The sequence below is a fragment of the Glycine soja genome, chromosome 8 (assembly GCF_004193775.1).
Source record: "Glycine soja cultivar W05 chromosome 8, ASM419377v2, whole genome shotgun sequence".
Lineage (NCBI taxonomy): Eukaryota > Viridiplantae > Streptophyta > Magnoliopsida > Fabales > Fabaceae > Glycine > Glycine soja.
Window position 1 is genome coordinate 46,974,011 of NC_041009.1, and position 112,195 is coordinate 47,086,205.

At 31.8% G+C, this 112,195-nt stretch overlaps 12 protein-coding genes and 1 long non-coding RNA gene across 15 annotated transcripts; 6 read left to right on the top strand and 7 right to left on the bottom strand.

Annotated features, from left to right (window-relative positions):
- Positions 1-699: 699 nt before the first annotated feature.
- LOC114423753 (cyclin-dependent kinase inhibitor 4-like) lies at positions 700-4,107 on the bottom strand. The gene is made up of 3 exons (XM_028390621.1): positions 3,529-4,107; positions 1,454-1,645; positions 700-1,310 (listed from the first exon to the last, which is right to left on the bottom strand). Exons 1-3 carry the CDS (start codon positions 3,870-3,872, stop codon positions 1,241-1,243), a joined length of 606 nt encoding a protein of 201 aa, XP_028246422.1. The 5' UTR covers positions 3,873-4,107; the 3' UTR covers positions 700-1,240.
- Positions 4,108-17,386: 13,279 nt separating this feature from the next.
- LOC114423754 (E3 ubiquitin-protein ligase PRT1-like) lies at positions 17,387-22,918 on the bottom strand. The gene is made up of 7 exons (XM_028390622.1): positions 22,709-22,918; positions 22,127-22,155; positions 21,862-22,041; positions 19,560-19,916; positions 19,247-19,450; positions 18,732-18,826; positions 17,387-18,067 (listed from the first exon to the last, which is right to left on the bottom strand). Exons 1-7 carry the CDS (start codon positions 22,792-22,794, stop codon positions 17,753-17,755), a joined length of 1,266 nt encoding a protein of 421 aa, XP_028246423.1. The 5' UTR covers positions 22,795-22,918; the 3' UTR covers positions 17,387-17,752.
- A 7,312-nt stretch (positions 22,919-30,230) lies between these two features.
- On the bottom strand, positions 30,231-38,727 carry LOC114423755 (transcriptional corepressor LEUNIG_HOMOLOG-like). Of its 3 annotated transcripts, none has more exons than XM_028390626.1 (19): positions 38,498-38,727; positions 38,327-38,384; positions 37,960-38,047; positions 37,723-37,820; positions 36,449-36,558; positions 36,065-36,354; positions 35,876-35,951; positions 35,645-35,753; positions 35,039-35,091; positions 34,682-34,945; positions 34,034-34,099; positions 33,521-33,730; positions 32,823-32,964; positions 32,645-32,751; positions 32,101-32,250; positions 31,762-31,917; positions 31,562-31,678; positions 30,839-31,143; positions 30,231-30,733 (listed from the first exon to the last, which is right to left on the bottom strand). In XM_028390626.1, exons 3-19 carry the CDS (start codon positions 38,007-38,009, stop codon positions 30,727-30,729), a joined length of 2,310 nt encoding a protein of 769 aa, XP_028246427.1. In that variant the 5' UTR covers positions 38,010-38,047; positions 38,327-38,384; positions 38,498-38,727; the 3' UTR covers positions 30,231-30,726. The 3 variants fall into 3 exon arrangements, with proteins under 3 accessions (XP_028246427.1, XP_028246426.1, XP_028246424.1); XM_028390625.1 differs by having other exon boundaries at positions 30,943-31,143; positions 38,539-38,726; XM_028390623.1 differs by having other exon boundaries at positions 30,943-31,143; positions 38,498-38,726.
- Positions 38,728-44,945: 6,218 nt separating this feature from the next.
- LOC114423756 (protein root UVB sensitive 4-like) lies at positions 44,946-51,216 on the top strand. Its single transcript, XM_028390627.1, has 10 exons — positions 44,946-45,775; positions 47,114-47,260; positions 47,443-47,589; positions 48,623-48,685; positions 48,774-48,850; positions 49,127-49,232; positions 49,626-49,728; positions 49,824-49,972; positions 50,087-50,152; positions 50,680-51,216. The coding sequence occupies exons 1-10, from the start codon at positions 45,332-45,334 to the stop codon at positions 50,917-50,919; spliced, it is 1,542 nt and encodes a 513-aa protein (XP_028246428.1). The 5' UTR covers positions 44,946-45,331; the 3' UTR covers positions 50,920-51,216.
- A 1,389-nt stretch (positions 51,217-52,605) lies between these two features.
- On the top strand, positions 52,606-55,426 carry LOC114423757 (desumoylating isopeptidase 1-like). The gene is made up of 5 exons (XM_028390628.1): positions 52,606-52,782; positions 53,605-53,703; positions 53,824-53,921; positions 54,259-54,575; positions 54,763-55,426. The coding sequence occupies exons 2-5, from the start codon at positions 53,695-53,697 to the stop codon at positions 55,179-55,181; spliced, it is 843 nt and encodes a 280-aa protein (XP_028246429.1). The 5' UTR covers positions 52,606-52,782; positions 53,605-53,694; the 3' UTR covers positions 55,182-55,426.
- A 1,227-nt stretch (positions 55,427-56,653) lies between these two features.
- Positions 56,654-60,321, top strand: LOC114423758 (uncharacterized vacuolar membrane protein YML018C). Its single transcript, XM_028390629.1, has 4 exons — positions 56,654-56,784; positions 56,913-57,601; positions 57,700-58,120; positions 59,607-60,321. The coding sequence occupies exons 2-4, from the start codon at positions 57,023-57,025 to the stop codon at positions 59,921-59,923; spliced, it is 1,317 nt and encodes a 438-aa protein (XP_028246430.1). The 5' UTR covers positions 56,654-56,784; positions 56,913-57,022; the 3' UTR covers positions 59,924-60,321.
- Positions 60,322-60,749: 428 nt separating this feature from the next.
- On the bottom strand, positions 60,750-63,319 carry LOC114424611 (putative receptor protein kinase ZmPK1). Its single transcript, XM_028391477.1, has one exon. It carries the CDS (start codon positions 63,271-63,273, stop codon positions 60,889-60,891), a length of 2,385 nt encoding a protein of 794 aa, XP_028247278.1. The 5' UTR covers positions 63,274-63,319; the 3' UTR covers positions 60,750-60,888.
- A 2,344-nt stretch (positions 63,320-65,663) lies between these two features.
- On the top strand, positions 65,664-68,618 carry LOC114423759 (putative receptor protein kinase ZmPK1). The gene has a single exon (XM_028390630.1). It carries the CDS (start codon positions 65,984-65,986, stop codon positions 68,372-68,374), a length of 2,391 nt encoding a protein of 796 aa, XP_028246431.1. The 5' UTR covers positions 65,664-65,983; the 3' UTR covers positions 68,375-68,618.
- Positions 68,619-75,537: 6,919 nt separating this feature from the next.
- On the top strand, positions 75,538-78,660 carry LOC114423760 (putative receptor protein kinase ZmPK1). Its single transcript, XM_028390631.1, has one exon. It carries the CDS (start codon positions 76,193-76,195, stop codon positions 78,569-78,571), a length of 2,379 nt encoding a protein of 792 aa, XP_028246432.1. The 5' UTR covers positions 75,538-76,192; the 3' UTR covers positions 78,572-78,660.
- Positions 78,661-80,824: 2,164 nt separating this feature from the next.
- On the top strand, positions 80,825-81,520 carry LOC114423763. Its single transcript, XR_003668903.1, has 2 exons — positions 80,825-81,080; positions 81,167-81,520. It is a non-coding gene; the product is annotated as an uncharacterized LOC114423763 (long non-coding RNA).
- A 197-nt stretch (positions 81,521-81,717) lies between these two features.
- LOC114423761 (putative receptor protein kinase ZmPK1) lies at positions 81,718-84,648 on the bottom strand. Its single transcript, XM_028390632.1, has one exon. The coding sequence runs from the start codon at positions 84,515-84,517 to the stop codon at positions 82,148-82,150; it is 2,370 nt and encodes a 789-aa protein (XP_028246433.1). The 5' UTR covers positions 84,518-84,648; the 3' UTR covers positions 81,718-82,147.
- Positions 84,649-92,537: 7,889 nt separating this feature from the next.
- On the bottom strand, positions 92,538-96,127 carry LOC114424662 (probable serine/threonine-protein kinase PBL25). The gene is made up of 5 exons (XM_028391525.1): positions 95,628-96,127; positions 94,662-94,879; positions 94,362-94,551; positions 93,713-94,104; positions 92,538-93,104 (listed from the first exon to the last, which is right to left on the bottom strand). The coding sequence occupies exons 1-5, from the start codon at positions 95,755-95,757 to the stop codon at positions 92,721-92,723; spliced, it is 1,314 nt and encodes a 437-aa protein (XP_028247326.1). The 5' UTR covers positions 95,758-96,127; the 3' UTR covers positions 92,538-92,720.
- A 7,193-nt stretch (positions 96,128-103,320) lies between these two features.
- LOC114423764 (CLAVATA3/ESR (CLE)-related protein TDIF-like) lies at positions 103,321-104,360 on the bottom strand. The gene has a single exon (XM_028390633.1). It carries the CDS (start codon positions 104,142-104,144, stop codon positions 103,773-103,775), a length of 372 nt encoding a protein of 123 aa, XP_028246434.1. The 5' UTR covers positions 104,145-104,360; the 3' UTR covers positions 103,321-103,772.
- Positions 104,361-112,195: the final 7,835 nt, after the last annotated feature.

A 112,195-nucleotide genomic window follows, 5' to 3' on the forward strand; every position in this document is an offset into this window, starting at 1 on the left:
ACTTCATTTTTGTTTTCTTTTCTTTGGAGTCAGCATATCCGCTATCAATTAAAAAAGAAATTTTCATTTAATAACACAATCATCAAAGTCGTGTTTATGAGTATAATATTTTGTCTACATTATAATTATATATATAACATGAAAATATTAAATCTAAATCATATAATCATAAAAAATATTGAGATTTAATATTTAAAATAATGTAATTTTTTAAGTGATTACATAACATTAAATCTTAATTATTTTTATTTATTTATACGATATAAATTTAATTCTCACTTTCATATAATAATTTCATCTCATATGATGTCCTTTATTTATATATACAGTCCTTTATATATATATATATATATATATATATATATATATATATATATATTGATATGAAATAATCTCTGTTAGAAGTATTTCATCAAAAGCAAAATAATATTTATGTTCATCAAGAATCATAAACACACAATAAAAATATTTTCCACTCAATTCAGTTTATTCTATACCAAAGGTCATGATTCAATCATGGACCACTTCATTAAGAAATCCAAATTGTTACAACTTTGTTATATAAAATTTAGATAACTGAAATATATTAACCCTAATGTTTTCAAAATCAAAACTTATTAATTTGTTTTACTTTAGTTTAATTTTATTTATACTCTAACTAGGGTTGTTTGCAAATCAGTTACACTCAACACAAATGACTTTGAAAAAAAAACTGCCCTCGCATTGCTATAGCTTTTGAAAGCGTAATTTTCCGATGAATGTGAGTTTAAACACTTAAACAAGCACACACTCACAGGTTGTCATGCATCTTATGTTTGAATCCCTTCCCTAACATTAAAGGTATTCCTTGTGGTCCTGTGGGGGCATAAAACACTAAGATGGTCCCCAAGCCAAATTTCCAGCATGAGGACCTTAGATGGATGAGTACTACTCTCTACATAAACATCATGTCTAATCCCCACTGAATTATATAAACAGAAGGTAATGAAATTACAATAAAGATGACCTAAAAACTAGATATACCATATACCCCCCCTACACCCTACAAATCAGAAAGACACTACTAAACTACTAATCAGATATTGGAAATTTCTAAACAGATCCTTTCCCTTGTAGCTTGTTAAACAACAGCCTCAAGCAATCTAAATGGTTAGTGAAAGCTTCTTCTAGTTGTTAAAATTAAAATACACGTCGAATGGTTCTTGCAATCCATATATATAATCACCACCATATGACACTCCTAGTGGAGTACTGGGACCCACTCGTACCGTCCAGGCAGAGGTACGTCATTGACAATGTCGAAATTGTACCTGCAAAACACAGACAATTTATACATAAGCACATTACATAATTACATTATTAATTAGGAAGAAATTCAAATAAAAATACCCCTTATGTTTAAAACAAAAAAAAAAGGGACTTGTGGAATATAAGACTATAAAAGAGTACATACTTGTCCATAAATATTGTTTGTTGCTGCTTCTCAGCATAAGCAAAGAACTCCTCCATCTCATAAGCCGTTGGAATATTTCTTTGTACGTGTTCATGGATTATTTGGCGAGTCCTTGGCCTTGTGGTTGAACCAGGGGTATGAATGGCATTTGAGTCCCTTATTAAACTACAAGGGGTGCCTTCCCTGGTGCTCCTGTTATTAAACCACAATAAAATTTTAATGAACATATATATAAGCTTATAAAAATTATAAAAAATAAAAATAGCAGTTATATATAAATACAAATAATGCTGACTTGTTATGAAAAGTTTCTACATCAGAAGTTGCATGCTAACCGCTGACAGCAAAATAAGTGAGAGAAGAAACAGATCATTTTTTCCTCCCACAATCTCCAACTACAACTCAGTGTAGTAGAACTAGAGACAAATTTTGCTACTATAAAAAAGTAACTGCCATTTAATGGGACAAGTTCTGACTCAGTGGGCTCATGCACTAAAAAAATACAAATAAAGAGACGGCCAAATCTTTCTCACTTCACCGCAAACCCAAATAGGAATCCAAAAAAACATCAATCTGAAAACTAGGCCCCATGTACATGACACCTCATTGCTAACATGAGTCATAAGACTTATGGCTGCTCCTATTACTAAAATCCATTTTTTTCAACTTGACCATTTACGGAGGAGTGCTAAGCTTCAAGGTCATGCAGGTTTCTTGCAGATCAAAAGTAAACAAGGACAATCAAGGGTAAATGCATTTTGGATTCAAGACAGAAACATTTCTAATTACAAAAATTTTAAGTTCATAAAAAAATTGAGAGAAATGGACTAAAAATAACAAAGGGCCTCGAATTATATCTGTACGAAAATTGTCCAATCACAAAATTTGTCAACAACTGGATCTGCAGAAGGACAATTAATGCACATCAATTCACTCAATTTGGACTTGGAGATGTTCTTCCTTTTTTTGAACCAAGTTACAAAACTTGTTTAACATTTAGTTGGTTCTATTTACTTGAAAAATCATCAACTCTCTACGTTATTGGTTATAACCCATTTATATAAAATGATAACTACAGAAAATAGGATTTTCTAATAGAAATTTATAAATTATGTCTGACATGCAAAGATTAATACCACAGAAAAATACAAGTTGCAGTAAATAACTATCCTGAGGGCATGCAAGGTGCGGAACCTATCACAAGTCACACACAAGTCACAAATCTGAGCAACCCTTTGTACCAACAGAGCTTTATCACAGTACACAGATTTGACAGAGTGAGAAATCAAAACAAATCACATGAAAGTTAAAACACATAATAACCAAAAAGTTAAGGGACTAAGACCTCACGAGGTTTAACAACAACGGTTAGTAATGACACCAACAATAGAAAAAGCATGAGAATCAAAAGAGCGGTGACTTTCAAGAGAGAGTCATGATAATAAAACCCTTTCCCTTCCACAACCTCACATGACTCTCACTCCACTGAAAAATGCAACAATTTTAGCAAAACACAAACAATCACAAGAAAGTAAAAACGCATAAACAGAAGAAATTCAGAAACTAAAATAAACAATTCAAATGAAAAGAAAATAACATAAAAAAATAAAACAAACTTATGGAAATTCTCAAAATCATTGCAACACTGGAATGCAACAACAAAAAGTTGACTAAAATTCTATTCAATATTAACCTTTAGCCCCTCCTCCTTGAAAATATGTCATTATGTGATTTTTATTATGAACCATTTCATAAAAAGAGAAAAGAAAGAGAATTTAGTTGATAGGGACTAAATAAAAATTGCCCTGTTTACAGAAATTAAAAATATATTAAACCCAAAAAAAAAATCAGTCCATACATATGCATGAAGCGAGAACAAACAGGGCTTACCGTAAAGCCCTAAATAATCGGCAAATAACCCCATAAAATGGTTAATTTAAACAAAAAATAATAAAAATAAGAGAAACACAGACGAAGGGTGAAAGGAATAAAAACACATGAAAAAATACAAATAAAAAATAACTAAGAGCAGAGAAATTGAAGAAAGGGAATTATGTATATAATATATTATATACCTTTCTTCTCTGGGCTCGGCGTCTAAGAAATTCTCGCCGAAAGAGCATTCGGTGTTGTTGTCGTCTTCGAAAGATGCAAGCTTTTGGGCGTTGGCGAGGCGGAAATTGGCGGCGGTTTCGGCGGAGGAGCGGCGGGGATTTTCCGGCGGGGTAGGGGGGAGCTTGAGGAGGCGGCGGCTGCGGAGCTGGAGGTAGGCGGAGGGGTCCGGGGAGGTGGTGTTGTTCTGGAGAGCGAGGGTCTTGGCGCGGGTGCGGACGCCGAGGTGGGAGTGCGGCGGCGGAGCCTCCATGATCACGGCGGCGACGTCGCCGGCGATTTTGGACTTCTTCATGTACTTGCCCATGTAAGGGTTTTGCAGGAATCGAAAAGAAAGAAATTAGAAAAAGAGAGGGAAAGGAAAGAGGGGTTTTTAGAGGGAGTGAGAATTTAGGTGTGGGGAATGGAAAGGAAAGGAAAGGGAAGGAGTTTTATTAGGGTTCTTGGATTGGGGTTTTAGCCAGTACAGTACAGCTGCAGTACTATTGTGTCACTCTTTCTCTTTCTTTTTCTGTCTTTGCCTCGTGTGTTTATTTTTAATTTTACTGTAATAATATTTTTTTGCATTTCGAGACTTCAGTAAGTATTTAAAGGAGGCATTTTTTTTCCGTTAAGATTTTGAAAATAAATACGAACATGATGATGATGTATCTTTCATTAATAAAAGAATTTTTTTTTGTAACTTACGATTTTGGCTATTTTAATACTTTTTTTTATGCTTTCTAAAAGTTCTTAAATTTAAAAATTGTACTTCTTTTTTAAGGATACTGAAAATCTTAATATTAAATATTTTTAATGGTTTTGTCCTAAAACTTCATTATATACACTCGAAATTAGTATTTTCACTCTATTTTCTGATATTTGAGCCATTTTTATTTCATGTATATAGAATACTGTATATATTTGCTAATTATAAGTAAATGGTTAATTAAATGAGTGAATTAAATAACATAAAGTGATTTGATTTATTTAAAACATGTAGTTTTATTTGATCTTGAGTTTTTTTTACAGCGATCTTTAGTTTTTTTTTTCAGCGATCTTTAGATTCTTATAATTATTAAAAAAATAATTAAATATAAAAATTATGAATTTAATGTTCTTATAATAAGTTTAATGATAAAATGTATTGAATGACTATCTAAAACTACTTATATTGTTACATAACCTATTTTTTTTAAAAAAAAATATATTCTCACTTCATATATGATCATATCTGAAAATTATAAAGGGGTCTATAAAGGGTTTAAGTCACTTAATTGAATATAGTGTGTGAAATATTTAAAATTTTATATTTAACTTTGATTCCTAAGTATAGAAAAAAAAATCATTACATGCAAATTGATTGAATGTATAGAACGTCTATGTAAAAATAAAATAAAAAATAAAAGTCCATGCATATAACGTATTATGTTAAATAAATAAATAAAAGATATGTAAAGTTGGCCTTATTTTTGGGTATCGAAAGTTGGTTAATTTTGAATGCATTTTACCAGAGTGCTTTATTCGACCTTAAAATTTGTATTTTGGGTCACACTTTTGAACTCTCTTTTCCTTCAGTTACAAACAAAAAGTGTATCCCATTCTTTTTATAAGTTCAATAAGTATTGCCTTTTTCAACTTTTAATAATTATTTTCTGAAGCTCTTTTTTCTTTAGTGAAGCCCGTGCTAGTTCTAGTTTTTGACAACTTTTTTTATATACATTCTTGTATCTTGTTAATTCGTCACATATATCTTATCTGTGTATTTCACAAATATATTTATTTTCAACCTATTTCAAATTAATGATCTTAATTTAGATCGTAAAAATTATCTTAATATAACAAAAGAGTTTAACTCAGTTCATTAAACAAAATATACGAGTATTATAACTTCTTTAATGTCATAATTAATTTTTATAAATAAAAAATTATATTTATATGCACCAATATATATTGGTGTATCCAAAATCACTAGATATATAATATTTACCTTTTGTAATAGGAAAATGATTCTCTACATTTTAAATAATTTCTATAAAAAAATTCTTGAATCATTTGTTTGATCCTTCCCTACCAATCATAAGAAAATATAAAATTTATATAAAAAAGCAGCAATACATCACATTAATAGTAATTTCATTTTTTCTCATACGACATGGAATCGGCTGGTCTTTGGAAATGCATGCTAAAACAATGCAAAAACATGAGTATCATTAATAATTCCTACACAATCTTTTTCAAAATAAAAAAGAAATAAATTATTAATCATATCTTAATAGTGTTTTTTTTTTCTCATTCAACACTCTTACACACTCACTTTTTTTCCTTCCATTTCTTTTATCACCATTTATCATAGGCTTACAAATTAACTAGCGTAATTTCATAAGGCCTGTCCTGACCTGCTTACTTATTAAAAAGGTCAAATTTAAACTTTTTAGAAAGATTTATTAAGTAAAAAGTCCAAGTTTCAGATTTTAAAATATAAATCCCAGTAGGCTTGATAGGCCAACTTGTTCAATCACACCTTTTTTATTTGAAGTTTTTTTTTATTCTTTTAGAGGTTTCTTGTGGGATAATAGTAGAAAGGTATTTTTAATTTCATTTTTATGCATTGTTGATTAATGACCTGAAGGTGTGTTTGGAAGGGAGGGGTGAAAAAGAATGAAAGTGTAAGAATGAAAAGAGATGCAATAGAGTTTAAAGTAGAGTGGTTAGGCAGAAATAAAACGTAAAAAGGATGAAAGTTTTAAATTAAAGTAATTTGATAGGGAAAAAAAAACAAGGAGGGATAACCAACCATGCATATTTTTGCATAATCAATTATGCTAGTGTTGAAAGTGTGAGAGAGAATCATGCAACTCTCTCCTGTCTCTTTTGTCACTCTCATCTCTTTTCGTTATTATCATATGTACGTCTTCTTCTCTTTCTATTTTTATCTCATTTCTTCTTAATTTGGAATGAAAGTTACTACCCATGGGACTCACATATTTTTCAAATATTTCACCTGTAATTAACCTCCACCAAACATACAAAATCAATTCCTTTCACCTCAAATCTACTCAATTAACTTTCAGCTCACATTCACCTCCTTAAACCAAATATTTCCTTGAGTGATTTTAATAAAAGTATTATAGTTTGGGTTATTAAAGATTTTTATTTTATAACAAATTTAATTTAAATTTATAATTATATTTAAGGCTTGTTTGTACCTACAAATATATCATTTTTTTCTTCTAATCACATGTATTTTTTTTCATTTTCATCCTTGTAATTTTTTATTTTTTCTCTATATCTTTTTCTTTTTTAGTCTCTCTGACCTTACGATGATGTGGCTCTGCTAATGTGGCGTTGCACAAATTAGAAAAATAAAATTTAAATTACAAGGATTATAAATGAAAAATGTTAAATTATATGAACTAAAATTATATTTAAGTAAATAATATAATATTAACTATCAATATTTGGGGTTAATAATAAGACCAATAAAAATAAATTAAACATTTATTTTAGTAACTTTAGTATTATAGTAAATTAAATAATCCATTTAAGCAATAGACTGTACATATATGCTTCAAGAAAGGTAATGGTTTTGAGGGTTGAAAATTTGAAATTTTCAAATGACAGATTTGTTATTTTAGTAACTTAGCGATTGCGAATTTGGAGAAAATGTCAACAACTCAACTCAAGAGTTCAATTCCCAATGGATATGTTTATCTTTTACGCCAGAGAGTTTAATTTGGACATAATGTTTCCTCCCCTACTCAAATGTCACGAGAGGTTCTTTAGCTAGCTCGCTTGTCTCTCCGAATGTGCAATTCCTTTGCCATTGTCAAGCTAGTGATGGAAGCCTCGTACTTAACTAAGAGCATGCATGGGAATTTATTGTAAATTTATGTTTGAGGTTAAAATAATTTTGTCCATAACTTAGAACTCTTATTTGTATATTCATTTTATTTTTATTTATTAAATTTGTATTAGAATATGTGTCATTACATTTCCATAACATTTTAAAGTGCAAATTAAATATGTAAAAAGTTGTTGGAAATGGGAAAGTCAAATATGAGGGAATACTACTCTAATCATCCCAGTCTTGTACTCGAGGATATTACTCTGATTTTGTTCCCTGTCATGTTGGATGATTCATAGGCCAAGATGTTTCACAAGTCATTCTGATTTACTATAAAATCTATCAAAGCTTGTACCCTTTAAACCAGATACCAAACTCAGACAATACGGCAAATAAGACTACAATTCTACCAACAAAATCTGACTTGCACTACTAGAAAGAATAAATATAATATCGTTACGTTCATATTGGTTTTTTCAAAAACCGATCCTAACAAAAATGTGGTAACATATTTGTAAATAACACAAAATTGTTAAAGTTGATTTTTGAAAAAATTAATGTTAACAAAATTAAGTTAACTTTGATTTTTTAAAAAAATCGACATTGTATTTCTTAAATTAAATTTGTCTTCTCCTTTTCTTGGGTTCACTCTGAACCATCTCTCACCCTAATCTCTCACTCTTGTGCTCTCGTTCTCACTCTCACTCTCACTTTTATGCACTCTCTGTGATAGCGTGGTGACACATGTCATCTCTCACTTTCGCGCTCTCGTTATCACTCTCAGGCTCTCTTCACGGCAGCGCGACGGCCTGTTATCTCTTACTCTCAAGATCTCGTTCTTGCTCTCACTCACAACTCTACTTGCTCTCGCTCTTGTTCTCAGTCACAAAAGTTTAGTCTTCTATAAATGCTTGGTTTTGATGGTGATGGTAACCGAGAAGCTAGGGTTGGTTCCTTCTATTATCTAAATTTATAGTGCATTGCTAACCAAAAAATTCTTGTTAATGTGCGTATTGCTTTTGAATTAGGAGACTTTGTCACTCTTGCTAATATGTGTATCTTACTATCTTTCGAGTTTGGGTTTTGACTGTATTTGTGTGCAAATTAAGTGAGTTTAACCTTGGTTCTATGAATGATATACCTTACCTCTAGTCATGTTAAAACACAACCTAAGTGTAGATTATCTAAGCCCTAAGTTCTACATATTAATACATTGTGCAAGTTATGCAACATAGGTACTTATATGTGTTGCTGAAAACATGTTACACTTTTTCCCTGTGATATGAGTTGCATTTTAATTGGCATAGATGTTGGTTTTTAATGTCCTTTAGTATTGTTGTTGGCTTGTGTGTCCTCTTTGGGATGCAATTGATCACATGCCATTTTGATTTTTGTATATTTTTTTATGATTTATATAGTGTATGCTTGTGTGGTATGAATGTCTTTCATGGTCTTTTTTTGTTATGAATGTTTTTATAAGTTGTCTTATATGATTAATGACTATTACTTTATAATATAATTTATTTTATGTTTACTTGCTTTTTTAATTTCGATTGCATAACTTAATTAATATAGTTTTGAGCTAAGTTTAATTAATGTTGTTTTTAACAGGCACATGGCTACACCATCCACACCCAGCTCCCATCCTCCTCCTTCTGAGTTAGCAACACCTTCGTCATCTACATCGAACAAGACAAGAAAAACAACACGGCTAAGATCATTGGCTAACAAACTAGTTGGGGCGAAGAAACCAGTGATTCATGTGGATCCTGTCACTGGGAAAGTCGATGGTCCCCACAGAAAGAAATTAAGAACGTATTTAGGGATCGTCGCTCGAGACAAGGTGGATGTTATAATTGATAATTGGAAACAAGTCCCTATAGCTCGAAGGATTTGATCTAGAAGAATATTCACGTATTTCAATTAAATGTTGAATGTTGTTGTAATTGGTTGTACTAAAAATTGTAAATTGCAATTGAATAACTATTTATTGTATCGCAAGCTAAATTTGATATTCTTGAAGCATATGATTTGAGGACGAAGAAAAAAAATACTTTAAACCGTATAAGAATGATAGAGGCAATTCAAGTCAGATTTGACCTCCAAATGAGCTTTGACAGATGAAAAGGAGGGAAAGGATGACAAAATATGTGAAAAGTACGACATAATCAAAGAGAAGTGAAACCAGTTTTGTTAGAGCCATAAAGACCCTTCATCGGAGGTTAGTTGATTTTTATTCTTTTTTGAACTTCATATTTACGCATTATTGTCAAGCATATTAACTTAGCCTAATGTGTAATTGTTATAGGATGTTCAAAAGAAGGCACAGGCCATCCAGAAACAAAACATTGCCCCTCACGTGTTGTTTCGTGGAGGTTGTGATTTTTAGAAGAAAAGTTGATAGAGGACAATAAAAAGAAACGATTGGAGGAAGCAGCCCAATCCGGGAGCACTAACACAATTATTGATCCTCCATCGCCCGTTAGATGACACGTGAAGTGGAAGATGGCTCGCACGAAAAAATCTTGTCAAATGACGTTTGAGGCAACAAAGGAAATTGCAGATGGATGTAAGTGATTTTTTTTATGTCAGTGGTCATTTGCTATCATAATAATAGGTTGTAAACCAAATTTGTTTCATCTGTTGATTGTAGGATTCCCTGGAAGAGCAAGACTCATAGGAAATCTTTGTCGTCCATGGACGTTAGGATGTATTGACTGTTATCATTGGGCGACCAGAGCACCCTAGTCGTGTCCGTGTTGTTGGAGCTGATGTCACGATCAAACAATACTTTGGACCGACTTCAAGGAGCTCTTGCACGTCTACATCCATGGCTCCCGAAGACGTAGAGTAACTAACACAAAAAATAAGGACCAGTTGGAGGAGTCAATCATTGAAAAAGTGACTCGACAATTAATGTTGTCCTTTAGTCAGATGCAATCACAAGGACTCACTCTTCCTCCTGAGCTTGAGGCTAGTCCTTCTACTCCTCATGTCAGCACAAAGGGAAGTTGTATCGATCCCTCGGGGTAAGACCCAGACACGGGTGACTCAGAGAAATGTGGGTTGTATGTCAATGACAATCCACCCTACCTAGTTGCCCTTGGAAGAGTTTTTGAGGGGTCGACCACTGTTCACAATGTCCCTTTGGGCAATGATCAAGTGAAGGTCAGTGTTGAGGAAGTTTGAGATGTTGATACTCACATTCCTGTACCCACTCAAGAGGTTCAGTTATTAAGGCAAACACTTAACACCTTCATTGCTTGGCCGACACATCTTGTACAGTCTTTTCCAAAATAGGTATTTTCATTTTGTTATTATTTAAAAAGGATTTGTTACAAATAAAATGTTGACTGTCATTTACTTATGTTTATTAATTGTGTAAGATAAACAGAGAGCTAAGAGACTAGCGAAACCTGTAGATAGTTTGAATCCTAATGTTGATCCCCTATACTTGATGATGTTGACCATCCTGCAGCTTTTCCCCTTGCAGGTGTTGTGGGATACTACCGTGTTTGGGGTGTATAATGATAAATTCCCCTTGTACACAAAGCATGAAGATCTTTCTGAAGTAGCACATAGTGAAAAATGTCTCAGCATCTCTATTATACAATTATAGATTTTGTAACTCACTTAACATTATTGTATATTAGCTAACTGATTATTTTAAATTCATACATAATTTACTTTATTTTAACAACAATAGGAATATGACTGAGGCAAGTATGCGAGCGGGAAATGCCTCTATGTATGGATTCCTCGAGCCACAATCCATACAGAGATCTAGACAATCACAATTTGAATCAAAAGATTATATTAAGAAATGAATGCAGGATTCACAAAGAGATGTCTACCTAAGAGCCTACTTGAATGAGTAAGTAAAATTGAACAAATCAATTTAAATAATGTATGTACTATAATAACTTAATATTCTCCAATTCAGTGCACATTGACAAATGGTCGTTATATATCCTAAAGACAATGTTGTCATCTGGTTTTGTTTCTTGCATAATAGGCTCGACAACTACTTAAAATGAATTATTAATAGGTCAGTTGTATTTTGTAATACATTTACTTTATCATTAGTATTTGACATCAATATTTTAATTGTACAATATGCATGCATGTTTCTCTCAGTGCTTTGAAGGGATTCAACGATAGTCAAGGAAGTAAATTTAAGGCTACTGTTAGATGGATTGTAGTTAAAGTAAATCATTTAAATAATGTTTGATGCCTTAAAAATTAAATTTTATTACTCTCTACACTAATTTTTTATTAACTTTGAATATCTAAATATGATATTCAATGTAGTGTAATAAGAGAAAAAGGAAGTATTGAGTTCGGGTACTACGTAATGCATTGGATGTCAAGGATAGTCTTAAGAAGTTTCAAAGATAATTAGGAAACGATAATTATTTACTTCAAAACTAATTTGTTTTGTTATAATTGTTATTATTTATATTTATTAACTTATGTTTTATTATATCATGTAGTATTTTACTGATCCAAGACGATTGGAACTAGAGAGAATGAAAGCAATTCGCATTCAATGAACAAGATATTATCTAAAAGTAAAAAATGAAATACCAAATGTTTAAGTAATTTTACAATTATAGAGTTATGTTAATTTAGATAAGGTTACAAATGTCTTCTAAGACGATTCTTAGTAAAAAACCGTCTAAGAAAAATACATTTTTTAAGATGATTTTTTACATAATCGTTGTCGTTAGTCAACACTTTCAACGTCGTTGGATTCAAAGATGATTGACGATTTCATAACCGTCTTTAAATATACATTAGAACCATCTTTAAATGTCGCTTTTGTAGTAGACTGAAAAAATAAAAGGCTAAGTTATAATAGAAAAGCTAAAGGCCAAATGAGATAGCACAAGATATATGGCCAAAGAAAACAAGAAGCTAGCTAGCAAGAAACCATTAGTTTTCTTTCATAGAAGATTGAACAATATAATTAATATCAACAGGTAACACAAAGCAAAGGTGACATTGCGGAATTCTTGACAACCATTGAAGTTCCATGCAGTAGAAAACCTTTTGCAGACTTGAACTTCCAGAACCTTAACAAAGGTCTCTAGAGGAAAGACAAGATAGAAGTTGATGAAGAATTAATTATCCCGAATGATTAAAGCTTAATTAAGAGGAGGTGGACGTTCTAATCGATAAGATAAAGTTCACCCAAACTATGACTCTAGAAGCCATCAACAACGTAGGTGGCTTTCAGTTTAGTTATGGTTCTGTACGTTTGGTCCTCCTACGTACGCATGTAACCAGAGCCTCTAAAAAAAGCTAATGTAACTAAACAAAGCGAAGGACTCCAAATTCTTGATTTCATATTGTCCAAATAGCATAGTCTTCTGACGTTTGTAATTGCAAACTATTAAAGACTCAATCCTTATATATTAATTATTTGTGCGATTCACTTGCCCTAAAGCACATTTGCATGTGCATTAGTTAGCTAATTAATATTTTCTTAATATTTTAAATATTAATAAAGTATAATTAATTTAAAATAATTAAAAATAGAAATTGTGAGATAAACTGTATATATATATATATATATATATGTCAGTTTGTATACATTATATGAAATTTTTTATCATTCTATATATTTAATAATAAAATTTGCAAATAAATAGATTCATATAATATATATATATATATATATATATATATATTAAATTCAATAAATATATTATATTTAATAAATAGAATAATTTATTTATATTTATATGAAACATGAGAAATTTTATTATATTGTTTTAATCTTGGATAAAAATTATTTAAAAGGTATCGAAAGTAGTGAACGTAATCTGGCACTAACTCGCTATACATAGATCCAACCAATAAACTAACGTAGGGTGCAGATAGAGAAAGAAAGATGGAATCCGAAGAAAAAGAGGAATGGCGCGAAAAGAGCATCGATGTGGTTTTGGTGCGCGCGCGAGGGCCAACACATGGATTTTCGTGAAAACAGAAAGAAAAGTTGAAAGCATGGTGTGAGTGAGATTGGATTCAGGTGTACTCAGCATTCAGCAATGACCTAATTCGCACATCTCTTCAATATCTCTGCCCTCGGGACTAGCGCACATTAACCAAAACACTCAACAATATATTTTTTAAGTCTCAAGCCCTCAATATATATTTTTTAAGTCTTGCTAATCTTTCTTTTTTTTCAAATAAAATCTTGTTAATCTATGTTCTTAGATGAAATATTAATTATGTTTCCTTTGATTGGAAGAAAGAAAACTAAAAGAGAGAAAAAATTTAAAATTTGAATTAAAAATAAAATAAAATAAATGAAATTTAAATTTTTATTCTTATAAGTTGGCTTTTCTCCAACTTTCTATTTTATCTTAAGTAAACAAAAGAAAATGTTTTGTTATTCACATTTTCTTTTCTTTTTTTTCGTGTCATTTTCTCTTGAAACAAATAGGGTAAAAGTTTAAACAAAAAATATTGTATTTTATTTCCTCTTCTATTTCAATTTTTCATTTTCTAGTTCCTTTAGTTCGGACCAAAATTAAGAAAAATCAAATTTTAAAAAATTAAAAATAAAAAAAAATCTTACAAAGATAAAAACTAATAAAGAATCAAATTTATAACTACTAAAAAAATTATAGGAACAAAAATTAAAAAAACACAAATTTATATAGATTAAATTCATATTTAACTCTATTTTCCTTATGCTACTTTTATTTGTTTATTAATTTGTAAATCTATATAAAGATTATAATACAAGTATAAGGAGTCGGATGCTATAAAGCCAGATGATTGATGCAGTGTTATAAGATATTCACATGAATGAGAATAACTTATTTAGTGAAAAAATCATATTTAATTTTTATAGTATACAAAATTCTCTTAGACCAAATCAAAGTCACATAGTACGAGCAAAATAATTTATAATCTAACAAGTTAAAAGACATCCGTGATCTTAAAAAAAAAAAAAGAAGCGTATCCTATAAACCAATAGTGAAAAACAAACAATATCACGGTTTTCTTTTTTACTACATATTATAGCTTCACTTGGGTGCTTTTACTTTTATTCCTCCATACAGGCAAACGCATATCTTCACCTCCAAGTATGCGGGCCAGCTTCCAAAAGTAAGCAATCAAACTAATTAAGGAGATTAAATTCCTCTCTTTCTCTGCTTCCAACTGATCCGGCAATGATGATTTTCTTTTCCCAAGTCCCTTCTCTTCTCAACATGCAATGCCTTGCATGTCCCACACCACAATTCATCCATCTTACTCCCTCACTGTAGATGTCATGGAAGCAGAATCATAGGCAAAAAGGGTGGCGTGGAAACAGGTGATGATATATAACACAAACGGTGGTTGGCAGTGAAGTAACTAGAGCTACCATTGTCTTCCCGTCCATATTATCACTAGTATGTAGTAATATTCATGATCAGTTAGAATAAAATTGCCTCAGTCTATATATAAAAAAAAGAGTCACCATTGTCTTTCCCGTCCATAATATTTGGTTAGAATAGAATTGTCTCAATATTGGCAATTTTTTTATCATCTTTCTAAAAAAAAAGAGAAGAAACATAAGAAACTTGAATTTGAGACAGCTATTCAAAATCTTAGTAAAAAAAAATAGGATTTATTATTTCATGTATGTTTTTCATGAAAAAATACCAAAGAAAGTGGAGCTTAATTAGTCCATCCCAAAAAAGAGTCACCATTGTGGTGCTCCTAATAAAAAATTACATTGATTTCTTTATGCTCCAAATCAAAAAGAGTCATTCTCAAATGATGCTCTTAATAAAAAAAAATTATATTGATTTCTTTATGCTCCAAATCAAAAAGAGTCATTCTCAAATGTAATGAGAGTGGATTTTTTTTTAAATTAAAAATTAAATATATAATTTTTTATGTTTTTAAAAAAGTATACAAATTAAATATTTTAAAATTAAGTTAAAAACTATTTTTATTTTATTTTAGAAATAAATGTTTTGTTTTGAAAATGAGAACCAAATTTGTGAGTTAGTGTGCCGTGGTAATAATTTACATATCTATCAGCTTAGAAAAAGAAAGCGGATACTAATAATTGTTTTAAGAAATTGTAAAACTATTATCATGTTTTAGTGCAGGTTTTATACTTACTGTCTGCTTTAATTGATTATCATGGGAACTTACTGCCTGCTTTAATCATTATCATGGGCTGGATAATGGTTAGTGCAGGTTTTATACGTACTTCTGTGTAATTCCTTGCTCACTTGGATAGAATTTTTTTTCCTGTAAGTTCCACCAAATTTTATGAATATTTTCTTATAATTTCACTCTACCAAACAATCAACATTCTCATTCTCTTCCTTTATCTCCCTCTTTAATTTCACTCTACCAAATATCTTTATTACCTTTGATAGTTGGAGTTGGTCTAACTAGCTAGCATCTGCCATTAGATTTGGTAATGGCTGAAAATTTCCTTTTGAACTTATTAACTAGCCAACTTACGTGAAGCCATGCATCCGTATATGAACCATAGTAATATATATAATACTACACCTCAGTTGCTGACAACCAGAACCAATTAATATAAGTTGACTTTCTTGTTCATTTTCTAAGTTTGCTAGCTTAATTAATTTTGTGGCTCAGATGACTCCCAACTGAACAAGGCCACAGTAACCTTGTACTTACACTTCAATCATGACTTATCTTCTGTCTCTGCATTGAATGAAAGATTAAGCGGGTGCTCGGATCTTGCAGGAGAATGGTACTACAACAGGATATAATTTTGGATTTAATTAGTTACGATAGTAGTATCAATGGTATTATAAAATTGAGAGGAGAAATAACTCTTCATACTCACGGTCATTTTTCTAAATCTAATAATTATAATAAATAATTAATTTTAATCATTAAAGTTTAAGAAAATAAACGATAAATAAAAGAATAACTCTTAGTGTTATTTGATTTTTTCTTATAATGTAGAATTTATCCTGACACCATTATTTTACACTTACATGTATCAGCATTCTGTACAGTATGAATCCACCATTTTTTTTTTTTGCTTTGTCCACTGGACAATTTGTTTTCTCTCTTTCAGCCCGTGTTTTGCACGAGCTACTCCCTGGTAATTTAAATATAGGATAACAATTTTATAGAATATAAATTTCTATGGAAAATTTTAAAATTCAGTGTTTTGATAAGGTTTTTAAGCTAATTACGGATTGATCATCCTTATCAGCTTTAAGGGTACTTTTGATTTTTTTTCTCTCACCCCACTGAATGCATGAGAAAAATTTGCTAGATGCAGGAAGAAAATTCCATAAAAGATACCCCATGGTGCTGCTTCAAGAACTGAACAGCCATTCAGCTTTGCACTATATATAACTACATATAAACATTCCTGTATTATCTCTGAGCACTACCCCAACATTCAGCTGATCATAATACCAAACAGTGAACTCCAAATAACCCCATGCACCAAGTGACGCTTTGACAGATTGTCCACGAGCCACAATACTCCCAATCATTGGTAATATAGAAGTCACCACTACTATCACAGCGAATAAAAAATTGCATGATTAATTTGACGAATGTAAAATTTGCCAAAAAAAATATAAAGGTTGAAAATAGAATTTAACAAAAAATTAGGGGTAAAAAAAATACTATCATAACAACGTGTCACATCAGCTCTCCAAGTTGAAAATAAAATGTCAAAAAATTAAAGGTAAAAAAATACTATCATGATAACATGTCACATTAGTTCTCCATTAATTAACGGTCAAATGACAAATGAAAAGTTAACAAGTTTCTTAAAAATAAAGGATAAAATGAATTAAATTAATTTGTTAAAAATAAAATTCATCAATTTTTTTTTTTTTAAAAAGTGTAAATAAAAAAACCCTAAAATTTTTAAAAAAAATGTAGAATGGAGACAGAAAAAGTGTAGTGTGAAAAAGTTAATATAAAATACTTGTGGCTAGTTTGTGTACAGATTTTATATAATTATAGATAATAGATGATTACACAAGCTGCTCCGGGGTATATATTATTCACAATGATGTACCAATTATTATTAATATTATTGTAACAAACACATCATCATAGATCTCAGACAAACTCCTAGAATATATACATTCCCGAATGCAATAACATAAAATAGCCACAAGCTGGAGACAAATTCAGTTGAGACATAAAAACACTATCAAGTTGGCATGCATTAGAAAATCACAGAGACCATGTAGAATTGAGAATTCCTCAACCAATTGACTAGCAAACTTCCTTGAAGCATTGCATTATTTGCTCCTCTTACTATTAGGAGTTATCCACTTAAACCCCCCACCAAAACACCAATTTTTAGACAATGGACTTTTGTTGAGCTCAATTTTTCAATTGGCGGCTTCAGAATCATTGTGGTTATCTTCTCCATCACCAAACAATGCAGCGCCGTCTGAAGTAACTTCTATGTTTCCTATAGACTCCAGGTCAATCGAACCTTCCCCTAACTGTGCTGTGGCCAGCCTCAACATTATGTTATGAATAATGTTGGGTTGTACAAGCTTGAACTTGTGCTCTGAGGTGTGTTGTTGATTAAATCGACCAGGAAGCTTGGAGCGGCTTGCGTAGCAATCACCACAAAGATCAAAGCCCATCTTCTCCTTACAGTCAATGCATCTATATCTATCTCCAATTATTGGAAACATCTGTACAGAGAAGAGAAGTCACACATTAGCACACTGCAGAGAAATAGAAGAATAACAGTAGCAGATGCTGCAACTTCAAGAGAAGTTTTAAATTAAGAAAAAGAGAAGTAAATAAATTTTTTCAGCCAAGCATCTCAAATAAAGACAGCAGTATCATTCTCTTGCCTTTTTACCATGGAAAGATCGTATTAATTATCACTTTTGAACAATAGAGGCTTTCAGCAAAATGCAATTGCTAGGTGAAACCATGAATAGATCCACTTGAAAAAATAATGAAATTAGTTATGACAAATAACTGTGAAAGCATCATTAATTTAGTGTAGGAGATCATCTCGGACCATATGAAAATGCATTAAGTATTGTAAGTTGGCAGTGTGCTGCAAATAAGCAAGTTACAATTATAGGTTTGTAGCTAGAACAGGGAATTTGTAACTCCCTTTGCGAACATGTGAGACCTTAAGTGTCAATCACATGTGAATAATACCTATTAGTTAACAAAAGACAAGCAGCCACATAAAATGACTGCCATCTATCTAGGTCAATGAAATAGAGAAATTTGATTGAGTGTGTCCTACTATACAAACAAAAAAAAGAATATAAAAAGAGTAATGATAAAAAAAGGAAATGGAAAACAAAAAGATGCTTGATGGACTACAGCTTTTACCCCGCAAAAATCGCAACCAACTCCAATGTGAACTTTTGAGTCAGGATCAGACCACCAATCTGTATTTTCTGGTTTCTTACCACCATCCAATGAACCTGAAAGAAAACAAATACATAGTAACAAGAAGAACACACAAAAAAAAAATACAATAATAATCAAAGAAACACCAAATTGTACAAGGATAAATCAACCACTTTGGAAATATGTAGAAATGTCATATAATATCTTTCTATTGTATTTTAGAGTAATGTACATGATATCATAGGAGTGATTTCCATAATCCATATTATATTCCATACTTTGTTTCCTTAGTTAACTAAAATTAGGAATCAAATATTTAGCATAAATAGGGGTTATGCTTTAACTCTCAATACTTGAACAGGCCAAACCATATAGAATATTCTAACATTCTTAAGGGACAGGTGAAAATATACACACATATTACAATATTTTCACCCAAGTTATAAGCTCCAAGATATCAGTCATGTCAAAAAGATGTAGGCAAATGTACATACAAGAAGAAGGGGTGTCAGGTTTGACTTTGATTTGCTGTAGTTCAATGGCATCTCTCCGCTGTCCATATTCTTCAGGAAATTGTTCCTCCAAAAAGTGATCCAACTCCAAACACACTTTTGGTAATCCTCTAGGATGTGGACTTTGACAAACTTTACATCTGAGCATCTCGTCATCTATGTTGATGACACAAATTTGACAGTACACTGTAGGGAATGAGGAAAAGTATAACAAAATCAGTATACCATTTCAGCGTTCTATTATTAACAATACCAATCAGTTATAATTGAAAGAAAACTTAAATGCATTGAGTACCATGACCACAATTAAGAACTACAGGATGAAAGAGCAGTTGCTTGCACATTGTACATGTCACATCTGCAACTGATAATTTCTGTTGTAGAGAAAGCTCTTCCTGAGGCAATTTTTTTCCTTTAGCAGGAGTTCCAATAATATCAGGCTCTCGGTTCGAAAAGATGGTGCCTTCATCTCCTTCATTGGCAGTTGACCCTGATTGCTCCAGACATTCAGAAGTTCCCACATTGCATGAGTTGGACGTCAAATTCAAAATAGAGGATGAACTAGGGATACCAGAATGACCAAACTTAGCTTGTGATTCACATGTATCAGGATCAAATTGAGGGGAGTAGAATCCTGATTTCTTTTCTTCCTCTGAAACAAGATGCGAATAAGAATAATTGTCAAAATTGGCCCAACAAAGTAGACAAAAGGATTACTTCTATGATAAATACAAATTTACCAGAAAGTGGTTGAAATTTAAACTTGATTTTGGGCCTTAGCAAAAAGCCTGAGTTCTAGAAGATTCTAGAAGACATGTTAAGCTAAAATTCTAGAAGAATGTTCTAGAGAAATCTATTGTAGAAGATAATTCTAGAGTAGCTTATAGAATATTCTAGAATGTGTAAATAACTTTGTATTTATGAAGAAAGTTCTAGAGAATCATTTGTAGCCATTAGATTAAGAGTGTGTTGGCAAAATCCTAACCATTGGTTTAGGAAGAGCCATTAGTATAAATAGGGGAGATGTATTAGAGTTTGTATGAAGTCAAATCAAGCCAAAAATCAAGAAGTGATCATTTATACAAATAGCCTCTTCCTCCAAAACTTTCTAATCTCTCCCATTCTCAAAAATTTCCTTCAATACTAAAATTTCATTCCAACAAAGTGGCATTAAAGAAGGAAGGAGAAAACTGCATTCTCAAGAAGTATAAAAGGAATACAAAGCATCAGAATACAATAAAAAAAGAGAAAACAAAACCATTTGATAAATTTTTGGATATCCATATAGCATGAGAATATAAAATTCAAAAAGAGCAGCACAAGTTTATCCATGAAAAGCCTAATTTGGATAAAATTATCAAGAAGTACCCTATAGAAAATGAGGTAAAATGGATCAAACTTCTCTCAGAAGTTAAAGTCAACTTGTGGGTCACAATTCACAAGAGAAGAAGAAAACTTATACTGACATGATAAGAAGAAAGGAGAAAGCAGCTACTTTAGACAGCTAGGGAACATTTTTTTCTTGATAACAAATTATTTTACTATGTCCCCTGGGTGTTGATAAGAAGAAAACCCTCTATCACATGAAAAGAAACCACCACCTAGAGGAGGAAGGTATAATAATATTATAAACAGAGTTAAGGGTTTGTGGCTACCTTTATGGCTTATTAAGCTTCAGATTGAAAGTATAATTTCACTAACTCAATGGATATAGTTAACAACTTTTTACTTCTGACATATTTTCTTGCAAGGTTCCAAGTTGTACGCATCTAAGAGTCTCAGAACTGTGCAACAATAGTCATACAACAAACTCAAGTGACCAATTAGAAGTAATGCATCTTCTGTATAGATACAGATCCAATCAGAAATAATTTGGTATCCAATCCATTTGGTGGTCTGGTCATATGTGAATTCAAGGACATAGCAATAAAAGCTTTGCATGGAGGTGTGGTACCTAGCCTAATTGAATCTCACATCTGACATGCACAAAAAAACCCAAACCTTATGTCACAAAGTGAGGTTGGTTACATGGACTAATTCATTGATGACATGGCACCATTGGGATCTACTAAAAGAAAAAATTTCAGTATTTAGAGCAAGGTCTTTACTAATGGTTTCTCTTAATCTTTTGTTAGGTCTTCCTCTACCTTTTATAATTGAGCGGTCTTCCCTTTGATCCACTTTTCTCACTAGTACATATATTGATCTTCTTCTCACATAAGTACATAACAAAACGACCTTAAGTGAGTTTCCATAATCTTCTCCTTAATAGATGCTACCCCAACATTTTTTCTCATAATCATCCATCCATCCATTCATCTTAGCATTGGGATATGTAAAATGAAACAAGGGATCCTGAATTGAGCTCGTGTCACTTGGGAAAAAAAGAATGGACCTGACAGAAGTTTCCAATCATACTCAATCATGTTGCAATGCATTGAGCACACAGCTTGAACGAATCACCATTAATATTCAATGAATTTAGGAACACCATTGTATTCAATGCATTGCAAAATAAATCATTGAGACTGTATAAGAAACATTGCAGATGTATATTCAATATGCTCACGCATAAGTCATTAGAGAAAGAGGCATACCAAGAGTTTGGCTTTCCCTTCTCTTGTAAGCAGCGGTATAGATCTTGAGAAGCAAAAAGTGAAGCAATTGGCAAACTGTTGGGAAGTGATAGTATTGATTCCTACATACTGGACATTGAGACTCCCGCAGACAACTCATTGAATTATAGACACACCAGAAACAGCACATGTGACCACAAGCTGCAAATAGAGAGAAAAAAGGACTGAGAATTAATCACACTAATAACATATTCATATATATTTCTAGAAAATAATGGTGCCTTACATAGCACAATGGGCTTGTATAATAGATCCCTGCATAATGAAAATAAAGTCAAAATCAGTACATACAATTTGAAAAATAAAATATGGCAGCTCATATACTAACTTAAAATAACACAATAGCCAATCCTTTTAACTTTAAACAATAGATTAAAAAATTCAATGCTCGTGAATGTGCAACCTATAATCCATCAAGAGGCAAGATTTTTGGGTTTTAGAGTCAAATTTTAATTTTTCATTTTTCAAATAAATTATTTTTAAAAAAATTTTGAGGAATCGTTGCTCCGATTTATTCATTTTCTCTGCATTTACATCACGTTCAAAGAATTTGGAATTCAATTGCAATTTCAGATGTAAAATGCATCTATACCAACTTCAGATCGAGAAGAAAAAAAAAACCTTGAAATTGTTCCAATCAACTTGGCTTAATTCCAGAATAATTTTCTTCCAAAATAAAAAAATTAAGGCATCGCCGGTTACCCTTTTGAAATATGAACAAGAATTAAGGCACAAAATTGAGGCTTGATGAATAACATAGCAAAGGGTATTTCACATTCAAATATATATGCAATTGAAAGAGACTAACAGACAAACGCAGCAAACAAAGGAATCAGGCATTTCTTCATGTTCATTGTCCTCCATGATTTGATCTCTGAATGCGTTGTTCTCCATTTTCTGAATTGTTTTTTTCGGTTCACCCTCCAATCTTTTTCCTCTGATTGTTCTCCAACAACGCAGAGAGAGCGGTGGTGCCACAGAGGAGAGTCAGGATAGGAACGAACGAACAAAAGATGCTGTTTGTTGTACAATATATATTTAATTAATTACAACACCAAAAAATATATAGATTTAATTACTAAGTATATTTAAAAATAAATAAAAATGTCGAATTAGTCAATAATTTTTTTATTATCAATTATTAGTCATTCTACCCGAATTTTGAACGGGTTATCTACATCTATATAAAAACTGTACAACCAGCTTTATGTATTGGATGATGAACAGTTTTCTAAGTTTTTTTATTTTACTTTTTTTTTATTCTTTCACTGTTTTTACTATCAATAAATTTTTTTAGATAATATCATTATTAAAGGGGGGTTTCAGGCCCAAATTTGGGGGGGAGGTGGGGAGGTCCAACAAAAAAAAGCAGAATAATGAGAAATAGAAAAAGACTAGATAAATAAAACTAGACACTCACATCTTTAAAAATCTCAAGGAATATACTCCAACAATAAAATTCTAAGAAGAATATAAAATAGAAAAATGTGTTAGAAGGAATGTTTGTTAATATAGGAATGAAAATAGGGATGATTAAAACTTAAATTAAATTGACTTCTTTAAAAAAAAAAAATCAAAGCTCAAGTATAGTTTATTATCTCTCCTAAGCTTTTACTTTAGGTTCTAACTTTTTAAAAGGTTTAATTTAGATAGTTGGTCTACTTAAAAACCTTATTTATATTAAATTTTTAGATCCACCTATTTCAATATATAACAATTGTTTAATAGGTGAATGTGAAAAAAAAAATCTATATAAAACAAATTATAAATTATTAAAGATTAAATAACTAGTACGAGAGTCCGTGCAATGCACACACAAATTGATTAAGCTTTCGAATATTTAGTTGTGTTCTATGTTTTCTACAAATCATAATTTTTGTAGACATTATTTTTAAATTTGTTGAATTACAGGTAGATAATGCAATTAGATAGTAAATTTAACTATTTTGGTACTTGTACTTATACGCATAATGAAAGTCTCAAATCTAAAATTTAAATCAAACAAATGTACCAGTAATAACATGCAAAGGGTACCAAAAATTAATTACCTCCAAAACAACCAAAGAAATTAAAAGTATCTCAAGCATGCAGTTTGCAAGGAATAATGATCTGGAAAGAAATACATGAAAACCAAATGTAATAACATTGAAATATATAACATGTTTGTTATAATAAAGATGTTCATATATCTAATAACTTTACAAAATTATAAAAATATAATCTAAAGCATCATGTGTGGTATCATAAATCACCAAGAGTTATAAATAATATGTAATAAAGATTGGTACAATTTATCCAAAGGTTTTTTAAATTCCTACTCAAGACATGAACCAATGATGGAAATAGGAAAATTATGCTTTATAAGAGTAGAGTTTAATCTATTTATATGATATAAGCTCATTTTTAAGGTCTAATTTAATCTTTATGATAACTTATTTAAAAGTCTCTTTTAAAAAAATATTCAAACAATATGATGTATTAAGAGGATTTAGCTGAGTTGGTTGAACATGATGTGTAAATATTATAAACCCCTAGTATCATGTTCAATTCCAACGGATAAAAAAATAATACAATGATGTGAATCTCATATAAATGTGAGTCTCATGATCTCAACGTAAAGTCATATGAATGTGAATCTCATGACATTTCAACACATTGAATTCTCGCAAACAACTCACCAAAAACTTATATGAATGTGAATCTCATGATCTTAACGTAAAGTCAACTCTAATAATAAAATGACATCATTTAAACCACATTTCATATCATCATAAATTCATAAAAATCTCAAAATAGTTAATTTACGCAAGGAAAACAAACATTAATCACATCAACATCCAAACTAATCATTGGACTAAAAACTTATTACTAAACTCAAAATAGTCATTGGACGTTGGATACGACATTGAATGCAAAAATGGTCGTTGGATGTGACACAGGACACAAAAATAATCATTGGACGTGAATTTTGCAAAATTGTTTCTCATGACTTCCAAATTACCCCAAAACAAACTCAAACTCTTTTCCACCAATTCCAAATACATAAACAACATCAAAACACTTCACAAATATGAACTTTTAATCAATATTCATCAAATAAATAGCAAGCCAAATTTTAAAAATCAAAACCTCAAATGCTCAAATTTCCATTTTTAACAACATGATTCATTTTCCAACAACCTTGAAACCAATTCACAACAACCTAAGCATAGAAAAAGATAAAACTTCTTTTACCTATCAAACCCAAAAAACTTTCTTTGAGATGAAGAAAATGAAGAAAGGAGGAAACTTTGGGTCTAAGGAGGAAGTTTTCTTCAACTCTACTAGCAATTCAAACTACAAGGACATTATCCATACCCAAAACTGACACAAAGTCAGATTCAAACCAAAAACTAAGCCTTTTCCATGAAACCCACATGGGTGCCTTAGTGGAAAAAAAACAAAAATGGAATATAAAAGAGGGAAGAGAGGTGTTTACCATACAAAGGAACAACCAATGGACACAAAAATATAGGCAAAAAAGACTTCCTTTAAGCAAGGAAACCAAGTTCTCAACTCTTCAAGGAATGTGTTTTCTTGGAGAGAAAGAAGAGAGCAAAATGAGAGCTTTTGCGTTTCTGTTTCAGATTTTTTAGAGTTGAATGAGAGTTTATGAATCTTGCAATTTCTTTTTTCACGCCTAAACCTTACTATGCACACCCACCCCTTCAACCATAAACTAAAGTTCACTCTCTTAAGCCCAAAACACTAAAACTCACCAACCACATACACACATACAATCAAATCACTAAATTTATTATTTAATTGATTCAAGTACTTAAATTAAATTTAATTTCTCTTATAATTTAATTAAATCACTTGTACAAACAATAACAAAAACACAACATTACAACATGCATCTTTTATTATCTCATATCCATTGGATCTGAAATTACCTTCCTTTGTGATTGAAATTTGAGTTTGAATTTTATCTATTAATGCAAATTTGTGGGTAGGTGTGTTTTTGTGAGGATGGCTTAGGTGTTGATAGGTGTTAACACTTGTCATTAATTTGTATAGAGTATAATAGATAAATTTATATTGATGATTTTGTTTTTATGAACTAATTAAAGGTCTCAAGTTCAAATATCATGTATTTAATTGCATTAAATAGGATAAATATTTTTATCATCCATAATAATCCTACTTAAGTAAGATTGTTTTCTATGAAAAATACTTATGATTTATACCAATAAAATATTAGTCATGATTCTTTGGGGAAAATATAATAATCCATCTCCTATTTATTTATCATTTTTCTATTATGATCAAGGTTTCAAAGGTTAACACTTATAACTATTTAATTTTATTTAATTTTTATTAGCATATTAATTTTTATTAGTATTATGATGGGATTACAAGTACTTCCTAGAGGAGATGATCATGCTTAAATCTAATAGAATTATTATAGGTGACTAAATTCTATTTTTGAATATTAAGTGGCTAGAGTACTTATGTGGATTGATTTGCGTATTCAATGATTACTTTTTCATGATTATATCATTATTTTATTGTTATTTTTCGAAATATTTTTAAAACTGATTCATTTTTATTAGTATTTTAATTTTATTATATTATAATTTTTATTTACTTTGTTATAACATTATCGTATATTTATTTTTATATATTATTTTAGTATGATTTAAATATATATATATTTATATAATTATCAATGTGGATCAATTTGTAAGATTTTTTTTAAAGTAATTGTCTCATTTTTTGTTATGTATGTGTAAATATAAATAAATTATAAAAATTTAAAATCACGATTTGTATTTCAATTTTTATTATGGGGTATATATTTTTCTGAATGGGATGTCTGATAAGGGGGAAATATTACCGGTACGTAGGATTTAACAGATTTATATAATCATAGAAATTGTTAGGATAAAATATAGGCAAAATATTTGACTTTATTTTATTCAATTCAAATCAAAACTATAATTGTCCCTTACTAATTTGTATAATATAATTTGTGTTTGATTTTAATACATTGACCGTATTAGAAAAATTATATTATCAACTAATTTAAAATTGTTTTAAATATAATTTTTAAATTAATAATTATAAAAGTTAATATTTTTTAATTATATCTTAAGTAAATATGTAATTTTTACATTATTAATATATCTCTATTAAATTCATTTAAATTTTGGTTGCACAATGCACGATTATTTTCCCAAGTTTTGTCATTATCATAGCTTCTTAGTGGTCGACGACTCATCGCGGAGAAAGTAAAATTGTGACTATCTTTTCCCATAAAGCTACAATAATTGAGCAATGATTATTAGAATATTACTGAAAAGGACATAATTTTGTGTATACGTGTATATTATTTACTTTTTAGGATATTAGACCTTTAAGTTTCCCAAAAATCTAAATATTCTCAAAAAATATTTTTTAATTATGTTTTAAGCTAAACTTTTCTCATAGGAGGTGGAAATCCAAGATGTCTATATAATAAGTTTTTTTTAATTATTTTTCTCATTCCAAGAAATATCTTAGACGTAGTCAACATATTTATAACATTTGCTGAAAACATGATTTTCAAAAAATCTAATTACCAGAAAACATAATTTGCAGTGATGAAAAAATGTTTATATATAAAATGTAATACATATTAAATGAGGTAAGTAGGGTTGTTAGAGTAACAAGTTTACTTATTTTCTTATTCACCCTGAAGTTTTGACAAGGTGAATTTTCTAAATTCAACCTAATTAAAGTGGATCAATCCAACATGTTGGTAATAATATATTAAACTTAACATTATAATTAGTTAAATTGTATAATTAAATAAGTATACAATTAATTATAAAATTGACTCCGTAATTAAAAGGAGAATAAAGAAAAAGACATGTAGGCTCAAATTGTTCCCCTAACAATTAATTTTTATCAATAAAATAATATACAACTAGAATTAAGATATATTTTATAAAATATATTCCAAAATAAATAATATAAATATAATATCAATTTAAATAAAAGATTATTTATTAAGTTAAGAAGTTATGTTATCAATAGATAATTGTTTATATTCTTTAAAAATATATGATATTAAACTAAACTAGATTACTAGATTGAGAATATTTAAAGTATAATTCAAATTTATTCTCAAAATACATCAAAGTCTAATTTCTTAAATTACAACCTGTCAAAAGTTTCGGGAATAGGTCATGAATTAAGTGGCTTAATGATTCTCACGTTAGTCGTAAAGAAAAAAAGTAATTGAATCATTAAAATAGGTAATCAGTATATTATCATCAAAATCTAAAATTAATAGAACTACAAACAGTTTTTTTATTCAAAAATAAGTAATAAGAAATTTTTAACAACTTATCCTCCTTACTCAATTAATTCAACTAGATCTCCCATTGATTAATAAAAGTTTCTGCATAGCAACTGAAATGCTAGAGATTTGCCATTAGCAATAGTTAGTACAAGTTATCACTCTAGTGTAACTCATCTATTCATGCTAAAAGTCTAGCTATTAATAATTGAATTCTCTGACTGTAAAAAAAAATTGAATTAGACATTTTTGTGAAATTTTACCGTGCTGGGTGTTAGTACATCCTTTTACTGTCTATTAAATTCGCCATCGTTGAAAGGCATTGTAGTTCTTTAACCCATTAGTAGAAATAACGTCTGAAACAATATTTTAAAATTAAAAATATAGAGAAATTAAATTTATGATTCTTAATTTTTTGAAGTGACAGATACAAGATTCCTTGAATTTTGCCTTCATCAATCCAGATCTAAGAGCAACATAGGAAAAATAAATTTAGGATTCTTAACTTTTTGAAGTGGCAGATACAAGTTTCCATGAGCAAAACTTTCATCATACGACCCTGATAAAAAAAAAAAAACCATAAATAAATTCCTCGTTACATGGATTTGCTAAAGTTTTTTTTTCTGAAGCTGAATGATTAGAAGGTAGAAAGTTGCTGGTGGCATGAATCATAAGGATGTAGAACTTTTTGACATTTGATCACGCTTAGAAAGATTTATATTGATTCGAGGGTGGAAATTTAGCATTAGATAAAAATTCTACAATAATGGTTTGAACTACAATTGCCTAAAATTTAGCATTAGATAAAATAACAGATAGGGACGGGGTGGGGTTGCAATTTCTGGAAACATTCAAACAAAAATCAGTTGAATTACTTATTTAAATAAAATAATTTATGATAATATATCTGATAAATGAAATAATTTCTAACAATTATGAATAGAGAACGTTTATTTACTTGTGCCTTGTTACTTAAGCTTGGTTATGGTTTGGTGTTGCAGTGGATGGGCGCAGACAAAAACAACTTACCAATTTACTTCTGTATCTTTTTAACCTTCTAAAAAGGTTGATTACATTTTAGATTAATCTTTTCAGAATGTAGCGCTTTACATTATGGAAAAGCTAATCCGGAATATAATTTTATATTTCAAACTAGGAGCAGAAAGCAACCGCCAATTTTGTGTCATTTTCTCTTGTGGTTTAGTTAGAGAGGTTACCTACACAAAAAAAATTGTGGTTTGTTTGTATTCACTGCAATTAAAATCGTATATAAAATTACCCTTCAATTTCTCTGTTGCTGTTGTGTAACCCTGTTCTGGGGGGCACCAGGCACCATATTAACTATGATGAGCATGTTAGAAATCAAGTGAAAAATGACTTTTGAAATAAAGGTATTTTTGTAAAATGATCAGAGTTCTTGTTTTTATCCATTTGATCTGGCATTGCATTAGAACGTGCACGCTAATTTCAACTACAAAGCAAACATGTGCAGTATCATTGATCAAATGAGTCACACAAAGTCAATTCATAACTAGTCACAAAAACTATCAATTAACACAGATAAATAAATGCTGAAACAACGATGTAGTGGAAGGAAAATAAGCCACTCATGTTAGAAACCCAAACAACTAATTTAAAAAAAATGTTTTTATCTGACTCTAATACTAAACTAAAAGGGTTCCTCTAAAAAAAATACTAAACTAAAAAGGTACTAAGTTATTTAAATACAGTAAGTAATTTCAATTAAACAACTCACGACCTTTTAAATTTAAGATTTTGAGATAATTAGTTTATAACAGCATGTGACTCTTATTAAGAGTCAATGCCACATACAACCGGAACATCATCCTCAACTGTATTTTAAGGATGATTAATCAAAATTTTGATGCAGACATATTTCTGTACAATGTACAGAATGATGGAACATGTACTCTACAGCTTTCCATTTTCTGTAACATGTACTCTACTGATATTATCACACGATGGTATTGAGAAAATTCCAACAGTTTTAACAATCCAAATAAAATATATTAACCATATAAATAAAAATTGCATTGCAGATTGGTGCAATGTCTAAGTTGACAGTGCCTAGGATTCTAAAAGCAAAATTGTATTTATATTTATGTACTAGAAGTCTAGTATACCTTATTGCAACATCAACGGTGGGAGAAACCAACTAAGATTAAGCTAATGATGAGGGGTTTGGATAGGATTCAAACCTCATTTCCACAATGAAATATAAAATAAAAAATAAAACCAAGTTTGGAGACCCCCTTTTTGCTTTCAAGACCTCTCTCTGAACTCTTTTAGATAAAGTACTACTGACAACGAATATATGTGATGTTAGAACCTAAATCAGGAATTTTATTTCCACAGCTTTACATAGTTGTCATAACTTGCAGAGGCAACCATTCCAGTGACAGATGACTGAGCCAAAGCAGAAATTACATTTTCATGTGCAGGAACTGTCAAGCTTTTGTTATCGGTCATGTTCCATAACTCTAAGGACTGCAGAGCACAAGGAAAAAAAATATACATTATTGTCACATAAATAAGAATGGGATGTTTTTAGAGAAAGAGAAGTGTTGAAATGAGGATAGTTTGCAGTATTACAATGAAATGGGTGCAGTTTTTTCCATGGGTCTGATGCATGCAGTCCAGAAGTAAGGTTTTTGAATCCATGCATTCATTACAACAGTTAATGAACAAAAGCTTACCGAACTTCCTCCAATCACCAACAAAGTTGAATAACTTGGATGAAAAACACAGGAATGCAATTGGCTCCCAGTGGAGCTGAACTCATGAATGCATTCTCCTCCTGAGGTCAAACTCCAAACCTTCACCAAATTAGGACTCACAGATGCCAAGGCATCACCATTCCCATCCCAGCAAATATAGCTCACCGGTTCAGGATGTCCCTACAATGACAAAATGATTTGAAGTTTAAACTGCAAAATCCATCAAAGATGCAAAGCTCAAAATAAAAAGACCATATTGTAGCATAAGGTAACCAATCTTCAGTCCTGCCATCAAATTTTCTGATTTTCCTAGTTAATTTTTTTTATCAATACTATTAATTAAATAATTATAACTTAAGCATGGAGACTGGATAGGACATCATCAAAAAATAGAAAGAGGAAGAGAGAATATGGAACAGACTCCATCCATTATTTAGAAATTAGCTGAAATGAAACTTTCATAATACGAACAACCATCAATTTATGAAGGATGGGTTTCAAATTTATCTTTATAATTATACAATATCAATGACCTTTGTTTAAGAGATTATATTACAATATTAAATTATACATAAGCAAATATGCGTATAGATTTTACCTGGAGGGTGTAAATTTGTGTGTCAGATTCAACATCAAAAATTGACACTCCTTTATCAGAAGCTGCTGCCAGGAAACGCCCTAGTCTAGGCTGAAACCTCACTTGTGCACTAGCTCCCTGAAACAACCAATTGTTAAGAAAAAAAGATATTAGACACATGTGATAAAATATTCAAAGAGGAACACACTTACTCAACGAACCTTAGTTACACGGGTGCAGGTGGCTGAATTAATATTCCAATACCGAATTTCATTTTCACCATCACAGAAGCAGAAAACTTCAGTCTTCTTAGGATGGAAATCAAGAGACATTATAGCTGATGAATGCCCACTATATTCTTGCACACAACGGCTTGGCTGAATTGAAAGAAAGAAAAAAAAATTAGTTCATTGCAATGTGTAGAATATAATTGCAAAAAATGAATGAAATGTCAAACACAGGGAACAAGGCCTGAAGAAGCTAGAATCTAGTTATAAGTTTTATACACCAGATGTATAAGTTACACATAATTTATAGGAAAACTGGGAAAAGTATGTTACATTGGTTGTGTCCCATAACCGCACAGACTTATCACGTGAAGCAGTCGCCAACTGAGATGAATTAGGTCTAAAACGGACATCTGTAATAACTGATTTGTGTTCTGCAGGAGTGCTCTCTATTTGTAAAGTGTCCATGTTCCAGATGTCAACCTAATGCAAATTCCCCCAAAAATTAACATATACAACTTTTAGCATTTCGATATATAAATTGAATGAAAAATTTCTCACAGCAGTTGTTTGAATTAGCCTAGGATTAGAGACCAATGTCCCATGCTTGGCCTTATGAAAAAAAAAATCACAATTATATAATAGAAAAAGGTAAATCCCAAGAACATGATATGTTGCTTGGGATAAAATGTTGCCAAAGGGAGATGTTTGGGATATATATATATATACACACACACACACACACACACATATAAAGGGATGATACAGAGTAGGAAATTCCTTAGGATGCTAGTCTTCAGATGAAAAAACAAAATTATAATCACCACCTATGTTGAGTATGTTCCTTAAATGAGCCACAATTATGCAAGTGAATTACCTTCATGTCATCTCCAGCACTGGCTAACCACTTTCCATCTGAAGAAAAGTGACAACAAGTAACTTTGCTGCTCCTTGTTCTTATGCAACCAACTTCACCAAAGGTACCTGAAATGAAAAATTAGGTTAATGATACTTTCCTGTAACACTTTTAGAGTAGAGACATATACAAAGATTACCTTTTGAAGATTCTTTCAGTTGCTCAGCCGGACTTTGTTTCACTGTTCCATAGAGATTTCCACCATCTACGCCATCATTTGATAGAAAGGATTCGACATTATCATCTAAAGCATCAACATCTCCAAATCGATCCATGTCGTCCTGGTTTATGAAATGATAGTGTCCAGAGCTCAATAATTTGTTCAGCTTATAAACTCAGCATCTCATAAAACATGGGCACTCAAATGTTCTAGTTAGTTTCAGTTCTGTACAACTCATGACAACTGTACAGCAACAACTGTCAATCTATTCGGATCTGATAGGAAGTTATGATACAGTTTGTAATAGTTTGATATGACTCAGTCTACAAATAGAATCCACTTCTTGTACTCATGTGATTGACTATAAATAAAACATATGGTTACTTATTTTCATCTCTCTCTCTCTCTCTCTGTTTACTGTTCTTATCTTCTACTTATTTGCTGCAATCTCAATAGTTAGCTAAATAGAACTTTTCAACTAATTATGACTGAACTAAACGTCTAAACATATGTAATGATACATCAATGAGCTGCAAGTACAAAGAAACATAAGCTATACTGGTCAACAATCGGGATGGCTGTTATACAAATTACATCACATCAAATGTGCAAAGAATATATCATAATTTATATATACAAAGACACATACATAAACTAAAATTATTGACAAAACTTACCAGCAAATTCGACGATGATGCAAGGCCTCCTGTTGTCTCTGTACCATACATCATCATGCTCTTTTGGACACTGTTAACATGCTGTAAGCTGCTTGCTGTATTTAATCCATCACCAGGTGTATGTGTTGATGGTGATGAAGTAGGGGACGGAGCAGCAGTGTTACCAGTACCAGTGCTATTGGCAGCTCCAGATTTTCTTTTTCTGTTACTCTGATGTCAAAGCAGAAACTACATTAATTAGCTTTGAAATTGAGAAAAAATTTGAGGTGGGGACAAAGAATGATAGAAAATCAAAATATATAGCCATGGAAAATAAATCTAATAGCAGCAGCAGCCTAAGAAATTAAGGTAGTATAAAGTAAAACAAAAACAAAATAAAAACATCAGATCTCTGTCCCTTTCCATTTTCCAAACACAACTAAATAAAAAGATAAAGGTCAAACAGCATAGTATGGACACTTGATACCACATACATCTGGTCACATTCCATGCAGAAAAAAAAATGACATTAACCTGCTGCTGTAATTGCTCCTGCTGTTGAGAATGAGATAATGATTGTTGTGACTGAGCCATCTTCATCTGCGACACCCATTAAAGATAAAACAAAAAGGAAAATTAAAACTGAACTCCAACAAGTGTAGTATGGTTCAATTCATCTGCAATCATGAAGGTAATAGCACACTATAACTACTTGGTGACAGGAAAGTTTCCTCAAGTCCTCATGTATATTATTGAGAGATCAAGGAGGGGTTTTCAGCATGAAATGTATTCACTTCTCCCACTGAGAAGTTTAGAGAAATCTTTATCACAGGTCTAGGCTGATATTTAAGTGACTTGCTATTTTCTTGGGATTTTTGGAATCTCAAGGGAGAGGAGCCACATTGGAAGCCTTTATTAAAGTTTATTGTCTATTATAAAGTCATGAACTATTTTAATTCTTTATTATTGTTTTTTCAAGAGTAAAATGTACTTATTTGTTTATGTATAGAAGTATCAACTATCAAGGGTTCTGGAGACTCACTCACCCAATTCATAGAACTTATATGTGTGTGTGTGTGCATGTGCGTTGAATTTAAAGATATTATGTTATACATGTTAATCAAACATTAATATTTCTAAATTCTAATTGACCTTTTTTAATTTTTGAAAAGCTAGTCCAACCTTAGGTGAATCTGACTGCATTTGAGAGCAAATAGATCCTTCATTTCTGGTAGACTGACCATCCTTTGCACTTAAGCTACCTCGAGGAAGACCAGAAAGTCTACGAGGATCCATGTCACCATAATTAGAATTCCCAAGGTTATTTTGTGCCTGAGCCTGTGCCAAGGCTTGTTGCTGTTGTGATGCCAAAACAAATTGGTTCTGGGTTGTCAAATTGGGCTTAGAAGCTTGTACACCGAAATTAGGTTTTAGTTGATCAATTCCCTGTAAAAGAAGGAATAGGTCAACTATTTCACCCTCAAGGAGTTTAACTAAACTTTAGAGAAACAACATTGATGACAATAATATTCAACTTACAGATGCTAGAGGCCAACCCTTCAATGGAAGACTTGTAACTCCTTGATTTATTCCTGAAGGATGATTAATAAACAAATCATAACAATCAATGGAATGACTCGATCATGTCTAATACTGAAGACAAATTAAGTAGCAATATCATGTCAAAGCCATGAGGAATATCTCTGCAAGAGATTAACAATGAAACTACACATAAAATCCAACACTGCAAATGCATGACAAAACCCATTGTAAGGTTGCAAAGCTTGCATTTTAAATGAAGAGTTTCCTTCATCAATAAAGATATGGGTATCATAATTTTAAACTTATGTCAAAGGATTATCAAGAAAAACAACAGGAAAAAAAAGTGTCTTTCTTTTTCACCACAAAAACTTAAAGCAGCACCCTGGCCTTCCAAACCACAGCCATGCACAGGAAAAGAGAGTGAGAATGATATGAAAGACAAAGAAAAAAGACTAAGAGTACACACAGATACTTCAAATAACTTATCTATAAAAAAAGAACTAGACTGGCATTATGAAGACAGAAAGTTAACACTATTCATATATAGTCCATAAAAAGTAGAAGTTTGATGTAACAGCATGAAGATGGGTATGAAAATAATACCTGGACTGCCTAGCCCAGATTTTGTTTGTAAAATTGCTTGTCGATAAACTGATGTATCCATAGGCAAACTCTTTGGAGTGGCACCTAAATTAACTTCTCCTTTGATGTCCTGTAAACTTAATGTATCAAGTTGCTTGTCACAGTAGAGGTGAAAATAGAATAGAGATGAAGTTGAAAATAGTAGAAAAAACACATGAAATGGCTGACTCAGAATATAGTTAAAGTAATTACAGTGGTTAAAGGAGTCCGCCCTGGAATTTGCTGTAATGCAGTGGACATATTCCCTGAATTTCCATGAACCAATTGACTGAGGACGCAAAAAGAATCCAAAATATTAGCAGTCCAATCCAAGTTGTTAAAATCAGGTTAAGAGTAGCACTCTAGCCCCCAGTAAATAAAAAGCTACGCAAATTTATTTACCCTTGATGACTAGCTGCTGATTTGAGTAAGGCCATCCTATTGGGATCAATAAGAGTAGGAGATGCCTCTGAATCCATTGAATGAGGGTGTTTCATTCGTTCTTCATACATTTTCATTGCCAACACACTTGCTGGTGGCTGACCCAACATTCCTTCAGAATTCATGGCATTTATGGAACCACCAAGGACAGGATGATTAGGATCTCTTCTCTGTAACTGTGCACTGCGTTGCTGCATAAGTTGCAATTGCTGCATTTGAAGTTGTTGCTCTCTAGCTTTTGTTTGCTGGGTCTACCAACATGCAAATACATATATATTCAGTTTGCTAGCAGTACTTAAAATAACTAAGGAACAGAAAAGCATACGTGCTACATGATAAGATCACCTCAATGTAAGCTGCAGCAGCCTCAGAATGTTTCTCATTTGTCCTTGAGATGAATATGTCCCAAAACACAGACCACCACTCATAGAGAAATCCTCCAGGCGCATCAATTGCTGTCAAAGACCAAATAACAACTCAGGCATACACTCCATTGTTCCACTTCCTTCATCATATATAGTTATATACCATCATAAACTCATAATAATGTCCATTGAAATTGGACAACAAAGTTAAAAAAAATGAGATTTTGTTGGAAAAGAAAAAGAAAAAAAGAAGCACAAGCTCAGAAGATAAGTTAACCCCCCAGAGAAACCAATTCACTACTGCTCTCTTTGGACAAGGAGTGATATAGGGAGGAAAGAAATAAGAGAGAATGCAATAAGAAGAATGTTAAATAGAGTAGAAAAAATGTCTTGTTTGGATGAATAGCAATTAGAACAAAAGTGAAGAAAATCCCTCTATGCTTATTGGGACGAGTGATTGAGATAAAAGAAATAATTTGATGTCATAAAAAAATTGTACTAGTTAAAAAATGATTTTTTTAATGAATTTAATTAGAATACACTGTCAATGTAGAAGTTTTTTACATTATCAACTCACCCTAGATTGTCATTTTATTGATATTCATTGACTTTTATGATAATTACTTTTTTTAGATCCTTCTCGGGACACAATCCTACTCAAGTCGGGTAAGACCACTATGGACGACAATGTTCTCCCTTCTAGTATTTAGGGCAGTTTCATACCTTAGGACTTGAATTTGAGACCATTGGTTAAGCTTGAACAACCTTGCGTCAATTGATCCATGTGCAAAGTGATTATGATAATTACTTTACAACTCGTACCTAAGGTGATATCTTATTAGTTGATAGTATAAAAATCTTTACACAAAATTATTTTTTTATGTTGATGTCATAAAAAATTTGATTTTTATTTAATACCAAAAAAAATAAAATACGGCCCCTTCTCCCTTCCCATATCACAGTTGATATTGGCGGAATTCTTGTTGTTGTGTGCCCCATTCCAAAATTCCCCCTTGCCCTATGTTTACATTCATCCAACTTATTTCCTTTCCTCCTAATTTCACCCAAACAAACACACCGTACATGTTTAACAAAGAAAACCCTTAAACCAACGAACTGGACTGCTAGTAAAACTACTCACAAAAAAAAGTCTTATTGTAGAAAAACATTTTAACCTAATTCATACAATGGCCATGGTGGTGAGGCAAACTAAAACACAACATTAACATTGTAAAGAATAACCACCAATCTCACCTACTGGATCCGTGGAAACTTTTCCTTCTGCGACAAAAGCTTTTGCAGCGGCATGTAATTTTCTTTTCATCAAATAATCATAAATATAAACATCAAGCCTGCATCAAAACAGGAAAAAAATAATAAAGAAATATAAGACGTTCCAGAAGATCTTTTAAGTCGGGATCAAACGCAGAAAACCGTAAGGGGGAATTTTTTTAAAAAAGAAAGCCAAGAATCTAGCAAGCGACAACACACATTTTATCAGCTTCCCAGTTACTCTGATTCTGAGCCATAGTGGACTTCATCTGCACAAACCCAATTTCCAAGAGACTAGAGATCTTGCCTGCAAAGAAGGAAATCTTTATTTTTGGAACCTTAAATGCAAGAATAACTCATAATACAGGTAATTAAATTAAATTCCATACTATTATTACTTTTAACTTGTTCAATTAAACCTGTTAATTGCCACAGTGAATTGCTCTGACAATTCTTAACAAATTCTTTTTTCCTTTTCATCTCGTTCTAATTCCATCTTATTCTCAGAAACAGCACAGAACAAAGAAAAAACCACAATCAAATCCAACTTTCACAACCGAACCAGAAAGAGAGAAAAAAATCATACCAGTTCCTCGGATCAAAGTTTAAACCACCACCCCACAAGCTACCCACTTCCCAAAAACCTGTCACAGGCCAAGAAAACCATAATTGAGCAAAAACAAATAAGTATGGTTCAATTCGATTAAAGGGTATGCCATTAAAGGAACGTGTTTTGTTTTCAAGCTTTCTTTGCAACCTTAAAAGACGGTGTTGGACTAGAATGAAAGTGATCAAAACCTCAAAAGAGAAAATATCGGTTTTTTTGTTGTTGGTTTCTTGAGAATCAGAACAGAAGAGAAAGAAAAAAGAAAAAGCGTGGAACTAGTTTGAGTGTGAGTGAAGTGCAACAACCCACGCTTGAGTTTTGACACAAGTGGAGAGAGAATCCACGGTGACAGAGATAATTGGAAGGGAAACGTACAACGTTATTAATGCAGGTTAGGTTAGGTTAATTTTTTAAATATTTGAACTAAAGGATAAAATAAATCTTTAGGTGGATTTCACCAAAAAAAAAAATAATTCTTCCGGTGGAAGAAAGGTGCCTGCATTTACATATCTTTTAAAGATGTAGGTTAATTTTTCAAATATTTGAACCACAGGATAAAATAAATCTTTAAGTGGATTTCACCAAAATAAATAAATAATTCTTCCAGTGGAAGATAGTTGCCTGCATTTATTTATCTTTTAAAGATGTAAAGATAAAGATAAATGAGAAATCAATAGAAGAAGATAAATATTGAATAAAAATGAAAAAAAAAGTTATAATATGTAGATAAAAATAAGTGGAAGCGGAGCTTATTTTATTAGTTAATCTTTATCTTTATATTAATAAAAGTAAAGAAGTTTTCGAGGGAATTTTTATGCATTTAAGAAAAAATTAAAATAATTTATTTTTATATATTTTTAAATTATAGATTAATTATAATTAAGTAATTGTGATAAATATTTCAAATTTTAAATAATTAGATTAATTATTATCAATCTGATTTGAAATTATGAATAATTAAATTTATGATAATTGATGTTATCAAATAATTATGATAAGTATTTGAAATTTTGATTAATTGGATTAGTTATTATCAATCTGATTTAAATTTTTGAACAATTAAATTTATGATAATAAATTATCATAAGTTAGTTATTATTAAGTAATTACGATAAGTATTTAAAATTTTGAATAATTAGATTAATTATTATCAAACTAATTTAAAATTTTGAATACGTTTTAATTTTTTATAAAAATTTAAGGCAATTAAAATCATTAAATTATAATAATTTATTGTTTTAAATTAACTAACATAAGCAATACATAATTGAATTATTTTTTTGGTATTTTTTATTATGGATCTTATATGATATGATTACGATTCTTATTTTTTCTAATTACGACGCACTACATTTGTCATGTATATTTTGCTATATTATTTATTTATTTTTGTTACATATTTTATTATATCTTTTAATTTATTATTTTTTCATTTATTCTGTATCCTAAAATTGAAAAATCAATTTAATATAAATATAGATGAATAATGTGTTTCTCTTTTCTATTGTCAATTTCTCCTGAATTTTCCCCCAACACTTATTGGAAAATATATAGATATATAAAGATGTATATAATTTCTGATATTAAACTCGGGAATCATATAAGATTTTAGTTTGAATCATTCAATTATGAATTTGTTTGAATATTGATTTCAATACTACGATTTCACTTAAGTAGCTTTTTGTTAAGGTTAAAAGACTTTCACTTTTATTCGTATGAAAGGGTAAACGAAACTTTCCTTTCCTGTATAAATATCGGGTTATGTTAGGAAAATCACTAAATTAAAAGTTTATTAGTACGTTGTTAAATTGTTAATGAAAATTCACATGTTGTGCAGTAAAGGTAATTCATTAAAAAGTCAAACATGTGGACAACGACTTGCTATCAAATATTTTCCAATTTTTCCTAAATATGTTGACTGCATTAAATAAGGGTAATAATTACTAAACAACAATTTTCAACTCGTCAATATAACAAAAAAATATAGTATTTCAATCTTCTAAAAAAAACTAGTCTCATATTTTTATTATAAAATGTCTTACTTTCAAAAGAGGAAAAAATGTTTCATTTGGGCCAATTTTATTAGAGCTTAAAGGTTACTTACAAATAAAACCAGACCAAATAATTAATAATAAAAACCCTTAAAAAGCAGCTTAATTTTGATGAACAAGATAATAAAAAAAGGTAGTTTTTAGAAAAGATAGTACGTATAATTCACATAATAATATAAGATCTTATTGAGTTTATATTTATAAGTAAAAAATAATCTATTTAGTAAAAAATTATATTTAATTTTTTTATGTATAATTTTCTAAGACTAGAATATCATAAATGAAATTAATTTCTAATTTAATAAATCAAGGGATACATCACTAACACATGAGAAAAGAAAAAGCTAGTACTTGGAGCTTATGTATGGCTTACACAACTTTTTTAGAAAGATCCTCTTCGAATCTTGATAGGGAACTTATTAGTTTAGCTTGCTTTATTTATTTTCCTTGCTCTCAGTTTTCACTTTGCAACTTCGTTGTACAATTAAACCCAAGTATCTTGAATGGTGTATAATTTGTATGGTTTCTAAAATTATTTTTAAAGTTATTGGAATTTATTTTTTATTTTTTTTGTGAAACTTGTCATCTCTTACTTTCTATTTAATTACTTTTTATTTATTTAATTAATGTGCATTAGTCTTTTTCTTTAATCATTATAAGAGAGAATGAATATATCTAATTAACTTATAGTATTTATTGTAAAATATTTAAAAATATTTGATAAAAAATAATTAATGTAAAAGACGACATAAAAAAGTCTTATAAAAAAGATAAATAAATTTAAAAAGACTTTTATATTTTTATATTTAGAAACAGAGTACTAATTAATTTTGTGCTTCCTGCCATCATCTTTGGTAGATAAATTGTTTAATATTTACAAGTTAATTGAGTGGTGCTTATTTTTCTTGAAAAGCTTCGTTCAATTCCATTTAATTAAACTTATTAAAATAATTTTATAACATTTAGTGACCCGTGACCATGTGATGCTCTGATATGGGATTGATTTATTTTTTTTCACACAGAAAAATCTATTTGATTGCATCTAAAACAAGAATACATGTTGGAATATAATCAAATGCCTAGATGTTAATTAGCAAAAGACCATGATACTCTGGCTAACTTGTAAGCAATATTATTTTGACTTATCTATCTCCTTGCAAAATTCACCAATGAATTTGAAATTAAATTCAAAACCTTCCTACAATTGGACAGGATATGATGGTTTCAACATCAATGAAGTTATCCTTGCAGCACATTAAATCATCCACCACTAATTTATAGCCAACTTCAATGGTAATATCTTGCAAACCCAGCTCTTGAATCCAAAGAATTCCTTGTAGTAACCCCCATGATTCTGCCTCTTTTGGATGAAGAATTCTTGTTAGCCATTGAGTTCTTGCTTTTACGAAATTTCCATGATAACATCGGAGACACAAACCTGCACCAAAACAGCTATGATCTTGGAAGATGGTAACATGTGTGTTGAGTTTAAAACAACCTGTTGCAGCGTCCATTGTTTGTTTTCGCACGTTTATGATGTGTTAACATTATGGAAATTTTCTTTCCTAGCATGCTTCCACTCCAATGGAAACTGAGTTGCCGTAGAGGTGGATATGTTAACTGGTAGGTCCTCTTCATTCCAGATTTTTTTATTCCTTCTTATCCATATAGTCCATAAAATCAGGGGCGGGCATGGATTGAATTTTTAAAAATTTAATTCATATATACTTAAAATAATTGAATTTTAAATATATATATATATATATATATATATATATATATATATATATATATATATATATATGATTTGGATTCAAAATCCCATCTATTTAAGTAGATATGGATTTGATCATATATAATCTATATCTACTTAAATGTTATAAGAATTTTCTTTTTACAAATTTTATTAATTAAACACTTAAAAAAAAACTTAACACATGTTCACTTAAACTTGATAAGAATGACTTCAAATACCAAATGTATTAATTAAAAGATCACTAAAAAGAATTAATCATACACTTGAATCTGACCAAGTTCTATCAGAATCATACTCAATTTACTAATAATTAGTTTCCACGTTATTTTTATCCTCTAAATATGTATCTTCTTTAACATTCCCAACATCCCCCAATGTAGCCTTCATCCCCAATCTTTGTCATTGAAATCGTCATCATCTTTTTTGTGACTTTATTCTTCTTCAACTTCTTCATCGTCGTTGCCAATCACCATCTTCCTAACGATGGGGATGCCGTGACGCAAACGTTTAAGTTTCTTGGAAGAGGATTCCTAAAGCCACTCAATTTTCTCCTTTGAGAGGTTGAGGGATTCTTCTCCGTCATCATCGTAACAAACCACATGCTTAGAGGTGAGGATATGGAAGGATTTGACGAAGCCTTCATACCAGGTTTTGCCCAAGGGCCAATAAACCTTGATCCTTCGACCAACGAGTAGGAGGGGTATGACTACAGTTAGGTTAAGGTTAGGGTTGGTTTTGGAAAGAGTGGGAGAGGGCGAAGGAGAAGCAGATTTGGTGAAGAAGAAAGTGATTTGAATTTGTTGATTGACGAGTACTGATCGACCGTTGGTGTTGCGGCAAAACCATTGTTGTGTGTAATGTGTTGCAGAGTGCAGTAAATGAGTGACTTAAAGCGTTAGAGACAAGTTATGGTAAACAAAAAAGGTGGTGGGGTTTCTGTGTTTGAGCCTTTTGGGCGTGATGAGGTGTGGGTTTTGGATTTGGATTTTGGATTTGATGGGGAAACGGGTTTGGATTCAGATGTCCACTTAAGATCCATGTATCAGATAATGGATTTTGGATCTTTAAACTAAAATAAGACGTGAATGAGTTTTAAAAGTCTAATCTATTAAAGTGATTTAAAACAAATTGGATTAGACTGAGAATTGGATCAAATTAGGATATTGGACTTTTTTTTCCCAGGCCTACATAAAATGATAACAAGAGTCTCCTTCTTCTGGATGAGAGTGTGGTTAAAAGATCAAACAATACGACATTCTTCTTTGATTCCCTCCAATGTTGTGATTTTATGTTGAAAATTTGACCAAAACATGCCATTTGCCAAACTGTTTTTGCATGATCACAATCAAAGAATAAAGATCAATTTCTTAGCAATTTTCACATTACGACATTTCATATGGTGATACTTCACTCAACTCCTTATTGGTAAAAATCCCTAATCGTTCAGAACTCTTCGTAGGTAATCCTTTTTGAGACATTGACAACCAACTTTGACATCGCTTAATTGCTCTTAAATGACCGTTGCAAACCTATACAAGACTTTTTAGTATATTTTGTCTTCATTCACATGCTTTATGGAAGATCACTCATCTCATAAATATTCTAAGTTAAACATGCTGAATTGTGGAATTCTTAATTGATAAACTATCAAAAAGTAGATGAATCTTATTAGTATAGGTAATGCCAACTAATTTTTTAAGTCATCATCAACGGTACAATTTCATACCTATACAATCTCAAGATCTCTCTTATTTTGGTGTGATTTTTCTAAGGTATTACATCTTTGATTTTCTCTTATGTGATTTTATGTTGAATATTTTACCAAAAACCTGCCATTTACATGATCACAATCAAATAATAAAAGTCCTTCGTTTTCAATTCAGTTTTTCACAAAAATGACTCCTATGAAGACATAAAACTCCTTGTGTTTTGAAGTTTGTTATGAGAGGGCAAGCAAACTCCTAAGATCTTCCCAAGAAAAGTGATTTAACTTAGGAGCAACATGTAAATTCCAAACCTTCATTTAATCTACTTTTACTTTCAGGTGATCCGTTTGAATAATTACTAAATCCATGATATAATGATAAGTTGTGGTAACATAATATTTTTTCCATTTTTTTGAAAATATCCAAAGAAATTTATTAGAATTGGACAAATTTAGCAATGAGATTTTCTTTATTTCATAAATATCTTAATGGTTAATGAGGATACTTACACTAAATGTGTCATGCCCCATTGGAAGTAATATCGAAATTTGTGAATTGTCATGAGCTCTAAGTCAAGGTTGGTCCCAAATTCTAATATTACTTCCATTTCAATCATTCATTTTCTACCTTCATTTACTACACCAAACAAAACTTATATTATGCCCCACTTGAATTTCCAATAAATATTCATTTGAAAAATGTTGAAATTTAAAGATTTTAGAAAAAAATACTAATTTAAGATAAGTTTTTTTATTCAATTAAATTAACCAAATTCTTTAATTGTGATCGATTAATTATTTTTTTACTGTATTGATCAATAATGCAAATATTTTTTTATGCTATGATCAAAGGTGTAAAGATTTTATATATTATTATTATTATTATTAAATTACAAACTATCTTTTATAATAAATTTATTTACTTTTTAATAGTTGTCTTAAAATTCATATAAAAACTTATTTGTAATTGAATACATTTGCAAAAGAAATAATACATACTAAAAGTCTATTTCTATTTATCTCAAAATAATATTCCTCTAATTTAGTTAATCTTTTAGCATATGAATCTCCGTAACCCTTGGCGGCTCAATATTTCTCCCCATCTAATGAACTGTATTCCTCTCAATATTTTTTGAAGCACAAATTCTCTTGTCTCTCTTTCTTTCTCTGCCTCCAATCCCAATATTCTCTTCCCTTCTCTCCTTCATTTGCACCATTCAAAAGCCCGAAACATTCTTCTTCTTCTTCTTCTTCTTCAACAAACCAATAGCATAAACACGTGGCCTGACTCTTCAAAGCTCTACCATCTCTTGGGTACGCAGTTGTATTAAATATTTGGAGGGAGGGAGAATTTTGTCGTAGTGATCATACCGGCTTGAACAGATTGCCTTCGGTGGAGGCGTAGGATACCTGTGGTTTAAACCAAAAAAAAGAAGAAGAAGAAAGCTCTAGCCTCTCACGTTGAAACTCTCATGCCATTCTCTCTTCACTTACCCACCAATCACCCATCATGGAACCTTCCAAACCCCAAGCAACCAACACCCACTAAGCAAAACCTCATTTTTCGGCGATTCCCGGTCTTTTCCTCGCTCAGAACCTCCCTCGACTGCGTCTCCGATGGAGGCGTCGAGAAGGGCTCTTCTTCGAAGCCAATTCGGCTCCCATTCGTGGTGAGGAGCCCCGCCAGTGTCTCGAGATTCTTCTGGACCGGAAACTGCTTGCAGGTCGTGAGCGTCGACGGCGGCGGCAGTGCGGCTTCTGACGTGAGTTTTGATGATAGGTGGCTGAGGGCGTTTGGCTCTGTTGTGTGGGACTTCTTCATTCCGAGAGGAGTCACTGGGAACTATGTGGAGTATGTCAAATGGAAGCTTCTTCATCGTGTTTTCAGCTCCGCGCTTCAAGTGCTTGCCACTCAGGTATTTACTTTTTTCTAACACCTTGTTTGTTTATTGTTTGCAAAAACAGTTTTTTTTTTAATTTTATTTTATTAAAAGGATTAAAGGACACAACTTAGATATAGTTTGATAGGAGGAGATATAAAGTTGATCCAATGGTTAGGGAAATATGAAGGAGGAGGGAGGAGGAGATGTTGCGGGTTCAAGTCCTGTAATTTTTTCTTTCTTATTAGCAAATGTTAGTTTGTTATAATGTTAGTTTTTGTTAGCAGAGGAGATCAAACCCGCGACCTTTTCCTGCTCTTCTCTGATTGGAATTGATATAGTTTCATCTCGGCTATCGACAAACTTCGTTTACATATCTGTTAGGAATCTGAGGAGGGGAAAAGGAAGCGAACCATGGCTTGAGAGTAAAACTCAAAAGGAATCATATTGAATAGAACAAAGTAACTAACTCCTAACTGAATTGGAACTAGCACTTAACTAATTGCTTCTCTGTTAATTGATTTTTAACAACTTCACTAACATCCTGTTTAATATCAACACGGGAACTCTAATTCTGATTGAAGAACAACACTCAAATTACTTATGGACCTACATCTAAGTATTGTCCGTTTTTAGATTTTGTTTTGTCTCCTAAGCACATTTGAAAGTCTTTGTCCCATGAGCATATTTTTGTTTTCCAAAGTTTGTCTACTAGGCAATGGAATTGAGCATCGAGGAAAACAGAAGAAGAGAATGAGAAAACATTCTAGCTGTTTCTGTTTTTTTTGGTTTTTAAAATACTTGTTTTGGAAACAGTTTTCAAAATTTAATATAATTTGGATGAGAGATTGATTTTGCTGAGTAGTTTGAAATTATTTTAGAAAATAGATTTAAAACAAAAAGAAAGTGAGAAGAGAATTAAACAGGCCATGGGTTTGAAGTTGTTAAGTGACTGTTTGGTTTCATGCCATGTGGTGGGGTTGTTAAGGATTACTTTGAAAATTGATAATACCTTATATGTTCATTCATGTGGAAAAATTTAAACTTTGTTTATTAGTCTGTCTTAGTTGCCATGTGTTCTACACTTCTACCTATGCATACAATGAGGAGTGTGTGCTTGTGAGAGAGAGGGAGAGAGATTGTTATGTATCTTATTTGTGTGATGGATTTATTTGCTTTTAAAAAAATGCATGTGTGAGAGAGAGAGAGAGAGAGGGACAGAGTGAGTTAAACAGGGTTCTCTGTTTCCTTATCACATAATGAATGCGTCACACATTTTATCCTCATTTAAGTTGTGATGAAAGTTCTTCTAGGTCTCACTGTAGTGGTTTGTCTTGCATGAGAACTTACTGTGTTACAATGGATTGGTCTCAGGCAATGTTTACAGCCATGGGAGTTGGATTCTCCAATTCCCTTCCATCAGCTGCTGCCCTTAATTGGGTCTTAAAAGATGGTCTTGGACGACTAAGCAGATGCATATACACTGCTAGCCTAGCATCTGCTTTTGATACAAATTTAAAGGTATTTTAACTTTCATTTTTGAATGAATCTATTTTCGTTAAAAAGTCACCTGAACTTCTGAAGTATAACAATTTGAGGTGATGGTGGCAATTAATTTGAAACTGCAGTTTTTATATGCTAATCATATATGAAGAAATCTGATGAATTTTTCTTGTCATCTTTTCGGTACCTGCTGTACAAAGAGGGTTCGGTTCACTACATCTGTCCTTTTTGTTGCAAGCATTGGACTTGAGTTACTTACTCCTGCATTTCCTCGTTGCTTCCTGCTTCTTGCAACTATTGCCAATATTTCTAAACAAATAAGCCTGGCTTGTTACTTAGCGACTCGGGTAAGGATCAGACCTCTACAATATATAGTTCTCTATTAAATTGATTTTTTTTAAATGTCTCTTGTTTTGGAGCTGTTCTTTGTATGATATTATACTCTTAATGGAATTTCGTATATGAGGCAAAGTAATCTGCATGGTAGTTAATAAGATATAACCTATGTCGGTGCTGCACGTTAAGAGTTCATGTTTTTATCTTTGTATATGGGTTGGTGTTACCCCTTGTACCTCAATTAATATATCTATTATTTGCCGATTTAAAAAAAAAATCCGCATGGTAGTTGTTATGTAGTAAAATAATCTGTATAGCAGAAAAATAAAGAGAGCCGTGTTCTAGGTAGGCATTAAATTTATTTGACATCCTAATATGTTATATGAAATGATGTAACAATGCTGGTGTGAGGAGTTACAGAAGATTAGACAGAAATGTCCAATTCTTGCGCTGCCAATATAATAACTCTAATTATTTTGTTCCTTTTAATAACAACTTTTGTAAGTCTTGTAAGTATGCTTAAAATTCAGAGATTTGGTTGCTGTGTATGAATTATGATATTACTAATTACTATATTAGTAGATCTCACAGTCATTAATGTACTTTGTGCCAGTATTCTGGTTGCATGTTTGAATAAGAGCTTTTGTTTCACACGGATAGATGCTAGCCATAATTATGTAATACAAATATGTTATCAAGTATTTGAATGGGACCTCCAAAGCTGTCAGTTTTTCTTTAGACCTCTGGATTTCTGTTAGTAGACAACTTGTCATACTGATTGCTAGTTTCTTTGTTCTGTGACTTCTTAAACCATACCACCTTATATTCCATTTCAATAAAGCACAAAGTGCTTTCGATAGCATGAACTGCCCATCTTTTCTATTTGTTTATTGGTTGTGGATTTACCTTTTGCCCAACTAAATGTACAATAAGTTCATCAATAGAGGATGTGTCTTGCAAAAATTCTCTGCTTTTGTGTTGTGTATAGTGATTGATAACATCTTTTGACCCATGAATTTTGGTGTTTTCACTTTGTTTAAACAGTCAGCTGTTCATCAAAGTTTTGCAATAGGAGACAACCTTGGTGAAATTTCTGCTAAGGCACAGGTCAGCATGTGCATTTCTTTCTTTCTTTTTTCCATAATATGTATCTTGAATGCATTATTTTCTGATTTTTTTTATATGTTTGTTTCAGATTCAAACAGTGTGCTTTGACATCCTTGGTCTTATGCTTGCTGCACTTGTTAATCTGTGGATAGAGAACCATCGAAGGTTGTTATCTATCTCCATTAATTAAATATTCTTTATATATGTGTATATACACATACACACACATTAATTAGATGTTCTTCTTGTTCGTTAGATGTATAATACTATAGGTTGGCTAAGCTGTGGAACTAAGACCTTATCTTTAACAAGAAAAACAAAAGCTTTACACGATGTTACATAGCCAGTTTGACTTGTGTTGGTGTATGATATATTTTTCTAGTTTCTTTGCATAAATAAATTGGCTTATCTTTTAACTTGTGTTATTTCCTGGCTTGCAAGACAACAAGCAGGTCTCCATTACTTTATTTATCCCTTTTTTGCTGCTATGGACCTTTTTGGGATTTATCAAGGACTAAAGACTGTCCATCTGCAAACCTTGACTAAGGTAGGTTTTCTAGTGGCTTGAAATATTAAATTGTGTAGATTAAATTTTTTCTAATTTATAATCTAGGACAAACTAATTTGTTTTCTTCGTTTAATATTAAAAATGTAAAGTGTGATGGGATTCCGGATGTCTCCACTTTTAGACAAGTGCAAAGAATCAAGTTTTAGATTTGCTATCATTACTGACACATTAAAGGAAAGATTTTATTATTATCATATGTTGGTTTAGTCTTTTTCTGTTTCTGTATGTCCTTTTTATTTGTTCATTTTACCCCTCCACTTGTATATTTTGTCTTATAAAAACATCCATTTTTTAAACTGTTTTTTGTTGTATGACATTAGACTTTTGTCGAGAGTATTTATTTATTGTCTTGTTGGTGTGTTATTGTTTTAGGATAGGCTTGAAATTATTCTGAGCACTTGGATTGAGTGTGGATATGTGCCATCCCCTGCAGAGGTGAGCGAGAAAGAAGGAATTAACTTTCTGGGAGTGAAAGGTGATATGCTGCTGACTCTTCTATTTCTGTTCAATACTGTCCAAGTCCTGTTCTTCAGTAGTGAGCTTATAGTCAACTAATACGGTTCGATACAGGTAAAAGCTTGTGGCCAATTAGAATAGGGTGCCTAAATCCCAAGGACCAAGTACCCAAGTGGTCAATGAAGACAATACAATGTATAACAGATGAGGATTATTACTTTGTGTGCGCTGAGATCTTCGATGGATTAAGAAGAACCGGAAAGGTGAGCATTATTCTGAGAGTATCCGGGGGGCCTATTCTTCCTCTTAACATCCTATAAAGTAGTGTTTTCTAACTGTTCGTATTTGCTTGTCTCTTATGGTGGTAAACCCTCTAGCCGTCTATCCTTCTTTCCATACGTGAAGGAGCCAAAGCAGTACATATAATCATGGGTTTGCTGCAGGTAGCATAACCACTCTTCATAGTGTATTTTCGACTATTTTATGATTAATGCACCGTTACTGGTAGCTAATTGAATTTGGATCCTCTCTGGTTATGAGAAAGACAAACAATTACAGTATGACCCACAATTGTTTATGTTGGGTCCGTTAAACTTGCTTTTGTATCTTTTACTTTCATAACATAAATGCTAGCAAAACACTCTTTAACACTTTCTAGTTTCTACTGTTAACTGAAATTTATTGGAAATCACAAAATTGTGGATTTCACTTATTGGAAATTTATTGTAATTTTCAATAAATTTTAATCAATAGTAGAGTCAGTTTGTGTTAGAAAGAATGTATTAGAAAGTGTGTTGCTAGCACTTCTCTAACATAAAAGGATCCAAATTCAACTAATTAATTTGGTTTAAGCTGGAATAGAATACTCTCCATTTACTTTGGGAGGTAAAAACTCCGACCTGAAACCAGTTTTGCTCATTTTAATGATATATTTTGATATGACACTTTAAAAACAAAATCCTATGTTCAGGCTTGCTACATCAGAAAGGCTCTACTCTTGAACAGTACTAGGTGGGAGATTATTATAGAGGAAAGCCATGCATCAGACTCAACAATGGAGGATTGGTCTGTAATTGTTGAGGATGCCAAGAGATCTACAGAAAGGGATATGTCTAATTTGATTGAACAAATGGTGGGAAAGGGTTGGATGGTGAAGAACATTCTATTGTCAACACAAGAGCAGACTCGATACAGTTTTGTATGTGATTAATGATAGTTTTCAAAATTTGGCTGGCTCCTTTATTCAATGGGAGTGTTTGGGGATACGATACCATTCATTTTGAAGATTAGACTAAAGAATAAGGTAAAAAATGTGTTGTATATTCATAACTTTCATTATAACCAAAAAATATATTCATAAATCATAATTAATCTTCTGCTGGAGGGTGTTTTTAAGCCCATACACTGATTATGTAATGAGTACCTGAATTGTATTATTATACATTTACACAGAAAAAAGGGCTATGCTCTTCTTTTCTTATTGTTTATGTAACTTGTATTATCTGTGTACGCGATTTCCAGTGCACACAATGGTTATAGGGTAGAGTTCATCTATATCTGTTGCACCATTGCCAATTACTCCTCAATGAAACCTCAAATTTTATGATGATTTCCGTGTCACGACCAAAATAGCAATAGTTGGCAACCAAAGATTCAATTGAAAGTGAAAACTAATGTTATTATAAGAAAATAAATTAGGTAATTTAAAAAATTAGTAAACAAATTAAAATTAAAATTAGATAATTTGTTTATAAATATAAGAAAAGTAACTGGTTAAATAAAGTATATTTTTTGTATGATTTAGTTAATTTTTTATTTATAATTTCATAGTTTATAAAAAATAAATTAAAAGTTAATATTTAAAAAATTGTAGGTAACTTTAATGAAATAATATTTTTTAAATTCAAACATATCCAAGTGTTATCTAATATGTTATTTGGTGTGCACTGAACATTAAATATAATTAAAGTTCTTATTTATCCTAATTTGAGTATATTAACATTCAACACAAAAAATTTTGGACTATGAAATTATTAGTTACTTTATTTTTTAAAAATTTAATTTAAGGATATTATCATATTTTATCATTTATTTTTTTTAAATAATTTTTTTATTTCCTATTTTTTTTCCCACGATTATCTCTTATATATACAAAATTTTATTTTTATTTTTTAAGTTAAATGATAAAGTATGATAATATTCTTAAATTAAATTTTGAAAACCAAAAATATTTCTTAGTCCAATTTTTTTTGTATTGAATACAAATACACACAGCTATGGTGGATAGCATTTTCCTTTTAAAAAAATAGTTAGCAAATTAAAATTAGATAATTTGTTTATAATTATAAGAAAAGTAACTAATTTAATTAAATAAAGTATATTTTTGTATAATTTAGTTAATTTTTTTTAATGATTTTCATAATTTATAAAATAAATTATAAGTTAAATTTTAGAAAATTATAGATAATTTTAGTGAACTATCTTTTTTTTTTAAATTCAAACATATTCAATTGTTGTCTAATTTATTATTAAACGTTAAATATAATTAAAGTTCTTACCTTATCATATTTTTATTCTACCGTATATCTTGCATGAGTTTATTTAAACTTAAAAGAAATAATTTTAAAACAAAACACTTTAATTTTTTTAAAAAAATAGATAAAATTTACATCTTAATAAACTAAAGAACTATTTAATTTAAATAAAAATAATCTAGGCAAACCATAAAAAAAGAAAATTTCTTATTTTATTAAAAAAAAACACTTAATACTCCCAAAAGCGATCGATAATGACGTAATGCCAAATGCGTTACAATGAACCAATGACGGTTTACCAATATGCATTTAAGAAAAAATTCAAATAAAAACAGAGAATAGAATAAAATATAAATTGATGGCCAAAACACGCGGATATGAAATTAGCGAGCGGTGGTAGGTTCTAGAAAGTCCTGGGGGCTTACGGAAAGGTAAAATATATTAGGACTTACCCTCCAAAGATTTGTCTTCCTTGTTGCAGAAGAACCGTGCTTTCTAATCTTGTAATTTTCTGCGTTGCTTCGTGGTTAATTCTTCGTGTAAGTTCTCTCTTTCCCTGTAGGGGTTTTTCAGGGTTCATTGTTGTGTGCGTTATCAATTGATTCTGATTTTCTTGAAGAGTTTTTTTTTTTTTTTGGTTCCTTAAGATAGAATTTGGGGTGCCAATTTTGTGTTGGATCTATAAATGTTTGAAAGTTTGAATTTTGGAGTTGGGTTACAAGTGTGGGGGGTCAAATTGTGAAAATTTCGAGGCGTCTTTTTTTTTTTTGGAAAGGGTCATTGCGTTTTGTGTTGCTTGTGGATGTGGATGTTGAATTGTTGTTTCGTTTATTTATTTTTATGAAATATTTTCTTATTCAGTTGTTCCATGTTGAGATATTATTCTGTTTGACAATGTTTAGTTTTTGTTTGGAGGCCTACTTTATGGGAGATTGGAATAATTTGGGCGAGGTTTTATTTTCAAATTTCGTCTGTTGTTATTTTGCACACAAAAATATGATTATGCATGATGAGGAATGCTAGTGGCACTCTCTGCTCTCTTCTGAAGACTCTTTCTTTCTTTGATTGGTTAGAATTTATTGGAAATTGGTAGGTTTCGTTTTTTATTTTGGCAAGAAGCAAAACCTACCAAAATTGGTAATTTCCAATAAATACTAAACAATCATAGGGAGAGTCTTCAAAAGAGAATGTCAGATAGAGTGCCACTAACATTTCTCATGATAACAAATGGTGGATGTACTTGCTTTCTGGTAGGATACTATTCTCGTAATTTTGTGGTTTTTGTTACATGTTTAGTTCATAAGGGTGTTTCTCTTTTATGGTTGTTTTGGTAGGATTCTTACCGAGTTTCACTGTTTCAGGTTCTTGTGATCTTTCTGTTGGAGTATTTACAACACTCCTTTGTAAGTTTAACTAAAGAGGCTAATTAATTTTCAATTGGACCACAGCAGATGGCTGAGGTATGTGGTACTAATGATGTTTGCCAAGTGTCTTTTTTGTAGATAATTTTCTATTTAACATCTTGGTACTACTTTGCAATTGTTTTGACATTTATCATTTCATTTGATATTTGATCTTAGGAGGGTCACAGGGTTACTCTAAATGTTTATGACTTGAGCCAAGGTCTTGCACGGCAGCTTTCAATGTCCTTTTTGGGGAAAGCTATTGAAGGCATATGGTGAGTGCTTCTCTATATTGTTGGTCTGGGGCAAAAGGGTTTTTGGCTGATGCCATTGCTTGTTGTATTCCAAATGAAAATGGATTTGTTTTGGGGGGAAGTTATACATGTTTGTTGAAATATCAATGCGGTGATCTGTGTATATGTAGTGTCTATTTTAATTATTGGATTTCTATAGAAATAGATATGAATCAAAACATGATAATGCCTGAAACTTGGGTTTGCCACTTTTTTCCTCTTTGCATTTTTTAATGTACATGCTAATATCTAATGTCTTACGAGTGCTATTCTTTTGTTGGAATGTGGAAAGATTATATTTGTGTACTTTGTACCTCAGGCACACAGGAGTTGTTGTTTATGGTAATGAGTATTACTTTGGTGGGGGTATTCAACACTCTCCTGCTGGATCAACTCCATATGGAACTCCACTAAGAGTGGTAGACTTAGGTGTGACACATGTTCCCAAGGATGTCTTTGAAATGTATTTGCAGGAAATCAGTCCGCAGTACCTGCCTGAAACATATAGTCTGCTTACTCATAATTGCAACAACTTCAGCAATGAGGTTGCTCAATTTTTGGTTGGTGCGTCCATTCCTGAATATATTCTCCAGCTGCCCAATGAAGTCATGAGCAGCCCAATGGGAGCTCTTATATGTGAGTTATTGCATTTCCATGTCACTTACCTGCATCTACATTATTGCATATTTTTCATTTTCACCCTTTGTTCATTTTCATTCATCTTTAACAAACTATAGAGAGTTTTAAGCAGAATCTTATTTAGAGTGATCTTTCTTCATTTATGTTCATGTGCGTATTAATCTTACCACTTTTCATTTTGCAGTGCCTATGATACAGAATCTTGAGACAACACTGAAATCTGGTGGAGTTCCTCAAGTACCACAATTCAAGCCTGCAACTACTCTGAATGTTTCAGCTAACACCCAAAAGAACTCAAGTACCTCCAACTCATCCAGTGAGAATGGGGTGAGCAGAGAGGTGAACAAGGAAGTGAAGGGCAAAGATGAAAACTCTAAGGCAGCACCTTCTGCAAACACAACAGGGCAACCACAAAAGCCATCACTAAATGGGGTCACAGCAGACCCTCTTGGAGATGCACGCAACAAGGTTCAAGATGAGATTCTCAAAGAGTTTGCTGCAATTATGGCAAGTGGGACAATGCGTGCTAGTGAGGCTGCAGCTCTAGCCACTAAAAGAGTCATGCAAAGATACGGCCATACTACTGCTGTGTCTCAGAATTAGCTACTTTTCTTCATCAGAAAACGATTTGTGGGTCTAAAACCTCTACTTACTATCACTGCAATAATTGCGGTGTTTCATATCATTGGTTATTATTTGAACCGGGAAAAACATGATCAACTTGTAGCACCTATTCTATGAGTTTACTTAATGGTTTCAAGTTAATGTGCATGTCGGATGAAATGCTGATTAAGGGAATCATTTCACCACATTTTCTGAATATAACTATTGGATTATAATGTTTTTAAGCAGGCTCTTTTCATGTAGCAGAATAGAAGTATATAAAGTGGTTTTAGTGGTAGCTTTAATCCAGCTTTAGATAAGATATTCGTGAAGTATTTCTAGAAGAAAAATTGAAAAGGGTTGTTTTTGTAAGTTAATAACTTTAATAAATTATTAAATAAAATATTAATTATTTTTATGCTTAGTTTTTTAAATAAATTAAATAGTTGGGTAACTTAATAAATAAAAAGTGGGGCAAATATATGAAACAAATCAAAGTAAGTCAACATGTTCATACAAAATGTCAAGATGAAATAATACAAAGATAAAAAAGATGAAATATTACAAAGTGAACATGAGATGCAAAATAATAGAACATGCTCATATTTACCAACAAATGCTTATATTCATATTTACCGACGGATGCTTACCGATAGATTTTAACAGTTGAAAGTCAGTCTGTAAATATGTGAGTGCTAATGTGCACTACATGGAGGAATAAGTTTCAGTGCTCTCAGTAACCATTCTTGGATCAAACATGGACTTAAGTTCCTTATTAATCCTCTCAAATAAATCCTTAATCACAAAAAGGGAAAGTACTATGCTTTATGAAGCACTCAAAATTGGATTGTATGCTATCTCTATGGAGATGCACATGTACTGTTAGAGGGACTCTCTACTGGGTGCTTGATGTATGATGCGAAATGTGGTGAAATCACTCCAAGTATTCATATATTTCACACATAAGCCTAAAGCAAAAGTGCTCCTTCAGTTATAGTGTCGACAATGTGATCAAGATACTAACTAAATAGGCACATGCTCGGTGATGACACGCGGGTGACTGAGGAATGGAGCTAAAATGGTTCAATCACTATTCAATCAAAGTTAAATCATTGTACCAATACATTTATCAAGTGTTTTAAAAGTTGAACCGATAATTGACTTGATTATGATAATGAAAAAATGAGTTAATGATTGAATTAGTAGGTTATTTATTGAATTACATGAGTCAATATATGTTGTTCTTTTAATTTAGAAATATTATAGTTGGAGTAAAAATCATTACTATGTTAGTACGTCCGCGCAAACACATCTAGAGAAGGAAGTGTTGTTTTGTGGTAGTTTTTAAACATCATTATGTTAAAAATATGCCCCTTGTACCGTACGACATTCGGAACCGACCCACCCATTCGCTTGCGTGTTCGGTCGCCCCGAGGATTCGTTTTCAACGCGTTTTGACTTTTATCCCAAAACAAAAAATAAAATAAAATAAATTAAAAAGATAATCAACATTGCGCGCATGCTTCACACCGAATATGGAAAATCAATTTCTACGAATCTTGGGTTTTCTTTTTCCGATTAACCATCATGGATTCTCATACAGGTACATCCTAATGTGCTAATCGCTTGTGTCAAATTGTGATCTTTCCCCTTTCAAATATTGCTTCATTTTATCATTATTTATCTAAATGTGTGTGTTTAATCCAATTTCTGGCCTTTTGTTGCTTTTAGGTGATATTTCGCTAGAATTCCAAATGGGTATTGATAATTTTCCCATTAGGTAGGGTTTTGCTTTCTGAGTAATCTAGATTTTGGAGTTTGGGTTTGGGGGATACATAGACATGGGTTCAAAAGATGAGAATAGTAAAGCATGGAAATGGGGTTTGGGTTTGGTATACATATTTGCCGTGGCAACAATTTGGATAGCTGCTAGCTTTGTAGTGCAGTCTGTTGTAGAAGCTGGTGTGTCACCATTCCTTGTTACTTACATCTGCAATTCTTTATTTGTGGTGTTGATTCCAATTGTTGAGATTGGGAGGTATTTGGAGGATTCTTATGGGAGTTTATGGTTTTGGAGGAGTGAGAAGAGTAATCCACATTCGAAAGGAAGGGTAGGCGAGTCAGAGAAGGCCATCCTTCTCAAAGATAATGATGCTGGGAATGAAGCTAGTGAATCCTTGGTTCTTGAAGAGGTTGATGTTATTCAAGAAAGGAACAATGGTTCTGAATTGCTTCCAGCAGATAAGGTGGTAGGGGTATCGGCTGATCAAGTTAATGTGATTGAAAATATCAGTAATCACCTTGATGAGAAAGGGCGGTGGAGTCGGTGCAGAGTGGCCAAAGTTAGTCTTTTGATCTGCCCATTTTGGTTTTTAGCTCAACTCACTTTTAACCTGTCATTGAAGTATACTACAGTCACAGTAAGTAAATTTGGATTTAATTAACCTCTGGAATTTTAAGTTCTGTTTCACTTAATTTTTTGGTTTTGATTACTTCCTTCTTTTTATGTGATATGCAGTCAAACACAATCTTAAGCAGTGCATCCAGTCTTTTTACCTTCCTGGTATCCCTAGCATTCTTGGGCGAGAGGTTTACTTGGTTAAAGCTTTTCAGTGTTCTTCTTTGTATGGCAGGAACAATAATTGTAAGTCTAGGTGATTCGCAATCTGGTTTAGCAACAGTTGCATCGAATCCTCTTCTTGGAGACATTTTTGCACTTGCTTCCGCAGGATTATATGCAGTTTATATAACTCTTATTCGCAAGAAATTACCTGATGATGATGGAAAAAGTGGTGAAGCCAGTACAGCTCAGTTTCTTGGATTTCTTGGGCTTTTCAATGTTTTGATTTTTCTTCCAGTTGCCCTCATACTGCATTTTACCAAGAAGGAATCTTTTAGTACACTAACCTGGAAGCAGCTTGGTCTGATAATTGGTAAAGGTCAGTATTCACTGTTTCTTACATTTTGTTTTGAATTTTAGAATGTAAGGTTCTAAGTGAAATAACCTTTATAACTTCAATAATGTGTTAGTTCGAATGATAGAGTATAGAGGTTCACAATTGGGGCTAGAAGTTTCACTGATAATAGATGACTAAATGGTTGAAGTTAAAAGCCTAAAATCATGAATGATATTAATGAATTTCCATTTGTGACTCGAAACAATAGTTACCACTTACATGCAAGAAAACAAAACGGCTTGCAAAATGTGAAAAATAGCTGTATTGAAAACTTGCTAGGGAGAGTTCTGTCACCTAAGTGGGTCTACCTTTGCTTGAACCATATTAGTTGGACACACAATGTTGTGTTCAAATACCAGGGTCCTAGACCTAAAAATAGGATTCTATGATAATGAAGCAAATTATTAATAATGTCAATTATTGTGGGTAATGTGAACCCATGTCAAAGCTTAGAGTGGAAAACTTGAATTTACCATGTTATGACCCAACTATAAGAAAGCACATGGAAGGCGAACCCTGGTGCAATGGTAAGGTTGCTGTCAAGTGACCTGCTAATCATGGTTTAAAATCCTAGAAACAACCTGTCCACTTGTGGAGTTAAGGATGCATATATCCACCCTTTCTAGATCCCATTATGTGGGAACCTTGTGCACTGTGGATCGGCACGTTTTACTTGTGAGAAACCACATCATTTTAAGCATTTTTAGGGAGTTGGAAATAAACTAATGTGAAATTGGATTAAACTCATTTTGAGGATGGCCTAGTCCATGAGGTTCCTACCATTGTGGGATCTAGGAAGTGTCAACATAAACACAACCTTACCTGTAAATAGAGATAGGAAACAGTGGGAAGGAAAAAAGAAATTGCTAAATTCTTTTTATTGTTCCTAATTTTTGTTTGGCAAGGCTTAATTAGATTTTCTCAAGAAATGCTTTTCATTTCCTAGTTTATTGGAGATATTGTATGTCTTTAGTATTTGTCAAGAAGACCTAGACACAAAAGCACCTTCATTAGCTAAATACATATATTACAGAATATGGTTATAGAGATTATGTTAAATTTCCATAAAATAATAAATCTATTAACCTGTATTAGAATTGTCAAACTTAAAAACAGAACTACGCATTATTACTTCACTTTTGACATTCATAGTGAAGTGATGAGAAGCTAGAAAGTCATTTGCATTATTATATTTTTGCTTATTGAGTTTCCTATTTTATGGTAGATGTGGAAAATAAATCTGCATTTACTCCTCAAACTTTAAAGAGTTGTATATTTTTCCTACATTTAAACTTTACATGTAACAAATGTCCAGTACTTCACTTCCTCTAAGACAACTGATATTTTATTGCTTTCAACAATTCCTTTTTACTCATGGATCTTGTATTGGTACTATAGTTGATGACTTTCCTTTTCTATTTGACATGTACATTTCATAATGTATGGATTTTTTCCTATTCAAAACTAGGATTGCTGGATAATGTGCTGAGTGATTACTTGTGGGCCAAGGCTGTTCTTCTCACATCTACCACAGTAGCCACAGCTGGTCTTACAATTCAGGTCCCATTGGCTGCCATTGTGGATACCTTGACTGGCAATGCTCTGCGCTTTATGGATTACCTTGGAGCGATAGCTGTCATGATTGGCTTCACTGGAATCAACATTCCTTCTGATACTTTTAGCAAATCCACAGAAACTACTGTGGCATTGGAAAATGAGAACTTGAATACAAGGACTGAAGAGCTTACTTTGTCTATAAGCCAAGATTCAGTTGCCATATCATAGCATTGTACATTACATTCACTTCACGGTTTAGTTGACGGGTGGTCTTTTTGTAACCATGCCAGATTAGTTGCAAAATCTGAAATGTACTACTATACCAGACAGGAAAATAGAAAAGGTAGAACAACGGAAGATGGTTCACTAGACGAACACATGAGAGATTGCGCCTGGTCAGACATGTAAATTGCCATGTAGTTCAGCAAATTATTACTTGGTTGAGATTTTCATTGATGGTTTGAGTGCCTTAGTGGACGACCCCTTAAGAAAGGGTTCTCCCATGTACCACATGTAATGATAAGTATGGGATTCTATTGATTTTGAGATACTTTGTAAATGTTTAGTTCTATCTCTTAAACTTGATTAAAAGGTTTCAAGTCATAGTCTTTCATTTCATAATATTATATCAAATGTCTTATATACAACAATTTGTTTACCCGAAAAAAATCAATTTGAATTGTCTTATGTAATCCTCTGTTAAACAGACTCATTAGGTCATGTTTTTTTTTATTATAGTTTTTTGTGAATGAATAAATTTGTAGAATCAAAATTTTCTCAAATTTAACGGACAATTATTATATTTATTTTATTATTTTGGGGTAAGGAAATACATTCTCTAATTTTTTTGAGGAAGCACCGGATAAACCTAAAAGAGAATCACTAGGGCGGGCCTAGTTGAGGGAGGGGATTTGGATAGTGTGCTCGAGATTATAAGTTCAAACTTAAATGTGATCATTGTAAAAAAAAAAAAAAAAAGAGATAGTAAACAAAGGTTTGAATCTCTATTTAGAGAACTGTCTACATTCAGTACTGAGTCATGTTTTAAATAAGATTGTCTCCGAAAGAAGATACTCATAAAAAAAACAAAGAAAACTTACGTAATTCCAGAACAATGAAATTTAAGTAAAAATTATCTAGCTATGATATGTACTATGTTGAAATTAACGATGAAGAATGAGACTACCGAATTATCAATGAGAATCACTTCCGTGACATTGAAGCATCTCAACTACTTGGCTCATGTTGGGCCTTGAATCTCTGTCTTCCAGTACACATTTTAAAGCCACTGTGATCAAAATTTCAATCTTACTTTTATCATAATTTAGTCCAATAACAGGATCTATTATTTGCTCCACCCAAGATGTGTTGCTGTTGCTCCTTTTTTCTCTCACCCATGTCACCAACCTTCCATCATATGTCTCTTCACCATTAATGTCATCGATACTAGTTGTTGGGCTTTTCCCAGTTACCATTTCCAAAACAACAATTCCATAGCTATAAACATCTACCTTGGATGTGATAGGCAGGTTAAAAACCCACTCAGGTGCCATATATCCTCTTGTGCCTCTGATCATTGAGATGCTTGGATTGTTGGGGTTATTTCTGTTGAGGAGCTTAGACAAACCAAAGTCTGCCAACCTGGGCTGATAATTGGAATCTAGGAGTATGTTTTGTGGCTTTATGTCACAATGCAAAATCCACTCCAAGCATTCTTCATGCAGATATGCTAGAACCCTTGCCGTTCCCAGAACAATGTTGTATCTCTTACTCCAACCAAGTGTGTTGGATGAGAGATTTTGTGCCAAAGAGCCATTCTCCATGTACTCATACACCAACAACCTATGCTTTCCCTCAGCACAATATCCCCACATTTCAATCAAGTTCATGTGGTTGAGCCTTCCAATGATGCTCACTTCAGCAAGGAATTCTCCTTCTCCTTGTTTAGCTTCATTGAGTCTCTTAATTGCTGCGTGTCTTTGATCTGATAAAATGCCTTTGTACACAACCCCTCCTGCACCTCTTCCAATCTCTTGACTGAACCCCTTTGTAGCCTTTTTCAGCTCTGAGTAACTAAACTTTCTGAATCCTGTTGCTGCAAGATGGTAGCCTTGTTGATCTGCATTAGACTTTTGGCCTGTCCTAATGAGGAAGCACCAAACCACAAAAATGCAAACCATTTCAAAAGCTCCGAGTGCGGCAGCAAACCACAGCAAAACCCTCACAACACGGCTTTCAAGTGTTTTGATATAAGCTCTTTGAAGTTGAACTGAACAAACATGATGATCATCTACACTGTCAATAGCAGATTCTTTGACAGATAAACTATAACTTTTAGGAATTCTCAAGTATGTTGTTCCTGGGAATCTTGGTAAACGCTGTCCGTTGAGGAATTTTGTTTTGGTATAGCACCTGTAATAGAGGCCATCTCTTAGGCTATAGGAGTGCTGAAATCCCTGACAAGTGCAATTTTGCAGGCACAAATTCTCACAAGCACTATAGTTACTAACTTCTACATAATAATTATCATAGCCATAAAACTCAACACCGCGCATCTCCAAGAAAGTGGTCTCGTTCCAATTGCAAGTGAGATCAAACATGGGTTCACACCCATATGACCAATCACTGTGATTCCTCAATCTGTACCCTGGAAGACACTTGCATGTTCTTCCACTCTTTGGATCATAACCACAAGTGCTGTTGGGTCCACAAACCCCATGAATTATACAATCATTTCGAATTGCTTTCCATGAAACATACCATTTCTCTACTGCACTTTTTCGACCATAAACTCGGAGATTACCATCAGAATCCAATTTCAACCTTCTCTGCAGCACCATCCCATAATCAAATGTCACAAAAGTGAAATTATCTGATGAACGGAATCGGCCCAGAGAATTCAACGCTGCAATTCTACTACTATTGAATAGAGTCCTTCCAATGTGCCAACTTACTTGCCAGGGATTCGGCCAGTAATTGCTGGAAACATCAGGGCCATCGTAGACAAGACGAAGAATGTTATCATCGCTGAAGAAAAACTTATAGAAACCAGATGAATGGTTACTCTCGCTTCTTGCAGACACAAGTAGCGTGTGTCTGGTAAGAGGTTGGCCAGGAACGAGAGTATCAGTTGGGAAATCAAAACTTTGCCACAGAATGGTTCCTTGCAACTCACGTAACACAAGATTGCCATCATCTTTGAGATGCAACTCAGCTGGGGCTAATGAAGCGGTGTTTGAAGACCAAGCAGTGTTAAAACCAGCATCAACCAAAACTATGTTGCCGGCGTGTGTGAGGGAAAGTTTCGAGCCCTTCCCATTCACGGGTTGGTCACGGTTTGCCATCCAAGTGACGGTGTTGGGGCTGTGGAAATGAGGCTCAGTGAACCATATTGCAAATGAATATGCGTTCTCACCAATGGCAAGGAAGCCAGCACTGAACATGCCATTTGGTGACACAAGAACGTGTTGTGGATTTTCCACTGAGAGGGAAGATCCCTTTCTCAATGATGATGATGAAGATGAAATTTGGAAAGACAATAACGATGCTAGAAGAAAGAGTGTGATTGACAAAGCCATACTCGTATTGGATGCAAGTTCGTGTGAGTACTTTTTCAAAATATAATTCTTGCTTATATTACCTTTAATGAATGAATAAGATTTAAAGTTATTTAAGAGTTATGAAAAACTTACATGCCCTTCATCACACGTTGTAGTAATAAGGTCGTCTTTAAATTTTTTCAAATTTATAATTTTCGTTCCTGAACTTTTCGGTGGTTGGTTTTAGTTCTCAAACCCAAAAAAATCTCTCTTATTCTGCAAAATGAGAAGTATAAATATAGATAATTAGATCATTTTTCAATATTAAGATTAAAACAAAATTGTACAAGACTTTTTCAAGTAACTAACTTTTAAGATCATGTGAGTACTAATTAAAAATATAATTCTTGGTGATATTACCATATATGAATTAATAAATAAGATTTAAAGTTATTTAAGAGTTACAAAGAACTCAAATGACCTTTACGACACGTTGCAATAATGATTATTTATTCCTTTCACTTTCATGTAAGACAAACTGTTGGAGGCCATTAAAGAATGAACACTGTTACATGAAAATGCCATACTGGCAGGCGAGTCCTTGTTTTGGTAGATGAAAATCTAGACGTAACTATTGTCCCTTGATCTCAATGAAGGTGGCTGCGAAAACTTGGAAGTTTAAGAAGTTCACTTTCATTAATCTCTAATCTCATCTATTGCTACTTTTAAGTCGTCTTCATATTTAACTCCATATTAGAATTGACATTTTTCATACATCTTAAAATTATAATTTTTTAAAAATTATTTCTGTAATTAATACTCCTCTTTCCTAATTTTTTTGTTGTTAATACATTCTTTCTTTTTCTTAAATTATTGGTATTTTTAATATAAAAATAATTAATGTAAAAAACGTTAGAGTGGATCTTATAAAAAAACAGGCATATGATTTAAAATTAGTTGAGTCTTATAAATAGAAATAAAGCCTAGTTAAAGATCGATCCAACACAAATTTAATGCAAAAAAGACACATAAAAAAGCCCAAAGACGTCTTTAATGCGAATTTCGCGCTAGACACATGATCACCGTCATACTAGCTAAGCCTAGAAGGCCTGCTTAGCGGGAGGTTGCGTGAAGTTTAAAATGCCTATAAAAGGAGTAGGAAGACGATGAGACTTAGAGTTGTTTAAAGAATACATCCCAAATCTCATTATCTCAACAAGGGAAATCCTCTTTTTATGTCCATTATTCCCTTCTTTATCCATCCTCTCTCTTCTTCTATCCGCACTAACCCCTAAAGTGTAAAGTCTCCCATGATTTTAATTTAGTCTGTATTGCTCTTTTCTGTGCTGATTTTTTTATTGATTATGCTCATGTATTGTTTAAGAGGTAATGCATTGAAAAATGATTATTTTCTAAGAATTAGAAAAGGACATTTAAATGAAATCATTGCTAGAAATAAAGTGAGATTTGTTTAGCATATTTTATGCATCTTTAATCTTAATGCAATTTTCTATTTTTATCTAACATTGCATCACAAGTAATTTTGGCATGTTAGGTTCTAATATATTTTTATCATATTTTAAACTCTGAATTTATTTTTAAGCATGAAAACATATTATCATTATTTTTATTTTTACTTTTCCGTCTCTTCTACTTTTCTCTTGCTTAAAAATTGGGATATACACCAACACAAATATGAACAAAGTATATATGGATTTGACACTCAGACATCTAAATACTTTACTACTTATAACAATTTGGTACATTTACCTATGAATTAACAATGCACAAAACATTTATTTTCTCCTTTGTCATATATGGTTCAACAAGTCTCAAGATTCACTACAACAAAACCAACACCGTGGTTTGGATGGCAAACCGTGAACAACCTGTTAATGGAAAGCTCTCAAAGCTTTCCCTAAGCAGTGGAAACATGGTCTTGGTTGATGCAGGTCAAATCACCACTTGATCATCAAACAAATGCAATAAAAACTTAATTAATCTTATAAAATCAATACTTAAACTCACGGAAATAAATATTTTATTTAATGTCACATTAATTTTTAAATTATTATCATGAAATTATATTTTTTTTATAAAAGTATAAATATAAAAATATAACACATTAACTACATACAAGACAAATTCAAATAAAAATATGTTAACTCCAAGCACCACGAGGATAGAAAAATCTAGTTTAATTAAATTCAAGGGTCCGCTCATGATTTTCGAACAAAGATGGATCAGAGTCATTGATTTTAAAAGTCTCTGGAAGACAAACCACGGCAAGATCTCACCATATAGAGATAATACAAGAATTGTTTTTCTTATGTACAAATATTCACTCATAAAGCATCCACAACCACTGCTGCAACACGTCTTTCCAATTTCCACAACCACTGCTGCAACACGTCTTTCCAATTTCCACAAACAAATTGATTTTCAACACGATAACTATTCATTTTTTATTGTGCGTTGCACCGATCAAATTAATTAAATTCAAGGGTCTTCACATTATTTTCCAACAAAGATAGACCAGAGTCATCGATGTTAAAAGTCTTTGTGGTTTTCTTCTTAAAATAGTCTTCTATTCATACAGCAATAGCTCTTAACATACTTAGAATAAAATATGAACAAGTGGGGTTGGCGCCATACCATTTAGCATTATCCTTTTTCTTACATACAAATAGGGGCATCATTCACATTCGCACATAAATCATCCAGAAATTGGTTTGCAAATTGCACGACCATGGCTTTCTCTATCTCACTCTTTTTATTAGTCCTGCTTTTTTCTTTCCAATCTTCTTCATCTTCCCTATTGTCATTGAACAAGGGGTCCTCCCTCTCAGTGGAGAAACACGCAGAAGACGTTATTGTCTCCCCAAATCAAATGTTCTGTGCTGGCTTCTTTCAAGTTGGTGAAAATGCCTTCTCCTTTGCCATATGGTTCAACGACCCTCACACTCACAACAACAACCACACCGTGGTTTGGATGGCAAACCGTGAAACACCCGTTAATGGAAGGCTATCAAAGCTTTCCCTCTTAAACAGTGGTAACATGGTCTTGGTTGGTGCAGGTCAAATCACTACATGGTCATCAAACACAGCATCAGATGCTCCAGTAAAGTTGCATCTCCAAGATGATGGCAATCTTGTGTTACTTGATCTCCAAGGAACCATTTTGTGGCAAAGTTTTGATACCCCAACTGATACTCTCCTTCCCGGTCAATTACTTACCAGATACACACAACTAGTGTCTTCAAGAAGCCAGACTAACCATTCTCCTGGTTTCTATAAGATGCTATTTGATGATGACAACGTTCTTCGTCTTATTTATGATGGTCCTGATGTCTCAAGCACATATTGGCCACCACCATGGCTACTCAGTTGGCAAGCTGGAAGGTTTAATTACAACAGCAGCAGAGTTGCAGTGTTAAATTCTATTGGAAATTTCACTTCATCGGATAATTATGATTTTTCCACGGATGATCATGGCACGGTGATGCCAAGAAGATTAAAACTGGATTCAGATGGAAACGCTCGTGTGTACAGTAGAAATGAGGCTTTAAAGAAATGGTATGTTTCATGGCAATTCATATTTGATGCATGCACCAGTCATGGGATTTGTGGTGCTAACAGCACTTGCAGTTATGATCCTAAAAGGGGACGGAGATGCTCGTGTTTACCAGGATACAGAGTGAAGAACCATAGTGATTGGTCTTACGGGTGTGAACCCATGTTTGATCTTACTTGCAGCAGAAATGAGTCTATCTTTTTGGAGATACAGGGCGTTGAGTTATATGGTTATGATCACAATTTTGTCCAAAACAGTACATACATAAACTGTGTGAATTTGTGTTTGCAAGATTGTAACTGCAAAGGGTTTCAGTACAGATATGATGGTAACCAAATATTTAGCTGCTTTACAAAGTCACAGTTGTTGAATGGAAGGCGTTCACCAAGTTTTAACGGAGCAATTTACTTGAGGCTGCCAATCACCAATAACTTCTCCAAGGAAGAATCTGTGAGTGCAGATGATCATGTTTGTTCTGTGAAGCTTCACAAAGACTATGTTAGAAAGCCAGAAAATCGTTTGGTGAGATTTTTTCTGTGGCTTGCTACTGCAGTTGGGGCTTTAGAAGTGATTTTCTTTTTCCTGATTTGGGGTTTCTTGATTTGGAACCTCAAAACGTCTAGTGCAGATCAGCAAGGCTACCATCTTGCAGCGGTGGGATTCAGAAAATATAGTTATTTGGAGTTGAAGAAGGCAACAAAGGGGTTCAGCCAAGAGATTGGAAGAGGTGCAGGAGGGATTGTGTACAAAGGCATTTTATCAGATCAAAGACATGTTGCAATTAAGAGACTCTATGATGCTAAGCAAGGAGAAGGAGAATTCCTTGCTGAAGTGAGCATCATTGGAAGGCTCAACCACATGAATTTGATTGAAATGTGGGGATATTGTGCTGAGGGAAAGCATAGGTTGTTGGTGTATGAGTACATGGAGAATGGTTCTTTGGCACAAAATCTCTCATCCAACACACTTGATTGGAGTAAGAGATATAGCATTGCTCTTGGAACGGCAAGGGTTCTGGCATATCTTCATGAAGAATGCTTGGAGTGGATTTTGCACTGTGACATAAAGCCCCAGAACATACTTCTTGATGCTAGTTATCAGCCCAAGGTAGCAGATTTTGGCCTGTCCAAGCTACTAAATAGAAACAACCTCAACAATTCAAGTTTTTCAATGATCAGAGGAACCAGAGGGTATATGGCACCTGAGTGGGTTCTGAACTTAGCAATCACCTCAAAGGTTGATGTTTACAGTTATGGAATTGTTCTATTGGAGATGATAACTGGGAAGAGCCCAACAACAACCGGTGTTCAAAACATTGATGGAGAAGAGCCATACAATGGAAGGCTGGTAACATGGGTGAGAGAGAAAAGGAGTGCCACATCTTGGTTAGAGCACATCATTGATCCTGCAATTAAGACAAATTATGATGAATGTAAGATGAACCTTTTGGCTACAGTTGCTTTGGACTGTGTGGAGGAAGACAAAGATGTAAGGCCCACCATGAGCCATGTGGTAGAAATGCTACAAAGCCATGAAAGTGATCCTCGTAATATCATCAATGCTTGATGGTTACATTTCTTGGTCCTCATAATGCTAATTAATGGTATACCTCATAATACTATTATCAACTCTTGATGGCTACTTTCGACGTATCAGGTACTCACCGCAAGGAAGTAGATTTTACATTTTAGAATGCTTCTATATATATACTTTTTTTTTAATTCTATATTTTTGTCTTTCATGTGGTGTTTGTAATTTGTAAAGTTGTTTAAGATAAATAAATTTCCCTTGTTTGAAGTCTTATGGTTAACCTGCGCTCTTCGAAACAGATTATGATGAAAACTTCTTAAGAATCTATTTATTTGCTTATAATATATAAAAATTCTGAAGGGTGAATATAGAAAAATATTTGTTGCAAGAAAAAAAAATCTCAGAATTCCTTCAATTTTCTGGGTTTGGAAAAGTGCATACTTTTAAGAAAAGGGATCTTATGATATGTGGTCCATGAAAGGGTGCAGGACTAATAGATTCATCTTTCAAAAATAAAAATTTAAATTTTAACTTTGGAATATATAAAAAAGTAAAATAAATTGGTCCTATTTAATTTTTAAAACGTGTTCATTTTTTGGAAAATATGTATTTTATCATTATAAAGTGTCATTATCGTTAGAGCTAATTGTTAAAGTCTATGAAATGACTGTCTATAAAAGATTTTAATCAATAAAAAAATTAAATAAAGTGTCATTGCATATAATATCATGAAGTATGAGTCATATAAGAGTCAACAATAAGAAACAGGAGTTCAATATTATATTTACTCATAATCAAAATCACAATTTCACAATTTTTCTTCTTTTATTAATTGCCCATTTCACTTGTCCGCTTGCAGACGCACACTATTATTATCTCTTAAATGCCTAATGCATATATGTATCATTGACATTTAATAATAGTATTATACTAACAGCTTAAATATTTAAGCCCGTGACGTGCTAATGAACCTAAGGTTCTTGTCTAAAGGGGCCTTGATATCAAGCAATAAGCACTAAATGTTTAAGTAGGCTAAGTCAATTGCCTAAGTTGCCTTATAACAATTACAACGTCTCAATTGATCAAAATCAAAATCATCAAGTTTTAACTAAGATATTTCGTTGTCCTAGAAATATAAGGATAGAATATACAGGCTGTTGTAAAAGCATTTATAATATAAAAGGGTTGGATGCTTCCGAACAACGGCCAGGTTAACACTTTAGTTTTATTTGGCAAAAGTCTAGAAAAACGTTAGACAATCTTAGCATTTTACATATATAATATATTTTTCTTACATATACTAAGTATCCTAGTATTTTGCAAATGTTGGACTCAATTTATCAGCCCAAGGTAACAGGTTTTGGCTTGTCCAAGCTACATAATAGAAATATCCTCAACAATTCAAGCTTTTCAATGATCAGAGGAACCAGAGGTTATATGGCATCTGAGTGGGTTTACAATTTACCAATCACCTCAAATGTTGATGTTTACAGCTATGGAATTGTTCTATTGGAGATGACAACAGGAAAGAGCCAAACAATGGATGTTGAAACAGTTGATGGACAGAACCGCACAATGGTAGGCTGGTAACATGGGTGAGAGTGAAAAAAGAGAAGAACATCTTGGGTGGAGCAAATCATGGGTCAAGTCATGATGTGAATAAGATGTTAGGCTAAGTCATGATGTGAATAAGATGGAAATTTGGGCTAATTGCTTTGGACTGTGTAGAGGAAGATAAAGATGTTAGGCCCACCATGAAGCAAGTGATTGAGATGTTTCAGAGCCATGAAAGCGATGCACACTCATGGATATGCTTTATGTTCGTCCAAGAAAGGTGAAAGTGAACCATTTTCAAGCTATATTTAAGTTTTTGTTGTTTTTTTTTTAATAAGAGTAGACAGAAATATTAAACAATAAAAGGGAGCATAAAGAAAGAAATTGAGACTGCAAAGGCTTACTTTATTCTGATATGAAGCAACGTATTTAAAAGCATGGAAAAGATAGTAACTGCTAACAAAAAGATAACATCACTAACAGAAAGATAACACCACTAACAAATCATGCCTAGAGAATAGGATCAAAACTGCTTTATCCTATCAGTCAACATGACTTTTATTTTTTCCTAAAAAATAGCATAAAAATCTTATCTACTATAAGTTGTTAGACAGTTCCAACAGTCAAATCTTAACACTCCTCCTTGACTTTGAAACTGCAAACTCCAAGCTTTTGTCTCAAGTATTCAAATTTGGTTTTAAACTCCTTTATGAGTTTCTCATCACTTCCTGTCACAAGTAAATCATCAACATAGACAGCAATAATGATTAAATTTGCATCTACCAATTTCACATATAATGCAGCCTCACTTGGACTTTTGACAAATCCAAGATCTTGAAGATGATCATCTATCCTGCTGTACCAGGCCCTAGGAGCCTGTTTAAGACCATATAATGCTTTTTTCAACTTGTAAACTTTCTGCTCCTCTCCTTTGATTTGAAACCCCTCAGGTTGCTCTACATAAATCTCCTCCTGCAAGTAACCATTTAGAAAGGCAGATTTTACATCTAAATGATAAACTTTCCACCTTTTATGTGCAGTCAAGGCAAGTAGCATTCTAATTGTATCAAGACGTGCAACTGGAGCAAAGGTTTCTGAAAAATCCACTCCAAACACCTGAGCATAGCCTTTCACCACCAACCTGGCCTTGTATTTATTTACAGAACCATCTGGATTAAGTTTGGTTCTATAAACCCATTTTACCCCTATAGGTTGTTTGTGTTGAGGTCTGTCCACTAGCTCCCATGTGTCATTTTTTTCTATCATCTTCAACTCTTCCTTCATAGCATTTATCCACTTGTCATCCTTTTCAGCTTCTTCAAATTCTGCAGGTTCTAGGACAGCTACATTACTCTTTTGATAAATCTCAGATAAAGATCTTGTACCTCTGACATGAATGTCATCTACATCATCATCTAGGAACTGTGGGATTTCTGGCAGCTGCTTCCTTATTGGCTCATCCCAACTCCATTGTTGATCTTCCATAAATTTGACATCTCTACTCACAAGAATTTTCCCATTTTGAGGTTGGAAAATTCTGTAAGCTTTGGAGGTGTTGCTGTATCCAATGAAAACTCCGGGTTCTACCTTTTTATCAAGTTTGTCCCTTTTAACCTGTGGAACATAAGAGAAACAAACACAACCAAAGATTTTTAGATTTTGTAAATCTGGTTTGTAACCAAACCAGCCTTCAAATGGAGTTTTTTTGTGCATAACTCTTGTAGGTAGTCTATTCAGCAAAAATACTGCAGTGTTTGCAGCCTCCGCCCATAGCTCCTTTGGCAACTCCTTTTCATGCAGCATACACCTTGTCATCTCCATGATACTTCTATTTTTTCTCTCACTCACACCATTTTGTTGTGGGGTGTAAGGTACGGTGAGTTGGTGCTCAATGCCAGCTTCTTTACAAAATTTATCAAAAACATCATTTTTGTATTCCTTCCCATTGTCAGACCTTATTGTTTGCAACCTGCAATCACTTTGATTCTCCACCAATGCATTTAAAGATGATACTCTCTGAGGTCCCCCAACATCTGTGTGAACTAATTGCAGCTTTTGAGTTACTCTCCAAGTTGATTGAGGAAATGGTTTTCTGACTAGCTTACCATATTGGCAAGCCATGCAATCGGCTAACTTGTCTTCAAGCATTGACACACCTTTCACCAAGGCATATTTTTGCATGTATAAAAGTCCAGCAAGATGGAAGTGTCCGAGCCTTTTGTGCCATAGTTCAACATTGGTGGCCATGCTTGAAAAAGCTATTTGCTTCTCCTCCATTAGATTTAAAGCATAGCTTTTAGCCCTCATTTTCACCTTGAATACGTCTTTTCCTTTTGCATCTTTGATCAAGCACCAATTTTCTTCAAATATAACTTTGAAGCCTTTCTCTACAAGCTGAGCAACACTAAGTAGATTTTGATCAATGTCAGGCACATATAAGACATCAGAGATATATTTCAAACCTGTCAAGCTTTCAATAGCAACAATCCCTTTTCCCTTGACTGAGATGAAATCACCATTTCCAATTTTTACTTTGGAAACAATGGTTTTGTCAAGTTTTTTAAAGAGGTTCAGGTCATTAGTCATATGGTTTGTGCAACCGCTGTCTATTAACCATGAATCACTGGAACTATTGCTTGTGGCAAAGCATGTTGAAACAAAGAGTTGCTCATCTTCTCGTTCCTCCGCAACCACCTTTGCTTCCTCTGATTTGGACTTGCATATTCGCTCTACATGTCCCATATTGCCACACTTTCTGCACTTGACATCTGGTTTCCACCAACATTTTCTTTCAGGATGATTTGTCTTTTTGCAATGCGGACAAGGAGGAAAGGTCTCACCTTACTGCTTGTTGGAGCCTTCTGGTTTTTCGTTCCTCCATTTGTTGTTCTTCTTGTCTTTGCCACCTCTTGAATTTTGTGTTTTCGTATGAAACGCACCTTGTACCACCTCCTCTTGTCTCATCATTCTTCTCTGTTCCTGGGCTTGTAGAGCATTTATGAGTTCTCCCAAGGTGATGGTTGACAGGTCTTTAGACTCCTCCAATGCTGATATCTTTGATTCATACTTCTCGGGTATAGTGACCAGGATTTTTTGCACTATTCTTTCATCAGGAAAGTCTTTCCCAAGAAGCCTCACTCTATTTGTTATGCCTAACAGCCGGTCAGCGTAGCCTTTAATTGTTTCAGTCTCTTTCATGCTCTGCATCTCGAATTCTCTGCCCAAGTTGAGTACTTGCATGCCTTTGGTTCTTTCACAGCCTTGATATTCTGATCTGAGATAATCCCAAATCTGTTTGGCAGACTTGAAGTTCATAATTCTTGTAAAAATAATTTTTGACACAGCAGAGAAAAGGCAATTTTTAGCCTTAGCCTTTTTGGTCTTCCTTTCTCTGTGATTCTTCATCTGAGCCACCGTTGGATCTAAAGGTAGTTCAGGAACATCATAGTTTTCTTCTACTGCCTCCCAAAGATCCAAAGCTTCAAGATGAGCAGTCATCCTTGCAGCCCATAATTCGTACTCCTCACCATAAAAAATTGGTGGTGAACCTGCTGTGTATGATGTTTCTCCCTCCATTGTGATTTCTCTCAACTCACAGATCCCTTAAAGATAAGAGCTCTAGATACCAATTTGTTGTTGTTTTTTTTAATAAGAGTAGGCAGAAATATTAAACAATAAAAGGGAGCATAAAGAAAGAAATTGAGACTGCAAAGGCTTACTTTATTCTGATATGAAGCAACGTATTTAAAAGCATGGAAAAGATAGTAACTGCTAACAAAAAGATAACATCACTAACAGAAAGATAACACCACTAACAAATCATGCCTAGAGAATAGGATCAAAACTGCTTTATCCTATCAGTCAACATGACTTTTATTTTTTCCTAAAAAATAGCATAAAAATCTTATCTACTATAAGTTGTTAGGCAGTTCCAACAGTCAAATCTTAACAGTTTTAATCCCTTAGATTGGTGTGCTTCTGTCCAGGGTGTTTAAAAAAATCGATTCGGACTGTAATCAAACCAAAATTAATTTTTTTTTAAATTAGTTCAAATAAAAATAAAATAAGTACATTATTTTATAAAATTAATTTGATTATTGTTTCTATAAATCCAGTTCGATTGACTGAACTGGTTTTTATATAAATATTTTTTTAATTAAAAATATTTTAAAAATTAATTTGAAAATCATTTTAAAATTGATTTGGCTCTTAAGACTAATTTAAAATTGATTAAAAATTAGTTTAATTCAAATCAATTTTTTAAAACCAGTTCAACTTTAAATCCGTTTCTAAATCTTGACTATTTAAATATAAAACTAAATCGGTTAATACAATTCAATTTTTTTTATCGAATTAGTTTTTACACACCCCTTCAATTTAATTTTTTTTATTGAATTAGTTTTTACACACCCCTTCAATTTAATTTTTTTACCAAATTAATTTTTGCATACCCCTACTCATCTGTAGTTAATCTCGGTAAGTGTTTCTAATTGTTTGCGTTGTTTTTCTTTCTTTTTCTTTTTTCAAGAATGTATTATATATGTCTGTAAGATTGCATAATCAAATAAAAGACTCGTTAATTTATATTTTGTAGTACCAAACAGATAAAGATTGTTTCAGTCTTGATGAGTATTGCTAATCGCCCTAGTGATACTTTACGCTAAAAGCATATCTCCAGTAGAATATGCCCTGCTATGCTAAGGGGATTGAGTTTTGTTGTGTGTTCCAATTATGAATTGACAGAAGAGAGACACGGGGGACTACAGAGCAACTCAATGGGGTTTTGATTAACAGAGTCAAAGAGGTACGATGAATGGGCTTTTTTTTTCGGTGTAATTTTGGGTGTGGGTGGAAGTGTTTCAAAAATATATTGTTTATACAATTTTTAGCTGTTAAAAAATATAATAAAATAAATGTAAGTTATCGCTTAACGTTGAAAATAAATAAAAAGAACTAAAACATTTCAGGGATAAAAGTTTGAAGACTAAAATCATAAATTTAAAAAAATTTAATAACGAAAAATATATTATTATTAAAAGTTTCATGAGCTTATTGAAAAGTTCCAAAATAATTAACTTTGCCTCACAATAGCTAAGTTAATAGTATCATGTAATTATTAACTTTGTATCGTACTTAAGATCGTCACTTAGGTTTGGATTCATTCGAATCTAATTAATTGCACGTTAAAATTTGATATATTTAATTTTACAAAAAAAAAAATATTTTAAAATTTTTGTAAGAACTAAATCTGAACATATTCAATTTTATGAGGATGTTAAACAGATTTTAACCATGAATTAAGTAGGACAACTGATCTAGTTAAATAGTATCCAAATTACATTGATGACAAAGTCAGTGACCATGTACCCATAATCTCAAACCCTAAGCCTAAAAAATAAACAGTTTTGTTATGATGAAAGGGTTTTTCACTTAAGCTCATTTTGATTTTGGATTTGGATTTGATTCTGAACTGAACTTACATTGACTGATGGAGGAAAAAGAAAGATCATGAATGGAAAAAGAAATTTCTAGAGGCTAAAAGTCCCCGGATATTGATTTATTCATTTAGCAAAACAATTTCTCGCTATCTGATATCAATCCATAGGCTGTCTTGTTTTCAAGACTATATTAAGTTATTCTTTTGTTTAATATCAAATCTTTCAATTTTTATTAATCTGAGTTCCTGCATTTTTTTGTAGTCTTTATTTGCTCATAGTCTTTATTCCCCCTTCAATCACCAAGTCCACCTACCTTATAACACTCTTGACTTAATGGGAGTCTATCTACCCGTATAATTATCTATGGGTAGTAAGGATTGTAATATAGCTAAGTGGTGCTAAATAGCAGGAGTATACGAATTCGAGCTTGGCTGAAAGTTATTTTGGTTAAATTTTACTTACTTTCTGAGTCAACTCCATATTAATCAAAATTTCTTTCTTCAAATGAATAAGAAACTATAATATAGCCTCTATGGCACTATAATATAGCCTCTATGGTATAAGCTGTCGTTTGAGAATGGAATGGATCAAGTGGGTCATTTATTGAGCAAGAACTTGAGCATTGACTGCGCCAATTTAACTAATGCTGTTGGTAATGGAGTCTGGCTCTCAATTTCTATTTCTATATCAACTATCACATATCCCAATTTCTCTTCCTTATAGTATTTGTTTTCTGTGTCTTTTCTTTTCAACCATACAAAAATATGCAATTGTCAACCTTTTCCTCTTTTTACGTACAGGCACGGGCATCACTTCACATTCAACCTAAAGCATTCTTTGCTTCTACTGCAATTGCACGATCATGGATTTCCCAACGTCACTCTTTTTTCTACTCTTGCTTCTTTCTTTCCAATGTTCATCTTCCCTATCGTCACTGAACAAGGGGTCTTCCCTCTCAGTGGAGAAACACACACAAGACTCTATTGTCTCCCCAAATCAAATGTTCTGTGCTGGCTTCTTTCAAGTTGGTGAAAACGCCTTCTCCTTTGCCATATGGTTCAACGACCCTCACACTCACAACAACAACCACAACAACAGAAACGTTGTTTGGATTGCAAACCGCGAACAACCCGTTAATGGAAAGCTCTCAAAGCTTTCTCTCTTAAACAGTGGTAGCATCGTCTTGCTTGACGCAGATCAAATCACCACATGGTCATCAAACACAGCATCGAATGCCCCACTAGAGTTGAATCTCCAAGATGATGGTAATCTTGTGTTACGTGAGCTCCAAGGAACCATTTTGTGGCAAAGTTTTGATTCCCCAACCGATACTCTCCTTCCGGGTCAACCTCTTACTAGATACACACAACTTGTGTCTTCAAGAAGCAAGACTAACCATTCCTCTGGTTTCTATAAGCTGCTCTTTGATAATGACAACCTTCTTCGTCTTATTTACGATGGCCCTGATGTTTCGAGCTCGTATTGGCCTCCTCAATGGCTACTCAGTTGGGATGCTGGAAGGTTTAGTTTCAACAGCAGCAGAGTTGCAGTTTTCAATTCTCTTGGAATTTTCAATTCATCGGACAATTATGGTTTTTCCACAAATGATCATGGCAAGGTGATGCCAAGAAGATTAACACTAGATTCTGACGGAAATGTTCGCGTGTACAGCAGAAATGAGGCTTCAAAGAAATGGTACGTTTCATGGCAATTTATATTTGAAACTTGCACCGTTCATGGGGTTTGTGGTGTTAACAGCACTTGCAATTTTGATCCTAAAAGAGGAAGGATATGCTCGTGTCTACCAGGACACACAGTAAAGAACCATAGTGATTGGTCTTATGGGTGTGAACCCATGTTCAATCTTTCTTGCAACGGAAATGATTCTACCTTTTTGGAGTTGCAAGGTTTCGAGTTTTACGGATATGACAGTAATTATATACCTAACAGTACCTACATGAATTGTGTGAATTTGTGTTTGCAAGATTGTAACTGCAAAGGGTTCCAGTACAGATATGATGGGGAATATTCTACTTGCTTTACAAAGAGACAGTTGCTGAATGGGAGGCGTTCCACCAGATTTGAAGGAACGATTTACTTGAGACTTCCAAAGAACAATAACTTCTCTAAGGAAGAATCTGTGAGTGCATATGGTCATGTTTTTTCTGTGCAGCTTCACAAAGAGTATGTTAGAAAGCCAGAAAATCGTTTTGTGAGATTTTTTCTGTGGCTTGCTACTGCAGTTGGAGCTTTAGAAGTGGTTTGCTTTTTGATAATTTGGGTTTTTTTGATTAAGACGCGCCAAAAGTCTGGTGCAGATCAACAAGGCTACCATCAAGCAGAAATGGGGTTCAGAAAATATAGTTATTCTGAATTGAAGGAGGCGACAAAAGGGTTCAACCAAGAGATTTCAAGGGGTGCAGAAGGGATTGTGTACAAAGGCATTTTATCAGATCAAAGACATGTAGCAATTAAGAGACTCTATGAAGCCAAACAAGGAGAAGAGGAATTCCTTGCTGAAGTGAGCATCATTGGAAGGCTCAATCACATGAACTTGATTGAAATGTGGGGATATTGTGCTGAGGGAAAGCATAGATTGTTGGTGTATGAGTATATGGAGAATGGTTCTTTGGCACAAAATCTCTCATCCAACACACTTGATTGGAGTAAGAGATATAGCATTGCTCTTGGAACGGCACGAGTTTTAGCATATCTGCATGAAGAATGCTTGGAGTGGATACTGCACTGTGATATAAAGCCTCAAAACATACTTCTTGATGCTAATTATCAGCCCAAGGTAGCAGATTTTGGGTTGTCCAAGCTACTAAACAGAAATAACCTCAACAACAATTTAAGGTTTTCAGTGATCAGAGGAACTCGAGGATATATGGCACCGGAGTGGGTATACAACTCACCAATCACCTCCAAAGTAGATGTTTACAGCTATGGAATTGTTCTATTGGAGATGATAACTGGGAAAAACCCAACAACTGGTGTCCATAGCAATGCTGGAGAAGAATCATATAATGGAAGGCTGGTAACATGGGTTAGAGAGAAAAGGGGTGATGCATCTTGGCTAGAGCACATCATTGATCCTGCAATTAAAACAAATTTCGATGAATGTAAGATGGACCTTTTGGCTAGAGTGGCTTTGGATTGTGTTGAGGTAAATAAAGATCGGAGACCCACCATGAGCCAAGTAGTAGAAATGCTTCAAAGCCATGATTGTTTAAGGTGTTGATTTCTTTAAATAGATGTTTTTCAATATACATGATATTGTTTAACAACTCTAAAGTTAAATCAAGTTTAGATGATATGTATAGAATGAAATTAAATGATTACACCAATAATACTTCTGGGTCCAACATCTAATTTTATCAAGGTATGGTATGAACAGGAAACTAAAGAGGATGGTCTGAATTCAAATGAATAACACAGCAAGACGATTCATAGAATTTTTTTGGGTACAGTGTACGAATGATAAAATGATGGATGAATGCATCTAACAAAACAATAATTGACCAATGTATTTTACATTTGCTCAAATATTAATGAATACTTTTTAGTTTTTATCAATATTTTTGTTGGAATTGAATAAAATTAAAGCAATTTTAATGTCAATTGACTAATGGCCAAAACCACTAATCCAATATTCATTAATATTGACTAATCTATTGGTCAATGGACAAATGGCAGAACAAATTAACTAATCGTTACGCTACTTAGTTTGTGAATCTGATTCAACATCAGCCATCAAGTTAATAACAGAAGGCACTCAAGCTTATCATCCTTTTGCATTCTGTTATTTATGCAATCTGTGATTATATGTCTGGATCGAGTAAATATTAAATATACGAAGACAATTTGCTATCATATCGATATCAAATATGACCTTCTAAGAAGGGTTTTGAATCGTTATGAAAATTGCTATCTTTTTACAATGTTGACTGCAAAGACAGTTGAAAATCATCATCGAATGTGTGAAATAACCGTCGTAAAAACTGTGATTTGTAGTAGTGCGACCCTGGCAGCTGTCTTTTAAGCATGTCCTTAGAGAGGCAAATGTCTGTGCTCACTGGATATTGCAAAATCTGGAGCCAATTCAGATGATCAGTTATTGAGCACTGTCCTCCTCAACTTCAGCTTCTGTTGTTAGCTGATGCAATAGGAACTGTCTTCTGAATAGCAATCGTGATATCTGGGTCAGAGATCACCATTATACTCTAAACTTATAATTTTATTTTTTTTTATCTTTTTTTATTTTTTTTGTTCCCTAATTAATTAACAAATCTTATTTTGGATCTTTAATAAATTTTGTTTGTTTGTTATTAATCCTTTTACAAAGGGACTAATACAAAATGAACAAAAATTATTAGGAGCTAAAATAAAATTGTTAATTTATCAAGGATCATAACAAAATATCAAAGATAAAAAAGTTATTGTTTCATTAAAGATTCAATGCAAAAGAAAAAAATTATTAAAAAATACATGAAAAATTAAATATTTATTATGAATAAAGAAATATTTTAGCTTATTTTTACAATTGTTATTCACTCAAGATTTTTTTTCCTTTCTCTTTATAGTTAAACCAAGACGATTGATTACCATAGTGATCTGTATTAATTAGTAAATGTATTCTACTATTGGTCCATGCCATTGATCACAAGATTGATCAATATCAATGAATATTGATCCAATGGTTTTAGAGAGATTAGTCAATCCACATTAAATTCCTTCAATGTTAATGGCTGGTCAATTCAACAAAAATATTGATAAAGGAAATTCATGAAAATTAACCAAATGCAAAATTAATTGCCCAATTGTTGTATTGTTAGATGAAATGGCCCGTTTTTCTGTTATTCATTAATTTATTTTTTTATTGGTCCATTCATCACAAGATCGGTCAATAGTGCATGCCCACCAAAACTTATACAGTGACAAAAAAATTATTAGGTAGTTCCAACTATCATGTCTTCTAAGAAAGAAAAAAAACTATCATATGTCTATAATCCAAATGAATATTTATATATAACATTCAAAATTTAGAATTGATAATATTTAATTATATATTATATAAGAAACTCCTCTAAAAAATGTTATATAAAAATTAAAAAAGAATCATAATATTTAAAACGACCTAGTATCTTCTATCCCAATAAAACGATAATATGTAAAGATTAACATAAAATAATAATATTGTTTGATTTGAAGACTTTGCTTGTAATTATTTATTGTTAAAAGTTTTAGTTAATCATTTTTAATGGAATTTTTTCTCCTAAATATATATTTTTTTCATTCAGAATACTTAAACTTGATACCAAAATTACTTGAATTAAGACTTGTTAGAAAAATTATAATAATTTAGAGCTACTTAATAGCTTCCTATTTAATTATTTATGATATCGCAAAGACTAATAAGAATCATGATAATTTAGAAGTATCCTATAAGTACCTTGGAGGAACTTCTCTCCTGCACCAATCACCACCTTACATTTATATCCAAAAGTTCACAAGAATTAAATTAATCTGAGCCATTGAATTAATCTAATGGCGCATACCTCTCTGGTTCACCCTTCCTCTTCTCAACTACCGAACTCCTCCTGCACTCAGCGAACACTGCCAAAAAAGAAAAAAGAACAAAAAAATCGCCATGACGGCAAGACGGCGCCGATTAGTACGTGTTCTTTATAAGGCCTTCGACTTTGCCCCTCTGCTACAACGGCCTTCTCTATAACCTTTTCTTTAGAAAAGTCAACTTTTTTCTTGTGCTTATTCCCCTTGCATAAGCTGTTAATTATCATCTACATTCATTTTTTTTAGTTTTTTTCTTTTCCAGGGATTTTTGTTTTTCCTCAACTGATTTCAAAGGACCAATTCCTTCCAGTGTCACTGCCATGACCAACCTAAAACTACTGTATTGCCTTCAGAACTCTTGCTCAATTGTTTCTGCATTTATTTTTGTTGGATAATCTGGGAGATGTAGTGTAATTATATGCTTATGTGCACCTACCTGAACCATAAGTCCACAACAGTTTTGTTAGTTATATTTATATCCTTTTTATCCACTATCCTCCTAATTTGTTGTTATCCATGTAATTATCGCTTCTCATGTTAAACTTTTCTTTAAAGGACAATGTTAGTTGTTAATTTGTTAGCTTTTGTTAGTGAGAAGGATTCGAACTCACGTGTACACAGACCTCTCCCTCCCCTCCTCCTCTCTTAAACAATAAGCAGAACCATGTCACTTTATTACTTAAAGGAATTGCCAGCAAGCTTCACACTGTTGCATGGCTCCACAATCATTTACCTGAAATTTAATGTGGATGGATGACACCAAATTTCATGATTTAATAAACAAGCTAAGCTCCTAGACTTCATTCTCCTTGAAGTGGTGAGTTACGAAGCATAATTGTGTAGTATTACATGGATTTAGTACATGGGCATAACTGGATGGATGCTATGACTCAATTCAAAAAATACTTCTGATATAATGTTTCTGTATATCGATGCTCTAACATTTATCCTATGCATAACTCTATATCACCATGTCAGTTACAAAGGTAGAAAATATCAATACATTAAGCATTATCTACATGTGCATCCTGACTCTTGTAAGTAAGGCCCTTTCCAATAACACTTCAGTAGTTGGAGAAATGCCTCAGTGTGCAATGTTGGTATAAATAATACTTGGACAAGATTGCTGCTGAAGAGAGCATGAGAGAAGTTCCTGCTGGTTAGGATCCAAATGCCTAATATGTTGACAGTAATCTTTGAGAATTAATGATACAACCTCATGCACCATTAATATTACACCGGATTAATTAGTTTCATGGCTTTGAAGCATTTCGACTACTTGGCTCATGGTGGGTCTCGAATCTTTCTTTTCCTCAACACAATCCAGAGCCACTCTGGCCAAAAGGTCCATCTTGCGTTCATCATAATTTGTTTTGATTGCTGGATCCATTATTTGCTCTAGCCAAGATGTGGCACTCCTTTTCTCTCTCACCCAAGTTACCAGCCTTCCATTATGTGATTCTTCTCCATCAATGCTTTGGACACCGGTTGTTGGGCTTTTTCCAGTTATCATCTGCAAGAGAACAATTCCGTAGCTGTAAACATCCACTTTAGAGGTGATTGGTAAATTGTAAACCCACTCAGGTGCCATATATCCTCGAGTTCCTCTGATCATTGAAACAGTTGAATTGCTGTGGAGGTTATCTCTGTTTAGTAGCTTGGACAAGCCAAAATCTGCTACCTTGGGCTGATAACTAGCATCAAGAAGTATGTTTTGGGGCTTTATATCACAGTGCAAAATCCACTCCAAGCATTCTTCATGCAGATATGCTAGAACTCTTGCCACTCCCAGAGCAATGTTATATCTCTTACTCCAATCAAGTGTGTTAGATGAGAGATTTTCTTCCAAAGAACCATTTCCCATGTACTCACACACCAGCAACCTATGATTTCCCTCAGCACAATATCCCCACATTTCAATCAAGTTCATGTGGTTAAGCCTTCCAATGATGCTCACCTCAGCAAGGAATTCCCCTTCTCCTTGTTTAGCATCATAGAGTCTCTTAATTGCAGCATGTCTTTGATCTGATAAAATGCCTTTGTACACAACCCCTCCCGCACCCCTTCCAATTTCTTGGCTGAACCCCTCTGTTGCCTTCTTCAACTCAGAATAACTATATTTTCTGATTCCCACTGCTGCAAGATGGTAGCCTAGTTTATTTGCACTAGACTTTTGCTGGGACCTAATCAAGAAACCCCAAATCATCAAAAGGCAAATCATTTCTAAAGCTCCAACTGCAGTAGCAAGCCACAGAGAAAATCTCTCAAAACGATTTGCTGCTTTTCTGACATAGTCTTTGTGAAGCTGCACAGAACAAACATGATCATCTGCACTCTCAGATTCTTCCTTGGAGAAGTTATTGCTGTTGGGAAGTCTCAAGTTAATTGTTCCATTAAAACTTGGTGAACGCCTTCCATTCCACAACTGTAACTTTGTATAGCAGCTAAATATTTGGTTACCATCATATCTGTACTGAAACCCTTTGCAGTTACAATCTTGCAAACACAAATTCACACAGTTTATGTATGTACTGTTTTGGACAAATTTGTGATCATAACCATATAACTCAACGCCCTGTATCTCCAAAAAGATAGACTCATTTCCGCTGCAAGCAAGATCAAACATGGGTTCACACCCGTAAGACCAATCACTATGGTTCTTCACTCTATATCCTGGTAAACACGAGCATCTCCGTCCCCTTTTAGGATCATAACTGCAAGTGCTGTTAGCACCACAAATCCCATGAATGGTGCATGTATCAAATATGAATTGCCATGAAACATACCATTTCTTTAAAGCCTCATTTCTACTGTACACACGAGCGTTTCCATCTGAATCCAGTTTTAATCTTCTTGGCATCACCGTGCCATGATCATCCGTGGAAAAATCATAATTATCCGATGAAGTGAAATTTCCAATAGAATTTAACACTGCAACTCTGCTGCTGTTGTAATTAAACCTTCCAGCTTGCCAACTGAGTAGCCATGGTGGTGGCCAATATGTGCTTGAGACATCAGGACCATCATAAATAAGACGAAGAACGTTGTCATCATCAAATAGCATCTTATAGAAACCAGGAGAATGGTTAGTCTGGCTTCTTGAAGACACTAGTTGTGTGTGTCTGGTAAGTAATTGACCGGGAAGGAGAGTATCAGTTGGGGTATCAAAACTTTGCCACAAAATGGTTCCTTGGAGATCAAGTAACACAAGATTGCCATCATCTTGGAGATGCAACTTTACTGGAGCATGTGACGCTGTGTTTGATGACCATTTGGTGATTTGACCTGCATCAACCAAGACCATGTTACCACTGTTTAAGAGGGAAAGCTTTGACAGCCTTCCATTAACGGGTTGTTCACGGTTTGCCATCCAAACCACGGTGTGGTTGTTGTTGTGAGTGTGAGGGTCGTTGAACCATATGGCAAAGGAGAAGGCATTTTCACCAACTTGAAAGAAGCCAGCACAGAACATTTGATTTGGGGAGACAATAACGTCTTCTGCGTGTTTCTCCACTGAGAGGGAGGACCCCTTGTTCAATGACAATAGGGAAGATGAAGAAGATTGGAAAGAAAAAAGCAGGACTAATAAAAAGAGTGAGATAGAGAAAGCCATGGTCGTGCAATTTGCAAACCAATTTCTGGATGATTTATGTGCGAATGTGAATGATGCCCCTATTTGTATGTAAGAAAAAGGATAATGCTAAATGGTATGGCGCCAACCCCACTTGTTCATATTTTATTCTAAGTATGTTTAGAGCTATTGCTGTATGATGAGAAGACTATTTTAAGAAGAAAAATTGTAAACGTCCAATCTAATTTTTGGGAGGGGGAGAAAAAGAAAAAAAAGAAATTAAAGAGAGAAAGTTTTATATATATATTACACCCATTTAATAATTTAATATAAAATATTATTTATATTAATTTAACTGTTACATTATATTTATATATTACCAAAATTATTTGTGTCAAATTTTATCAAAATTGAACATTAATAAGTAAGCAATCAAATTATTCATATTTCATTATATTTTAAAAAATGTTATTATATTAATTTTAATTTATATAAATGAGATAAAAAATATTCATTTATTAATATAAAATTTTGTATGTATGATATATATGAAAATAACTTTTATGGTAAATTTTTAAAAAATGTTATTCAATTAAATATTATTAAATGATATAATAATTGTATTGATGTGATTGGATCCTTCTGTATATATCTATATTATATAAACTACATATTCTTTATTAGAAGTAATTTATTGGATGATTTGGGTGGTTGATTGATGTAATATTTGATGTGATAGTAAACATAAAGAAATAAAAAATAAATAGAAATGAGTCTTTCATACAAATAAAAAAAATTATCCGTCGAATGATTTTGATTAAAAAATGCATTAATAATAGATACCATTTTATATTTAGGAAACGGCGTCGACAGTCAAAAACTGCTACATGATAAGAAGACTATTTGTAAGAAATAGCATGAATCCTATTTGATCAATTTTTTTATTGGGTAACCATGCTTTGTCCAATAAAATTGGTACCAATCATCGTTTCCCTTGGGGGAATAAATAACATTACAACTTGCAGCATGCTTGTAATATTATGATAATTTTGTAGTGAAACAAATAATTCTTACTTGATTTATTATATTTATATACTTAGTTTTCTCCGTCAAAATATATATATATATATATATATATATATATATATATATATATATATATATATACTCTCAGCTTTTCTTCTATTTTATTTTCATTTATATTTTTTCTATCTTTCTCTTTATATTATATAAAATCATTTATTACATTTATCAATTTAAGGTTTTCTTTTATTTTTATCTTTCTTTATATCTCTTCCTTTCACCCACAACCCACTTTTAGGCTGTACATTAAGTTTATGATAAAATTTATTTTGAGCTTATCATATTTAATTAGATTGATTAGTTTATATTTTTTTAACAAAAAAATGTCAAATTAAATTATACCAATACAACTAGATCAGGTTAGTTTGATTCAAATAACCTAGTTATGATAGAAAAAATGTTATTTTTTTCAAACTGTTATCTCTAATTATTTTCTATTTTATATATTTTAAATTTCATAATAATATGTAATATAAAAATATTTCTTATTCCGTAAAGACTAAATATTTATGAATTGAATGGTACAAATATAAAACAATTCTATGTTGTCATTCAATAACATATCATAATTGATATTACTCTTAAATAAATTATCATAAAAATTAATAAACATATATAATAAATTGTGACTAGTTGGCTATGTAAATAGTTTTATAAGAAATACATAATCTATTATCTCTATTTGATTTATTTTTATAGTAGTTATCAATTACTTTACATATCATATTAATTTCTTTACTCAAAATAAGATTAAAAAATTACAAAAAATAAATATGAATAAATTAACTTACGTTTGATTCGCTAAAAAATAAGAGATTGGACAATACAAAAATATTTATCCAACATTTAATTTAAAAAATGATTGAGGGACAATACAAAATAAAGAATGATGAATTGGACAAATACCAAAAAATTTATAACTCACTAAATCACACTAAATTTTTTTGTCTAGTTTCTAATAAGAGTAAAAATACAATATTATCCATATTTTCTTTTTTCATGTGTGCCTTTTTCTCTAAACCTCCCTCTTCAAACGTTGTACCTTGACCATCAGCGTGGACACCTTAGCCACTAATGAGGGTCGTATGGACTACTAATGTTCCCTTTTTGCTCACTATTTTTTTCTTTTCATTGCTAATTTATTCAAATGTTCTCATCATCATCTTTCTCTTTCTCGTTGTTTTTTTTTCTTTTGATCAACCCTGGTGAAGTCGCGTCGCGTCGCCCTACCACCATGACCCTGTGGCGGTGTCGCGCTGCCAGGCCCTACGCCCGACTGCGTCAGGGGTCCTGCCTCCTCCCTGGAGATACCTCTCTTTTGTTGCGTCGTTAAGGTGTTGATAATGCATATATGATTTTATAGTAAAATTTATATTATTTTGTCCAATACATAAATATATCAAATAAGATACAACACAAAATTACTTATATTATGCATCGATCACCAAATAGCATAAAGTACAAAAAATTATCTTATGATTTAACTACTTATCCAATATTATTTTGTTTGTTTTATCTTTTTAACAAATCAAATACATCCTTAATAATAATAAATAACATCATAAATAAGATCATAAAAAGGTAAAAATGAATGAAGAAGGAAAAAGACAAAAATAAAAGAATGATTAAGTACCAAAGTCTAATAATCTAATAACAAACTTGGGTGTCATCCTTGGGCCTTCAACAGATGTATCTGAGTTGGGGGCAATCTTGAAGAAATGCAAGAAAATTTTATCTAGCAATATTGAAAACTTTGTTGTCAAGTTAGGTAGGCGACAAGTCAGTAGTATGGCAGCTCATGTCTTGGCAATGGCTGCTATTTTTCTGCTTGTTCCAACTTTTGTCGGCAAGTACCAACATGTATTGTCTCTTTGATTGACAATGAAATGCTTTGAGATGTTTTAAAAAAAAAACAAAAAAAAGTCAAAGAATATAGCGATTGGGTCATATACTCATCAGGTTGATTTGGATTGAGAAAATAATAAGTTAAAAAATCAAATCGGTTTTTATTAGTTTCAGTTGAAGTAAGAATTCAATGAATCGAGCTAACCTAAATCAATTTAATCAGTCTATTCAACTTGATTAATCAAATCACTCGATCCGATGAAGAACCGTAGAAAAAAACATGCCGTATACGGTATGCCTATATATTTATATGCATATATTATATGTCAAGTTGCCCACCTTCAAGAGATTTTTTAATTTTCATTGACTCGGTCTTTGTCATGCAATACTAAACAGTTTTTCTTTTTCTTTTTATATTGTATCAATCCTTTTATTTTACAATTTTTTTCTATCTCTTTCACAATTATAAAAAGTATATATAAGTTTTATAAAAAAAATCCTTCAGATGTCACAAGTTTCATTTGGCTCATTAAAATTTTCAGTGATATTTTGAGACCTAAGAGAATACGAGATTAGTGGAGGTAGAGAACTTTGATCCCAATTTTATAAAACAATGGCATACAAAAGTATAAAACTTATGAGTTACACTATGAAATTAAGGGGAAAAACTGATTAAACATAGATTATGAGAAAAAACAAGAATTCTTGTAAAAGAAAAAAAAAAGAAGAGAAGAAACAGGAATTGTAGACAATCAATTTGGTTTTATGGTTAACACCATTATTTTTTAATTGTATCTAAAACTATTCTTTCAATATTTTGATTATTAAAAGATAAAAATCAAACATCAATGGTGAAGATGAAAGATCAAAGCTATCGACGATAAAGATTCAGGACAAAGCTATCAATGATAAAGATTGAAGATCAAAACCATCGACGGTAAAGATTGAAGATATAGAGGTGCTTGTTTGGAATATACCTGTGTTGTTGTGAGAAGAAATTATTTATATTAGATTAAATTATACTCATTTATTGTGTTTTTGTCAAATTATACCTTTATTTTTTTTTACATGACTGGTACTCTCTTATTATTAACTGTACGTCAATTGAAATATGTAAACAAATTGAATTATCCTAACAATTTTGTTAAATACTCAATAATAAATTAACAATTAACCATGGACATTTCTTAAGACAATAACGATTTTTCTTTTAATATTTGACTCTTACTTCATTGTTACTAACACTTAAGAAAATACAGTTTTTTTGATTGAAACATTATATCAAAAAACTACCCATAAAAAATAAATATTTAAAAAAAAGAGTTAAAAACACGAATACATGAACAAAACACTAAAATTTGAAGTAAATCATCATATTCAATCAATAGGCATTGTTGGAAACACACGTCCAACAAAAATCCAACAACCAAACGATCCAACTTGCACAAAAAAAAATGAACTAAAAAAAGAAGAAGGAAAGATGTTAACACACTTGTACCAACAAGGTGAGTTCATGTCCAATTAGAGAATAAAGGAAAAGAAGGGAAAATTTTAAAATATTATCAGGTTGAAAATGATTTCATGTCTTTTATAGAGTTAAGTGGAAGAATATAATGATATTTTATATATAAATATTCATTAAAGACATGTGATGAACATATGCCTACTTTCTGTTAAATTATTAAATAGAAAGGAGAGTGTCTATGTGTAATGTGAACTAAATAATTAAGAGATTTTTTTAGGATGTAAAAAAGATAAGTGTGAGGTACAATTTAAATGTGATTAACATATGTCTATTTTTTGTTAAATTATTAAATAGTATTTAGAAGAGAAGTTCTGGGTTTAATGTGAACTAGACATCTATGGGGTTTTTATAGGGTGTAAAAAAAGGTTTTTATATTATTCTACAAAAATGATTTACGTTGTGTCACGTCTCTAAAGTGTTGCAAAATAAAAGTTTATCACTATATTTAAAATTTTAGTTATAAGAGTTTATGTTTATTATCTCCTTGTATATTGAATATTCAACAATGCATGGATTATGAAATCAAAGTGATCATATACACATTTCTTTAGTTTTGAAACTAATGGATGTGAAATACATTTAATTTATAGCTAGGTTTCGTAGAATATTTATTATGGGGGAAAACTACACCATATATCGCCTCTGCAACGTCTTCTCCATTTTTTTGCTAGTTCAAGTTTCAGAGATTGAATAATTAATAAATAATTGCATTTCAAAACAACTCTGAGAAATCTAGAATGCAGTTATAAAAATTGTGATAGCTAATTAGCTCCCTAGCTACACGCTCTCTAGGGTTTTCCTCTAGGTAGCGCCGTTAGGGTTTCAATTCCCAAGACATGTAGTCTTGATTTCCCTACGTACTATGGTTGATCTAGGGTTTTCCCCGTATTTCTATTCTCAGTCTTAAATTTGTAAGGTGATGGGGTAATGCTGAAGGATGGCGATCATGAGGTGCGGACTAGCAGAAATGTGGTCGTGGATTTCCATTTGGATATGGTGGCAGATTCATTGACTAAATGTCAGCTATCAGAAGATAGTGATCAACCAAAACAGAAGTTGGAGGCTTCAAAGAATCAGGATGAAGATAAGGAAGGGACAGCAGAAGAGGAGGGCAAGAAGAATAATACAGCTGATCCAAAAGGGGGAGAGTTGTCCATGGGAGCAAAACCAAAGGTTATGATCCTCACCAGACCTGCTAGGATAGAGAAGCTGGTGGAAAAGTGGAGGAGAAAGGGAAACCCATCTTCATTAAACTTCAAATTAATCCTTATTTCGTATGTGATCCCCTCTCTGGTTTGGTCAGGTTTAAAGATTTTTCTCGTATTAAGTAACTCTTTTTGTAAGCCTAGCATCTCAATCTTAAAAAAATCCTAAAATATTCTAAACAAATTCATAATATTTTTAAATCTAAAAAATATCCTATAGATTTAAAATAAATAAAAAAGTTATTAAAAGATAAACTAAATTATTTTTTTCTAAAAACTAAAATATCAGACATATTTGCAAGAGCAAGATTCAATATGAAGGAAAAGATTGTGATGGTTACATTGTGTTTCCAGTAAGATGTAGTAGAACCTTGGAGGATCTTTATAATAGATACAATACGTGGCTGCATTAGAGCGCCTGCAAGCTATGTTTGAAACTACTGAAACAGAAGGATGGAGAACTATCATGTAGGAGATCAATATGATACAGAAAAACAACATTTGACAGCTTCTAGAAAGTGCAAACAATCAAAAGGTAATTGGTGTAAGTGGGTTTACAAAACCAAAGTTAATTCTAATGGTTTTGTGAACAGACTCAAAACTAGATTGGTGGTTAAAGGTTAATATTTTTAGCAACGTGATATTGCTTTTTCTGATACATTATTTGCTCTAGTTGCAAGACATGATACAATAAGATTGCTTGTAGTGTTAGAAACTAAGTTTGATTGGAAAATATATCATTTTGATGTTAAGTCAACATTCTTATATGGTTTCATTGAAGAAGACATCTATGTTGAACAGCCCGGAGGTGTTCAAGTTACAAAGACAAAATCTACATATGGTCTGAAATAGGTAGAAGGGCTTGGTACGTATAACCAAATTGACAGTTATCTTCTATAAGAAGGTTTTAAGAAGAGTGAAAATGAAGCCACTTGATATGTGAAGTGATAAAAAATGAAGTGCAACTCATTGTTTCCTTATATGTTGATGATTTGTTGTTGATATATAGTGAATCAAATTCCTTAAACCAATTCAAGAATGATATGGAGAAAATAAAATATAGATTTGGCCAAAATGAAATTTAAAATGGAGATCTTCCAATGCTGGAATCTTCCTTTTGTAAAAGAAATATGCTTTGGAGATCTTGGGAAAATTTCACGTGGAAAGATGTAAACAACCAGTAGCTACTCCATTGGTTGCAAATGAAAATTTATCCAAGAATGATGATGGTGTAATAAAGCATATGCTTCTATTTATAGAAGCTTAATTCAAAGTTTATTCTATCTTTCATGTACCATACCAGGTTTTATGTTTCTTGCAAGTTTATTGTCCAGGTTTATGCACTGTCTAATAAATCAAGTTCATATTGGCGCAACAAAGAGATTTTTGAGATATATAAGGGGTACAACTGATTGTGGCCGGTATGTGGGTTTTTGAAAAATGAAAATGGAGAGCTTGAAGATTATGGATACAGTGACTAGACAACTTATTTAGACGATGCCAAAAGTACCTTGTGTTTTCTTCTTTGGTCTCATGGAATTCAGAGAAACAAGGTCTGGTGTCATAAGCTGAAATTGAGTATATTTCAGCTACAAAAATATCAAATCAGGCCATCTGGCTAAAGAAAAATTTATTAGATCTTGGGCAGATTCAAGGTGAAGTAATTGTTATTTATATGGGCAACAAGTCAATTATTGCTATAGCGAGTATCATGCCATTAGAGAAGCAGAGAAATCAAAGGAAATAAATTTGGAGCATTGCAATTTAGAAAATCAGATTGCAGAAATTATGACAAAAGCCCTTTCAAAGGGCAAGTTTGAAGTGTTGAGATCAAAGCTTGAAGTATTGAAAATCCCCAAGGATGAGTGTTAGAAATTGATATTTCAATAATAAAATATCTAATTTTTCGTGAGTTTTTTCTATTTTTCTTGAAAGTTTAGTTAAATGTTACTTATGTTCAGAAAAAAAGCTAGTAGTGTAATATTGTTTACTTCTGTAGGTTAGTCATGATTATTTTTGGCTGCTTAATCTAGAGCTTATTAGCTTTTTTATTTAAACACTTGAAATAACACCTCGTGTGTGCAAATCTGAATATACAAAAAATCAGTCTTAGCTCCTTTATTTTTCTTATATATTTGTAGTTGCTGGTTTTGTTTCACAGCACTTCCGTTGAGTCCATGGTTTACTTTGCATAGTCCAACTCCAATAGCTCTGCTGTTCAGTTCGATAGCTATTTACTAGCTTTCAAAAAGTTATTTACGAGTGTCTGATGATTATCCCATGAATGAAAACACCACACATTAACCATATAGATAATCCATAAAAAAAATTATCCCAGACCAGCATTCAAAAGTTTACATCGGAGCTGTGGATCATACAATACCAACTCTTGTAGAGTGTCATGTAAAACAAAACGTGCACTTGAAATGGTGCTTGCGATTTTTTCTCATCATATACAAGTAGCCTTTAAGTTCTCACTCTTGACATCCTTTTGTATTCATCTCAAAACATAGAATGAGAAAAAAGCCAAAAATATATAGGTACATACATAATGGTGTGAAAGTACATGAATATGATTGTAGTGGATTTACAAAGAGGTAGAACTGTCACGTAGTGGTGCTTTGTTCCTACTGTTTGTACCCCATTCAATGGCTTCAGCAACAGCCCTTTGGCGATCCATGACGACATCGTCGTCGAGAAGATTGAAAGGGGCACTACTAATGGCTTCTTGTGGTGGTGAGGGCAGGTCAACAGGTGCAATTCCTGTGAGGTCTTGGCTCCCTGGAGCTGTTCCAAGGAAAGTAAGAGCAGTGACAACATCACTGATCAAGGGCCTCACTGATGGCTCCTCATTGAGGCACATGGCTGCTACTGCCACTGCTTGATGCAGTGATCTCATTGGGAAGTTTGCTTGCAGAAGGGGGTCTGCTAACTCTGAGTATCTGTGAGGGTCCTTGAATACTGGATATGCCTGTTCAATTGGTAGCAAAAGAATTAGTGCAATTGTAATTTGCATCACCAAATTCAAGAGAAAAAAAAATTCATATGGCTCTAGAGTTTATGTCCTAAGTCACTTCTATAGCATGCTCTAAAAATGAATCTGCATCCACAAAAGAGAAGGCTAACAACACACTATTCATCATTCGATAAAATTTATTAGAAATTATAATATATTAGTGAAACTCTTTAAATAAAAAATGTGATTCACAAAATTTTGTTATTTATAATAAATTTCTGCTAATACCGAAGAATATATTCAAACTACATTTCTCTCTAAGACAGTTTTCATGTCAAGCAAGAGTTGTTTTCAATGAAACAATTTGGTATCTTATTATCCTTATAAAAGAATTAAATCAACAGCTTGTGAAAGTATAAAAGGTTGCACAATCCTTCCATTAAAATCCCTGAACAAACTATGGAATTTTGATTAAATTATGTGGTCTTCCTTGAACTTTTTCATTAGAGTGAAATTTTAAACTTTTGGTAGTGAGTCATAATCAATATAGTACCCTTCAACAAAATTATCAAACACTTCAAATTGCTCCATTTATAACACAGAACATGAATAGAGAAACTCACCCAAGTAACTAGATTTTGCTCCCTTGTTGGTCTTGTGTTATCAATGGCTCTCCTTCCAGTGATCAATTCAAGCAAAACAACACCAAAGCTGTACACATCTGATTTTACAGTTAGCTGACCAGTTCTTTGATACTCAGGTGCACAGTATCCATAAGTACCCATTACTCTTGAAGAGACATGAGACTTGTCCCCTGTTGGTCCCAACTTTGCTAGTCCAAAATCAGAGAGTTTTGCATTGAACTCTTTGTCTAGCAAGATGTTGGAGGATTTTAAGTCGCGGTAGATGACTGGAGGATTCGCCTTGTCATGCAAATACTCTAGACCTTTTGCAGCATCCAAAGCTATTTTCATTCTGATGAACCAATCTAGATGCTTTTGTTGTGGATGAACATCTGCACCAAAGTTCAATAAATATTGATAATGAACCAATAAACTGTTTTAGTGCATCAGATTAGCTGTATATATAGTTATTAACTTTCACTTTTAACTTGTGGTTATTCTATCTTTGGTTTACTCAAAAAGTGCATTGAATAGTGATATATTTAGGACATTTTTTTCAACTTCACCATTCTTATTAAACTTTGATGTCAACGCTAAATATTAACATTTAAAATTTCAATACGAGTGACACAGGCAAGGAGAATCTTACCAAGCAGATGGTCCTCAAGAGATCCCAATGGCATGTACTCATACACCAATAATCTCTGATCTCCATCAGCACAATATCCAATTAGATTCACTAGATTTTGATGGTGCAAGAGACTCAACATTAAAACTTCAACAAGAAACTCTCTATTCCCTTGTAATCCATTCCTGTCAAGTTGCTTCACAGCTACTTCCTGTACATATAAATGGCCAAATGTCAAATCCAAGTCCTTCATAAATTTACAAACATAAGCAGAAACAAAGAACTTAACAATAAAAGCAAAATAAAGTGTCATTATCCTACCTGGTTGGTTTTTTCAAGTCTTCCTTTATAAACCCTTCCAAAACCACCTTCACCAATTAGGCATTCCTGTCTGAAGTTCTTTGTGATAGAAGCCAATTCCCTGAAGGTGAATGTTTGGGCAGCAATGTTGTTGTTGTTGTTCCCATTATCTTTGTTGGCCTCCTTGTTTATTTTAGGTTCTGTTTGTGGGGTGGCCTTTGCCTTGTTAAAATTATTATCTGTACAAAACAAAATGTTGAATAAGCATCCTATCCAGGAGATAAATGTTCATCACCAAACTTATTCATTTGTTTCTTTTCAGAGAAATATATTGTACAAACATTTTACAAGGAAGGATTATATTAGTAAAGCTTTCATATATGATAAGAAGAAATTGTAGAAAGCAGTCACAAAAAAATAACTTAACCTTCAATCTAAAATACAACAAATGATGATGTATAAACTGATAACGAAATTAATGGACATGACAAGGATGTAAATATAGGATTGCAATCACCGGAAGGTGATCCTCTATAGTTTTGTAGAAACTGGATAAAATTTCATATTGTATTTAATTTTAATATATATAAAAGATAGGTAAATCATGCATGATTAATAATAAGGTTTTTAAACCAAAACACTCCAGTTTTTCCCAACTAGAAAGGACCCATCCCCCGAAATCACAGTTTCTTGTCTCTTGTCCCTCCCAATTAAGAAAGTGATTTGTTTTTTTGTTGAATTTTCAAAGGGTTGGAGATGGAGTTTGAACCCTTGATTCCTACCTTCTCCGCAAAAAGGTGATTTGGTTCCATAATTACTATGTAGAATTGTGGCTAAAATCCTCAATGGAAAAATATGCCAATGATTTTTTATGTTGTTTACAAAGAACTGCATTTTCCTCATAATAATATTTATTAATACAAACTATATAAAAGTTCATGTGGAACTTTCACAAATGAAATATATTTCATTTTCAAATGATTTCACCTGGCCGTGGCTGAACTGGTTGGGCTGATTCCTTGGGAGAATTAATAGCAGGCTGTTGTATCCTCTGCCCATTGTTAGGCTTCTTTGCTACTTTCTTTTCATTGGACGTAAAACATGAAAAGCAACTCATTTCTGTACAATGATGATTCAAATACTAAAACTATTTTTTTTTATTTTTCAAGGTAATAAAGAAGGCCGTTTAGATAGATTTAAATTCAAAAATCCTTGAAACTCCAAATTTTGAATCTATCAACAAAAGCTTCCTTATGTATTTCATTCCCATGGCCACAAAGCAAAATATGTTAAAAATTCAGAATGATTTTATAAGTTTTTTAAGGAGAAAGTCAAGACCTTTAAGGAATTATGAAAAAATTAATAGAATAAAGAAATCTAATGGGGATCCTGAACCAAGATGCAAAGTATCAAGGACAACCCAATTGAAGATGCAAAACCCATCAAAACCCAAATGCCCTCTAATCAATGGGGCCTAACAAAGTGACACCGTGGAGAAGTGTGTTAGGTCAGGTAGGTAAGTATGAGAACAGACTTAGTTGACGATATTTTTCGGTGTTCCCGCACAAATTGGCGAGTATAATGGAGAAAAGTTTTAAACATGTTCCCAGACTTAGAAGAGAGAAAGAGAAACAAAACAACGTACGACCAATTCCAACCTGTGGAGTAGAGTTCATGATGCCGTCAAACATGACAGTTATATTTCATTCTATAATGAGAGAAGACAAAGATGCAAAATCAATTAATTCATATTTTGACAGATATATATAGGATACGATAAATATTATATTTTCTTGAAGGGATAATGACCCAGATCATAACAAGTTTAGATACTAGCTAGCATGAACTCACAAGCCCTAACTTAACCGATAGGCACGGAGTTTATTTACTTGTTAATACTACTAAGTAAATAATATTATTTTATTTTTTAATATATTGAGCCATTAAACAATATTAAACAAAAATAACATAATCTCTTAGCTTTCATTCTTCAATAAAAGCACTCTTTGATTATTTCTATTACTTGTTGTCTGTGTTCAAATTAATTTTTTATTTACAATAAGTAATGATTCAATATCTGCAAATTATGGTCAGCTGTGGAGCCTTGTTTTGCAAGCCAATCTGTAGTAAAGTTCACTTCTCGGATTTTACATCTTAATTCCAAATTGCCCATACCCCTATAAATAATATATATATAAAAGAATAGTAACAACATACTCTCTATCACATTCTTTTTAATATACTTTTTATTATTAATTAAAATTTATTAAAAATTATAAATTCTTCAAAGGAACTATTTAAATAAAAAGTGAAACTCATAAAAATTAATAATTTTCAATATTAATAATAACAGAGAGTGAGTTAGAGTGTATTCCTAACCTAAAAAACATAGGAAACCAACCTCAAAAAAATGGATAAAGAAACACATCAACATTAAAGTTTAATTTTGGTCAAATTTCGATCAAATTACCATATTAGTGAATGTTAACATCAAATTATGATATATATATATATATATAAAATCTCTATAAGCTATGTTGGTCGGGTTCACAGAGACTAAAGCCCAATGCAAAGGTTTAGAAAATTTTAAAACTTTTTAGTCATAAAAATCCAAACCAAGGGCCTATAGCCTTCCTTAAATTATTTATTTAGTTAAAAAAAATAGAATATTTAATAAAAATATCTAATATGTTAAAACATATTTTTCATCTTTATAAAATTAAAGTAATTTGATTTTTGTCCCCGTGAAAATTTTTGTACATTATTAGTCCTCCTAAAATTAAAATACATCATAATTTGGTTCGGAATTAGATTTGGGTTAATTAAGCCTAACTGCAAACAGATAATGATATATTTTAATTTTGCAAGAGATTAAAAACATACAAAAAAATTATAGAGACTAAAACATTCAAAACATTACATTTTAATTTTAGGAGGACTAAAAATATACCAAAAAAATTTGCATAGACAAAAACTGAACTTCTCCAATTTTATAAGGAAAAAAATATTTTAGTTTATCTAATACCAAGGCCCTATACCAATATTACCACACAACTATCGTATAATTTGTAGAAATGTTTTAATTTTGTGTGGATTAGTTAAAAATAACTTAAAAAAGGAACATAAAATAATAAGTGAGAATTAGTAGAGATAAGGAAATAATGAAAAGATATATAGTAGTTAATTTTGTTCGAATTTTTGAATAAATTAAAAGATCATTAAAAAATACAAATAAAAAATAATTATAATCCTTTCTAATATGTTGAAAAAAAAAAGGCATCCAATAAATTCTTACACAATAAATTATGATTCCATATTATAATTTTGTTAAAAGGGATACGGATTCAAAGGAAGCACATCAAGTAAAAACTCTTATTAACGTGAAAAATAAGAACTACATATATAAATAATTAGATTATATTTGAATGATTAAGATTTAAAGATAAATGCACATGAGTTTTCAAGTAATTATGTGACTAGTAACTATGATTGTATGACTCAAAATTGTAATTTTAATTCATTTTTCACGATAACTAATTAGATTTCTGTTCACTTGATCGCTACTAATCAAAAGTGAATTAAAAAGTGAATAATGTTAATTATTAATGCATCCACTTTTTGATTTTTAATTAAAACTCTGTTTAATGTTATCTTAAATATTACACACATTGTTATACTGTTATAGAATCGAACTTTCTTGGTATATGTATAATAGTAATTGTTATAAGGCAAATTGCTAAAATATTTAATTTAAAGCCTTTAAAGTTATTCGTTTCCCTTAGAAACTGCTATAAAAGAGTATTTCAAAAAGCCACCACATCACTCCAGTGGTGGAGGAGGACGAAGACAGGTACACCAAATCAAGAAAAAAACATCCTATGCTTCTTGAAAAATAATTTTCTTTCTTCCACATATATTTTTTTAGTTTTAAAAACTAACTGTCCTGAATTGAATTGATTTGTCTTTATTTTATCAAAAAATATTAGTTGTTAATTTTTTGTTAACGAAAGAATTTGAATCGAAGATTTATCTTTCTCTTTATTTTTTTATCATCAAATCAATCTTATATCTCCTTGGTTTGTCTTCTATAACCGATAGAATTTATTTAATTAGTTGTTATTAACTTGAGGTTTTATAAGATTGAATCATTACTAGAAAAAAGTTTTTTTGTTGCCGGATCAACAACGATTTTATCAAAATCGTCTTAAAAAATGTGCGATGACATTTTTGCAGTTTGTAAGAGGTCCTTTTGCAATGATTTTAACGGTGATATAGGACATAAATGAAAACAAAATTCAGATTTTTGGTCTAAAGGGAAAAAAAGGTGTCATGGTCAAATGTTATGTTTTCTCATTTCATAGATTTCATATCTTGATCTAGGTTGAATTTAACAAAAGTTACTTTAGCATTTTTGCAGTTTACAAGAGGCCATTTTGTGACGATTTTCTATAGTTGTGCTTTGACAAATTTCATGTGGGTGTTTGGTCATCTAGAATCAAGTATTTGCCAATCTCTATGACTGATTTTATCTCATTGTTCTTCTGTATTAGTTTGAATTAGGTTTAAAATGCAACCATGGACTGATTGATTTACATTTCATCATTAGAAAAGTGAGCTTCATACATTTGTATTTCTTTCTCCATCAATGTCTAATAGCTAATGATTTACAAGATCATGGCAACCCTATTTAACAAGCTAGTGCTTGGAGTGAGTGATATTTCTAGCTTCCAAACTTTTGGCATTAGCTCAATCACATTATTTTCATAATCAATTGTATCTATAATTGATTATTATTTTATTCAATTATATCAAGTAAGTTTTATATTTGGACATGTGAGGTCAATGGTGATTTTAAGATAATCAGTTTTGTTTGAATTGTCCTGCTCCATCCCTCCCTCTTTGATTTTTGAAAATGATTGATTACATGCTTTTGTAGAGTTTTAAAATAGTTTTCACTCTAATTTTTTTTTTCTGTATTGAGAATTTTTATGATTTTATGTAAAGCATCTAAGTTGTTTCACATGCAACACATACCAAGACAAGAAAAACACACCATCTATCTAGAGCAAAATCTAGTTTTCAAATTTTAGTGATGACTAATGAGAACGGATTCATTTTGTTAATGTAGGACTACTTGGATCCAGATTATTATATTTGTTAGCAATTGACTGAAAAGAGTGATATCTATAGTTTTGATATGGAACATGTAGAATATAAAGTATAAACAATTTTGATATGGACATGATTTCTCACTTTTTGAATGAGTTCAATCCTTTTAAAATATCAATAAACAACAAAAGTATAATAAATAAGTTTTCACTTCTAATAAAGAATATTTAACTAATTTGTAAATAGGTGACATCACATGTTTCCCTCATTATGTAAGTCAATTAATTAAAAATAAAACCTGCAAGCACTTAACCACCATGTTAAAACTTGTTATTATCTTTACACGTTACCAAGTAAAAGCAATGGTAATTAATATATGAGCAATGTTAATGATTTAGTTAATGTGTTTGTGATAATTTGTTTCATTGTGTAAATGAAAAAATTAATTATCACCAATATAGTTTCTCTTGTGAAAAAATTAATTATCACCAATGTAGCTTTTCTTATGACCTACCGTAATAGTTTTTTCTTATGCCTGTCAGGAGCATTTATTTTGTGAGCTCATATTTTTGTGGCATAATGATAATGATAATGTAGGAAGTGCAATTAAAGAGGCATTAAAAAAACAAAATAAACATTAAAAGAAAACATCGATTTTATGGACAAATTGTCTTAACAAGTTAAATTTTCTAAGATGATTTTTTGATAAATCATTTTTAAATCTTTAATTTTTTAGATTTTTTAAAAAACACAGAATCGATATAAAAATTTAAATCTAAGAAGATTTAAAAATTATCATGAAAAGTTAATATTTTTCAGAATGATAAATATTTAAAAATAGTTCAAAACTATCGTGAATATATGTTCGAAATCAATGCAAATATGCTTGAGTAATGTGAGAGGATTTTGTATTTTTTATTAAACTTAAGCAATAAGCGAATAGAGTTTCCAAATTTGGTTGTGGCAATTTATTTGCTTTTGCAATGAATATTGATTCAATCATCATTTCGTTTTGAGCGAGTTGGTAACTGTTCATATTTCTTGGACCTGTTTTTTTTAAAAAAAAATTAAGAAATTTTGTGGTGCTCAGAGATAAAACAGTCCATATAGCCTTTATTAGCAATTTAGATTAGAACCATTAATTTTCTAAAAAAAACAAACAGATTGGAACCAAATATATATTTCTTCCTAATTAATGTTCATTCATCTCAAAAATAAATTATACGTTGATCTTTTTCTATAAAGTGCCACTATTATAGCACTTACGTACTCCACTGGGCGTGCCACTGAGAGTACATACTTAACGGCTAAAATTGTTATTACAGGGGTTTAAAAACTGAGAAATTTAAGATAATGATTAGTATAACTTTAAAGACGACACAATTAAAATTCTTGGATTATTATTTAATAATTAGTGGGACCCAAGTTCCTCTTCTGAGTATGATTTCTTAACCTTCAATGTTGATTTAGCACGGCTTCAAAACTGAAAATTCAATGAATCTCCAAAACTATCAAAAATGTGGAAGACACAATTGCGTAAATTAAGAATTTGAAGGCTTCAATGCATCGTGCTTAGCTTCCACATGGGTCACAGTGCTGTAAGATGTAAGCTGTGAGCATGTCAAATCGCTGCTTGGCAATTGACAACTGCTTCAGATTTTGCTTATCTAGCTTTTGCAATAATTATGCCACAAAAAATTCAATAAACTCCACTGCAGGGATTATGTATTAGAAAACGACACAAGTCAAAAGATACAGCTTTACAAAAAGGCAATTTTGAATGAACACCAACCCAGCTTTTTTATCCCCTTTAAAATAGAAAAAAAATCAACTACTGTATGGTATATAATAATAATATTTTAGTAATTTAGAAGATGAAAAAAAGTAAAATGAAAAGAAAGAAAGTTTATAATGTGTCTAAAATACTTAAAATGACAAAAATACACTGAGAAAAAGAGAATCATGATAAAAAAAAAAAACAATGTCAAAAATAACTTTTTTATGATAAAAATTTCTTTTCACTTTTTTATCTCTGATTTGAATGGATAAAGTTTGTAGTGGATCTCATCAAATTTTTCTTTCTTCTCTTGCTATTACACGAATCAAATGATGAAATGAAACAAAATTAAGAAGTTTTCATTCTTCTATTTTTGTTCCCCTTTTCATCAGCTTAACCAAATAAAGTGTAATAATTAATGACGTGACTTTACTATCTCATCACATCATAGATTAAAAATATGTATTTCGGCTCAAATGTAAAAATTAAAAATCTATAATTTTTTTATAACAAGACTAAATCTAAATTTCAAAACATTTTAAGGATTTAAAATACATTTTTTTATAACATTCCATGTGTGTTCATACTAATTCCTTGACTTCCAAGGATTATTACACTAAGACTGTTTGGGAAAAGAAGAAAAGAGAGTAACACGAAAGTTACTAAATTTGAGTCATTTCCACGGGTAGATGCGCAAGAAATATTAGGGAATTTTATTATAAAAAAACGTGGGTCTCACTAAAACACATTTCCTCGCTAGAATGGGATGATTTATATATGAAGAAGTCTCTCTCCTCTGCTCAAGTAGCTGTCGAGTCTGCACCCACACAAAATGGTTTTTTCTCTCTTTAATGTTCTCTCATGCAATACACGTAACAATAAAAATAATGATAATAATAATAATAAAAGTTTTTTTTTTCATTTTTTTACATATCAAATCACTTTATTTTAAATATTTTTCTTCTATTCTATTATATTTCTCTTCAATCAAATAAATTTTATTTCTTTTCTTTTCTCACATAGGCTAAGGATGACATGACTGCACATATTAGTCAAATGCTGGTCTAGTTGCAATTTAAAGAAATTGGGGAATCAAATCGTAATTTTTAAAAGAAAAAAGTAGAGAGCAAGAGAGTGGAGAGAGAGGGGGGGTGGTTATATGGTAAAGTTAATGATGATTGGAATAGAAGCTGATTCAGCACTAGGAAATGATACTGTTATAATTATCAAATCATGGGCTCACTCTTACCTTTGGTTGGTACCAGCTTTCTTGATAAATGTGTTTGAGAAGACAAAAGCAAAATGTCCAAAGGCAGAAAAAAATAATTTTGCTCAGGCAAAACCAAAAGGTACCAAGTTCTCTCACTATTGTAGTGTCATAGATCTGACACCACTGTTCACTGTGTGCCTCAGATTCCGTTCTTATCTGTATTTTCCCCTTACTCCTCAGTTTTGAAACCCAATAGAATCCAGTGAAAGAGTCATGCATACCTTACACACTACTGCTTCTTCTTGTTTGTTCATTCGGATTCTTCTTCAACTCGATCTAGTAGTGTTTCAACTGATTTCTAATATGAGTTTATTAGTAAAATTAAAAAACGTTTTTGCTCAATAAAAAATGAATTTTTCCCCTTAACATCTTCTAAATCACTAACAAGGATTAAGATTAATAAATAAGGAAGGAAGAAGATGAAGATTAGGTTAAAGTGAAAAATCACCCATAATCAATACAATTGTTAAGGGAAAGAAAAGGGCAGGATCTAAAGCAAAAGTGAAAGATAAAAAATATAGATATATGCCACACAATTCAATCACATAAATTTAAACTCTTTGTTCTTAATTCGTGATACAAATATGGTAGAAAGCCCAAAAAAATATCATACACAAAAGCAGATGGGTTTAAATGCTTATACCATCACCAACACCATTTTGTCATCATCTATATAAGAAAGAAATAGGTAGGTACATACATACATATAGAAAATAGATTATCTCTTGCTATACATTTCCAGCCAAAAAGGGAGAGAAATTTAATTTTGCTAACGATGATGACAATAACATTACTAACACAAACCTCTCACTGAGGACAGGCAATAATATATTTATGGTGATGAACTAAAATAAGAACATTGAAGATGACCATTACAATAGTGAGACTATGCCGTTACAACTCCTTTTTATCTTCAAATAGCTAGGTCTGGCTATATGGTTCATATGGTATATGCTTCTGAGTTGTCACTTACCTTTTAATTTGATATAGGGTTTGGACCACTTGGAACTTCATGAGCATCAGCACCAAATTCTCTTCCAGCATCCTTAGTAGAAGATGGAGTATGGGATTTTTGGGTGTTCTGAGGGTGCATGCTTGTGGTGGGCATGGCTGATTCTGATGATTTGGTGTTTTTTTCTGAAGAGGCCATGGTAGAAGGGTGTGGTTGGTGGGATAGGTTGATGAGAAGGAGGAGGATGAAGAAAAGTGAGAGGAAGTGAAGAAAAGAGGGTGATTTTGAGAAAGGTTCTGAGATTGGTGATGATGATGATGATGCTTTAGGTTCTGCCATGCAATAATTTGAAAGAAAAGACCACCCCCCAATAGCCCACAAGGGTTCAATATCCATCAACCAGCTCCAAGGCTAAGAAGAGAAGGAAAGAACAATAGAGGTTGAATAGTAGAGAGAGAGAGGGAGAGAGATAATCAAATTGGGTTAAAGAGAAAGATAAATGAAGGGAAGATGAGAAGCTTCAACAAAAGTGATTTTGTTTGGAGGTATTGAAATTCGATGCACATTTGTCCAAGAAGCAAGGCAACTTATTATGGAAGTTTTAAATGAAAGGTGCTGCTCATGGATGACTGAATTTACCATAATGACCATACCTGATATTATAGAAATATATATATATATGAGAGAGAGAGAGTTATTGTTTTAATGAAAAGGCTAACCTTAGGGTGTGTGTGTTTGGTTTACATTTTTATTTTTTGAAAATTGTTTTCATTTTCAAAAAATTAGAATTCTGAAAAATATGTTTGGTTTGACCTCTTGTTTTCTACTTTCAAAAAATAAAAATACTAAATGTGTTTTAAAAAAAATGTATTTTTAAATTTGTCTAAAATTACATTTTTTATCATCGCGTTTTCATTTTATCCATAATGAGATTTTTTATTTCAACTAAAAATACTGAAAACGAGATTTTATTGTTTCCAATTTTTGGTTCATTTGAAAAAATATTTTCACTGAAAATAAAAACAGAAATCCAACCAAACACATTTTTATCACCATTTTTTATTTTCAGGAAAAATAAAAATGAAAAACAATTAAACCAAACACTCCTTTAAATTCTAAAAGAATTCTAAAAGAATTGAGGTATTCAGAATAAGATTCAAAGAATATTATTGAATTATTCTTAATATTTTCCTTTCAAAACAAAATCTTAATATTGTGATTAATTAATTTTGTGTAGGTTAATTTCAGCTCGTTTAAACTAATTAACTTCTTTTTCACAGATTAATCCTAAGAATTGGCAAAGTTGAATTTTGTTTACATAACCACTCATCACGTTTCTCCCCCACCATTATATTGCAATACCCTTTTTGGAAATAACATAAATTATAGCCAAAATTTAATTTTTTTTTTTGTTTTTTTTTTAATATGCATGTATCCGTGCGGGCTTAAAGTTCAAATACATGAATAACAAACAAATTTAATAGAGCGACATACGTTTTTGAAATACATGAATATTCATAGCTTGCATGTATAGCTATATTTATTGAAAACATCATATCAAAAATATGTTTTGACAGTTTAAGAAAACTATAACGGAATAATGAAGTCATATTAATTCAAAATATAAATAACAATTTTATGAAGGGACCATCATGTAATTGAAAATGAAATATTATATAAAGAATCTGGAAAGGTAAAGCCATTAGCACGAGATGGAAAGAAGGCGCAGAGTGTGGTAAAAGGAGGTGTGTGGCGGCTTTTTCTTGTTTGGCTGGTTGCGCAAGAAATCTTTCTTTGACTTGGAGAACCCTAAGAAAAGAAAAAATATCGAATATGTTCCTTGAATGCTTCACCTTTTTCCCATGGAAACACAAGGTTTCAAAACCCTCCTTTTTATTTTATTTTTATTGGTCCTGAGAGTCAAGAAGATATGCCATATTATTGGTATAGTATTTGTACATATTATACTCTTATGATTTCTCTTAATTAGCTAATAAAAAAACTGGAGTATTATATAAACAAATACCATACCTATTTATGAACGAAATCAGAAATAATTCTAGTATTCAACTCCAGTTACTTTTTTCTTTTTTGAGAAAAAAATTATCGCGTTTCCTTTAGTTTTTAGATGAAATATTATAAAATGAAAGGAATCTTCTGAACGCATTGGACACTCTACAGATGGTGTGAAAACAATGAGTTTGATTAGAAACAAAGGAGTATTCCCAGGAAAGGAATGGTAATTTGCTTTATGTTTAAGATTCGGAAAAAAATATATTCTTCCAAACTCAAATTCATATCACCCCCTTGTTCTTTTTGTTTCTTTTCATCATGTGAAAAAAGAAAGGTGGAGAATCAATATTCCATTATATTGTTTTGTTGTAAAAATGTTCGAGCAAATTCTATTATTACGTGATCATTATCTTATAATATTGTCACAGTTTACGAAAAAGTTCCTATTTGATAAAATGATTATATTTTGGAAAGCCAAAGAAGGAAATCAACTCTATAGAAGTACATATATACCGCAACGCCACATACAGTTATTTAGGACCAAATATTTTTCTTTAATTTTTTACTTCTTTTTTGTTTATTATTTTATTTCAAAATTAAACAAATTTGAGAGTCACGTTGTACTCAATGTTGACGACAAATTCTCACGCCAGTTAAATCTTCAATTGGTTGTTTAATTGATTATTCAACCAACATATGTGAAAGAAAAGAAGGGATTTCTCAGTTTATTTTTGACATTAATGTGTAATTAATTAATATAATTAACCTTGTTAAGAAAACTCAAGCAAAAGCGAGGGGCAAGCGCTGAAAAGGAGAGTGTGGGCACAAGGAAGTTTATAGTTTTGCTTTTGGAAATTAGAATTGGGAAAGGAACACGGAAAGTAAAGCACATAATACTTGTGCATATGCAATTTTTTTTCATATAACAGTGGAAGAGGCCAAAGAGGCAGAGACATATATGTCTCCCATGAAGGGTGTGCATGGGTCCCCACAAACCTACTATCCTTGTTACAGAGATATGGAGAGCCCTAGTACGTTAAGGTCTTGTTTGGCATTTCACTATTTATCCATCACTTTCAGTGACCGATTCTTCATCTTACTTTTATTTATATATTTTTGTTTATTTGACTGTTTTATAGTTTTTGCTTCTGGGCATTAGCCCCTTTCCCACCACACTTATTTAACTTGAGGAGAGGAAGATAAGAGTGGAATGATAAAGAAAGTTAATTAAATACATATATCTATCCGACCAAATAGAAATCAGAAATCCAGGCAACATTTTGTCCACTCATAAATGCAAAAAACATTTTATGAGAGTTTTGTTGGTAATTTTATTCAAATGGTAGTACTTCTTAAATTTGTTTTCTTATGGGGCATGGTTAATTAAATAATTGGGGTACCCTTTTACTGAACTTGTTCCCTGTAGTTTGGAATGCATTACATCATTTTGATTGCATTATTTCCATAAATACAAAGGAATCTTAAGGGAGGATTCTGGTGGCCTTTTGCGGGAATCATGAGGGAATTTAGTGTTGTTTGTTTCGTCTTGCTAGCATTAACGTGCATGTTTGGAAACTAGAAGTTGCAACGATGGGATTATCATTAGGGGTTGAGAGCTTTTTTCTATAGAATTCATTGTACCATGAAAACCTCTCCTATAATCTTTAATACAGATTTGTTTTCTTTAAAAACTAAAAAAAAATGAAGAAAATAAAAATGTATTCACCCTTGATTTAAATTATTGAATACAGTGTAAAGTGTTTTTAAAGTTTCATCTAATTACAAATTACTATTATAATATTTTTATTTTGATAATCATTAGTTTAAAAAGTCAGCAAGCCAAACTTAGTTTTTAATTTTATTGACCATAGAACTCTTACAAAATAGAAGTACTTGGAATAGGTTAACTTTTTTTAGATGAACCATGCATATTTACTATATAGAAGTACTCGTAAGTTAACTTTTCTTTATATAGTTCTCAAATATAAACACACACACATATATATATATATACGTTGAAATGTATATATCAACTGGATAATAGAAGTTGTTGTTGTGAACAAATAAACTAATATCTTTTGGTAATTAATAATAACATCTCTACATTAAAATTTTAACATTTAATAAATAGATTATGATTTTTAATCTTTAATTGTATTTATATAGTTTTGACAGTATTTTTTTAGCATACATATGTTTGGTAGAAAGAAAGAAAAAAAAACAAGTGAAAAATAAGGTAAAAAGACAAATGAAGGGAAAAAAATGAATGAAAAATGATGAGAGATGAAGTGGATACAAAAGTGTTTAATTTAAGAGAAATATATTAAAAAATAGGAGAGAGAAAAATAAATAGCGAATAAAAATATTTTTAAAATTGTTTTTTTAAGTTAAATAATTGATTATGAATTCTTCATAAATGATTATGATATAAAAATAAGTGCTTCACGTGTAACAAGCAATGATATCGACTATGTCATATTGAGAATCGGTTATTATTTATTAGTGTTATCAAACACAACACTGTTATTGTAAATTTATCGCCATCTCAGTTGGAAAACAAAAATATGTAGATTGCATACTTTTTCCATTTTCCCCTTTACTTATTTTTATAAAATGAAACAACTATCCGTTATTTCTCCTCTCTCTTATTTCTCCTTTAATTCATCACAACAAAACAAAGTATAAAATATGAAATTCGAGATTCGTCGTGATGCTGTGCCAATCAAAATGTTTAGCATGCATCATTTGCAGCATCATACATACGTCAACAAAACAATAATTATGATATGGTATAGCAATTTGTGCTTGACGGTTTGACAAAAAGCCTAGTAATTAGGCTGATAATCGTATCATACATGCACATAAAGTCAAGCACTATCCACGTGTTTGATGATATATGACACATGGTACCTAATTAAAATTATTTTGTCTGCATAAACATCTTCATGGAACATTCAATCCACATATATAACGGGGGGAAAGGACAATAAAGCAATTTATTGTAATCTATGTCACTTTTTCAAATGGAATGAAACACGGTTTTCGTAAAATAAGATTTTAAGTTCATATATATGGAAGTATCAATTTAGGAGAGCTTAGTATGGAAGGGTGAGAAAAATAAATCAATACCATATAAATTATTATGCATAAATAGTTGAGTAAAGTTAATTTACAAGCTCAATGGGATTTTAGTAACTTCAGGAAAGTTATGTATATATCATCAATCAATAAATAAATAATTGAAAGTTAGTATCAGCAGTCTAAGTTAGCATCACTAACTTGACACAGCTAAATTTAGTTTCAGCCAAGTGTTGGTCATCATTTTTAAAAATAGTCATCACTTCCCAATTTAATATCGATTTTTTGTTGATGAGTGGCCAATGAAAAAGTGTAGTTTCGACAAAGTTTAAAAAGGTATTACCTTCATTTTCTGTCACGCGTGAGACCAACCCTTAACTTACGCTAAATAATGGAATGTAGTGGCAGTTTTCATAACTTGGCTTCGAGTTTTGATCCACGTTAGTGATAATTTTTCTTGCAATGTAATGTAATAATAGTATATATTAAAGAAGAAGACAAAAAAGGAAGAAGTGACTAGCTAGAATCGAGCCCACCTCCCTGTCCCATCCTTATTTGATTAAGGACATGATGACCTAATTATTCGTCAAAATCTATATTACAAATGGAACCTTTACTTGAAAAGTCATTTCAATTAATATAACTATCAAGCAAAGTTAAACGCATGAATGCAAGATTAAAGAAAAATCCTCCACTATTATGGAATTACTGCCTTCAAATCAATTCATCTCATCAACTCAAATTATTTTCTGCTTGGCTTGAAATGAAGCACCATGTGCAGCTTTTGCAATGCTTCCATAGCAGTTTGTGGTTAAAGTCAAAGGAGTGGACCTTATAAACCTTTATATTAGTAGTAGATATTGGTCGCACCCACCTTAAAGTGAGGACAGTCATTGCATATATTAATACGTTTGTTCCTCCCATGCATGTATGCTTACCTGTCGTACAAGATACAACTAAGAAATCAGTGCCACAAACGGTTAAAAACTTGAAATTACCAGAGCATGGAAAGATACCTTTCTTCAAAGTCACTTTAATATATAATTTATATGTTAGTTGTACCGAAATAAATTTTTTTGGTGCACAAAGTTTAATTAACTAGTTTCCAATTTATTTTTAAATGCTACTCAATTTAGCATTTTACCATTGTATTTACTAGTTCTGTTTTTAAATTTTTATCCTAAATAATTTAATTGAAATCTATTTTTACCTTTTTTAATGAAAATATTTTGTCATTAAACATAAGTTCACAAAAATTAAAAATTAAAAAAAAATATTTTTTCGTCTCAAAATAATATTATTAAAAAAATTCAAATATTAAAAAATTAATTTTAAGAAATATGAAATTATTTAATTAAATTATAATTTTTGGTGTAAAAAATAAAGAAACTTGTCACAAAACACAAAAAAACAAAACGACTACGCCCATACATTACCTGTGACATTCTTGTATATATGAAAATGACAAACTATCCCTTTATCCACAAACACATTTTTTTAATTTTTATTAATAATTATAATATAAATATATTTTTAATTTTCCCTAATATAATTTAATATATTCATTTTTTATCTTAAATTTGTTAAAAGAGATTTAAATTTTTTGTTTAAGTTTAACATTTTGGAATTTTTAACTATTTGTTTTATAATGTGAGTGATCCCTAGAAAATTGCAGAGAATTATAGGAAAACAATAGGTGAAAATATTGGCTCATTGTAGAAACTGAGAATGAGAAAATGATGAGATAAAATAGGCAACAAGAAAAGTATTCTCTAATTTAGATCCTGTTTTGCATATATCTAATAAAATTACGGTTGACAAAACTAAAGAAATTTGATCTAAACATCAAATGATTTGGTTATCAATTGATTATGACTCTACAAAAAATTTTAACTTATTTGTATTGAGAGAAATTAAAAACAAAAAAGTAAAACATAATTTCCACTTATTTTTTTATATAATGAGTAAGTTGAAAGAAAGTTAATTTTATATATAATTATTTTTTCTAAAATTAACTTAATTGTAGATTTTATCACCCAACTTTTATCATTTTGTAAATTTTATCACATAAGTTTTTTTGCAAATTTTGTCACCAAATTTTTATCATTTCACTAATATTACCATCTAAATTTTTAATTTTTTATTTCATCATCACATTATAATAAAAGGACATCATTTTATTTTTTATTACAAAAAATTGTGACATGTAAACAGCGACAAAATGTGTGAAAATCATAAACTTAAATAATAAAATTCAAAAAAATAGGTGGTAAAATTTATAAGCCTTTTAAATTTTACACTAAAAATTTCACTCACATAATTGGAGTATATCATAGACATCCTTCCTCAAGGGAATATGGGAAGCTCACTTTCTGCAAACTTGTTTATAAAGCTAACATGTTTTTTTAACTTCTATTTTTTTGGGGAATTAGTTAATTTTCATTATTTGACCCATGTTTCTATGAATAAATTGGTGAAACTTAATATCATGTCCTATAAATGCAAATGACTATTTGATTTATAAACCAATCTCTTATCAACTCCAATCATAATTAAATCTTAGCTCAAGTACCCACTTTATTATTCTTTTATTTTATAAAATAACCATAGGGTACAATCTAGCTCAATCACCTGCAATTACAACTATTTTTCAAACAGAAGCTATCAGACACGTAATGATGAGCAGCGCACTTATTAGTGCAGTCTGCACCATCTATACATGGCCCTATGTATTTAATATTGCCTGGAATATAGCTCTGCACCGTTGTTGGTCATGCAATGAAAACAAAGCTCAAAATTTCATGATCAAAATTCCTTGTTTTTGTTATGTTAAATTTAGCATAAAATTGATATAGAAGTATATATGGAGTTTTGTTATATTTCCCTCTTTTCTGAATTAATAAACCAAGAAATAAAACAAAAATCATTTTCCCATGCGAATTATATGTTAAAAAATAAATTAGTGAAATGAAACTAATTTATTTCTTTCAATTAGCTGAAGTGAAAACCAAATCAACAAATAAAATTCCCAAGAGAAAAGGTTGATAAAAACGAAAATCCATTTTAGGAGGATTTTACTTTTGAAGTTTAATAGTATTTTTTTTTTTTTTTGAGAGATGGATATTATATGTCCTACACATCACACGCACACACAATATATATAATATTTATTGACTATTGAGGATTATTAAGTACAACAAAACTTGTTTGAACAAAATTATTATGAACTGACATGCTTATGCATTATTGAATAATTTATGTCATTCATTAAATATTTTTGTATTTTTAATTCAAAAAATTATATAAATAAAGCAATTAAGGTACTTATGATAATTATATATATTCTTATTTAAACT

Coding starts and splice junctions, on each gene's coding strand:
- LOC114423755 (XM_028390625.1), bottom strand. CDS start 38,009: ATGAAGTCCACTATGGCTCAGAATCAGAGTAACTGGGAAGCTGATAAA. Junction 36,559..37,722: donor AGTTTCCACGGATCCAGTAG/GTGAGATTGGTG, acceptor GGTCTTTGACAG/CAATTGATGCGCCTGGAGGA. Junction 32,965..33,520: donor CATCATCGTCGAATTTGCTG/GTAAGTTTTGTC, acceptor TTCATAAACCAG/GACGACATGGATCGATTTGG.
- LOC114423764 (XM_028390633.1), bottom strand. CDS start 104,144: ATGGATATTGAACCCTTGTGGGCTATTGGGGGGTGGTCTTTTCTTTCA.
- LOC114423754 (XM_028390622.1), bottom strand. CDS start 22,794: ATGGAGAACAACGCATTCAGAGATCAAATCATGGAGGACAATGAACAT. Junction 19,451..19,559: donor AGTTCTTAATTGTGGTCATG/GTACTCAATGCA, acceptor CATTCCCTACAG/TGTACTGTCAAATTTGTGTC. Junction 18,068..18,731: donor TTGGTTGCGATTTTTGCGGG/GTAAAAGCTGTA, acceptor TTCTCTGTACAG/ATGTTTCCAATAATTGGAGA.
- LOC114423756 (XM_028390627.1), top strand. CDS start 45,332: ATGCCATTCTCTCTTCACTTACCCACCAATCACCCATCATGGAACCTT. Junction 49,233..49,625: donor ATCTGCAAACCTTGACTAAG/GTAGGTTTTCTA, acceptor TTATTGTTTTAG/GATAGGCTTGAAATTATTCT. Junction 50,153..50,679: donor TAATCATGGGTTTGCTGCAG/GTAGCATAACCA, acceptor TCCTATGTTCAG/GCTTGCTACATCAGAAAGGC.
- LOC114423757 (XM_028390628.1), top strand. Junction 53,922..54,258: donor AAAGCTATTGAAGGCATATG/GTGAGTGCTTCT, acceptor TTTGTACCTCAG/GCACACAGGAGTTGTTGTTT. Junction 54,576..54,762: donor CCCAATGGGAGCTCTTATAT/GTGAGTTATTGC, acceptor TTCATTTTGCAG/TGCCTATGATACAGAATCTT.
- LOC114423761 (XM_028390632.1), bottom strand. CDS start 84,517: ATGGCTTTCTCTATCTCACTCTTTTTATTAGTCCTGCTTTTTTCTTTC.
- LOC114423758 (XM_028390629.1), top strand. CDS start 57,023: ATGGGTTCAAAAGATGAGAATAGTAAAGCATGGAAATGGGGTTTGGGT. Junction 57,602..57,699: donor TGAAGTATACTACAGTCACA/GTAAGTAAATTT, acceptor TGTGATATGCAG/TCAAACACAATCTTAAGCAG. Junction 58,121..59,606: donor TGGTCTGATAATTGGTAAAG/GTCAGTATTCAC, acceptor ATTCAAAACTAG/GATTGCTGGATAATGTGCTG.
- LOC114423753 (XM_028390621.1), bottom strand. CDS start 3,872: ATGGGCAAGTACATGAAGAAGTCCAAAATCGCCGGCGACGTCGCCGCC. Junction 1,646..3,528: donor GCCGAGCCCAGAGAAGAAAG/GTATATAATATA, acceptor GTTTAATAACAG/GAGCACCAGGGAAGGCACCC. Junction 1,311..1,453: donor CAAACAATATTTATGGACAA/GTATGTACTCTT, acceptor TGTGTTTTGCAG/GTACAATTTCGACATTGTCA.
- LOC114424662 (XM_028391525.1), bottom strand. CDS start 95,757: ATGAGTTGCTTTTCATGTTTTACGTCCAATGAAAAGAAAGTAGCAAAG. Junction 94,552..94,661: donor GACTTGAAAAAACCAACCAG/GTAGGATAATGA, acceptor TTATATGTACAG/GAAGTAGCTGTGAAGCAACT. Junction 94,105..94,361: donor TCTTGAGGACCATCTGCTTG/GTAAGATTCTCC, acceptor ACTTTGGTGCAG/ATGTTCATCCACAACAAAAG.
- LOC114423759 (XM_028390630.1), top strand. CDS start 65,984: ATGGCTTTCTCTATCTCACTCTTTTTATTAGTCCTGCTTTTTTCTTTC.
- LOC114423760 (XM_028390631.1), top strand. CDS start 76,193: ATGGATTTCCCAACGTCACTCTTTTTTCTACTCTTGCTTCTTTCTTTC.
- LOC114424611 (XM_028391477.1), bottom strand. CDS start 63,273: ATGGCTTTGTCAATCACACTCTTTCTTCTAGCATCGTTATTGTCTTTC.